Source organism: Heptranchias perlo, chromosome 17 (genome assembly GCF_035084215.1).
Source record: "Heptranchias perlo isolate sHepPer1 chromosome 17, sHepPer1.hap1, whole genome shotgun sequence".
Lineage (NCBI taxonomy): Eukaryota > Metazoa > Chordata > Chondrichthyes > Hexanchiformes > Hexanchidae > Heptranchias > Heptranchias perlo.
The window spans coordinates 3,865,632-4,009,810 of record NC_090341.1 but is presented as its reverse complement, the minus strand read 5'-3'; the positions used below and the strand labels follow the sequence as shown (position 1 = coordinate 4,009,810).

The following is a 144,179-nucleotide window of genomic DNA, read 5'->3' as shown; positions in this document are numbered from 1 at the left end:
TAAACCGAACCACAGCAAAACGCAGAGACAGACGGAGCAAGGTCATCACCAAAGCAATCCCATAGCTTCATCGATCTGTCTCCAGGGAACTCGGCCTCCCCCTCGTCTACCAACCATTTTCCTTCCCTTAAGGGGTGACGTAGGGTAGATAGAGAGAAACTATTTCCTCTGGTGGGGTGGGGGGGGGGGGAATCCAGAACAAGGGGGCATAACCTTAAAATTAGAGCCAGGCCGTTCAGGGGTGATGTCAGGAAGCATTTCTTCACACAAAGGGGAGTGGGAATCTGGAACTCTCTCCCCCAAAAAGCTGTTGAGGCCGGGGGTCAATTGAAAATTTCAAGACTGAGATCGATCGATTTTTGTTGGGTAACAGAACCAAGGCGGGTGGATGGATTTAAGATACAGATCAGTCATGATCTAATTGAATGGGCTTGAGGGGCTGAATGGCCTCCTCCTGTTCTCCTAATAACTTGTAATTCCTGACAGGCAATGGCTTGAATCCTGCTCTATTGCTCAGGCTTCTCTTCCAACCCTGGCCTCACACCCCTGGACAATACATAGGATGAAGCTGCCAACTGAAAGGTGACCCCTCCCTCTCTGAGTCACATATAGGCCCAGACCGGGTAAGGACGGCAGGTTTCCTTCCCTAAAGGGAACCAGTTGGATTTTTACAACAATCTGACAGCTTCATGGTCACTTTTACTGAGACCAGCTTTTTATTTTCAGGTTTTAAACTGAATTCAAATTCTCAAACAGCCATGGTTAGATGTGAACTCATATGCTCTGGATTACTAACCCAGTAACATAACCACTACACTACTGTACCACACCCCTCACACGCTCCCTTCTCCCTGACTCCTTACTGTGTTGAAATTAAAACTCGTTGCACAGTCTCTGGGGGTGGGGGGCGCAGGCGTGAAGCAACATAATGTTGGGTCAGATAAACAGATATTTCGATTCACCCATTATCTCCGATAGTCTCCATTTGAGTCACAAATATGGCAGTGCATTTCTCTTTAAAGTCCACACGCTCCCCATTAAAGGCAGGAAAATTCCCTACGGGCAGCACAACCTCCAATGTACACTGACTCGCCGCCCCCCTCCCTATCTCTGTAACCTCCAGTGTACATGGCCTCGCCCCTCTCCCTATCTCTGTAACCTCCTCCAGCCCCTACAACCCTCCGAGATCTCTGCGCTCCTCCAATTCTGGCCTCTTGCGCAGCCCCGATTTTAATCGCTCCACCATTGGCGGCCGTGCCTTCAGCTGCCTGGGCCCTAAACTCTGGAATTCCCTCCCCAAACCTCTCCGCCTCTCTCTCCTCCTTTAAAACGCTCCTAAAAACCTACCTGTTTGACCAAGCTTTTGGTCACCTGTCCCTAATATCTCCTTATGTGGCTCAGTGTCAATTTTTGTCTGATTTACGCTCCTGTGAAGTGCCTCGGGACATTTTACTACATTCTATAGGCAATTGGGACTAGCTTAGTGGTATAAACTGGGCGACATGGACATGTTGGGCCGAAGGGCCTGTTTCCATGTTGTAAACTTCTATGATTCTATGATTAAAGGCACTGTATAAATGTGAGTTGTTGTTGTTGTTGTTGTCCTGATCTAACTCATTCTAACCCAGGACCTCAAAACTATGGGACTACTTACCTCCCCTTCCCCTACAATCCCTACAAGGCTTTTAAACACAAACTTGGCCTTATCACCTTGGTGCTCTCTGATTTGGTTCAGTGGGTCCCACTCCTACCTGAGTCCGAAGGTTGAGAGTTTAATCCAACTCCAGAGACTTGGGTGCCTTTCATGACTTCAGGACGTCCCAAAGCATTTTGCAGCCAATGAAATGTAGTCACTGATGAAATTTAGGGAAACATGGCAGCCAATTTGCACTCAGCAAAAGCTCCCACAAAATAGCAATGAGATAAATTACCAGATCGCCTGTTTTTTAATAATATTGGTTGAGGGATAAATATTGGCCAGGACACCGGGGAGAACTCCTCACTGCTCTTCTTCGAAATAGTGGCCATGAGATATTTTACGTTCACCCGAGAGGGCAGACGGAGCCTCGGTTTAATGTCTCATCCGAAAGACGGCACCTCCGACAGTGCAGCACTCCCCCACTACTGGCACGGGAAGCCTCAGCCTGGATTATAGAGTCATAGAGAGTCATAGAGTTATACAGCACGGATAGAGGCCCTTCGGCCCATCGTGTCCGCGCCGGCCATCAGCCCTGTCTACTCTAATCCCATATTCCAGCATTTGGTCCGTAGCCTTGTATGCTATGGCATTTCAAGTGCTCATCCAAATGCTTCTTGAATGTTGTGAGGGTTCCTGCCTCCACAACCCTTTCAGGCAGTGAGTTCCAGACTCCAACCACCCTCTGGGTGAAAAAGTTCTTTCTCAAATCCCCTCTAAACCTCCCGCCTTTTACCTTGAATCTATGTCCCCTTGTTATAGAACCCTCAACGAAGGGAAAAAGCTCCTTAGTATCCATCCTATCTGTGCCCCTCATAATTTTGTACACCTCAATCATGTCCCCCCTCAGCCTCCTCTGCTCCAAGGAAAACAAACCCAATCTTCCCAGTCTCTCTTCATAGCTGAAGCGCTCCAGCCCTGGTAACATCCTGGTGAATCTCCTCTGCACCCTCTCCAAAGCGATCACATCCTTCCTGTAGTGTGGCGACCAGAACTGCACACAGTACTCCAGCTGTGGCCTAACCAGTGTTTTATACAGCTCCATCATAACCTCCTTGCTCTTATATTCTATGCCTCGGCTAATAAAGGCAAGTATCCCATATGCCTTCTTTACCACCTTATCTACCTGTTCCGCCGCCTTCAGGGATCTGTGAACTTGCACACCAAGATCCCTCTGACCCTCTGTCTTGTCTAGGGTCCTCCCATTCATTGTGTATTCCCTTGCCTTGTTAGTCCCTCCAAAGTGCATCACCTCGCACTTTTCCGGGTTAAATTCCATTTGCCACTGTTCCGCCCATCTGACCAACCCATCTATATCGTCCTGCAGACTGAGGCTATCCTCCTCGCTATTTACCACCCTACCAATCTTTGTATCATCAGCGAACTTACTGATCATACCTTTTACATTCATATCCAAGTCGTTAATGTAGACCACAAACAGCAAGGGACCCAGCACCGATCCCTGTGGTACCCCACTGGCCACAGGCTTCCAGTCACAAAAACAACCTTCGACCATCACCCTCTGCCTTCTGCCACTAAGCCAGTTTTGTATCCAAAGTGCCAAGGCACCCTGGATTCCATGGGCTCGTACCTTCTTGACCAGTCTCCTGTGGGGGACTTTATCGAAGGCCTTACTGAAATCCATGTATACCACATCCACTGCGTTACCCTCATCCACACGCCTAGTCACCCCCTCAAAAAATTCAATCAAATTAGTCAGACATGATCTTCCCTTGACAAAGCCATGTTGACTATCCCTGATTAATCCTTGCTTCTCCGAGTGGAGACTAATTTTGTCCTTCAGAATTTTTTCCAATAATTTTCCTACCACTGATGTTAGGCTCACTGGCCTGTAGTTCCCCGGTTTTTCCCTACTCCCCTTCTTGAATAATGGTATTACATTAGCGGTTCTCCAATCCTCTGGCACATCCCCTGTGGCCAGAGAGGTTCTGAATATATGTGTCAGAGCCCCCGCAATCTCCTCCTTTGCCTCACACAGTAGCCTGGGATACATTTCGTCCGGGCCTGGGGATTTATCCATTTTTAGGCCTGCTAAAACCGCCAATACCTCCTCCCGCTCGATGTTAATATATGCTCAAATCTCTGGGGAACCAAAGCCAACCATCACTGCTGGTACTTCAGAATGGCAAAGCCAAACTTAACTGGCACACAATAGCAATTTGTTCAACTGGGTGAATTTTTTTTTTCTTTCTGAGATGTCTGCCACCTTAAAGATAACCCTGGAATATCGAGACGTCTGGCGGGAAAAGAGTTTATTATGGTTACAAAGGAGGAGGAATCAACAGGAGAGAAATTCAATATCGATATGTTCGTTTTAAGTCAGGGCCTTTTTCTTTTACACAGGCCTCATTTCAATATTGAAACCCTCAGCACAAGCTCCAACTATTTTTATCTCAATTGACAGCGGCCTAAACAATGGGTCCTTAAAAGGACCGCTGGGAGCCATTAAACTAACCGCCAGGTAAAGATTTCTCATACTTACCTCAATGTGGAGCCAGGGGGAGCAGAAGGTCTCTCCCTGCCTCCACACTAACACAGCGGGCCGCGAATATTACAATTGGGCTCGAGCCCCAATCTCTGTTGCACCCCGAGATCTCCAGTTCGGCCACGCGCTGTCAGTTACGCATCCGGGAAATGGACCGTATCGAGTTTCTATCCCAATTTCTTCAGGTTTGTCCTCGTGGTGAAGGTGCTCCAACGGTGCTGATTCTTGGTCACGGATTTGATACAACTGAGTGGTTTGCTAGGCCCACTTCAGAGGTCAGTTAAGAGTCAACCACGTTGGTGTGAGGACTGGAGTCACATATAGGCCCAGACCGGGTAAAGACGGCAGGTTCCCTTCCCTAAAGGACATTAATGAACCAGTTGGGTTTTTACGACAATCTGACAGCTTCACGGTCACTTTTACTGATACCAGATTTTTATAAAACTGAGTTCAAATTCCCAAACTACCCTGGTAGAATTTAAACTCACGTTCTCTGAATTACTGCCCAGTAACATAGCCACTGCACTACTATCGAACCCTATAAGAGCTAGCAGGAGCAGAAACCCTGGTTGATTTTCTTTTCCTCTCGAGTATGGGATCGCAGAGGTCGATCCCAACACCCTGTCACCTCCCCGATCGAACATGGACCTTCCTGAGGTAACAGTCGGATCAATGCCTCTCCCACAGGCGCAATTATAGAGCGTACAAGGAACCCGGGAAAGAGACAGCGGGATGGGTCAGAGTTTATAAAGAGATGTGGTTCATTTGTTTGTGAAATGCGACATCTAGTGGCTGCACAGTTGTTAACAGCAGACTCGCAAATGGCCAAGTCCTACCAGACAAGAGGCAACTTCACCAAACAACAACAATTTGCATTTATATAGCGCCTTTAACGTAGTAAAACGTCCCTAGTTGCTTCATAGGAACGATTATCAAACGGAATTTGACACCAAGCCAAAGAAGGAGACATTAGAACAGCTAAGGTAGGTTTTAAGGAGCATCTTAATAAAAGGAGAGAGAGGTGGAGAGAGGCGGAGAGGTTTAGGGAGGGAATTCCAGAGCTTAGGGACTAGGCAGCTGAAGGCACGGCCGCCAATAGTCGGGCGAAGGAAATCGGGGGATGCACAAGAGGCCAGAATTGGAGGAGCGCAGAGATTCCGGAGGGTTTTAGGACTGGAGGAGGTTACAGAGATAGGGAAGGGCGAGGCCATGGAGGGATTTGAAAAGAAGGATGAGAATTTTAAATTGAAGGCGTTGTCAGATGGGGAGCCAATGAAGGTCAGCGAGCACAGGGGTGATGGGTGAATGGGACGTGGTGTGAGTTAGAATACGGGGCAGCAGAACAGAGCTTCGCTTGAATTTCTATTTTCTTTTAGCCTACTTTCCCTCTCCTGAAGACACTGACTCTTGCTGGGGCGCAGTTACCCTGGACACTGGAAACCTTCCTATCTTGAAGTTTTACTACATTAAAGGCACTATACAAATGCAACTTGTTGCTGTAGACAGTGAGCGTTGGTGGGCTGTTCAACTCTATAAAGGCATCACAGCCAAGCCCGATCTTGCCCTCGCCCGATACCCACCCGTACGTACACTTTCTAGCCGGGGATTGCCAGGTGATCTTCAGGAGCTGGTTTCCCCTCTTCCCCCTTACCTTGGGGCATGGAGGCCAGTGGTACCATCATTGGCACCACTAAAAGGCTGCTGCTGACCCACATCGCTGACCTGCCCTATTCGCAGCCCCCCTTCGAGAGCTCAGCTCGCCTGAAGACTGAGGGGAGAAAACATGTGCAGCTTTCGCATTGCCAGAGACAACCAATTGCATTGACATTTTGCCTCCGGAGGCAGGGGAGGTGGGGGGGGTGGGGGCGAACCTCAGTGATCGGTACCACTGTGGGCATCGACACCACTTCGCTGCCCGCCGTGGCTCAGTGGGGTAGCACATCTCGCCTCTGAGTTAGAAGGTCATGGGGTTCAAGTTCCACTCTGGAGACTTGAGCGCAAAATCCAGGCTGACGCTCCCTGTACAATGCAGTACTGAGGGAGTGCTGCACTGTCAGAGGTGCCATCTTTCGGATGAGATGTTAAACCGAGGTCCCGTCTGCCCTTCCAGGTGGACATAAAAGATCCCAAGACACTATTCAGAGAAGAGCAGGGGAGTTCGCCCTGGTGTCCTGGCTAATATTTATCCCTCAACCAACATCACTAAAACAGATTATCTGGTCATTTAACCCATTGCTGTTTGTGGGATCTTGCTGTGCACAAATCGACTCCTACATTACAACAGTGACTACATTTCAAAAGGTACTTTATTGGCTTTAAAACGCTTTGGGATGTCCTGAGGTTGTGAAAGGCAAGTTAGTTTGTTTGTAAACTGTACTTAAGTGTGACGTGAGAAGTTAACACAATAACAAGCTTGGACTGAGCCTGGGCTCCAGGCGAATGTTCTCTTCACGCCCGACTGCTGATCTTACTATCCTAATTATTATTTACAGAAAACATCTTCCGCTTAGAGTCTCCTTGGACAGATTCAACGGTTAACTTAACCCCCGGCTTTGAACAGGTCCCTCGCATCGCTCTCTCCATAGGTCAGAGATGTTTGGTGTTGACTCTCGATGACAGATGTGTTTTTTTTTCTCCTTCCTTAAAACAGTTATATATAAAATCAGCAATTTGTCATTTGGTGAACGGACTAAATTGAAACGGTCAGTAACCACAAAGCCAGGCATGTGAAGAGTCGGGGGAAAAAAAAACACAAAAAAAAAAATTCTTGAACACGAATGAGAACGTATTTGCACCTGACATCTTTGTGGTTCTCTCCCGTGAAATGTATTGGCCCATTAATCCCAGTGACCCAGATATCAGTCAGATTTCCTCAAACTTATGCACAGTAGCTCCTCGATGGCTTCAGGCTGTTATCCAGTGACTAGCTGGCTGTGCCAGGCCAGGAAGATCCCTGGTTTGATTTCCCCGGTCTGTGCCGTGTTAGGAACATTAGGAGGCCATTCAGCCCCTTCAGCCTCCTCCACCATTCCATTAGATCACAACTGACCTCCACCTCATCTCCATTTACCCCGCCTTTGCTCCATTTCTCCTGATACCCTTAACCAACAAATATCTATCGATCTCGGTCGTGAAAGCTCCAATTCTCCCCCAGCATCCACAACTTTTTGGGGGAGAGAGTTCACATTTCCACTCCCCTTTGTGTGAAAAAGTGCTCCCTGATTTCACTCCTGAACGGCCTAGCTCGAATTTTAAGGTTATGCACCCCCCTTGTTCTGGATTCCCCCACCAGAGAAAGTAGTTTCTCTTTATCTATCCTATCAACTCCTTTTAAACACCTTGAACAGATCTTCTAAACTCAAGGGAATACGAGCCAAGTTTATGCAACATGCCCTTGTAATTTAACCCTTTAAGGCCCAGTGCTGGCTAATCTCATGCAGGATGGCAGTAGGTGGGGGGGGCGCTACAATTGGCCTGATTGCCTCTGGGTTAGAGACCAACGCGTCCTCATTATCAAAGACGATACACAGCATGTATAGAGCTAGTTGGGGAAAAGAGGTAAAGAGTGGGGGGGGTGGGGTTAACATCAGAGCGAGTCAGTTCTGACCAGGTAATCTGACAGCAGAAAGATTGAGGGACTTGTGAAACCGGAGTCAAAGCCAGTTGAATACGTTTGTGGTTGATGTCACTAATCTATTGGAAAGTTATGGGTTTGTATGGCTGAAGATCGCCAGAACTGAAAGACTTTGAATGTAGCTTTACATTGAATTACATAGATTGCACAACACAGAAACAGGCCATTCGGCCCAACTGGTCTATGCCGGTGTTTCTGCTCCACATGAGCCTCCTCCCACCTTACTTTATCTCGCCCTATCAGCATATCCTTCTATTCCTTTCTCCCTCATGTGTTTATCTAGCTTCCCCTTTAATGCGTCCATGCTATTCGCCTCAACTACTCCTTGTGGGAGCGAGTTCCACATTCTCACCACTCTCTGGGTAAAGAAGTTTCTCCTGAATTCCCTATTGGATTTATTGTTTGAGCAAGAATGTAGGACAGCATGGAGTGAGAAAAGGTCACTTGGTCTATCAAGCCTGCTCCCTCACAAGATCATGATGCATAATGCAGCTTGAGATGAACAAGCCCCTTTTGGCCCATTTTACCTCGTCCTTCCAGATATCAACCCTACCATCGCCCCATTACAACAACCAGCAGTTTGTAAAATGACACCTCAATTACTCTTCCCGTTCCAACTGTTGGAGGTTTTTCAAAGACGTCCATTTATCCGTGACAGTTTGGTTTCTCCCTTCATTCAACCTGTGGTTGTGTCCTGGAGTTTGCACTGTTTTGCACCAAGTCAGGAAAGAAAGAAAGAAAAAAGAAAGAAAAAAGGAAAAAAAGAAAGAACTATAGCGCCTTTCACGATCTCAGGATGTCCCAAAGCGCTTTACAGCCAATGAAGTACTTCTTGAAATGCAATCATTGAAAGTTATTGCAATCATTCAGAAGAGGTCTGCACCCTAATCACAGCATCCAACTGTTTCTTAAATGATTCCGGGGTTTTGGTTTCACTATCCCACCCAGAAATCCATTCCTCCGAGTAAACAAGTTAAATTTATCCTTTGGCCATTTGAACATATGCTCGTTTATCCTACTGCCCTGGTTTAACTTGAAGTAATGTTCTAAATTCCAGAGACCAAGTAAAATCTGCTCTCTGGTGGAGCCAATGGGGTAGATTTTCAACTTTCCGCCAGGTGTAAATCGGGTGTGGCAGATTGGCCGCCCATCATAGACACCGCCCGGTTTTCATCTCCATTGATATCAAACCTCAACGCCAACTTTTATGCCCAGGCGTCAAGTTGAAAATCTCCCTCCATCTTTCAGGTGAGATATTAAACCAAGGCCCTGTCTGCCCTCTCACGTGGACCATAAAAGGTCCCATGGCCATTATTCAAAGAAGAGCAGGGGAGTTCTCCCCGGTGTCCTGGGGCCAATATTTATCCCTCAATCAACATCACTAAAAAACAGGTGATCTGGTCATTCTCACATTGCTGTTTGTGGGATCTTGCTGTGTGCAAATTCGCTGCCACGTTTCCTACATTACCACAGTGACTACACTTCAAAAGTAATTTATTGGCTGTAAATCCCTTTGGGACCTCCTGAGGTCGGAAAAGGCACTATAGAAATACAAGTCCTTTCTTTCTTTCTTTCTCCTGCGGTAGGAGGAAGGTGAGTCGAGGGCTCTTCGGCCAAGTACAAGTAGATGTTCCACGTGAAACGAGTTTGTGCCATCTCAGTGGACAGTGACCCGCAGCGCAAATAACGCCCATGGTCTGCTTGATGCTGACGTTAGTTGCCAAAGATGGAAAGTGTTCTATTTGCCAGCGGTAATATCTGTCTCATTGATGAGGAAAAAAAGACAACGCTGGCAGGAAAAAAAACTCCATCAAATCTGCCAGGATCCACTATCACATAGAGTGGTTCCATGTTTCATTTCTTAGAATCATAGAAAGGTTACAGCACAGAAGGAGGCCATTCAGCCCGTCGAGCCTGTGCCGGCTCTCTATAAGAGCAATCCAGCTAGTCCCACTCCCTGACCTATCCCCGTAGCCCTGCAAATTTTTTTCCTTTCAAGTACTTATCCAGTTCCCTTTTGAAAGCCATGATTGAATCTGCCTCCACCACCCCCTCGGGCAGTGCATTCCAGATCCTAACCACTCGCTGTGTAAAAAGGTTTTTCCTCATGTGGCCTTTGGTTCTTTTGCCAATCACCTTAAATCTATGTCCTCTGGTTCTTGACCCTTCCGCCAATAGGAACAGTTTCTCTCTGTCTACTGTCTAGACCCTTCATGATTTTAAATACCTCTATCAAATCTCCTCTCAACCTTCTCTGCTCCAAGGAGAACAACCCCAGCATCTCCAGTCTCTCCACGTAACTGAAGTCCCTCATCCCTGGAATCATTCTAGTAAATCTCTTCTGCACCCTCTCTAAGGTCTTCACATCCTTCCTAAAGTGCGGTGTCCAAAATTGGACACAATACTGCATTTGTGGCTGAACCAGTGTTTTATAAAGGCTCATCATAACTTCCTTGCTTTTGTACTCTATGCCTCTATTTATAAATTTTATTTTAAATTCACAAGCTTTCGGAGGCTTCCCCCTTCGTCAGGTGACGAAGATTTCACATCGTTCACCTGACGAAGGGGGAAGCCTCCGAAAGCTTGTGAATTTAAAATAAAATTGCTGGACTATAACTTGGTGTTGTAAAATTGTTTACAATTCTATTTATAAAGCCCAGGATTCAGTATGCCTTTTTAACCACTTTCTCAACCTGCCCTACTACCTTCAATGATTTGTGCACATATACCCCCAGGTCTCTCTATTCCTGCACCCCCTTTAGAATTGCACCCATTAGTTTATAATTCCTCTCCTCGTTCTTCCAACCAAAATGTAACACTTCTCTGTGTTAAATTTCATCTGCCCATCCCACCAGCCTGTCTATATCCTCTTGAAGTCTATCACTATCCTCCTCACTGTTTACTACACTTCCAAGTTTTGTGTCATCTGCAAATTTTGAAATTGTGCCCTGTACACCCAAGTCCAAGTCATTAATATATATCAAGAAAAGCAGTGGTCCCAGCACCGACCCCTGAGGAACACCTCCCTCCAATCTGAAAAACAACCGTTCACCACTACTCTATGTTTTCTGTCACTTAGCCAATTTCATATCCATGCTGGCACTGCCCCTTTCATTCCATGGGATTCAACTTTGATGACAAGCCTATCATGCGGCACTTTATCAAACGCCCCCTGGAAGTCCATAATTTTCCTTTTCTTCTTCTGACCATTCGATTTTGAGCTGAACATCACATTCCACCTACATCCAGTCCATCACCATGACCTTCATAACCTCACCCAATTACATCCCTACCTCACCCCCACTACTGCCGGAGCCCCCACTCGCACATTCTTCAGCTCTCCGCTTGATACTTCTCCTAGTGCTCTCCTCTCCAGCCTCCCGAGTTCCGCTTAACTCCAACTCGTCTACTACCTGGGCACTTGAATCCTACCGCACACCACTTCCCAACAATTCCATCACCCTTCTCCTCACCAACCTCCTTTGGCTGCCCATTCTCTCAGCGCATCAGCTTCAGTCCTCATCCTCGTTGTTAAATCCACCCATGGTCTTTGCTCCATCCAACATCTGCAATCTTCTCCAACCCTACATCCTAGAACGGACCTTCTTCCACCTCTGGTCTAATCCCCACCAACCCCCGTGCCCCCCCCCCTCCCCCCGCTGGCCCTCCTCTCAGCCTTCAGTGACAAAACCTTCAGGCATCACAGGTCTTGTGATCTCTCCCAAATCTTCTTCACCAGCTAACCTCTCTCCTCAACTTCAACAGACTCTACAAGACCTATCTCTTCAACCGTGTTATTGGTCACCCCTCCTATCTTCCCTCCCTTTTCCAGCTGTCCCTGGATCCCGGTATACCAAGTTGGGGAATCTTGCAAAGTGCCTTTGGTTGTTTGGTTATGTACAAGGTGCTATAAAAGTTGTTGTAGTTGCTGATATTGACCAATGCTGGGCAAAGGTTTACTGCCCTGCAGGTGCTGCACTATTTTATTGCATTTTGATGTAGGTTTGACTGTCAAATGTCCCGATGGAACCCACACCAATCTACAAAGTGCTTTTCTCTATAATGCCAGTCTAGAACTGCTGCAGAAAAGACCTTGGTACCTCAAAACTTTGTCCCATTGTTGCAAATGGAAAGCTGAGCCACGCTGGCACACGGGCACTGCAGATTGGAGTGAAATGGCATGACTCTACAAAATGGGGGAACGGGGGTCTCCCACAGCAGTGGTCCAAGCACAGTTACCAATCTCACACAGAGGGTCATTAGAACGTGGCATGCTTTCGCGCCAATGGCTATCATGGTAGAGACTAAAACATCAGTTAGAGGGGAATTGGATAAGTGTTGAAAAGGAAGATATAAAAAGATATGGGGAAAGGGCAGGGAAATGGGATTAGAGTAGACAGTCCAGTTGGAGTGGTCTCCATCTGTGCTGTAATCTCTGTGAATCTAGGCGAATGAGGCTAAGGTATTGGGAGAAGACATGGGCCAGCGCTAGTGACTGCGTTTCTGACTCTGTCTCTCTAAGACCTCTGTGGTGCTTGAGCATGAATGAGGACACTTATTCCGCAGCGTGCTGCCCAGTCATCTCCTCCTCCCCCTCCCAGCTGCTTCTGCACGAGCAACTGAAGGAGAGCATTCCACACAAAGCTTCCTGTGAGAATCAAGACGGAGCCTGTGTTACCAGTCCTCGGTTTCCGGTTAACAGCTCTGCCGCTGCCAGTCTTGGGTTTATCAGTGGGGTGCCAGGTGCTGGCTCAGGATACTGTGGTAAAACTGGAGAACAGGAGCCATCAGTTGGGGTTTTCTTGAGTGTCAACTTTAAGACAGATTGGAGTTCCCGCACTCGATCGTGACAGTTAAGATTGCATGAGCTGGGCTGTTTATATCGTTCCCAATGTCCTCAGTCAACGTGTAGACATATTTCAAGGATTCTGTTCGCTATATATTCTACAGTATGAGAATTTCGAGATTATGGGACCATTTGAATCACCCAACTATGAGTGGAAGTCAAAGATGTGGGTCAATGTAACTGTAGACTTCCCCAAAGCATCTTTGGTGCTCATTCGGGCAAAGGTTGTTGTAAATTGAAACTTATTTAATTTCTTCTTCACTGATGTCGCCGGGTACACTGTGGGTCGGCTTCCATGCTGGAATCTTCCCATTTTATCCTTGTTTTTTTTTTCTCCTTGTAACCCAAAGGCAAGAGTTGGTTGCTCTCTCACCTCTAGGTCAGATGGTGTCAGGTATCTCGCCAAGCCATCAGATGGCAAGACAAGATCCCTGACAGCAAAGTGCTTAAAAATGTTGACATGACAAGCATGGATGCTCTGATCAAGAAGCCATGACCATGATAGTCGGGTCAGGTGGTGCGAATGTCTGATGAACGACTCCCAAAGAAGATCTTTTGTGGCATATTGACAATTGGGCAGCGATTTTGTTGTGGACAGCGAAAGAGATATGAAGACCGCTTAAAAGTGACTCTGAAACATAGTGCATAATAGACGAGCTTAAGTGGCAAAAACTTGCTCAAGGTGAGAAAGCCTGGTGAGAAACCATCCATGGAGCATCTCCTACTATGAGGCTCATCACATTGCCCGATGCTGAGGGTAAAACGCCAGCTGAGCACGTCTTGCCTGAAGAATGGAGATTCCCCAACTTGGTATACCGGGATCCACTGTTCAATCTGCAGTCGCTCATTCCCAGCAGAAAATAGGTCTCCTCGGTCTTCGAAGAACTCACTGCAAGAAATGAGATGATATCCCGGCCATCTTCTTCGATATCGAAGGACGAACGGCAACGAGGTCAGAACGTTGAACATTAGAGCCTCATATCAGGAGCGTGAGTTGCATCCATCATGACCAACATTCCAGTGTCTAGTGCTGGTGGAGTGTAGTGTTGTCAGAGGGGCCGTCTCTCAGAGTTAGACTGAGGTCCCTTTTGCCTGTTCAGGTGGTTCAGGTACACTAAAGGTCTCATTTGAAGAAAAGCAAGAAGTTCTCCCCGGTGTCTTGGCCAGAATTGCTCCCTCAACCAACATCACCCTAAACAGATTAACAGGTCATTCACCTTGTTGCTGTTTGTGGGATCTTGCTGTGCACAAGATGGCTGCCATGTTTTCCCATGTAACAACAGTCATGAGGTTTCAAAAAGTAATTCATTGCCTCTGAGATGCTTTGACATGTTTGTAAGAGACATGATAAGATGCTAGAAAGGTGATAGGTTCTATACAAAAGGAATCATAGAATTATAGAATCATAGAATCATACAACGCAGAATGAAACCATTCAGCCCATCGAGCCTGTGCTGGCTCTCCGAAAGAGCTATCCAATTAGTCCCATTCCCCCGCTCTTTCCCCGTAGCCTTGCAAATTTTTCCTTTTCAAGTATTTATCCAATTCCCTTTTGAAAGTTATTATTGAATCTGCTTCCACCGCCCTTTCAGGCAGCGCATTCCAGATCATAACAACTCGCTGAATTCTCTTCTCTTCTTATGGTTTGCTTCAGCTTCAATCTCATGGCAAGTCCCTACTGCACGACTGAGATATTTAATCCTGCTCTCTATAATCTTCGGCCTCTCAGAGCATCGCTGTTGATTTAGGTGTCGGCTACTACCGTGGACCTGGTCTCCATGCAAATGGACTCAAGTTGAATTTCTGATTTTTGAACAACTATCAGAGTGGCGAGATCCTCCTCCCTTTTATTTGTCTTCGGGCCCCTCTCACTCTCCCAGAGAGAACATAAGAGCTATCTTGTGCCTAACGACTGATCTCTCTCTCTCGCGTACCCAGCCTCCAAATCCTTTTTCTCTTCATCCATTTCTTGTTTCTCTCTGCGTTATTGCAACTATGATGACCCGTGCTCATCTTCCTCTCTTGTTCTTCCTAAGCTCTTAGTGTCCCACCCCACAAGCGCTTTCTTCTCCCTGCACCCTCACTATGTCGAAACCAAGGCTCATCACACGACCCCCAATATTCCTTCCCAGGATCTCAAAATTGTGGAATTCCTTCCCTCTCTCAGCCCTCCCTCCCTCTTACAATCTACAGGACTTCAACACCCAAGTTTACCGAGCTACCACCTCTTGATTTATTTCCCCTTCTACTCTCCTTGACCTCAATGGTGCCCTGTATTTTGGGCATTGGTTTCTTAAATAGTGTTTGATCAGGATCCTATCTGTGTTTAAGAGTGTAGGCACAGTGCATATGTGATACAACGGAGGTCCTGATTGTATCAGTGAGTTGCACGCTAGGCTACGACAAACTCAGTTCGTTTTAGTCCATTTTAAATACAGTGTTTGCTACTTTTCTTCACACCAGCCATCCATCCAAAGACTATTGGGGGAGGAAGGCAAGTGATGTTTCTTTAGGATTGATTTGGCTTCAAGAAGAACTTGCATTTATATAGCACCTTTCACAACCTCCCAAAGCGCTTTATAACCAATGAAATACTTTTGAAGTGTCGTCACTGTTGTAATGTAAAGAAACGGGGCAGCTAATTTGCACACAGCAAGATCCCACAAACAGCAATTAGGTAATGACCAGATAATCTTGTTTTTTTAGTGATGTTGGTTGAGGGATAAATATTGGCCAGAACACCACTCTTCTTCGAAATAGTACCATGGGATCTTTTACGTCCATCTGATAGGACAGACGGAGCCTCAGTTTAACGTCTCATCCAAAAGACGGCACCTCCGACAGTGCAGCACTCCCTCAGTACTGCATTGGGAGTGTTAGCCTGGATTTTGTGCTCAAGTCTCTGAAGCGGGACTTGAACCCACAACTATACTGACTCAGAGGTGAGAGTGACTCCCACTGAGTCACAGCTGATCTGACAATGGAAGATTGGAACCAAGTCAACCCTTCCATGGCGGACTTACAAATCTGACACCTGATCCAGGCAGGTCCAAAGTCAGTACCTCTCCGACAACTTGGAGTTCCCTAAACTGTGCCAAAGCTCTCTAGATCGGAGTGGGGAGAGCGTTCACTCTGTATCAGGTAAACAGGAACTCTACACGTGCGACTATCTCAGTAGTTTGGTTTGGAAATGGTGACGATTTTCCGCATGTGACCAATAAAAAATTAACCAAGCGTCCAATTTAATGTAGGATATGCATGTAGCTGTACAAATGCTCACCCAACAAGTTGGAGGTGCATAGATCATTGAAGTGTCATGAACAGGTGCAGAAAATAATCAATAAGGCTAATGGAATGCTGGCCTTTATATCTAGAGCACTGGAGTACAAGGGGGCAGAAGTTATGCTGCAGCTATACAAAACCCTGGCTAGACCGCACCTGGAGTACTGTGAGTAGTTCTGGGCACCGCACCTTCGGAAGGACATATTGGCCTTGGAGGGAGTGCAGCGTAGGTTTACTAGAATGATACCAGGACTTCAAGGGTTAAGTTACGAGGCGAGATTACACAAATTGGGGTTGTATTCTCTGGAGTTTCGAAGGTTAAGGGGTGATCTGATCGAAGTTTATAAGATATTAAGGGGTACGGATAGGGTGGACAGAGAGAAACTATTTCCGCTGGTTGGGGATTCTAGGAGTAGGGGGCACAGTCTAAAAATTAGAGCCAGACCTTTCAGGAGCAAGATTAGAAAACATTTCTACACACAAAGGGTTGTAGAAGTTTGGAACTCTCTTCCGCAAACGGCAATTGATACTAGCTCAATTGCTAAATTTTAAATCTGAGATAGATAGCTTTTTGGCAACCAAAGTTATTAAGGGATATGGGCCAAAGGCGGGTATATGGAGTTAGATCACAGATCAGCCGTGATCTTATCAAATGGCAGAGCAGGCACGAGGGGCTGAATGGCCTACTCCTGTTCCTATGTTCCTATGACACTACTTCCTACAACTGTTATTTCCATCATGTCATGGTTTGGTTGCAGCAATATTTTACTGCAGACATTGTACAATATCCAATTTTCTTGTTTTCTACACAACTTGCACATGACCAAGTGAGAGACAACAACAACAACTTGCATTTATATAGCGCCTTTAACATAGTAAAACGTCCCAAGGCGTTTCACAGGAACGTAATCAGACAAAAATTGACACCGAGCCACACAAGGAGATATTAATACAGGTGATCAAAAACTTAGTCAAAGAGGTAGGTTTTGAGGAGCGTCTTAAAGGAGGGGAGAGAGGTAGAGAGGTAGAGAGAATGCGCAAGAGGCAAGAATTAGAAGAGCGCAGAGACCTTGGAGGGTTGTAGGGCTGGAGGAGGTTACAGAGATAGGGAGGGGCGAGTCTATGTGGATTTGAAAACAAGGATGAGAATTTTAAAATGGATGCATTCCCGGACTGGGAACCAATGTAGGTCAGCGAGCACAGGCCAATCAGCTTGAAGAGTCGCCAGAGACATTCCGGCCCATTCTGAACCTGCTCACCATCGCACACTCCCGGTCATCTCTTGTCCTGCTCGCCCTCCTGGGCCATCGCACACTCCCGGTCATCTCTTGTCCTGCTCGCCCTCCTGGGCCATCGCACACTCCCGGTCATTTCTTGTCCTGCTCGCCCTCCTGGGCCATCGCACACTCCCGGTCATCTCTTGTCCTGCTCGCCCTCCTGGGCCCTCGCGCACTCCCGGTCATCTGTAGTTTCCTTGTACCATTTCTGCCAACTCAATAACGTTGGGCAGTTTTCAGCTCAAAGTAGAGCGTTTTCTTCAGGAGCCGACTGTCCATCGCGCCCGTGGCGCAGTCAAGCCAACAATGCTATGATTTGTTGAACATTAACAGGTTCTCAGCTGTGGCTTAATGGGTAGCACTCTTGTCTCTAAGTCAGAAGGTCAAGGGCTCAAGTCCCATGGGACTTGAGTGCTATAATCTAGGCTGACGCTCCCAGTGCCAGTAGTGAGGGAGTGCTGCACTGTTGGAGGTGCCATCTTTTGATGAGATGTTAAACTGAGGCCCTTTCTGCCCTCTCAGGTGGATGTAAAAGATCCCATGACACCATTTGAAGAAGAGCAGAGGAAGTTCTCCTCAGTGTCCTGGGCCAATATTTATTCCTCAACCAACATCACTAAAAAAACAGATTATCTGATCATTATCACATTGCTGTTTGTGGGATCTTGCTGTGTACAAATTAGTTGCTGTGTTTCCTACATCACAACAGTGATTACACTTCAAAAGTATATAATTGGCTGTAAAGTGCTTTGGGACGTCCTGAGCTCATTGTGTAAATGCAAGTCTTTCTTTTACTTTTCAAAGAACAGCCGCAATAAAAAAAACCTTGCAAGCCAAAAAAGATTAAGTGCAATTGTGCGTGAGACCACTTGGTTGCACTATGAGACAGTTCAGCACAGGACAGTCCTGGGTTTTCTGTCCTCATGGGCCCTGTGGGTTTGTATCAGGGAGCCTCAAGGCTACAGATGAAGGGGGGATGGGTAACTTTCTGGCTTCATGCTACTGGTATTGAGCCTCATGCCAGAACTCACAGCAGGCTGAAAATCGGCCTTATAATCATAGAATCATACAGTACAGAAGGAGGCCATTCGGCCCATCATGCCTTTGCCGGCTCTTTGAAAGAGCTATCCCATTAGTCCCTCTCCCCCTTGCCCTTTCCCCATAGCCCTGCAATTTTTCTTTTTTAAGTATTTATCCAATTCCCTTTTGAAAGTTACTATTGAATATGCTTCCACCGCCCTTTCAGGCAGTGCATTCCAGATCATCACAACTCACTGCATAAAAAAATTTCTCCTCATCTCCCCTCTGGTTCATTTTGGCAATTATTTTAAATCCGTGTCCTCTGGTTACTGATCCTCCCACCAGTAGAAAGAGTTTCTGCTTATCTACCCTATCAAAACCCTTCATATTTTGATCACCTCTATTAAATCTCCCCTTATCCTTCTCTGCTCGAAGGAGAACAACCCCAGCTTCTCCAGTCTCTCCACATAACTGAAGTCCCTCATCCCTGGTACCATTCTAGAAAATCTCTCCTGTACCTTTTCCAAGGCCTTGCCATCTTGAGGTTCAGATTTAGGACGTAACTACCAATAAGGCAACATTACCCAGGTCTATGCCGGTGTTTATGCTCCACACGAGCCTCCTCCCTCTCTACTTCATCTAACCCAATCAGCATATCCTTCTATTCCTTTCTCCCTCATGTGTTTATCCAGCTTCCCCTTAAATGTATCTATGCTATTCACCTCAACTACTCCTTGTGATAGTGAGTTCCACATTCTCACCACTCTCTGGATAAAGAAGTTTCTCCTGAATTCCCTATTGGATTTATTAATGACTATCTTATATTTATGGCACCTAGTTCTGGTCTCCCCCACAAGTGGAATCATCTTCTCTACGAGTACCCTATCGAACCTTTCACAATCTTAAAGACCTCTATCAGGTCACCCCTCAGCCTTCTCTTTTCTAGAGAAAAAAGCCCCAGGCTGTTCAGTCTTCCCTGGTAGTTCATAGAATCATCATTGAATGATACAGCACAGAAGGAGGCCATTCGGACCATCTTTGAAAGAGCTAACCAATTAGTCCCTTTCCTCTGCTCTTTCTTCATAGCCCTGCAAATTTTTCCCCTTCAAGTATTTATCCAATTTGCTTTTGAAAGTTACTGTTGAATCTGCTTCGAACAATGCATTCCAGATTATAACAACTCGCTGCATTAGAAAAAATTCCTCATGTTGCCTCTCGTTCTAGGTATAATCTCTCAGTTCTGGTATCATTCTTGTAAATCTTTTTTGAACTTACTCCAGTGCCTCCATATCCTTTTTGTAATATGGAGACCAGAACTGTGCACAGTCCTCCAAGTGTGGTCTAACTAAGTTTTGATACAAGTTTAACATATAACTTCCCTGCTTTTGAATTCTCTTCCTCTAGAAATGTTTGCATTTTTATGGCTTTGTTAACCTGCATTGCTACTTTTAATCATTTATGAATCTGTACACTTAGAACCCTTTGTGCCTCTACCCGATTTAGACTCTTATTTTCCAAGGAGTATGTGGCCTCCTTAGTCCTAGTACAGAAATCGCTAAAAGCTAGTGGACAGGTGCAAAAAAAAAACTTAAAAGGCTAATGGAATGTTGGCCTTTATCTCAAGGGGGTTGGAAAATAAAGGCGAGTTTATGCTACAGTTGTATAAAGCTCTGGTTAGACCCCATCTGGAGATACTGCGTCCAGTTCTGGGCACGGTACCTCAGGAAGGATATATTGGCCTTGGAGGGGGTGCAGCGCAGATTCACCAGAATGATACCAGGGCTAAAAGGGTTAAATTTTGAGGACAGGTTGCATAGACTAGGCTTGTATTCCCTTGAGTGTAGAAGATTAAGGGGTGATCTAATTGAGGTGTTTAAAATGATTAAAGGAATTGATAGAGTAGATAGAGAGAAACTATTTCCTCTGGTGGGGGGAGTCCAGAACAAGGGGACAGAACCTTAAAATTAGAGCCAGGCCATTCAGGGGTGATGTCAGGAGGCACTTCTTCACACAAAGGGGAGTGGAAATCTGGAACTCTCTCCCACAAAAAGCTGTTGAGGCTAGGGGTCAATTGGAGATTTCAAGACTGAGATTGATCGATTTTTGTTAGGGAACCAAGGCGGCTAAATGGAGTTAAGATACAGATCAGCCATCATCTAAGAACTGGCAGAACGAGCTCGAGGGGCTGAACGACCTACTCCTGTTCTTCTATTCCTATGTTCCCACGTTCCTAATGGTCCTATGTTCCAATGTCGTTATGTTCCTGTGTTCCTATGGTGCTATGTTCCTATGTTCCAATGTTCAGTATGTTCCCATGTTCCTAGTGTTCCTATGTTCATATGTCCCTAGAGTTCCTATGCTACAATGGTCCTATGATCCTATGATCCAATGTTCCTATGATCCTATGTTCCTGTGTTTCCTATGTTCCTATGATCCTGTGTTCCTATGACCCTGTGTTCCTATGACCCTGTGTTCCTATGTTCCTATGATCCTGTGTTCCTATGACCCTGTGTTCCTATGACCCTGTGTTCCTATGATCCTATGACCCTGTGTTCCTATGACCCTGTGTTCCTATGATCCTGTGTTCCTATGTTCCTATGACCCTATGTTCCTATGATCCTGTGTTCCTATGTTCCTATGACCCTGTGTTCCTATGTTCCTATGATCCTGTGTTCCTATGACCCTATGTTCCTATGATCCTGTGTTCCTATGTTCCTATGACCCTGTGTTCCTATGACCCTGTGTTCCTATGATCCTATGACCCTGTGTTCCTATGATCCTATGACCCTGTGTTCCTATGACCCTATGTTCCTATGATCCTGTGTTCCTATATTCCTATGATCCTGTGTTCCTATGACCCTGTGTTCCTATGACCCTGTGTTCCTATGATCCTATGACCCTGTGTTCCTATGACCCTATGTTCCTATGATCCTGTGTTCCTATGTTCCTATGACCCTGTGTTCCTATGACCCTGTGTTCCTATGATCCTATGACCCTGTGTTCCTATGACCCTATGTTCCTATGACCCTGTGTTCCTATGATCCTATGACCCTGTGTTCCTATGACCCTATGTTCCTATGACCCTGTGTTCCTATGTTCCTATGACCCTGTGTTCCTATGACCCTGTGTTCCTATGACCCTGTGTTCCTATGTTCCTATGACCCTGTGTTCCTATGATCCTGTGTTCCTATGACCCTGTGTTCCTATGATCCTATGACCCTGTGTTCCTATGTTCCTATGACCCTGTGTTCCTATGTTCCTATGACCCTGTGTTCCTATGACCCTGTGTTCCTATGTTCCTATGACCCTGTGTTCCTATGATCCTATGACCCTGTGTTCCTATGTTCCTATGACCCTGTGTTCCTATGACCCTGTGTTCCTATGTTCCTATGACCCTGTGTTCCTATGACCCTGTGTTCCTATGTTCTTATGACCCTGTGTTCCTATGATCCTGTGTTCCTATGACCCTATGTTCCTATGATCCTGTGTTCCTATGTTCCTATGACCCTGTGTTCCTATGACCCTGTGTTCCTATGATCCTATGACCCTGTGTTCCTATGATCCTATGACCCTGTGTTCCTATGACCCTATGTTCCTATGATCCTGTGTTCCTATATTCCTATGATCCTGTGTTCCTATGACCCTGTGTTCCTATGACCCTGTGTTCCTATGATCCTATGACCCTGTGTTCCTATGACCCTATGTTCCTATGATCCTGTGTTCCTATGTTCCTATGACCCTGTGTTCCTATGACCCTGTGTTCCTATGATCCTATGACCCTGTGTTCCTATGACCCTATGTTCCTATGACCCTGTGTTCCTATGATCCTATGACCCTGTGTTCCTATGACCCTATGTTCCTATGACCCTGTGTTCCTATGTTCCTATGACCCTGTGTTCCTATGACCCTGTGTTCCTATGACCCTGTGTTCCTATGTTCCTATGACCCTGTGTTCCTATGATCCTGTGTTCCTATGACCCTGTGTTCCTATGATCCTATGACCCTGTGTTCCTATGTTCCTATGACCCTGTGTTCCTATGTTCCTATGACCCTGTGTTCCTATGACCCTGTGTTCCTATGTTCCTATGACCCTGTGTTCCTATGATCCTATGACCCTGTGTTCCTATGTTCCTATGACCCTGTGTTCCTATGACCCTGTGTTCCTATGTTCCTATGACCCTGTGTTCCTATGACCCTGTGTTCCTATGTTCTTATGACCCTGTGTTCCTATGATCCTGTGTTCCTATGACCCTGTGTTCCTATGATCCTATGACCCTGTGTTCCTATGACCCTGTGTTCCTATGTTCCTATGTTCCTATGACCCTGTGTTCCTATGTTCCTATGACCCTGTGTTCCTATGATCCTGTGTTCCTATGACCCTGTGTTCCTATGATCCTATGACCCTGTGTTCCTATGGCCCTGTGTTCCTATGACCCTGTGTTCCTATGACCCTGTGTTCCTATGACCCTGTGTTCCTATGACCCTGTGTTCCTATGTTCCTATGACCCTGTGTTCCTATGATCCTGTGTTCCTGTGTTCCTATGACCCTATGTTCCTATGTTCCTATGACCCTGTGTTCCTATGACCCTGTGTTCCTATGACCCTGTGTTCCTATGTTCCTATGACCCTGTGTTCCTATGACCCTGTGTTCCTATGACCCTGTGTTCCTATGTTCCTATGACCCTGTGTTCCTATGATCCTATGACCCTGTGTTCCTATGACCCTGTGTTCCTATGACCCTGTGTTCCTATGTTTCTATGACCCTGTGTTCCTATGACCCTATGTTCCTATGACCCTGTGTTCCTATGACCCTGTGTTCCTATGACCCTATGTTCCTATGACCCTGTGTTCCTATGGTCCTATGACCCTGTGTTCCTATGACCCTGTGTTCCTATGACCCTATGTTCCTATGACCCTGTGTTCCTATGACCCTGTGTTCCTATGACCCTATGTTCCTATGAACCTGTGTTCCTATGATCCTATGACCCTGTGTTCCTATGACCCTGTGTTCCTATGACCCTATGTTCCTATGACCCTATGTTCCTATGACCCTGTGTTCCTATGACCCTATGTTCCTATGACCCTATGTTCCTATGACCCTGTGTTCCTATGACCCTGTGTTCCTATGACCCTGTGTTCCTATGACCCTATGTTCCTATGACCCTATGTTCCTATGACCCTGTGTTCCTATGACCCTGTGTTCCTATGACCCTATGTTCCTATGACCCTGTGTTCCTATGACCCTGTGTTCCTATGACCCTATGTTCCTATGACCCTGTGTTCCTATGACCCTATGTTCCTATGACCCTGTGTTCCTATGACCCTGTGTTCCTATGACCCTATGTTCCTATGACCCTGTGTTCCTATGACCCTATGTTCCTATGACCCTGTGTTCCTATGATCTATGATCCTATGCTCCTGTGTTCTATATTTCCTTGGCGGTTGCTTCTTTAGGGCGTTGACCAATGGCTGGGGCCGGACAGCTCACTGTGTACGTGGCAGGAGTACGAGGTGGGTTTGGGCAGCCTGTGTGGCGTGCGTAGGACGGGCATCGCATCCTCCACAGCCTGACCTGACCTGACCCGGGCGGGCCGGCACATGCTGCGAATCGAGCTGGAGGACTGGCAGGGCGTCGGGTTCCATGCCCGCCCGGGTCTACGCGTGTTTCGGAGTGGCCGGGGGAGTGGGCCCAGCATCCGCTGAGCGCCAGGGAATTACCACGGGAACGCGCCGAGCTTACAGCCGGGACTACAACCATGACCACCGGCTCCTTCACCACCGCCGGCCGCACTTCACCAGGAAACTGCAGCAGCTACTACGCAGCAGGCCGGTGATTCGACACCTGGCTGGCTGCCAATATAAAACAGGAGGTGCTACCAGGGAGCGATGCAGCGGCCTAACCGATGGGGTCTACTGGGGCACCTGGTACATCCTCACCGACAGAAAGACAAGGCAGAGAGACTCGTTTAAACATGACAGGGAGAAAACCAGATGGCTTAATTTTTAACTAGATGTTAGGAACTGGTCTACAGGTTCGGTCGTGTAGCGGTTTATGTTACTGGACTAATAATCCAGAGACCTGGACTAGTAATCCCAGAGAACGTGAGTTCAAATCTCACCATTGGCGGTTTGAGAATTTGAATTCAGTTTAAAACAAATAAAAAGCTGGTATCAGTAAAAGTGACCACAAGGCTGTAGGATTGTCGTTAAAAACCCAACTGGTTCATTAATGTCTCTTTAGGGAAGGAAACCTGCCGTCCTTACCCAGTCTGGGCCTATATGTGACTCCAATCCCCACACCAACGTGGTTGACTCTTAACTGCCCTCTGAAGTGGGCCGAGCAGACCCCTCAGTTGCATCAAACCACTATCAGTGGTTAGAATCATAGAATCATAGAAGTTTACAACATGGAAACAGGCCCTTCGGCCCAACATGTCCATGTCGCCCAGTTTATACCACTAAGCTAGTCCCAATTGCCTGCACTTGGCCCATATCCCTCTATACCCATCTTACCCATGTAACTGTCCAAATGCTTTTTAAAAGACAAAATTGTGACCGCCTCTACTACTGCCTCTGGCAGCTCGTTCCAGACACTCACCACAACTTTGAGTGAAAAAATTGCCCCTCTGGACCCTTTTGTATCTCTCCCCTCTCACCTTAAATCTATGCCCCCTCGTTATAGACTCCCGTACCTTTGGGAAAAGATTTTGACTATCTACCTTATCTATGCCCCTCATTATTTTATAGACTTCAATAAGAAGGCCCACCACCACCTTCTCAGGGCAACCAGGGCAATAAATGCCGTCCTTGCCCGCGACGCCCACATCCCAAGAATAAATGTTTTAAAAGAACTTGGATTTCACGACCGTTGTTGATTCCCTGATGGCAGAATGTGGTGTGTCACTGAGCTACACAAACCTCGAGGGTCCCGGATCCGCCCCCCACTGCGTGTTGGGTCAGTTGGCCTCAGTGTCCCTGGGCTAGGAAGTGGTGGGGGGGGGGGGAGGGGGAGACAGAAATAGGCCCAAGTCAACAAATAGTCAACAACCCCAGTGGGAAAATTCCAGCCAATGGAGACCTAGAAGGGTAAAGATTGACAAGCGCCTGCCTGGGGTCAAAGTTTGATGCTATATTTAGTGCGTCAGTGACAGGGTTACCACAGCACCTCCCGCTGAGTCATCAGACATCCCCAATCGAATAGGCTCATCCACCATGCTGTAAAGGTTAAGGGTCTCTGCTTTGGTAAATTATTCCCCCTCATGCTTCTCCACCTGTCCGCAGCCTTTGACACGGTTGACCACACCATCCTTCTCCAACGCCTCTCCTCCGTCGTCCAGCTGGGTGGGACTGAGCTCGCCTGGTTCCATTCTTATCTATCCAGTCGTGGCCAGAGAATCACCTGCAACGGCTTCTCTTCCCGCTCCCGTACCGTTACCTCTGGAGCCCCCCCAAGGATCTATCCTCGGCCCCCCTCATATTTCTCATCCACATGCTGCCCCTCGGCGACATCATCCGAAAACACAAGGTCAGGCTCCACATGTACTCTGACGACCGTATATCCTATCCATCACTAAGACCGCCTACTTCCACCTCCGTGACATTGCCCCCTGTTTCAGCTCATCTGCTGCTGAAATCCTCATCCATGCATTTCTTACCTCCAGCCTCAACGATTCCAATGCTCTCCTGGCCGGCCTCCCACCTTGCACCTTCCGTGAACTTGAACTCATCCGAAACTCTGCTGCGCACCGAGTCCCGTTCACCCATCACCCCCCTGTGCTCGCTGACCTACATCGGCTCCTGGTCCGGCAACGCATCGATTTAAAAATCCTCATCCTTGTTTTCAAATCCCTCCATGGCCCTCGCCCCCTCCATATCTCCGAAACCTCCTCCAGCCCTACAACCCTCCGAGATCTCTGCGCTTCTCCAATTCTGGCCTCTTGCGCATCCCCGATTTGAATCGCTCCACCATTGGCGGCCGTGCCTTCAGCTGCCCGGGCCCTAAGCTCTGGAATTCCCTCCCTAAACCTCTCCGCCTCTCTCTCCTCCTTTAAGACGCTTCTTAAAATCTACCTCTTTGACTAAGCTTTTGGTCACCTGTCCTAATGTCTCCTTATGTGGCTCAGTGTCAAATTTTGTCTGATAATCGCTCCTGTGAAGCAGTTTGGGACGTTTTACTACGTTAAAGGTGCTGCATAAATGAAAGTTGTTTTTATTGTTCCCCAGAATCTTTTCTCAGGGTGATTGATTCACGCTGGGCAAAATACTCGTGAATAAAAAGAAACTTCAACAGAAAATCTTGAAGAATGTTTAATTTGTGCAAAGGAACAGGGAGAAACACCTTCTTTACTGATGAACAGAAGAGATAACGTAGGCATCAGAGACTGCCTGATAGTTTTTGTCAGGCATCGAACCTTCGAAAGAGCTAAGCTGCCTCCAACGTCCCTCGTGTTGTATAATCACAGATTTGTCCATCTCTTTCCCACTTACCTGACATGTCCTGTAATTAGACTTGGGAGAAGATTACCGGATCCCAGGAGAGGAAGGTGGTGAGCATGGGGAAACTGCACCCTGTTAACCCTTCAACAGACACAACGCATTGAGGCCAACGCCTGTCCTATGTCGAACTGGACGGTCCTGTTTTGGAATGGTCTGTGTGGAAATTTCTGGAATGTAAACCAAACACAAAAGACCTGATTTTTTTTTGTGTTTGAAATAGATGATATTTTTCACTTTGCTTGTGTGTGGAGACATTCATTAATTAAGCCTTGCTCGCACCCTGAAATGGGAGTGTTTGATGGGACAGTGTAGAGGGAGCTTTACTCTGTATCTAACCCGTGCTGTACCTGCCCTGGGAGTATTTGATGGGACAGTGTAGAGGGAACTTTACTCTGTATCTAACCTGGACTGTACCTGCCCTGGGAGTGTTTGGCCTCGGTACCCCTGGAGGAGAAGGTAAAATCAGCCAGGAATCCCGCTTCAGGTCGTTTGACCAGTGACTCCAACTGGAAAGCACGCAGTGTCTTGGAACGAGAGCAGGATCAGGCTGGGACGCGATGCCCCTGCGGTCGAAGAGCTCGCTGTCCTGGCTCAGCGGCAGAGAGTGGCCACGTGGACGAGGTACGAGAGGGCCCCATCCCTTCAAGACTAAGCCTTTGTGGCTGTCAGACCACAGCCCAGCAGCCCTGCTGGGGGGGGCCTATTGCCCCATCGTTCACCACCCCACCCGTGTCCACCAGGCACCCTGATGGAAACCACATCGTTGTGAGGTGGGGGGAGTGAGGGTCTCACCAGCTTCTAGAGGCAGCACGAAACCCCCCAGCCCTGCCCCCAGTTACTGCAGTGGGAGCTACTCTCAATGGTGATGCTGTAAAGAAAAGAGGCAGCAAGCACAGTCCAAGCTCCACTGGAGGCCTCCTCCCCCCCACCCCACCCCGGTGGGGCCTAAAGAAACAGCAGTCGCAAAAATGGTTCTAATCACCGAACATTCCAGCACAGAAAAAAGAAAAGAAAGAACTTGCTGGTACAGGAGATATACCACAAGACTGGTACAGGACCAGGGATACACAAGGCTGGTACAGGACCAGGGATATACCACAAGACTGGTACAGGACCAGGGATACACAAGGCTGGTACAGGACCAGGGATATACTACAAGACTGGTACAGGACCAGGGATACACAAGGCTGGTACAGGACCAGGGATATACCACAAGACTGGTACAGGACCAGGGATACACAAGGCTGGTACAGGACCAGGGATATACCACAAGGCTGTTACAGGACCAGGGATACACAAGGCTGGTACAGGACCAGGGATATACCACAAGACTGGTACAGGACCAGGGATACACAAGGCTGGTACAGGACCAGGGATACATCACAGGGCTGGTACAGGACCAAGGATATACCACAAGGCTGGTACAGGTCCAGGGATACTTCACAGGACTGGTACAGGACCAGGGATATACCACAAGACTGGTACAGGACCAGGGATATACAAGGCTGGTACAGGTCTTAGGATATACCACAAGGCTAGTACAGGACCAAAGATACACAAAGCTGCTCAAATAGAATGAATTAGGCCAAATGGTCAATGCAAATGAAGGTCCAGTCTGGTAAAGTATACCCAGGGACAGCAGGGGGAATGAGAAGAAGCTTGCATCGATCACATGAGAACAAAAGGCAACAAAAAACAGGGATGTACATGATGCAGGAAGCCATGGCGGATGGGAGGGAGTTACTACCGTCTGTGACACTGAAACCAGCGACTCTACCCTAGGATGAAGTCCCACCTGGGACACACACTCTCAGTCCCAGGGAAAGGTCTGCGTGACAGAGGTTTATTGCAGGACTGGACATCACCACGTGGAGTTGTAGGGCGGGTACTTTGTTTTGTGAACACATTCAACATATGATGGATGCTTTCTGTCAGCTGTCGAGGACTTCATGGGTCAATGCCACACTGATTTGGTCGTAATGACCAACTGACATGGTTGTAAACAAGCCGTCCGAGAATGCTTGGACAATTGTAAACCAACACTGACAAGACCTGAACTGCTTCAGGAGCTGTGGCATTGGGTTGCCAACCCTCCAGGATTGCCCTGGAGTCTCCAAGAATTAAAGGCAAATCTCCAGGGCACTGTTGGGAGCAAAAACCCGGGGCAAGAAAAATCATAGGGACAATAAAAAAAAAATTATGTTTTAAATTTTCTTTGAACACTTTTGTTTAATAGTTATACTGGGAAAAAAGGCGGTTTGACTGACAGTCAAGAATCATCCAGTCAGGTAATGAAGAGTCTATTCACTTTCCGATTGGCCATGGGATGGCGGTACACAGCGAGGATGGACGTGTGGAGAGATTGATGGCGGGAGTGTAGGGATGGGGCGGTTGGAGACAGGAGGTCATGTGGAGAGATTGACGGCGGGAGTGTAGGACTGGGGCGGTTGGAGACAGGAGGTCATGTGGAGAGATTGACGGCGGGAGTGTAGGGATGGGGCGGTTGGAGACAGGAGGTCATGTGGAGAGATTGACGGCGGGAGTGTAGGACTGGGGCGGTTGGAGACAGGAGGTCATGTGGAGAGATTGACGGCGGGAGTGTAGGGATGGGGCGGTTGGAGACAGGAGGTCATGTGGAGAGATTGACGGCGGGAGTGTAGGACTGGGGCGGTTGGAGACAGGAGGTCGTGTGATGAAGCCTCCAAGGATACGTCCAACCAGAGTTGGCAACCCTAAGGCCCAATCATAACAGAAAGAAAAAAGCTAGAACTTGTATTTATATAGCGCCTTTCGTGACCTCAGGACGTCCCAAAGCGCTTTACAGCCAATGAAGTACTTTTTTTAAAACAGTGTAGTCACTGTTGTAATGTAGGAAGTCTGGGAAATAGATTTATAACTTTTGGATTTTCTATATCAAACACTCCCCGTTAAGGACATATTGTTTCCTACAATTTTCCACTCTTCCCTTCTTCACACCAGCTGAATTGTCCTTATTTTTCGTCTCCAATAAATTTCCCTGTGAAATACAGGAATTTCAGCATATATGGGAGTACAATAAAACTTTTATCCAGTAAGCTGGTGTCTAAATATTATACCCGGCTGAAAAAAATTAGCCGATTTTCTGTTATAAGGGTTATAAACCTGACATTTGTCGTGTATTACTACAATCGTTTTATGAGCTCTTTAAAACAAATGATTGTGACAGGCAGTGCTTTAGCCGATGCCCGTTGCTATGGGCGGGGGGTGGGGGGGGTCCTTGGCTGCAGGGAGCCGCCATTTTTTTTTCCCTCAATGGGGGAGGAGACATTAAGAAGAAGCCGAGCCCGGTCCAAGTTAAAAGTATCCGTCTCCATCCGTCACTCTATGTGAGATGAGGGGTCTCCTTTCCCATTTTTTCTTCTTCGGTGGGGTCTTGGCTTTCTTGCGGCCGGTGTATGGCGACTCCCTGGTGAACGAGGATGTCAAACGCTCGATAGATTTAGGGAGTCACTTGGCGAAAATCACAGCCGATGTGACGCTCTGGAACAGCGGGCCTTCCCCGGCCTCGTCCTTCATCCTGGCGGTGGAGCCTGGGCTGGAGAATCATTTGGCCTATCTAGGAGTTACCGTAAGCCATTGCATTTTAAAACGTGTTAATTTTAATAACTATTGTAAATTCATGATTTTTGTGCAATCCATTTGTGCTGCAAAATTTGCAAATTTTAAATGCAATTTATAAATATTCGTCATAAAATATTTGTAAAATGAATGCTAAATGTTCTTGGGAATAACCAATTGCATTTGCCCAGACGGTGCAGTTTTATTTATTTGTGTGTGTGTGTTATATTTATTTGAATGAATGACAGCGAAAAGTGCTTCCGTGTTGGTGCAACTGCAGGAGTTTGACACGTATGCACAAAAACTGGAGTGTTTCTCTGCACGGGTTCAGGGTCATTTACCGACACTGCAGAGTAATGTGTATTTTAACATATTACTTTTTTTTAAAAAAAACTTTACAGTTGTGAAATCACTTATTAAATTGCAGTTGTAGCTTGAGAGAACTTGCCATTTTTAAAGAACCAAGCACTGGGATTCATTTCTAGAGGGGTAGAATTGAAAAGCAATGAGGTTATGTTCCTTGGTTAGACCACACTTTGAGCACGGTCAGCAGTTCTGGTCTCCATATTATAAAAAGGATAATAGAGACACTGGTGATGATACAATAAAGATTTACTAGGATGATACTAGAACTGAGGGGTTATACCTATCAGGATAGATTGAGTAGGCTGGGGCTCTTTTCTCTAGAAAAGAGAAGGATGAGGGGTGACCTGATAGATTCCTTTAAGATTATGAAAAGGTTTGATAAAGTAGATGTGGAGAAGATATTTCCACTTTTTGTGGGGGAGACCAGAACCAGGGGCCATAAATATAAGATAGTCACTAACAAATCCAATAGGGAATTCAGGAGAAATGTCTTTACCCAGAGAAGTGTGAGGTCATGCATTTGGGGAGGGCAAACAAAGCATGGGAATACACAATAAATGGGAGGATTCTGAGAGGTGTAGAGGAAGTGAGGGACCTTGGAGTGCATGTCCACAGATCCCTGAAGGTAACTGGACAGGTAGATAAGGTGGTTAATAAGGCAAACGGGATACTTTCCTTTTAATAGTTGAGGCATAGAATATAAGAGCAGGGAGGTTATGCTAGAACTGCATAAAACATTGGTTTGGCTACAGCTTGAGTACTGTGTACAGTTCTGGTCACCACATTACAGGAAAGATGTGATTGCACTAGAGAGGGTACAGAGGAGATTTACAAAGATGTTGCCAAGGCTGGAGAATTTTAGCTATGAGAAAAGATTGGATAGGCTGGGGTTGTTTTCTTTGGAACAAAGGAGGCTGAGATGAGATTTAATTGATGTGTATATAAAATTATGACTGGACTAGAGAGTGGATAGGGAGGACCTATTTCCCTTAACAGAGGGGTCAGTGACCAGGGGGCATAGATTTAAAGTAATTGGTAGAAGGATTAGAGGGGAGCTGAGAAGAAAATTTTTCACCCAGAGGGTGGTGGGAGTCTGGAACTCACTGCCTGAAAGGGTGGTAGAGGCAGAAACCCTCAACTCACTTTAAAAAGTACATGGATGGGCACTTGTGCTGTAACCTACAGGGCTACAGACCAAGTGCTGGAAAGTGGGATTAAGCTGGATAGCTCTTTGGCCAGCACGGACACGATGGGCTAAATGGCAGCCTCCTGTGCTGTAACTTTCTATGATTCTATGACTGCCTGCCCCCCTCTTTATTGTCTGATCTTATGTTTATTCTCTCTAGTTCCAGATTTGCCAACCAGTTGAAATTGTTTCTCCCCCCACCGATTTACTTGATCAGCCCATGTGGTTTTCAGCATTTCTTTGTGACGTTGTCGACTCCTGGCTCCACCTGAGTTTGCCAAGTGCTTTTCTTTTCGTAGAATGATACAGCACAGAAGGAGGCTCTTTGGCCCATCGTGCCTTTTGTGGAGAGTGGCTCCATTTTAAAAATGTAATCTTGTTTCATCATTTGGACTTTTTTATAATTAGCCAAGTGGCCTCCATGAAATGCTTTGAAGTTAGCCATGTCAGGAGATGCTATTATTCTTAGTTTTTGGGAAATACATCCTCTGGCTATATGTGATTGCAGTTATACCCTATGTGCATGATCTGGCCCCTGTACTGTTACCTCTGAAGTTCCCCAGGGATCTATACTTGGCCCCCTCCTACATGCTGCCCTTTGGTGACACCATCTGAAATCATGAGGTGCAGTTCTACATGTGCCCTGACTATCTCTCCTTTTTAAGACGCTCCTTAAACCCACCTCTTTGACCAAGCTTTTAGCCATTCCTCCTAATATTTCCTTTAGTTCAGTGTCCATTTTTGTGTGGTTACGCTTCCGTGAAGCTGCCTTGGGATTTTTTTCAGTATTAAAGAGTGCAGTATAGGTGTAAGATGTTGTTGTTGAATGGCCTGATTTCAGGGGTACTGAATTGTTGATACAGGTCTCCTTGGCTGAGATTACTGACTCGGTACAGACGGAGACCAATCCCGGAGATTTCAAGGTGCCGGCCGCGGCTCAGTGGGTAGCACTCTTGTCTGAGTCAGAAGGTCGTGGGTTCAAGTTCCACTCGAGACTTGCGCACATAATCTCAGCTGACACACCCCGGGGCAGTACTAAGGGAGTGCTGCACTGTCTGAGGTGCCATCTTTTGGATGAGACTTTAAACCAAGGCCCTGTCTGCCCCCTCAGGTGGACGTAAAAGATCCCACAGACACTATTCGAAGAAGAGCAGGGGAGTGCTCCTGGTGACCTGGCCAATATGTAACTCTCATCCAACATCACTAAAAGAGATTATCTGAGCATTTAACTTATTGCTGTTTGTGGGATCTTGCTGTGCACAAACTGGTTGCTGAGTTTGCCTACGTTACAACAGCAATGTAATCATTTTTTTTTCCTTCCTTCCCTCCCTCTCTCTCTGGCTCAACTACGCACTGCCGTAACAGACTGGGCAGTCAGCAAAACCAGTTTACAGATTTAAATAAATGCAAACAGTACGTGTCAGTCTGTCGTATCTCGTGACTGGCTCACTCACTCTCTTTGTTTTAGTAATGCCCGTCCCCTGGCAGGGGTCACTTTTAGTGATGTTCTGGTAGCATTTGACTAATGACGAATGTCACCCGATGGACCCCAAGCAAAACTTCAACCACTTGATAGGCATTGCTTTAATCTGCAAGGCCTCTAATACCGTCCAAACGCAACGTAACACTGTTAACATCTGCCTCCCAACAAATCTGGGGGGGGGGGGGGGGGGGGGGAAAGTCATGGTGAGTGTGCAGCGAGTCACTATACCTTTTTCTTACAGTTGGTGAATGGCCTCGACTGTGTTTCATCGAAGTAGCCATGCTTCTTTAAAGGAGCGAGCTTAAAGAGCAGCTCCATATATTTACTATATCCAACATCATTAGTTAGAATCATATAGCACAGAAGGAGGCCGTTTAGCCCATCGTGCCTGTGCCGGCTCTTTGAAAATTTTGCAGACAACACTAAGTTGAGGAGTGAATTAATACAAAGGAAGAATGTGACAAATTGCAAGAGGACATTAATAAACTTTCAGGATGGGCATGTAATTGGCAAATGACTTTCAATATAGATAAGTATGAGGTGGTGCATTTTGGTAGGAAGAATAAGGAGGTCACACACTGCTTGGATAATCTAAATGTGATAGGGGAACAAAGGGACCTGGGGGTACAGATACGAATCACTAAAAGTTGTGTCATAGGTTAATAAGGCCATAAAAAGGCAAATCAAGCACTGGGGTTCATTTCTAGGGGGATAGAACTGAAAAGCAAAGAAGTTATGTTAAACTTGTACAGAACCTTGGTTAGACCACACTTGGAGGACTGTGCACAGTTCTGGTCTCTATTATAGAAATGATGTAGAGGCACCAAAGGTGTAAAAAAGATTAACACTGATGATACCAGAACTGAGAGGATTGCCTAATTGGGAAAGGGGCCGGGGCTCTTTTCTCTAGAAAAAAGAAGGCTGAGAGGTGACCTGAGAGATGTCTTTAAGATTTTGATAAAGTAGATATAGAGAAAATGTTTCCACTTGTGGGGGAGTCCAAAACCAGAGGCCATAAATATAAATTAATTGCTAATAAATCCAATGGGGAATTCAGGAGAAACTTCTTTACCCAGAGAGTGGAGACAATGTGGAACTCGCTCCCACAGGAAGTAGTTGAGGCGAATAGTATAGATACATTTAAGGGGAAGTCAGATAAACACATGAGGGAGAAAGGAATAGAAGGATATGCTGATAGGGTGAGTTGAAATAGGGAGGGAGGCGGCTCGTGTGGGGCATAAATGTCGGCATAGACCAGTTGGATCAAATGACCTGTTTCTGTGCTGTAGTTTCGATATAACTCGAAACTACAGTCAGCCCACTCCCTGCTTTTTCCCCCCTGTAGCCCTGCAATTTTTTTCCCTTCAAGTATTTATCCAATTCCCTTTTTGAAAGTTACTATTGAATTTGCTTCCACTACCATTTCAGGCAGTGCGTTCCAGATCTTAGCAATCCATTTTCCCGGATAAATAGATGGAATTGCAAAATGTGATAGCCGAAGTGTTACTAGGAATCCAGAGAATCCTGTGCAGTAAAAACTGAATTTGACTCATTCCATCATTAAATCAGTGATCAGAGGCCCTTGTATACGGATAGCTGTCTTAGGATATTATAGGGTGGGGGGGCGGTGATTAGTTAAGTGATGTAATGTGAAGGTTTGTGCTCATCATGGTGAGGGAGTGCTGAGGAATGGAAAAATTAACATTTGGGAACCCAGGATCAGTAACAAACACTCCCCGGTCAGGTAAAGTGCTCTCTACGCTATCGCATCGAACACTCCCAGGGCAAGATACACAAAGCTTCCTCTACACTGTCCCATTAAATGATCCCAGGTCAGGTACCATTGTGCTTTCTCCATTTTCCACACCAGCCTTCTAGCGGCCTTTCTGTATGAGATTGTTAGTTTAGAATTATGAGCAATTTTGTGCTGTTGGCCCCATGTTTATCGGCGATTGGGCCGAGACTGTCCACACTCCTCCTTTTGGACCATCATAGGCAGCAGACACCCTACGGTTTCTGTCAGTGGAGAACCAGTTCCTCGTCTGCTGCAGCACCCAGTCCCTGTGGTTATTTATGACCAAGATGCCACAGGACTGACCCCTCTCACAACCTCTTTCTCTTCCTCAATCTGTGCTGAGTTAGCTGATCTAAACCGGGAAGCAGTTGGTGCACAATGATGGGGCAAGAGTGCTATCACCCAGAGTTAGAAAATCATGGGTTCGAGTCCCACTCCAGAGACTTGAGCACATAATCCAGGCTGACGCTCCCCGTCCAGTACTGAGGGAGCGCTGCACTGTCGGAGGTGCCTTCTTTCATGTGAGATGTTAAAATGAGGCCCTGTCCACGTTGGCTGTAAAGCACTTTGGGATGTCCTGAGGCCGTGAAAGTTGCTACATAAATTCAAGTTTGTTGGTTCTTTTCTATGATTGGCGTTCCAGCCCTGGACTGAGCAGAGAAGAAAACAGTTGTCACTATCTAGTGACTCCTGGTGGAAAGTGGTGTGTGTGGATAGGTTTGGCTCTGATGTCTCTTTCGAACAGCATTGCTGACACTTGCTATCTGGCCTCATACACTCAGAATGTCCACTTGGTTGAGAAAGCAAACGGTAGCTGGTGCCAGTGAGACAACACCCCAGCTAGGGATCAGTGCCTGCAGGGCGATGGGGAGGGAATAAGCAGCGCAGTGGAGCGGAGAGTAGGAGCTGAGCATTAGGGGGTGGTGTTAAGCCTATGTCCATAATGCCACACCTTGCAGCTCAGTTGTGTTTTTGTCCCTGCTGGTCTCGCCATTCCTTATTTTTGAGCTCTGGGGGTTACTGGTAGATGTGTTGCTTAATTGTAAGAGCCCCGCTTTACTTTATGAATAATTAGATTTTTTTTTGATCCAGTTAAAAACTGATGATGAAGAAGAAGCCTCGTTGGTTCTGGAAGAGACACCAGTCAGAGGGCAGAGGTAAGTGACTTATCCCCATCCTGCTTGCCTGTCTCCATTTCCTTATCTTCAAGGTCATTCATAGGACTCCAGGCTTTCAGTACTACTGAGATTAATAATAGGTTTCTCTTTATCTTGATCGAAGTCGAAAGCTCAGTGGTCTCATTTAGTTTCCTTGGATTTGAACTGCAAATGGTGTGTCTCGCTTCCCAAAAACCTGCACTCTCGCTTCCTGTTCTGGACTCCTGGTGTTATCCACCTGCCTTTTGCACAACCGCACATGCAGCGAGTGAATGGCGATGACACGACTTTTACAACCATTTCTCTGATTGCCACATCATCTGTATTTGAAAGGCCCAAAAAAATCCCCGTGATTTGTTTTTTCCAAAATAAAAACCGTAACCACCATGTTCCAGTCGTTTAGTAAAGATGTCTTGACTAAGATTGTGGGGCTAAATCAGGAATTACAGAATGTTTGCTAAAAGGCTGTGGACACTGGGGGTCAATTGGAATTTTTAACACTGATTTTTATTAGGTATGAGTATCGAGAGATATGGAGCAAAGATACAGATCAACCATGATCTAATTGAATAACAGAACAGGCTCGAGAGGCTGAATGGCCTCCTCCTGTTCCTATGTTGTTTTACCCCCCCCCCCCCCCAACCACCGTCTCCCACTCATTTCCTAACCTACAGGATTGCGACTGGTTGTAGCACTCGTACTGCTGCCCCCCCAGCTGAGATCAGTCACTTCAGCACAGTATATGGCGGACAGGGTGGGGGGGTGCCTTTATCAAGTGAACCATCGGGGAGCGTGCATTTTGTATCTTGCTCATTTCTGTGAAGCAGTTGCTGTTTATTATTTCAAAGCGGTGAATAAGGTGAGGGAAGCTGCAACATTTATCTTGATTCAACTCAGTCTTGTCGTAGCACGTCGGTGGATGTAACAGTGGGTGGCTGCATTTTTCATACTGTCCACTGTGCGGATAAACACCCAGCCACATGATGAAATTCTGTCCTGAACTTGGCTGTGTCTGGTGAGAGTATTTTGAGCTGTATTATGTTTTGAGTGTAGTACTGGTGGGTGAAGTTCTGTAACTAGGGTTAGGAGCACTAGGATCAGTGTAACCACTTGTGCATCCATCCTTCCTTTCGCCCCATCATTGGTGGCTGTGCCTTCAGTCATCATGGCCCTATGCCCTCCTACAACTCCAGCTGCCTTTATATTTGTTTAATAGCGCTACCTCCCCAGCGTAAGGATTGTGTGCAAAGTAAACTTGCTCCTGACTCCCCAAAGCCTCTCCACCACCTACAAGGCACGAGTCAGGAGTGTGATGGAATACTCTCCAGCTGCAACAACACTCCAGCAGTTCAACACCATCCAGGACAAAGCAGTCTGTTTGATCGGCACCCCATCCACTGGCTTAAACATCCACTCCCACTACCGGCACACAGTGGCTGCAGTGTGTTCTATCTACAAGATGCACGGCAGAAAGTCGCCAAGGCTTCTTCGATAGCACCTCCCAAACCTGGGACCTTCACCTAGAAGGACAAGGGCAGGTGCTTGAGAACACCACCTCCAAGTTCCCTTCCAAGTCACACACCATCCTGACTTGGACATATTTTGCTGTTACTTCATAATCGCTGGATCATAATCCTGGAATTCCCTACCTAACAGCACTGTAGGAGAACCTTCACCACACGGACTGCAGCGGTTCAAGAAGACGGCTCACCACCACCTTCTCGAGGGGCAACTAGGGATGGGCAATAAATGCCGGCCTTGCCAGCGATGCTCAAATCCCAAGAATGAATTTTTAAAAATTTGAGATGGGTGGCTTGAAACGTGGATCTCCCCAGGCACCAGTCTTAGTGAGTGACAGGTTTACTTTGTTGCTGCCTGTGGTTTACCCGTCAGGAAATGGTGGCATTGAATGGCACTAATCTAAGTATTAAAGCAGGTGCCCGTGGCTACAGGTGCAGGGATTGGTCTCTGCAGTTTCAGTGATAAACTCTTGGCTGTTCACAGACTCAGGAAAATCTGTCTCCATCACCATTGGACAAGGGAAGTATAGGTTGGTTGTTTAGGAACGCAGCTAAAAGCAAGAGAATCAGCAGGTGCAGTAGGGTAATGGTTATGTAACTGGACTAGTACCCAAAGCTCGAGAGTTCATATCCCACCAGGGCAAGTTGTGAAATTTAATTTAATAAATTTGGTAATTGGTGCGGCTAGCACCTGAAGAAAAATGGCCACGAAAACTGCTGGATTGTTGTAAAAACCCAACTGGTTCACTAACTTCAGGGAAGGGAGCCTACCTGGTATGTCATTGATTGTCAATGCCCTCTGAAGTGGCCTTGCAAGCCATTTGTAAAAACAAGTGCAACTAGAAGGCCCAATATGGCAGCTGGATTGGGTGATAAATGTGGCATTGCCCAAGTCACCAATATCCTGAGAACAAGTAATTTCCCATCATCTGGACTTGATGCGAAAGCAATTTGAGGGTGTGGCATTAAACCAGTATAAAGGCAGCTGGTTCCCCCTATAGTTTATTGGGACTAATTCACCAATTAAACCTCATGGATATATGAGCAGTGTTATTGGGAGCGAGGCTCTTGCATCACTTTCTGTTTTGTTTCCAGTGGCAAATTCTTCAAAGTGAAGTTCGGAATGCAACTGGCCGCTGGCACCAAAGTAAAGCTGATGGTTGAATCCACGTTCACGCACGTCTTGCGCCCTTTCCCAACGCACATCGCCCAGGCTGAGAAGCAGTTTGTCGTGTTTGAGGGCAGCCATTACTTCTACTCGCCATACCCCACCAAGACCCAGACCATTCGGGTCAAACTTGCTTCGAAGAACATCGAGAGCTACACCAAGCTCGGTAACCCCAGCAAATCGGAGGACTCCATTGATTACGGGCCGTTCAAGGACGTCGCTGCCTACAGTCAGGTGACAACAGCAATGGGTGTTTTTTGTGCTCTTTCCTCACCAAGCCCCCACTCCATGGCTTCTCCTGGCCCTCCTAATTTCCTGACTAAAATTTGAAACATAAAACACAGTGTGTTCACGCTGTGGGTCACTTGGGGCAAAGGAGACAAGAAATATTAATCTTCGTGCTGGGACCTGCCATGTCTCCTGGGTGTAGCTAATTGTGTGACTTTTTCCAGGACCCCCAGTATTCCTAGACCTGGCGGTAGGGGTTTGTTGCTGCTATTTGTATGAGTGGCTTGCAATGATTTGCCCACCTGTTGGCAAAACCTGTGCCTTTGCCTGAAGAGCCCAGTAAAATTGGGAGTTTTGGATGTAAACCCACATCCATCAGTGATCCACTACCGATTCGTGTCAATGGGCCACCTGATCCTAAAATTGAAGATGTTTTCAATATAGCAAGAAAAAGGAAATATTTGTAGGGCTATGGGGAAAGAGCAAGGGAGTGGGACTAATTGGGCAGCTCTTTCAGAGCACAGGCACGATGGGCCGAATGGCCTGTGCTGTAAGATTCTATGAATTTTAATGCGTGAAAATGTGGGGAGTTTTGTTTGCATTTTAATGGCTGGTAGTGTCTCTTGCATCAGGGATCCAGCACATTCGCCAAAGGGGCAGCAGTCTTCTGTGTGCTTAGCTTATTACTGCAGGTATGTCCAAACAATGACCTGTGGCTCATGTGGACTGGGAATTTGGCCCATGAAGCTCAGGCAACACTTTCCTCTTCCATTATTTTTATTTCTGGTTCCTGGGTTGAATTTTGGCCTTGAGGTTTGGAAAGGGCTGTTCTTGGCACCGTCTCCCTCCTTAGTGGATAGATTTGTCAGTATCAGCAACTTGCGATATCTGGAAATTAATGGGAGCGTGGATTTAATCTTTATATTTGGCCTGAGGCTCCCTGGTGGGTGCCTTTAGTGGCCCATGATGATCAGCTGGGACACTCCTGAATGTAATTCATAAACCCAATGCATCCTAATCACAGGTTACTACTTATTTTGGGGGGTGGAGGCAAAAATTAATAATTTGTAAGTGGGGCTGTGGTTAACGGTGACTGATTCCATGGTCACTATATGCGATTCTGTGGGTTTTTTTAAACTGCTGTTTGTGCATTCTCAATATCCAGCTGTTTACCCGTGAAAACTGCAAATCATTGCCATTGGCTGTAAAACAAGAACTTCGATTGCTTTTCTCTCTCATTCCCCATGCACCACTTCCGTTCCGAAAACCAGATGGAAGAATCTGCCCCTGAGGCCCTTACCCGCTCTGATCCAAGCCCAACTGCTATGAGAATGAAGGAACTTGAACTTGTATTGAGCTTTATCGCGTCTCAAACATCTTTATAACCATTTCGCAGCCAATTAATTACTTTAAAAGTGCAGTGACAATTGTTCTGTAGGTAAATTTGTGAACAGTGAGTAAGTGGTCTGGGATGATTTGTCAATTAATTTATTCTCTCTCTGACTCTCGCACTCTGGAAAGAGCCTGAAGTGATTCTCCCTTTGTGAGAGAGTGCGCTTGCCAACAGTGCCAGACTCCATTTGGCAACTTGGCAGAGACCCATGTTGTGTGACTATTGCCCACTCTGCTGGTGCCTCTACCTGCTGTGCTGCTGGTGCCAGTGGTTTGGATTTTAGATGATTCTTACGGGAAGGACGGGTGACCATGAAATGAGCAGTCAAACCTGCTCCCTCCAGACTCTGCATTCTGAGCTGTACACAGCCCAAGGTAGCTGAGAAAATGTAGATCAAGACTATTAGAAAAATAATAGAGAAACCTAGATAGCGATTGATAAGCGGAATTCCAGGTGTTTTATGGCGATTTATTTTTTTCCCGCTTATGATGTGCTCTGTGATCGGCCTTTGACGTTTCAGGACACGCTGAGGCTGCACTATGAGAACAATAGCCCTTTCCTGGCCATCGTCAGCATGACCCGTCTCATCGAGGTGTCGCACTGGGGAAACATTGCAGTAGAGGAGACCATCGACCTGAAGCACTGTGGCGCAGTCCTGAAGGGGCCGTTCTCGCGCTACGACTATCAGCGACAGCCTGACAGTGGGATCTCCTCTGTTAAATCTTTCAAGGTACTTTTCCATGTCCAGGTATTATTCCACTTGATAGTACCGCCCCACCATACTGGGGTTGTGTAAAACACCACAGAACAAGGTGGTCGAGTTTTATTGATGTATTGGATAGACTAGAGGGACTGAGGTTCAACTCTTAACTTCACAGTGTCAGCTGTGGCTCAGTGGGTCGTGCTCTCGCCTGAGTCACGAGGTCGTGGGCTCAAGTCCCACTCCAGAGACTTGAGCACGTAATCCAGGCTGACACTCCAGTTCAGTACTGAGGGAGTGCTGCACAGTCTTTCGGATGAGACGTTAAACCGAGGCCCCGTCTGCCCCCTCGGGTGGACGTAAAAGATCCCGCGGCCGCTATTTTGAAGGAAGACTGGAGTTCTCCCTGGTGTCCTGGGCCAATGTTTATCCCTCAACCAACATCACTAAAACAGATTATCTGGTCATTATCAAATTGCTGTTTGTGGGATCTTGTTGTGCACAAAATTGGCGGCTGCGTTTCCTACATTACAACCGTGACTACACTTCAAAAATACTTCATTGGCTGTAAAGCACTTGGGAATGTCCTGAGGTCGTGAAAAGTGTGATTTAAATCCAAGTGTTTTTTTTTCTTCCTGGTGCTTTTTTTAAAAAAAAAGTGTGCTTATTACTGAATTGTACGGACCACGGGGTCTCTGGTTGAGCACAGACCAGGAACCAATCTGCAGTCTCAGCCAGGGTTGCAACGTTTTCGGTGGGGGGGGATGGTGTCTGCGATTGATGTCGGGAGTAAGGGAGGGGAATATCGGCCAGATCTCCGGCTCCCGATCACTATCCAGCAACTTGAGCTGAAAAGTACACGTACTGGGGTTGGCTGTGACTTTTCCCCACACGGTCATATAGGTTGACTATTTTTGCCTGTACGCACGTTCAGGAATTGGAATAGAATCTAGCGGCCCCTTATTTTCAGAGATCGCCATAAATCTGATCTTCCTGACCCCATAAGACACCAGTTTTTCAAGCTCGGGTCTGATTTGCCTGTCTGGGGCTAAGCAAACTGCAAACAGTGTCTGGAATTCTGCATTCTGTTTTCTTATTCTGTATTGGTTGATTTTTCAAGCACGTTTTTTCTGCTGCATTCTAATTAATTGTTTTGTTTTAGAACGATGGCACCGTTTCCCTTCGGGCAGCTGATGCTGTTGGGGAGGGAGGGGTTCCTGGAGTGTGTCATTATTTTGCAGGGGGGTGTCCTTTCCTCCCCTCTCCTCCCTCTCTTTCCCCCCCCCCCCCCCCCCGCCTCCCCAATAAAACAGAAAAACATGGAAGTCACTAACCATACCAAATAAACTAGCTGATCCACAAGCAATGCCACGGGAGGTGGTCTGGAGCACAGTTGTGACGTTTAGCTGCTAACCTGCCCCATCCCTTTTAAGGAAATGGGGCAAATCCAAGGTAATTGTAGCTACTTAGAAACTGCGGAGATCGGTTTGTGAGCCACTCGTAAATTTCAGGCTTCAGGTCAGTGACTGGCAAAAGATGGTTAAGTGGAGGTAGAGTTCAGCTCCCCGGTGAGTGACGCCGAATTTAATCCCTTTCCTGTCTGTTGCAGACCATCCTGCCTGCCGCGGCCCAGGACGTTTACTATCGGGATGACATTGGCAACATCTCCACCAGCCACCTGGTTGTTCTGGATGATTCCGTGGAGATGGAGGTCCGTCCTCGCTTCCCGCTCTTTGGCGGCTGGAAGACTCACTATGTCGTTGGATACAACCTGCCCAGCTACGAGTATCTTTACAACCTCGGTCAGTACCCATCGGGGCTCCTGATCTTACAAGGGGGAGGAAGGTCTAAAGTGAGCGCAGTTTGTTCAGAGTGTTCTGAATCTGAGATAGCTGTTTGGCAACCAAAGGTATTAAGGGAAATGGGCCAAAGGCAGGTATATGGAGCTAGATCACAGATCAGCCATGATCTTATCAAATGGCGGAGCAGGCACGAGCGGCTGAATGGCCTACTCCTGTTCCTATGTTCCTGCAGCACCCCATGGCAAATATTTCTCCATCCCCCACCCATCCAGTCGCCACTCTTTCTGCAAACTCCTCCCACGGGTGATCTGCCTGACTGACGTTTGTTTGGATAGTGGCTGCAATTCTGGGCCGATCCAACCCTGGGGAAATGTGCCCCGCCAGCACTACCCAGAACACACAATTCTTGTTCTTTTCCTCTTCCCTGGCCACATGTTTTATTTCTGTGTTAGTCATCACCTTCAGGAGATGAGAATTGGTGGGAGGGATTTTCTGGCAATACCTCACAAGTAACCAACTTTTTTTTTTTTATTCGTTCATGGGATGTGGGCGTCGCTGGCGAGGCCAGCATTTATTGCCCATTCCGTGTGCGAGACTAGGCCGAGAGTCGGCGAGGTATTCGACCGTGTGGGGGGAGCCTCACGTCCAGGCCCAACATCCGTGCAGGAGGACTTTCTACTGGATAGAGACGGGGGCTGGGAACTGTCGCTCTTTTTTTCGCCCTCCATGGGTTCAGATTTCCTGAGGCCATTTGTAACGTTCCAACTGCTGCCCTGGATCAGAGCGGACTGGGTACCTCACTGGTCTCTGTAGCTCAATGCCAGGCTTTGCTCCTGCCCGCTGACCCACCGGGGGGTGCTGCACTTTATCGCTGACACTGAACATATAGAGTTGTGTTACCCTGCTCCTGTGATTGGTCCGTTCCGCACGTCTCACGGTCTCTTTCTCTCCTGTCAGGTGACCAGTACGCGCTGAAGATGAGGTTTGTTGATCACGTGTTTGATGATCAGGTGATCGATTTCCTCACCGTGAAGCTCATTCTACCAGAGGGAGCAAAGTAAGTGATGATTACACAGACTCTCTGGGACCGGGGGGAGGGTCAATCGTAGCCTTTGGTGTATTTTCTTATTTTTGCTCCTCTCCCGTAGGTGCTGCTCCTTGCTGGGTACAGTCTGTGAGCACTGGTCGGTGCCTCACAAAGTGCCCCATTATTTACGTGTGAGCTCTTGGTGAGTGTTAGCACACTATTTGGCCCCTGAGCCAAGCTCAGTCCTGTGCCTCAAGTGTGTGCACACGCACATGTGGACAGTGATCAGGAGCGGGAATCCTGGTTCACTTTCTCCTCTCTCCCACCCACCCCCAAAGCTCCAGAGCACTGCGGACCAATTATAGTGCCCCTGACTTGAGATTCACAAACTCCGCGTGGATCCAGAGACCTTTCTGGTCGGTTCTGTACGACCGTCTGTAGCGGACTTTGTTTGTTTGAATGGAGAGAAACTGGTCTTGGTGGTTTAGTAGAAAATTAATGATGGAGGCAGGAGCAGATGACACAAAGAAAACTGCACTGCGACCAATTTTAAACCAGGTGGTGTGTGGCAGTCACTGAGGCCATTATATCAGTCTGTCTGAGGCTGGGTAAACCGTGCACTGACAGGCTAGTGCTTTGACTGTTCTGTAGTCTGTTTATAATCTGTATATTTGGTGATTTACTGGCCTATTTCCTTTGCAGATAATCGTTCTCTGCAATGACAGCAAAATTTTCCTTTGGGTATAGAATCTTGCAGCTCAGAAGGAGGCCATTCGGCATATTGGACAGCTCTTTGAAAGAGCTGTCCAATATGTCCCACTTTTTTTCCCCCACAGCCCTGCAAATTTCCCCTTTTCAAGTATTTATCCAATTTTCTTTTGACAGTTACAATTGAATCTGCTTTCAGGCAGCACATTCCAGATCACAACAGCTCGCTGCATTAAAAAAAATTCTCCTCATCTCCCCTCTGGACTTTTTGCCATTTGTCTTAAATCTGTGTCCTCTGATTACTGACCCTGACAGTGGAAACAGTTTGTCTTTCTTTTATTCTTATCAAAACACCTCATGATTTTGAACGCCTCTATTAAATCTCCCCTTAACCTTCTCTGCTCTAAGCAGAACAATCCCAGCTTCTCCAGTCTCTCCACATAACTGAAGTTCCTCATCCCTGGTACCGTTCTAGTAAATCTCCTCCGCACCCTCTCCAAGGCCTTGACAGGGCAGCTGCGACTGTATTTTGGAAATTAGGACGTGGCGATCCCAGGAGTTACTGTGCTTGCAGGGGTTTAACTGCACTTCACTTAAACAACAATTCGACGTGCCGAGCTCTTCGATATCTTTCCATGTGATGACTCGCAATGTACATCGTGGATGTTGTAAATTCCGGAGTTTACTCCATCGGACCTGGGAACGTGTCCCACATCCAAAACGGTGCAAATTAATCGGGGGAAATGAGCAATCTGTCCGGCCTCATGGTGGCTGGTGAGAGATGGAAAATTTGCATATTAGGCAGTGCACTACTGGGGTTTGGCCGAGGCAGATTATTGAGCCAGAGTAGAGGGAGCTTTACTCTGTATCTAACCCGTGCTGTACCTGCCCTGGGAGTGTTTGATGGGACAGTGTAGAGGGAGCTTTACTCTGTATCTAACCCGTGCTGTACCTGCCCTGGGAGTGTTTGATGGGACAGTGTAGAGGGAGCTTTACTCTGTATCTAACCCGTGCTGTACCTGCCCTGGGAGTGTTTGATGGGACAGTGTAGAGGGAGCTTTACTCTGTATCTAACCCGTGCTGTACCTGCCCTGGGAGTGTTTGATGGGACAGTGTAGAGGGAGCTTTACTCTGTATCTAACCCGTGCTGTACCTGCCCTGGGAGTGTTTGATGGGACAGTGTAGAGGGAGCTTTACTCTGTATCTAACCCGTGCTGTACCTGCCCTGGGAGTGTTTGATGTCACTGGGTCCCTGAAGTGGGTAGAATACCATTCTCCAGCACTAAAATCCCTCACATTTTTTTATGAATATAAAAATGTAACCGCTGAGTCAGTCCATTCTGACCTTCCTCTCCGCAGGAATATACATGTGGACACTCCGTATGAGATAGACCGGCAGCCTGACGAGCTGCACTACACCTACCTGGACACGTTTGGGCGCCCAGTCATTGTTGCTCACAAGTCTAACCTGGTGGAGCAGCATATTCAGGATATTGTTGTAAGTTGGCAGGTTGTGGGGCTCGCGGTGTGTACAGTGGTGGTGGGATTTATATTATTGTGTATTTTCAGTAGTGCTGCTCATGCTGTGGGTTTCTTTGGCCAAGTGTCTTTTATGGCTTACCTGCCGCTCGAGGGCCCCCCCCACCACCACCACCACCACCACCCCTGGTAGTTGTGTTTCCCATCGTCAAGGGCGGCTGAGGCTGCCGAGCAGGGTTGACCTGCGCTGGAGTTTAACTCTGAGTCGGGGGCCCAGCGCCCACACTCCGTGCTCTGACCTGGCCGCTGAGAAGGAGGTGGTACCCCCTCTTTTTTTTTTCTCCTCTTCCTTTCTCTTTCCCCCCCCCCCCCCCACACACTGGCAAAAACAGCAGCACAGCTAAGATTGGCAATCCATGCCCATGCCCGCGCCCACCGCTCCCTGTCTGGGTCGGACAGTGCATCACAACCCAGCTTAAAAGTGTCAGCACACACAGTTTCCAGCAACAGTCGCTGGGCCGTGATCAGCAAGGGCACTGGGTCCGATTACAGTGCTCCAGCTGTCTCTCGACACAGACCAGGGCTCGAACCTGGGAAACGCTGGTCTGTGCGACTCGGTGCCCTGCTGGGTGATTCATTTATCCATTGAATCATAGTTATCTGCAATAATATGGACGCTCACGGTTGTATCTCTGTACCTCTCTCTCTTCAGATCCACTACACTTTCAACAAGGTCCTGATGCTGCAAGAGCCCCTACTTGTGGTTGGGGCTTTCTACATTCTATTCTTCACCGTCATCATTTACGTCCGTTTGGATTTCTCCATCACCAAGGTGAGCTGGTTAAATTTAACAAAGTGACTTGAACGTGATAAATCCTGTCTGTGTCACGGTGCTGCCCCTTAATTTGTCCCTCCAAAAACTTGGGCTCATCCAAAACTCTGCTGCCCGTATCCTAACTCGCACCAAGCCCCGTTCACCCATCACTCCTGTGCTCGCTGACCTACATTGGCTCCTGGTCCAGCAACTCTTTTTTTAAAAATTCTCATCCTTGTTTTCAAATCCCTCCACGGCCTCACCCCTCCCTATCTCTGTCGCCTCCTCCAGCCCTACAACCCTCCGAGATCTCTGCGCTCCTCCAATTCAGGCCTCTTGATCATCCCTGATTTTAATCACTCCACCATTGGCGGCCGTGCCTTCAGCTGCCTGGACCCTAAGCTCTGGAATTCCCTCCCTAAACCTCTCCGCCTCCCTCTCCTCCTTTAAGACGCTCCTTAAAACCTACCTCTTTGATCGAGCTTTTGGTCACCTGTCCTAATATCTCTTTATGTGACTCAGTGTCAAATTTTGTCTGATTTACCCTCCTGTGAAGTGCCTTGGGATGTTTTACTGTTAAAGGCGCTGTATAAATGCAAATTATTCATTTCTTCATCTGTAACTTCACACCTGCCATCAAACTTATTGTATCCGAATCTGCTTACATTTCCTCTCGACGGATATTTTTCTTCCAAAACCACCACCCCCCCCCCCCCCCACCAAAATCCCAGGGACCGTGGGGACAGTGTAAACCGTACAGATGTTGTTTTGATGGGTACACTTCTTCAGCAGAGCACATCTGCAGCACTTGTACATTTTTCACCAAGTGCTTGTTTATTTCTCGCCTGTTTCTTTCCCTCCCCCACCCCCCACCCAGGACCCGGCGGCAGAAGCCAGGATGAAGGTGGCTTCCATCACAGAGCAGGTCCTGACTCTGGTGAATAAAAGGCTGGGATTGTACCGCCATTTCGAAGAAGCTGTGAACAAGTACAAGCAGTCGAGGGACGTTGGCACACTGAACAGCGGGCGCAAGACTCTGGAGACCGAGCACAGAGGTCTGTCCGGCGACATTGGCTCCTTACAGTCAAAGCTAAAGACCGAAGGATCGGACCTGGCAGAGAAGGTAAGGGCTCCTCGTCTTTGTGCTCAGTGAGGGAGGGTACAGCACGGGGTTAGATACAGAGTAAAGCTCCCTCTACACTGTTCCATCGAACACTCCCAGTGCAGGTACAGCACGGGTTAGATACAGAGTAAAGCTCCCTCTACACTGTCCCATCACACACTCCCAGTGCAGGTACAGCACGGGTTAGATACAGAGTAAAGCTCCCTCTACACTGTCCCATCAAACACTTGCTGTTAATCAGCTAAGTTATTGGGAAGCCAATAATAAATAATTTGCTGCTATTATTTCTGCCCAATCTGCAAACAGTCAAATAAAAGCCCAAAGAATTTCTCTCAATTAAAACCCTATAAAGTTCAGTCTCTCGCTTTCATTTGAAAGATGATGATGAGTCGTTCCGTTGTTTATGGTCTTGTCCTGCACAGTGGAGGGGTCCGTGCAATAACTAACCCCCGGTACTGAGGACGAGGAGCGGGTTTTCATGAAGCACTATCTGGTCCTGCTCTCCTCTGCCACAGCTGCTCACTACTCCAAGATCTTCCTGGAATGCAAAATAACCCCCGGCTTCTCCTCCTCCACTACAAACTGTCTGCTTAAACCCCTCTCCCCTGCCCCCTCCACCTCCACCAACAAATGCGAGGAACTCATGGACTTCTTTGTCACTAAGAGTGAGATCATCTGTTCAGCTGCTTCTCTCCCTCCCCCTAGCCCACCAAGCCAAACTTCCCTCGAGGTTCCCCCACTGTCCTAGCCCTGAACTCACATCTTTCTCTGGGTTCTCTCTCTCATCTCCCCTTATGGCCTCTCTGAGCTCATCTCGTCCATGAGACCCACCCCCTGCTCACTCGACCCCCTTCCCACTTGGGACGTTTTTACTATGTTGAAGGCATTATATAAATGCAAGTTGTCGTTTGCTGGGAGCCCGGAGCTCACCGACCCCCTGAATGGGGTTAACTGTTTGAGGGGCGGGAAGGGTTGGTTTGAGCTGTGGTGCTTCACTGGCTGCCCGTCTGACTCTGATTCCACAGGTGGCCGAGATCCAGAAGCTGGACGGCCAGGTGAAGGACCTGGCGCTGAAAGCGTCTCAGGAGGCCGAGCGGCTGGTGGCCGGCAAAGTGAAGAAGGACACGTACATCGAGAGCGACAAACACCACGCAGCCAAGCGGCAGGAGCTGGTGTCCAAGATCGATACCATCCTGGACACCTTGTAATATCGGCAGAAACCTGTCTGCGTTTGGTTTAATGTCTCCTCCTCCTCCTGTGAATGAAAGATCAGATGGTATTAAAACCAATCGCTTGTTTTTTTTAAATAAATGCGGGTTGAGTATAATTGGGTTGAGGGCCAGTGACTCCTTCAGGCTTTGAGGCTGTTACAAAGTGGGAGAGTTTGGTTTTAATTTTAGAAATTCTGGAGCTTTCTGTGGTTTGACGGTGATCGATTAACGGCCCAGATGTGGGACACTGGACCGTGGTGTGTTCGGTACTGTCTGCCGAACAAGATTCACTACTCGCAGCTGCTGTATTTTTTTTATTTGTACAACCATCGCAGTCGCCCAACTTACGTAATTGATTTTTTTTTGTGTATTTTTTTTATTTTTGTTAATGCAGATTTAAAAAGCTGTGTATTTATACTCTGAATCGTTATGAAACCTCCAGCGATGATCGGTTCCAGAACTGTGGATAGCAGTTACACAGGGGGTGCTCTCCCGCCCCCCCCCTCCCCCGACTAAAAGCCAGCTGTAATTTCAACGCTCTTGGGTTGCTTAAAATTGGATCGAGAGAAGATTAAAAGTACGACTGAACCCGTATCTCTGATACTTGTGGCTGTTAGTGTTGTAATTTTTATATAAATCTTTATCTCTCTTGACTGCTGCTGTGTGGACAACTCCTAAACATCCACCACACAGTCTCTGCATTTATTAATGAGCTCTAGGCTATCTTTGCACCTTCCCCTCAACCCCCCCACTCCCAAAATGGCTCATTGCTTAACGTGGTAATCTCCCCACATATGGCTCGGGGTAATGTGTCACTCAATGACTTATTAAGCAGAAAGGCTACGGATTTAAGCCATAGTCTGTGCTGAGTTCGACTGTTCTCAACAGGGCAGCAGTTTGTGGTACGGGGGGCGTTACCACACTTGGCCTTCGTAGAGCTGGGTTACGGTGATGGGGGGGATATCGGCCAGGGTTCCTGTCCCTGATTGCTATCGAGTGACTCTTGCTGGGAACTGAGTGAGTGTGACCATCGGGTGAGGTTACGAGCGGGCTCTGAATGGCCTGTCTCTGATCCACACGTGATGGATGGTCAGTTGAGCGATGGCTGCCTGTGGAATTAAACAGAGTGAATATTGACACCACTGTCAGCCAGTGAGTTGGAAGCGGGGCGGGACTTGTGGTTTTAATTACTGAACTCGACAGCAACATCTCCCGATTACAGCAGGATTATTTCTCCAGCAAAATGCAAAGAGTGGAGGATATTTACAGAATACAAATTGTGTGTGAAATTACGGTCACAGTAATGATCAACGGGGGCATTACCCAATCATCTACATTCTGGGCGGGACTTGTGGTGTCACTACTTGAAGCCCTTTGTCTCCGTGTGAAGGGAAAACCCCCTTGCAAAGAACTAGGTGGCTAAGGGATTAGAATTGGTTTTAGTTCCAAACAGTCCCGTGTTTCCTGCAATTCCCACTCTGTGCTGAATTACCCGATCGCTTGGTGGGCGGGCGGGGGAGATACTGCAATTGGTGTCAGCAGCCCTGGGCAAAGAAAAGAAAAAAAATCAGCCAGCGTTCCGGCTCCTGATCCCAGGCTTGAGACTGGCGTCACTCCATGTGTCCACCGAGGATCGCTTTGAGTTCAGCTGTGGTGCCTACAGTTGAAGAGCAGCTGGATAACATACTAAACACCAACGCCTGAGGGAGGAGCCAACAGAGTTGGAAAATAAACAGACCAAAGCGACATTCAGTTTTACTAAGTTGTCAATTCTTGTGAAGGACAAATAAAGGATAAAGCTCTCATTGCGGCTGTTAATTAATCGCAATTAATTTCTGTGATTCATATGTTAATTTTTCTAACGCGCAGAGAGGAGGCAGTGGGGCAAGGAAGAAATGGGATACGGGGAGGGGACAGGGCGAGGTGGGGGGAATGGGATATGGGGAGGGGACGGGCGAGGGGGGGAATGGGATACGGGGAGGGGACAGGGTGAGGCGGATGGGATGCAGAGCAAGGGGGGAATGGGATACGGGGGGTGGTGGTGGGATAAGGGAAGGAAATGCCTGAGAGGGGAAATGGGAAAACCTGAGCCATTTGGAAGTAGAGTTTGGGGTCCAACAGAAACCCCATCCGTTCAGCTGCAGCAAACATTCCAGTCAGGCACTCCTAAGGCATGAAACAACTGCAACATAACTTTCTGTTGCTTCTTTCATTTTCAGCTATTAGATTTTTGAGTACATCTGACTGTCTCTGAATTATGCTGTTGCTTCTAACATATTCTAATTTATCCAGTATATAATTAACCTTGATGGGACAGACAAATCACCCTCAGCTCTCAATAAAGACCGGGACGACATATTGGTGAAAACAGGCCAAAACAGACACCAATATAACCGACATAGCAGCCAGAAACAATTAAAGCAAAATACTGCAGATGCTGGAAATCTGAAATAAAAACAGAAAATGCTAGAACCATGCAGCAGGTCAAGCAGCCTCTGTGGAGAGAAAAACGAGTTAACGTTTCAGGTCGCTGACCTTTATGGTAAAAGTAAAGCTGGCATGTAACTACTCAGCAAAGCCGGCAACAACATTAATTAAATGTGATTAAAATCAAGAGTAACAGATTAAAATTTTTAATTGCAATTTTTTTTTTGTAAATTGCTTTACAGCCCAAACTCTCATTTCTCATCTCTCTCCATGTGAACAATGCCTTATAACATCTTACCCTAGTCCATATTTATGCCCTGAATATCAATTCTGGGTGCATTTACCCTTCGAACCACCAGTGGGAGTCCTTGGATCATTTTCATTCATCCTGTAGCCAATTCAGTGTTGAATTAGGAGTGATTTTGTGTTGTGGATCCATAACGTTTAAGGACTAGGTTGAGGCTCTTGAAGCTCCCTCCACGTAGGGCTCTTGGAGCGGAATAGAAGAGCCTCGTCCCATCGGTCATGGCTGGGATTTGAACCAAGGCCCAGGGAATCAAACCAGCCGTTCTAACGTGGCTGAGTTTAGTAGAACTGGAATTTTGGACAAAATTTTGCTCGGAAGACTGATGTCATGATTTGATTATGTGCTAATATGTGTGCAGTCTTAAGATGAAACTGAGATGGTGGGGGGAAGGATGGAATAACTGGTCCAGGATGTGCAGAAATAATTCAGACCCACTTTTAGAGTCGTTCTTTATTTTGCATAATTCTTTGATTGTATAACTCATAATTAGCAAAACCTACAGCATTTCGGGAAGTAGAGTTGGTTGAAGGGAAGGGGTTTCTCCGCAGCCCGGGCTGAGGAGCTGGGAGATGCGAAACTGGCAGGTGGGTGCAGATCACAGTGTACATGACAAGTGTACAGAGGCAGAATGTGGACATGGGAATTTATAATGGTCAAAGTGTGTGCAGCCCTGGGTTTGAGTTATTTCCCCTCTACATTTATTCTAATCACATTGCTGTTTGTGGGATCTTGCTGTGCGAAAATTGGCTGCTGCGTTTCCTACATTAGAATAGTGACTCGGCTTCCAAAAAAAAAAGTAATTCATTGGCTGTAAAGAGCTTTGGGATCGTCCCTTCTCACACACTGGTGCGGACAAGGGTTTAAAACATGTTTCTCACCCACCCAGTTAATTAAAACAGGGAGTCCCGAAGGAAAGACATTTTCCCGCGCGGGCCGCGTGTATCAAAATTAAACCACGTAACAATTGACGTCACTTCGCTACATCAGGTTCCAACCCGAGGTGTCCAACTCATCCGCCTGATTGCACATCACCAGCATTCCTTAACATTAAGGCGATATGAAATGGTAAAACTTTCGGCCCAAATACCGCGTTAAAAAAAATAACAAATTGAACATAAAATATCGAGAGTTTTTCAGACAAAATTATGAAGGGGTCCTTCCTGTGGCATGAACCGTCGAGCCCTTTTATAGGTGGCTAATGAATTGGCCTGTTTCAGCAGGCGATTTTTTTTTTCACTCACGTGTGTGTTTTTAAATAAACCGCTTTCGGTTTATTTACGTTTTATTTATTTTTATTAAAACGCGGACTTTTCTCCTTTTTTTCCGCACCCTTTTTATCCGGGGTCCTTCCCCTCTACTGTGTTATGGACATCCGGGGATTTACCCTGAGGCTTTGGGTGTCTGCGGACATTGCCTGTAGCAGAATTATTCGTCAATCTATTAATTTACGTTATGATCATTTTTTTTTACTGTCACCAAATGCAATTGAAACCGTTAGCTTTTTGCAAAACGTGGAATAACAATTAATTTTTAAAAAACATAAAACGAGTGAGGAATCTCCCCGTGGGCCTCGATGCCGCCCGCTGTTATTGACATCCGGGGTATTAAGCCTTGACGGCCCCGCCTTTTTTTATTTTAGCTGCCGGAAACGATCGCCTGATCGTGCCCAAGAATGGGGGGGGGAAAAAAAATCGGGACGGTATCCAATCTCCGTTTTAATATTTAAAAAAAACACAAATGAAAGAAAACTGGATTTTATTTTTTTGTTTACTTTTAAGATTTTTTTTTGCTGTTAAAAATGAAATGACTTTGAGGTGACGGTGTTCGGGAAGGGGTTGGGGCAGCCCGGAGAAGGGGTCCTGACGTGGTTGGGGGGGGGGGGGGTCCTTCGCACTGCGCTGTGTTTACAACATCCGGGCTCTGTTCTTCTTCACTCGCAGCTTTTTCTGGGAAAGCGGCGCCAAGATGGCGGCTCCCATACTCAAATGGAAGCGCGTAACCAACTCCAGCGGGCCGGTACCCCGGCCTCGCCACGGCCACCGCGCCGTCTCCATTAAAGAGCTGATGGTCGTTTTCGGTGGGGGCAACGAAGGGATCGTGGACGAGTTGCACGTTTATAATTCAGGTTTTATATATGTATATAATTTTTTTTTTTATTTTGACTGGGGAGGGTAAAAGGTGTGTGCGCGCGCGCGCGCGCCGTGTGGTTGGGGAGGGAAGAAGATGATTTTTTTTAAAAAAAAAACAAAATGGAGAAGCAAACACACGGCTGTTTCTCGCCGCCGCCGCCTCCTCCCCTCCGGTTCCGGCCGCCGCGCTCAAAATGGCGGCCGGCGGCCGGCGGACAATCCCGAGCGCGGTGTTGGCGCCAAATATCGCCCCTCGTTTAAACCCACTACATTTTTTTTTTAAATAATTTTTTTTTTAAAAATAAAAAATCTAAAAATAAGAAACTCTCATCCAGTTTTTTTTTTAAAAAAAACAAACAAATCCTGAGGTAAAGTGTGAGTTAATTCGCCTCATTTTGATTTTTATAGGTGGGAGGGAGGAGTTTAATCCAGCGTATGTTATACGAGAGAGAGAAATTTCTTTTTAACAAGAGCTGCAGAGTTTATTTTTTTAAAAATATGTAAAAATGCAATTTTGCTAGAATTACTTTTACAATTTTTATTTTTTGTGAGGGGACCGAACCCCTTTCAAAGGTCCGATCCTTCCCACTGCAGAGGGAACTCAACATGGCGGCGCCCGGCGGCTCCATTTCTTGCGGCGTTTTTGTGGACATTTTCCAATAAAAGTTGTCTCGTTACCTCAATTATTTTATTATTTGAGGCTGAGACGCCGGGTCTGTTTGCAACCCATTGTTTGGAGTCGAGCAGTCAGGGTTTTATGTTCAGTTTTCTCGTATTTTTCTCTTTCTCTTTTTTTTAAAGTGTACAAACAGGGCGCCATTTCTCTGTGGTTGTCAAGGGACGGAGCCTCAAAGGCTTCATCATGTGTAGAGGGGGGGGGGGGGGGGTTAAATATATTTACATCCTCTGCAATAAAGGAAGCAGGACTGGACACCTGCAAAATTTGCATCTTGAGATCCAATTCTGCAAAATGTCCATATTTTCCAGAATCAATATTTTAAAATTAGCGGTTTTTTAAAAAAAAATGTTGCGTTTTTTTTCCTGTCTCGTGAGATTTTTTTTGCTGCATTTTCAGGAAAAAAATGACTTTTTTATATTTATCTTCCAATATTTTCTTACTGAAATAATTTTTTTTCGGCTGATCAATTGTCCAGCATGTACTGGAATATTTGGTTCATTGATGTTGCTAAGATTGTTGCATTCAGTGTGAGATCTCCCACATAGGGAATACAGTCTTTATTCAAAGTTGCTTAATTCAAATGATCTAATTAATTTTATAGTGTTAAATTTCTCCTTTTTTCAATGTTGCTTAATTCAATTTATTGGATATTCCTGATTTTTTTTTGGTGCAACAAAATGGATTTGAGAAGCTTTTTCATTCTTTGTAAAACTGCCTCATGATGGCTATTAAATAGTGTGATATGTGGAGAGATTCGCACCCTCAATATTGCATATGAACACATTGTTTTCCCAATTTTTAAAAAACTCATTCATATAGTGTATTCATTGCATCCCAAGGTGCAAATATTAAAAAGCTACATTTCTTCTAATATTGCTGAGAATCAAGAGGCGTTTGTATTTAATTCTCCCCAGTTGCAATTTCCTCCCCAGCTCTCTTGACGCTTGCTGGGTTAAAGTTCCTGGGCGTTAGCAGCCTTCCAGCAGCTCACCCCAAGTGGCCGTTCTTCACGTGGGTTTTTGACAGCGGAAAGCATCACATCCGAACCCAATCTTTTCCTAGGCTCATATCCGTAATGATGTGGAGATGCCGGTGATGGACTGGGGTTAACAATTGTAAACAATTTTACGTAATGGCAGCACAAGTGATCAGGAATCATCGAGTTTTCCATAAGCCCTAGTCCATAAGCATCAAGACCAATTGTAGCGCCCCTTCTCCCTGAAGCTCATGTACCCTCCCTGCTCAGTGTCTTTCTTTCTCCTATTGTGAGAAGTGCTTTAGAAATGTACGCCCTCATAATTTAGTGATCAGTAGCGAGAGCCCTTGCTGAATATTTTTTATTTCAACCTTAACTCAGATTATGATTGGTGCAGAATCTAGATGCACAAAATGTGCGGAGCTAAAAGATTTCCTAATTTCAGGCATTTTCTGGGGGCCGTGCAGATACCTCATCAGTCTGTACTCTTAGTTGCGAATTTGTCGCATTAAAAATTTAATATATCACAGAGGAATGCTGCAATACTCAGTGGTAGTATAGCTTGGAGCAGATAACTGGGAGTGTAACTTGCTTCAGTGGAACAGTGAACAGACAGCAGCAGCGATACACTCCCACTGAGTTGTGCTCATGCATGTGTTTTTTTTGCATTTGTTTTCAAACGGGTCCACAGTGTCAGATTTCTGTCTGCCCGGGGCTAGCCTTACCACATCTCAAAGCTCAGTGTCTCATTCAGTATTCTACATTTTTTTTCTATATTTAACAGAACCTTGGTGCCTTGACTTTATTTCTGAAGGGATAGAATTGAAAAGCAGGGAAGTTGCGTTAAACCTGGAGTATTGTGCACAGTTCTGATCTCCACGATATAAAAAGGATATAGAGAAGGTGCAAAGAAGATTTACTAGGACGATACCAGAACTGAGAGGTTATACCTGTCAGGAAAGATTGAATAGGCTGGGGCTCTTTTTTTTCTCAGAAGACTGAGGGGTGAACTGATGAAGGCCTTTAAAATTATGATAGGGTAGAGAAGATGTTTCTGCTTGCAGGGGAGACCAGAACTATAAATATGATAGACCCTAATAAATCCAATAGGGAAATCAGCATAAACACCGGCATAGACCATTTGGGCTAAATGGCCTGTTTCTGTGCTGTACATCCTGTGTAATTCTACGTAACTTTAGCGCATCACTTCTGTTGCTGTACGCTAATGATTTTTTTAAAAATGTTTTCTCCAACAATGGCACGGTTTTTCTTTGGTTAACTGACGTTGACTTTTGGAATTTAGTCCAGGGGATTTCTGGAAGTGTGCTGAGGCAGGTTTCTTTCCCTGAAGGTTGTCAGTGAACTTTTTGGGTTTTTAATAACAGTCCAGCCAGTTTTGTGGTCATTTGTCTGGTGCTAGGCCACAAATTGTCTGATTTTATCGAATTCACGTTCACAACTTGCCGTGATGGGATTTGAACTCACGATATCCTGGGGGATGGGGATTGGGGGCGCGGAGTCAGTTGGTGTATGTAGTAGGTGGGGACAGGATCAGGCTTGGCTGTTATCCCTTGCACTAACAGTCTGCTTAGACTCTGGGGTGGATTGTGCTGCTGAGTAAGAGTTGGTGCTTTCAGTTGGGAAATCACAAAGCTGATCAGAATGAGAAAGCTCAACCATAAAAACTAATCTTTCTGCCAACCCCTGTTGCAGCATCCAATTGTTTCTTAAATAATTCTGGAGTTTTTGTCTAATTACCCTGTCTGGAAGAATTTCACAACATCGGTTCCAATTTAATCCTTTGCTAGTTTGAACTAGTGCCCCCTTGTCATGATAATGAGAAAAGAAATATGATCAAGCAACAATAAGTCAGTGTTTCAACAGTGCAGTAAAACAGTTACTGTACTACCTGACCTATAGGCTGCTTTTACAGCAAGATGTCTGAATTGGGGGAGGTGGCCTGATTGCAAATTTTTTTTCTCTCCCGGGGAGGGTTGAAGTTTGGAGTGAGGCCTATATGCACAAGAAGCTTGTATGTAATTCAATATGTGCAACGTTTCCTGCTTTAATCTCGGTCAGGCTTACACCAGACTTCAAATTGTCCTTGAGACTAACAAGGCTGCATTTATTGCCCATCTAAAGTTGCCCTGTGAAGGAAAGGTTTACGTGTGCGTGAAGTTTCATTCCAAAACCCCAAAGCATTGGAAATGCCTCAACGATGCAAACCTTCCACACTATAGCAAAAAGTGGAAACCACAGTTATAAGAATCCACAGATAATCCATAATATGCACCATAGTGTGTAGATGCTTGTGCAACGCTCATAGTGTGTCACCTCGGGATGCTTTCACTATCAGGAACTCACCAGCAGCCACCGGTGCTAGTGTGCAAATTTCTGTAGGTAGGAATGAATCCCCTTCACGTGCAGCCATTGGGTTTATTTAACCGACTGGTACCAGAGGACAGGAGACCCGATAGAGGTCTTTAAAATTATGAAGGGGATTCAATAGGGTAGACGTAGAGATATTTCCACTTGTGGGGGAGTCCAAAACTAGAGGCCTTAAATATAAGACAGACACTAATAAATCCAGTAGGGAATTCAGGAGAAGCTTCTTTACCCATAGAATGGTGAGAATGTGGAACTCGCTACCACAAGGAGTAGTTGAGGCGAATAGCATAGATACATTTAAGGGGAAGCTAGATAAACACATGAGGGAGAAAGGAATAGAAGGATATGCTGATAGGGTGAGATGAAGTAGGGTGGGCGGAAGCTCGTGTGGAGCAGAAACTCTGGCATAGACGCATTGGGCCGAATGGCCTGTTTCTGTGCTGTTAATTCTATGTTTTAAAAAAATCCGAAACGTTCCCTGTGCGATGCTCTTGGTTGAAATCACTTCCCCCTGCTGCCACCACCAATAGTGCGTGCTGGTCTTCCACAGTTCAAAATGTTCTCTCCACACGCAAGATGGTCCATAATTGTTACAAATAGGTGATTTCTGTAGTTCAAATGTTCACATTGAGTATTTCATCTAACCACCATTATGCTGTACTCAACTCTTGAAGACCTCAATACTAAGCTTAAAAAAGAAATACAGCACCTTTCACGACCTCAGGGTGTCCCAAAGCACTTCACACTTCAAAAAGTACTTAATTGGCTGTAGTCACTGGCTGCCATGTTTTCTATATTACAACAATGTGTGCACAGCAAGATCCCACAAACAGCAACGAGGTAATGATCTGATAACCTGTTTTTAGGTGGATGAATAAGTCAAACTGTTTTTAATCCACAGTATTCTGGGAGTGTTAATGGATTTTTGGGTTCAAATTACATGATTGGTGGGGAGAGAGAATTCTGTGAGGAAAAATTTTGTGACTGGGAAATACTTGTTAGAAAGATATGAAAATGAACTGTTGGTGTGAAAGCTGGAATCTCTCCAGACTGTAAAGCATTTGAAAGAAAAGAACCCTCATGTAATAACTGTGACCTATATATCATTTTTTAAAATATGCAAACCAGCTATTCTCCCATGATAGCTTGAAGTAATAATTCTAGCAGTGAGGCCAATTTTCTTGTGCTGAAATTATTTGGTTTAAAGCTCAGCGCTTCGCCGTTGGGGGTTATATCCCTTAATCCTGTTGCATGGAAATGGAATCATGTTGCCTTCTAATTACTGGAATGGTTTTTGCATCACTAATTCATTTTGAAGAGAACGTTTTGAAATGGGCACCCTAAACTTGACATCTCACGGCAAAGGAGTAATTAGTTCTTGTGCTGCCTGCAGCTGTTTTGAGACCAAAGCACAAAGGGATATAGTGCAGTGTTAAACTCTGTGCCTTGTTAAATTTAATTTTGAACACGTGATATGATCAGAGGATACATTGCCTGTGGGTTCCATTTGTTACGCCAACTATAACTTGTTCTCCACTTTTATCACTCGTGAGTTTTCAAGCAGTGGGATATGGATCTTATCTTGGGGTATCGTCTGTTGGTACCGGAAGTGTCTGATCTCATCCTAGAAAGTTCCTTTTGTATTTCATGAAATTAGAGTCGCAATTGAGAACAGAAGGGGTGGGGGGGCGGGGTAGTGTGTGTGCAGAAACATTTATCCACGCTGCTTCACCTCTAAATTAGATTTTTCCAACAACCTCTTTGGCAGTCTCCAAATCTCCATAAATCCCAATATGTCTGGAATTCTACTGCCCATAGTTGACCTATACTAAGCCCACTCGAGAGTCACCCCCCATCCTGCTTGTCTACAAATGCATACAATTTAAAATCCCTGTCCTCTTCTATCTTTGCAATCTCTTCCAGCCTTGTGTCCTGTGCTTTCTGGTCCACTGATTCTGGCATACTGTGTAACCTTAACTCTTCAACCTTAAGTGGGAGATCCTTCAGCAGCCTCAGCCCAACACTCTGGAACTCCCTCCTCCCCTCCACCGATAAACATTTTCTTTAAACTCTTCAACTAAGCCTTCAGACATCTCTTAAACCCCGCCCTCCCCTGTAGCCCTTAGGTCGATCCTCCTTTTCTCTAGCGCCTTAAGATGTTTCTCTGCGTTAAAGGCACAATATAAATGCGGATTATTGTATTTCATGTTGGCATTGCTGGATTCATTCTTGGTTTGTGTAAAATTAATATTTTTTTATTCGTTCAAGGGATGTGGGTGTCGCTGGCTAGGCCAGGATTTATTGCCCACCGCTAATTGCCCATGGGAAGGTGGTAATAAGCCACCTTCTTGAACCGCTGCAGTCCGTGTGGTGAAGGTTCTCCCACAGCGCTGTTAGGAAGGGAGTTCCAGGATTTTGACCCAGCGACGATGAAGGAACGGCGATATGTTTCCAAGTCGGGATGGTGCGTGACTTGGAGGGGACCATGCAGGTGGCGTTGTACCCATGTGCCTGCTGCCCTTGTCCTTCTAAATGTTACAGGTCACTGGTTTTGAAGGTGCTGTCGAAGAAGCCTTGGTGGGTTGCTGCAGTGCATCCTGTGGATGGTGCACACTGCAGCCACAGTGCGCCGGCGGTGAAGGGAGTGAATGTTTAAGGTGGTGTATGGGGTGGCAATCAAGCGGGCTGCTTTGTCCTGGATTGTGTCGAGCTTTTTGAATGTTGTTGGAGCTGCACTCATCCAGGCAAGTGGAGAGTATTCCATCACACTCCTGATTTGTGCCTTGTAGATGGTGGAAAGGCTTTGGGGAGTCAGGAGGTGAGTTACTCGCTGCAGAATACCCAGCCTCTGACCTGCTCTTGTAGCCACAGTATTTATGTGGTTGGTCCAGTTAAGTTTCTGGTCAATGGTGACCCCCAGGATGTTGATTGAGGGGGATTCGGCGATGGTAATGCTGTTGAATGTCATGGGGAGATGGTTAGATTCTCTCTTGTTGGAGATGATCATTGCCTGGCACTTGTCTGGCGTGAATGTTACTTTCCACTTATCAGCCCAAACCCGGATGTTGTCCAGGTCTTGCTGCATGCGGGCATGGACTCCTTCATTATCAGAGGGGTTGCGAATGGAACTGAACACTGTGCAATCATCAGCGAACATCCCCGTTTCGGACCTTATGATGGAGAGAAGGTCATTGATGAAGCAGCTGAAGATGGTTGGGCCTAGGACACTGCCCTGAGGAACCCCTGCAGCAATGCCCTGGGGCTGAGATGATTGGCCTTCAACAACCACAGCCATCTTCTTTTGTGCTATGTATGACTCCAGCCACTGGAGAGTTTTCCCCTTGATTCCCATTGACTTCAATTTTACTAGGGCTCCTTGGTGCCACACTCGGTCAAATGCTGCCTTGATGTCAATGGCAGTCACTCTCACCTCACCTCTGGAATTCAGCTCTTTTGTCCATGTTTGGATCAAGGCTGTAATGAGGTCTGGAGCCGAGTGGTCCTGGCGGAACCCAAACTGAGCATTGGAGAGTAAGTGCCGCTTGATAGCACTGTCGACGACACCACCCATCACTTTGCTGATGATTGAGAGTAGACTGATGGGGCGGTAATTGGCCGGATTGGATTTGTCCTGCTTTTTGTGGACAGGACATACCTGGGCAATTTTCCACATTGTCGGGTGGATGCCAGTGTTGTAGCTGTACTGGAACAGCTTGGCTAGAGGCGCAGCTAGTTCTGGAGCACAAGTCTTCAGCACTACAGCCGGGATGTTGTCAGGGCCCATAGCCTTTGTTGTATCCAGTGCACTCAGCTGTTTCATGATATCATGTGGAGTGAATCGAATTGGCTGAAAACTGGCTTCTGTGATGGTGGGGATATCGGGAGGAGGCCGAGATGGATCATCCACTCGGCACTTCTGGCTGAGGATGGTTGCAAACGCTTCAGCCTTATCTTTTGCACTCATGTGCTGGACTCTGCCATCATTGAGGATGGGGATGTTTACAGAGCCGCCTCCTTCCGTTGGTTATTTAATTGTCCACCACCATTCACGACTGAATGTGGCAGGACTGCAGAGCTTTGATCTGATCTGTTGGTTGTGGAATCGCTTAGCTCCGTCTACAGCATGTTGCTTCTGCTGTTTAGCATGCATGTAGTCCTGTGTTGTAGCTTAACCAGGTTGGCACCTCATTTTTAGGTGCGTTTGGTGCTGCTCCTGGCATGCTCTTCTACACTCCTCATTGAACCAGGGTTGATCCCCTGGCTTGTTGGTAATGGTAGAGTGAGGAATATGCCGGGCCATGAGATTGTGCTGGAGTACAATTCTGCTGCTACTGATGGCCCACAGCGCCTCATGGATGCCCAGTTTTGAGCTGCTAGATCTGTTCTGAATCTATCCCAACCAACAGAGCACCCTTCGTCGTCCAGTACTTCCCCGGAGCGGAGAAACTACGCCATGTTCTCCGCAGCCTTCAACATGTCATCGATGACGACTAACACCTCGCTAAGGCCATCCCCACGCCTCCACTACTCACCTTCAAACAGCCACCCAAACTCAAACAGACCATTGTTCGCAGCAAATTACCCAGCTTTCAGGAGAACAGCGTCCACGACACCACACAACCCTGCCATGGCAACCTCTGGAAGACATGCCAGATCATCGACACAGATACCACCATCGCACGAGAGGACACCACCCACCAGGTACATGATTCATACTCCTGTGACTCGGCCAACGTTGTCTACCTCATACGTTGCAGGAAAGGATGCCCCGAAGCATTGTACATTGGCGAGACCATGCAGACACTGCAACAACAGATGAACGGACACCGCACAACAATCGCTAGACAGGAGGGTTCCCTCCCAGTCAGGGAACACTTCAGCAGTCAAGGACATTCAGCCACCGATCTTTGGGTAAGCGTTCTCCAAGGCGGCCTTCGAGACACACGACAACGCAAAATCGTCGAGCAGAAGTTGATAGCCAAGTTCCGCACCCATGAGGACGGCCTCAACCGGGATCTTAGGTTGATGTCACGCTACACGTAACTCCACCAGCGAAAAAAGAGTTATCTGTTTTTAATACAACTGGTCATTCTCTCTCTTTCTGTTCCTTTCGGATGTTTCTCCCTCTCCCTCTGTCTGTCTGTCTTTTGTTCTGGCCGTTTGTATATTCGGTCCTGTATGTAATGTCTCTCTGTCTGAACACTTTGATTGCCTTGACAACGGGCAGTTGGAAAGATTATCTGTAATCACCAGGCATTGTTCTCTGACTATATATGCAGTAACCTTCATGGAATCCCACACTTCACCTGAGGAAGGAGGAAGCCTCCAAGCTTGTGATTTTCAAATAAAACTGTTGGACTATAACCTGGTGTTGTAAGATTCCTTACATTTGTCCACCCCAGTCGATCACCGGCATCTCTACATCATATCCCATTTAGCACGGTGATACTGCCACACAACACGTTGGATGGTGTCCTCAGCGTGAAGACGTGACTTTGTCTCCACAAGGGCTGTGCGGTGGTCACTCCTACCAATACTGTCATGGACAGATGCATCTGCGACAGGTAGATTGGTAAGGACAAGGTCAAGTAGGTTTTTCCCTCGTGGTACGGTAGCATAGTGGTTATGTTACTGGACAGTAATCCGGCGTCATAAGTTCAAGTCCTGCCAAGGCAGCTGGGGAATTTAAATTCAATAAATTAAATAAAATCTGGAATTTAAAAAAAAACTAGTATCAGTAATGGTGGCCATGAAACTACCAGATTGTCATAAAAACCCACCTGGTTCCCTAATGTCCTTTAGGGAAGGAAACCTGCCGTCCTTACCCGGTCTGGCCTATATGTGATTCCAGACCCACAGCAATGTGGTCAATTCTTAATCGCCCTCTCAAATGGCCTAGCAAGCCACTCAGTTGTACAATCTCACTACAAAAAGTCATAAGAATAAAACTGGACGGACCACCCAACATCGGATCACTAGGCACTGGACACGACAAAGGCAAACCAAGCCCAGTTGACCCTGCAAAGTCCTACTCACTAACATCTGGGGACTTGTGCCAAAATTGGGAGAGCTGTCCCACAGTCTAGTCAAGCAACAGCCTGACATAGCCATACTCACAGAATCATTCCCTTCAGCCAATGTCCCAGACTCTTCCATTACCATCCCTGGGTATGTCCTGTCTCACCGGCAGGACAGACCCACCAGAGGTGGCGGTACAGTCAGGAGGGAGTAGCCCTGGGAGTCCTCAACATTGACTCCGGACCCAGTGAAGTCTCATGGCAACAGGTCAAACATGGGCAAGGAAACCTCCTGCTGATTACCACCTACCGTCCTCCCTCAACTGATGAATCAGTCCTCCTCCATGTTGAGCACCACTTGGAGGAAGGACTGAGGGTAGCAAGGGCACAGAATGTACTCTGGGTGGGGGACTTCAATGTCCATCACCAAGAGTGGCTTGGTAGCCTTGCGGGTGGCAGATACAGAATTGAAATGAGTCTCAGCCTCCTCCTGTCTTTGTAGCCATGTTATTGCACTCCAAAAACTCCAAAAATTAATTCATTGTGTGAACCACTTTGAGATGTTTTAATGCTGTGATAAATTACTATATAAATGTATGTAAGGAATCTTACAACACCAGGTTATAGTCCAACTGTTTTATTTGAAAATCACAAGCTTTCGGAGGCTTTCTCCTTCGTCAGGTGAAGTGACGAAGGCGAAAGCCTCCGAAAGCTTGTGATTTTCAAATAAAACAGTTGGACTATAACCTGGTGTTGTAAGATTCCTTACATTTGTCAACCCCAGTCCATCACCGGCATCTCCACATCATATATAAATGTAAGTCATTGGCCTTATTTAGCATATTGGTAACAGTACACCATAGAGAAATTTCACTCCATTTCTTTTTGCCCTCAGCGACCAACCAGTGGTTTATCCCAGCAGTGAGGGGAGACATTCCTGCAGGCTGTGCGGCATACGGCTTCGTTTGCGATGGGACTCGACTGTTGGTGTTCGGTGGCATGGTGGAGTATGGGAAGTACAGCAATGAGTTGTATGAGCTTCAGGTAAGAGGGATGGGGGAGGATGTGCTGTAAATCATGTCAGCGAGCATCCCAGTAATTGAAAATGTTTGCGTCTGCTTTGTGTTGTCCGGCTGGACACAGGCTGTTGATACTTGTCTGGAGAAAATATAAATGTCTCAGTTAAATATATTTACTAATTATAAGATATGTGGGGTCAGTCCCTAATTTTGGACTAGAGTCCATGATCTAGGCTTTACTGAAGGAGTGCTGCATTATTGGAGGTGTTGTCTGAGGCCCCCCTGCCTGTTCAGGTGCAGCTGGAAGATCCCTTGGCACTATCTGAAGAACAGTAAATTTTCATGTGTTCAAGTCACCATTTTTCCCTCAACTAATGTCACCGAAAGCTGATTAGCTGGTCATTTATCTCATTTGCTGTTTATGGGCTCTTGCTGTACACAAATTGGCTGCCACGTTTGCCTACACTACATTTGTGGCACAAATAGAGAAGGTGTTGTCGACAGTGCTATCAAGCGGCACTTACTCACCAATAACCTGCTCACCGATGTTCAGTTTGGGTTTCGCCAGGGCCACTCGGCTTCAGACCTGATTACAACCTTGGTCCAAACATGGACAAAAGAGCTGAATTCCAGAGGTGAGGTGAGAGTGACTGCCCTTGACACCAAGGCAGCATTTGACCGAGTGCAGCACCAAGGAGCCCTAGTAAAATTGAAGTCAATGGGAATCAAGCACAAAAGAAGGTGGTAGTGGTTGTTGGAGGCCAATTATCTCAGCCCCAGGACATTGCTGCAGGAGTTCCTCAGGCAGTGTCCTAGGCCCAACCATCTTCAACTGCTTTATCAATGACCTTCCCTCCATCATAAGGTCAGAAACGGGGATGCTTGCTGATGGTTGCACAGTGTTCAGTTCCATTCGCAACCCCTCAGATAATGGAGTCCGTGCCTGCATGCAGCAAGACCTGGACAACATCCAGGCTTGGGCTGATAAGTGGCAGTAACATTCGTGCCAGCCAGTGACCATCTCCAACAAGAGAGAGTCTAACCACCTCCCCTTGACATTCAACGGCATTACCATTGTTGAATCCCCCACCATCAATATCCTGGGGGTCACCATTAACCAGAAACTTAACTGGACCAACCACTATAAATATTGTGGCTACAAGAGCAGACCAGAGACTGGGTATTCTGCAGCGAGTAACTCACCTCCTGACTCCCCAAAGCCTTTCCACCATCTAGAAGGCGCAAGTCAGGAGTGTGATAGAATACTCTCCACTTGCCTGGATGAGTGCAGCTCCAACAATACTCAAAAAGCTCAACACCACCAAGGACAAAGCAGCCCGCTTGATTGGCACCCCATCCACCACCCTAAACATTCACTCCCTTCACCACTGGCGCACCGTGGCTGCAGTGTGAACTATCTACAGGATGCACTGCAGCAACTCACCAAGACTTCTTTGATAGCAGCTCCCAAGCCCTCAACCTCTACCACCTAGAAGGACAAGGGCAGCAGGCACATTTGAACAATAGCATCTGCACGTTCCCTTCCAAATCACACGCCATCCTGACTTGGAAATATATCATCGTTCCTTCATCGTCGCTGGGTCAAAATCCTGGAACTCCTTTCCTAACAGCACTGTTGGAGAAACTTCGCCACACGGACTGCAGCAGTTCAAGAAGGCGGCTCACCACCACCACCTTCTCGAGGGCAATTAGGGATGGGTAATAAATGCTGGCCTTGCCAGTGACACCCACATCCCATGAATTAATTTTTATTTTAAAAATGGGTTTGATCTAATAGCCATTAGAGACATGGTTGCAAGGTGACCAAGGTTGGGAACTAAATATTCCGGGGTACTTGACATTTCATAAAGACTGACAGAATGGAAAAGGAGGGCAGGTAGCCCCAATAATAAAGGATGACATAAGGACAGTGGTGAGAAAGGGTCTTGGCTCGGAGGATCAGGAAGTAGAATCGATATGGGTGAAAATAAGAAATAACAAGGGGCAGAAAACACTAGTGAGAGTAGATTATAGGCCCCCTAATAGTGGCTATACCGTTGGACAGAGTATTAATCAAGAAATAATAGGAGCTTGTAACAAAGGTAATGCAATAATCGTGGGGGACTTTAATCTTCATATCTGAACAAATTAAATTGGCAACGGCAGTCTGGAGGATGAGTTCATGGAATGCATTCGAGACAGTTTCCTGGAACATTACGTCATGGAATCAACCAGGGAACAGGCTACTTTAGATCTTGTATTGTGTAATGAGACAGGGTTAATTAGTAATCTCATAAAAAGGATCCTTTGGGGCAGAGTGATCAGAATATGATAGAATTTCATATTGAGTTCGAGAGTGACGTACTTAAGTCCAAAACTAGAGTCTTAAACTTAAAGCCAGTTACATAGGTATGAGGGCGAGTTGGCTAAGGTAGATTAGGAAATTAGATTAAAAGGTATGACAGTACATCAGCAATGGCAAATCTTTTTTAAATATTCCAATATTCTCAGAATATATATTCCATTGAGAAATAAAAACTCCACCGGAAAAGTGATTCATCCATGGCTAACTAAAGAAGTTAAGGATAGCATTAGATTAAAAGAAGAGGCCTATAAAGTTGCCAAGAGTAGTAAGCCTGAGGATTGGGAGAATTTTAGGAACCAGCAAAGGATGACCCAAAAATTGATAGAGGGAGAAAATTGAGAGTAAACTAGCAAGAAATATAAGAACAGATTGTAAGAGCTTCTACAAGTATGCAAAAAGGGAGAGAGTAGCGAAAGTAAATGTTGGTCCCTTAGAGGCTGAGACAGGAGAAATTATAATGGGGAATAAGGAAATGGCAGAGACGTTAAACAAATATTTTGTACCTGTCTTCACAGTGGAAGACACAAAAAACATACCAGAAATAGTAGGGGGCCAAGGGGTGAATGAGGAACTTAAAAGTAATTATCAGTAGAGAAAAAGTACTGGAGAAACTAATGGGACTAAAAGCTGATAAATACCCTGGACCTGATGGCCTACATCCTAGGGTTCTAAAAGAGGTGGCAGCAGAGATAGTGGATGCATTGGTTATGATCTTCCAAAATTCCCTAGATTCTAGAATGGTCCCAGCGGATTGGAAGATCGCAAATGTTACCCTGCTATTCAAGAAAGGAAGGAAGGAGAGAGAAAACAGGGAACTACCGGCCATTTAGCCTGACATCAGCCATTGGGAAAATGCTGGAATCCATTATTGAGGAAGTGGTAACAGGGCACTTAGAAAATCATAATATGATTCTGCAGAGTTAACACTATTTTATGAAAGGGAAATCGTGTTTGACAAATTTATTGGTTTTTTGAGGATGTAACTAGCAAGGTAGATAAAGGGGAACCAGTGGATGTAGAATATTTGGATTTTCAAAAGATATTCGATAAGGTGCTGCATAAAAGGTAGTTACACAGATATGGGGTTGGGGGTGATATATTAGCACGGATAGAAGATTGGTTAACGGATAGAAAATAGAGTACGGATAAACGGGTCATTCTCTGGTTGGCAGGCTGTAACTAGTGGGGTGCTGCAAGGATCAGTGCTTGGGCCTCAGCTGTTTACAATCTATATTAATGACTTAGATGAAGGGACCAAGTGTAATGTATCCAAATTTGCTGACGATACAAAGCTAGGTGGGAAAGTAAGCTGTGAGGAGGACACAGTCTGTAAAGGGGTATAGACAGGTTAAATGAGTGGATAAGAAGGTGGCAGATGGAGTGAAATGTGAGGTTATTCACTTTGGTAGGAAGAATAAAAAAACAATTTTTTTAAATGGTGTGAAACTATTAAATGTTAGTGTTCAGAGAGATTAGGGTGTCCTCATACAAGAAACACAAAGTTAGTATGCTGGTACAGCAAGCAGTTAGGATGGCAAATGGCATCTTGGCCTTTATTGCAAGGTGGGGGGGGGGGTGTTGGAGTACAAGAGTAAGGCAGTCTTACTACAACTGTACAGGGCTTTGGTGAGACCTCACCTGGAGTACTGTGTACAGTTTTGGTCTCCTTCTCTAAGGAAGGACATACTTGCCTTAGAGGCGGTGTAATGAAGGTTCACTAGATTGATTCCAGGGATAAGAGTGTTGTCCTATAAGGAGAGATTGAATAGGATGGGCCTATACTCCCTGTAGTTTAGAAGAATGAGAAGTGATCTCATTGACACATACAAGATACTGAGGAGGCTTGATAGGGTAGATGCTGAGAGGCTGTTTCCCCTGGCTGGAGAGTAGAACTACGGGGCGTGGTCTCAGGATAAGGGGCCGGCCATTTGGAATCATAGAATCATAGAAGTTTACAACATGGAAACAGGCCCTTCGGCCCAACATGTCCATGTCGCCCAGTTTATACCACTAAGCTAGTCCCAATTGCCTGCACTTGGCCCATATCCCTCTATACCCATCTTACCCATGTAACTGTCCAAATGCTTTTTAAAAGACAAAATTGTACCCGCCTCTACTACTGTCTCTGGCAGCTCGTTCCAGACACTCACCACCCTTTGAGTGAAAAAATTGCCCCTCTGGACCCTTTTGTATCTCTCCCCTCTCACCTTAAATCTATGCCCCCTCGTTATAGACTCCCCTACCTTTGGGAAAAGATTTTGACTATCTGCCTTATCTATGCCCCTCATTATTTTATAGACTTCTATAAGATCACCCCTTAACCTCCTACTCTCCAGGGAAAAAAGCCTCAGTCTATCCAACCTCTCCCTATAAGTCAAACCATCAAGTCCCGGTAGCATCCTAGTAAATCTTTTCTGCACTCTTTCTAGTTTAATAATATCCTTTCTATAATAGGGTGACCAGAACTGTACACAGTATTCCAAGTGTGGCCTTACTAATGTCTTGTACAACTTCAACAAGACATCCCAACTCCTGTATTCAATGTTCTGACCAATGAAACCAAGCATGCTGAATGCCTTCTTCACCACCCTATCCACCTGTGACTCCACTTTCAAGGAGCTTCGAACCTGTACTCCTAGATCTCTTTGTTCTATAACTCTCCCCAACGCCCTACCATTAACGGAGTAGGTCCTGGCCCGATTCGATCTACCAAAATGCATCACCTCACATTTATCTAAATTAAACTCCATCTGCCATTCATCGGCCCACTGGCCCAATTTATCAAGATCCCGTTGCAATCCTAGATAACCTTCTTCACTGTCCACAATGCCACCAATCTTGGTGTCATCTGCATTTAAGACTGAGATGAGAAGGAATTTCTTCACTCAGAGGGTTGTGAATCTTTGACATTTTCTACCCCAGAGGGCTGTGGATGCTGAGTCATTGAATCTATTCAAGGCTGAGATCGATAGATTTTTGGACTCGAGGAATCAAGGGATATAGGGATCGGGCGGGACAATGGAGTTGAGGTCGAAGATCAGCCATGATCTTACTGAATGGTGGAGCAGGCTCAAGGGGCCGTAGGGCCTATTCCTGCACCTATTATGTTCTTACACTTCAAATGTACTTTCCTTGGATGTAAAGTGCTTTGGGGCATCCAGTGGACTTGATGTAAAATAGCTTCCATTTATAGATCAACACACTTCTAAGATTTTAATGTTTTTAAAATAAAAAGCTTTCTGCAATGACAGGTTTTCCTTTTGGGTAGCCAACAGAAGTTAGGGTGTGAATATGCACAGATGTCCCTGGTAGAAAAGTAACTGCATGTGCTTCCACCAGGGGTCACTGGGCAGGAAGCGAGATTGGAATATTGGCAGATCTCGCTATTTGTTTTTTGTCTCCCATCCCTCCCCAGCTCAGGAGATGTTGAGGCCAAATGCTTCCTCTCCCCTGCTGCTGTCCACCTAACATCAGTTATGGGGCTAAAGATTGGGCCTGGACCCCAAATATCTGGGTGGCACATAGTATGAGATTTATAGCTACTAAGTCATTGGGCAGGTCAACGAATGGTGGCAGATTTTTCATATCTGTATGGTGAGTTCATAATTTCAGTGAAATATTCTTCAAAGTTCAAAGATGCTACAATTCATTTTTCTTTTCCTTTACTTTCTAACAGCTGTTTCATTTGCTTTTTTCATCCTAAGGTTCTGGTAAGCCGCAAGAGTTTGGCACTCTTTATCCAAATTCTCCAGTTCCAGGAAATGTTTTCCAAAATAAAATCTTGAGTACATGGAGTTTTGAGAAATGAGTGTTCATGCTGTTCTGGTCAAAACAAATTCTCTTCAGGCCAGACTTGTTAAATCTCATCTTCTGTTTACTAAAGCAGCAATTTAAGGGAAAAAAATTCTGGTGTATCTCCAATGATTTTCCAGTGACACGTTTATTTAACCATGATTATGTTTCACCATAACTCTGAGCCAACTGACCAGGGAACTTTATTTCTGACTGTGTGCATTGTCCCAAAGCTATCGTGAGCCACATTAGTTTCATATAGACATTCCATTTGCAGTACAGATGGTGGGGTAATGCCCCTCTTCAAAGCATTCTCACGTTATGGGTGGAGAGAGAGAAACGGGTGGGTAGGGATGGGGGGTTGCGGGGTGGAATCAAACTTTGAATTGTACCATGCAGTGCAGTTACCCAGTAAACTTGGAGTTTTTTTCCCTGAAGAAATCTGTGATTAAAGTACAAGCATTAAGAACCAGATTGTTCGCTTTTAGGAAATAGCCTATGACGTTTTTTTTAAAGTATTTTTGAGTTACCGATTTGATATATTTCACTTTCTATACAGCTCATTGTGAAATTCAAAGGGCTGTTAATTATCCAAGTTTGTGCTGGTGAAAAGTGTGTTTTGGATAAGCAACTGTTCATTCATGAATGGGACTCCTGTCCGGGATTTAGCCTGCAGTACTAATTTTGAAATCCCTACGTAGTTTTGGAGCCGTTGAGACTGTGTGATTGACACTGAACTGTTGGGTGATATTCAGGGAAGGAATCGCCAATAATTTATGCCGATGTGCTCTTGTTTTCCAGGCAAGCAGATGGGAATGGAAGAAATTGAAGGCCAGAGCCCCTAAAAATGGTCCCCCACCATGTGCACGCCTCGGCCATTGTTTTTCAGTAATTGATAATAAATGTTATTTATTTGGGGGATTAGCCAACGACAGTGAAGACCCAAAAAACAATATTCCACGGTAAGAAACCAAAGTGTTTATTTTCCCTTAAAGCCTCTCTTCCCTTTCCAAACTTGACACCAATCCAGAATTCCACATGTGATCTAATTTGATAGTGGATGGATAAATTCTAGGAGTGATACGTATTTGATCAGGTTGGGAATAGGAAATGGAAGGTTCTTTCTAGTGAGGTTAGGATTAAGAGGGCACAGCTGCATCTTGGATTTGGGAGGGAAACCAGTTTATCTTTGTTTCTGCTGGCTGTGAGACCTGTGCCAAGGGAGTTGAGACCTGCCCTACGAGAGCTGATGGCTGAAGAACAACAACACGATGTTGGAGAGATGTGATAAATGCACTGCATAAAATTCTTTTTCTTAAACTTGCACTTCACATACAGGGATCGGATGAATTCACAGAATTTTTTAAAATTCATTCATGGGATGTGGGCGTCGCTGGCAAGGTTGGCATTTATTGCCCATCCCTAATTGCCCTTGAGAAGATGGCGGTGAACCACCTTCTTGAACCGCTTCAGTCCATGTGATGAAAGTTCTCCCACAGGGCTGTTAGGTAGGGAGTTCCAGGATTTTGACGCAACGGCAATATATTTCCAAGTCGGGATGGTGTGTGACTTGGAGGGGAACGTGCAGGTGGTGTTGTTCCCATGTGCCTGCTGCCCTTGTCCTCCTAAGTGTTACAGGTCGCAGGTTTGGGAGGTGCTGTCGAAGAAGCCTTGGCGAGTAGCTGCAGTGCATCCTGTGGATGGTACACACTGCAGCAATGGTGTGCCAGTGGTGAAGAGAGTGAATGTTTAGGGTGGTGGATGGGGTGCCAATCAAGCGGGCTGCTTTGTCCTGAATGGTGTCGAGCTTCTTGAGTATTGTTGGAGCTGCACTCATCCAGGCAAGTGGAGAGTATTCCATCACACTCCTGACTTGTGCCTTCTAGATGGTGGAAAGGCTTTGGGGAGTCAAGAGGTGAGTCACTTGCCGCAGAATGCCCAGCCTCTGACCTGCTCTTGTAGCCACAGTATTTATATGGCTGGTCCAGTTAAGTTTCTGCTGAATGGTGACCCCCCCCAGGATGTTGATGGGGGATTTGGCAATGGTAATGCTGTTGAATGTCATGGGGAGGTGGTTAGACACTCTCTTGTTGGAGATGGTCATTGCCTGGCACTTATCTGGCACGAATGTTACTTGCCGCTTATCAGCCCAAGCCTGGATGTTGTCCAGGTCTTGCTCCATGCGGGCACAGACTGCTTCATTATTTGAGGGTTTGCAAATGGAACTGAACACTGCAATCATCAGCGAACATCCCCATTTCTGACCTTATGATGGAGGGAAGGTCATTGATGAAGCAGCTGAAGATGGTTGGGCCGAGGACACTGCCCTGAGGAACTCCTGCAGCAATGTCCTGGTGTTGAGATGATTGGCCTCCAACAACCACCAGTATTTTCCTTTGTGCTAGGTATGACTCCAGCCACTGGAGAGTTTTCCCTCTGATTCCCATTGACTTCAATTTTACTAGGGCTCCTTGATGTCAAGGGCAGTCACTCTCACCTTACCTCTGGAATTCAGCTCTTTTGTCCGTGTTTGGACCAAGGCTGTAATGAGGTCTGGAGCCGAGTGGTCCTGGCGGAACCCAAACTGAGCATCGGTGAGCAGGTTATTGATGAGTAAGTGCCACTTGATAGCACTGTCGACGACACCTTCCATCACTTTGCTGATTGAGGGTAGACTGATGGGGCGGTAATTGGCCGGATTGGATTTGTCCTGCTTTTTGTGAACAGGACATACCTGGGCAATTTTCCACATTATCGGGTAGATGCCAGTGTTGTAGCTGTACTGGAACAGTTTGGCTCGAGGCGCGGCTAGTTCTGGAGCACAAGTCTTCAGCACTACAGCCGGGATGTTGTCAGGGCCCATAGCCTTTGCTGTATCCAGTGCACTCAGCCGTTTCTTGATATCACATGAAGTGGCTGAAGACTGGCTTCTGTGATGGTGGGGATATCGGGAGGAGGCCGAGATGGATCATCCACTTAGCACTTCTGGCTGAAGATGGTTGCAAACACTTCAGCTTTTTCTTTTGCACTCACGTGCTGGACTTTGCAATCATTGAGGATGGGGATGTTTTTCGAGCTGCCTCCTCCCGTTGTTTAATTGTCCGCCACCATTAACAACTGGATGTGGCAGGACTGCAGAGCTTTGATCTGATCCATTTGTTATGGAATCGCTTAGCTCTGTCTATAGCATGTTGTTTCTGCTGTTTAGCATACATGTAGTCCTGTGTTGTAGCTTCAACAAGTTGGCACCTCATTTTTAGGTATGCCTGGTGCTGCTCCTAGCATTCTCTTCTATACTCCTCATTGAACCAGGGTTGAGCCCCTGGCTTGTTGGTAATGGTAGAGTGAGGAATATGCTGTGCCATGAGGTTACAGACTGTGCTGGAATACAATTCTGCTGCTGAAGATGGCCTACAGTGCCTCATGGGTGCTCAGTTTTGAGCTGCTAGATCTGTTCTGAATCTATCCCATTTAGCACGGTGGTTGTGCCACACAACGCATTGGATGGTGTCCTCAGTGTGAAGAGGGGACTTCGTCTCCACAAGGACTGTTGGGTTGTCACTCCTACCAATACTGTCATGGACAGATGCATCTGCGACAGGTAGATTGGTGAGGACGGGGTCAAGTAGGTTTTTCCCTTGTGTTGATTCGCTCACGACCTGCCGCAGGTCCAGTCTGGCAGCTATGTCCTTCAGGACTCGGCCAGCTCGGTCATTACACAGAATGGTTTGTTTCTGTGCAGTACATTCAGCCCAACTGGTCTATGCCGGTGTTTATGCTGCATATGAGCATCCTCCCACCCTTCTTCATCTCACCCTATCAACATATTCTTCTATTCCTTTCGCCGTTGTATTTATCTAACTTCCCCTTAAATGTATCTACACTATTCGCCGCAACTACTCCTTGTGGTAACGAGTTCCACATTCTCGCCACTCTTTGGGTAAAGAAGTTTCTCCTGGATTCCCTATTGGATTTATTAGTGACTATCTTATATTTATAGTTCTGGTCTCCCCCACAAGTGGAAACATCTTCTCTACGTCTACCCTATCACACCGTTTCATAATCTTAGAGACCTCTATCAGGTCACCCCTCGGTCGTCTTTTCTAGAAAAAAGAGCCCCAGCCTGTTCAATCTTTCCTGATAGCTATAACCTCTCAGTTCTGGCATCATCCTAGTAAATCTTTCTTGTACCTTCTCCAGTACCTCTATATCCTTTTTGTAATATGACGACCAGAACATGCGCAGTACTCCAAGTTTATCATAACTTGCCTGCTTTTCAATTCTGTCCCTCTAGAAATGAAGACAAGGCACCAAGTGTTAGTTCTATTAACGCACTTTGTACAGAACGCAAATGGAATAAATTTTATAGGTGCTTTTTGTGTCGCCTTAATGCTACCAGGCTTTGCACTGCCTAGCCTCGCTAACACCAGCGGCCTGAAAGACCTGGAGAAAACCTGTTACAAGCTTGTTTTTCCGGCAGCCAGGCTTAACAAGTGCCTGCAATATTACATTTGGCCGTGCAAGACCCGCATGTTGGGATTCTTCAGATGTGGCGCAGTACGAAAGTGCCTCAAATTTGTGAGAACGCAATCATAGAATGGTTACAGCAGAGGGAGGCCATTTGGCCCATCGAGCCGGTGCCCGCTCTTTATAAGAGCAATCCAGTTAGTCCCATTCTCCTGCTCTTTCCCCATAGCCCTCCATATTTTTTCCATTCAAGTATTTATTCTATTCCTTTTTGAAAGCCACGATTGAATCTGCTTCCACCACCCTTTCAGGCAGAGCACTCCAGATCATAACTACTCACTTTTTAAAAAAGTTTTTCCTCATGTCGCCTTTGATTCTTTTGTCAATCACCTTAAATTTGAGTCCTCTGGTTCTCGACCTTTCCGCCAATGGGAACAGTTTCTCTTTATTTACTTTATCTAAACCCTTCATGGTTTTGAACACTTCTATCAAATCTCCTCTCAACCTTCTCTGCTTTAAGGAGAACAACCCCAGCTTTTCCAGTCTACCACGTAACTGAGGTCCCACATCCCTGGAAGGCCTTCACATCCTTCCTAAAGTGCGGTGACCAAAATTGGACACAATACTCCAGTTGTGGCTGAACCAGTGTTTTATAAAGGTTCATCATAACCTCCTTGCTTTTGTGCACTCTGCCTCTATTTGTGAAGCCCAGGATCCCGTATGCTTTTTTTAACTGCTTTCTCAACCTGTCCTTCCACCCAAAACGATTTGTGCACATATACCCCCAGGTCTCTCTGTTCCTGCATCCCCTTGAGAATTGTACCATCTAGTTTATATTGCCTCTCCTCATTCTTCCTACCAAAATGTATCACTTCGAACTTCTGTGTTAAATTTCATCAGCCATGTGTCTGCCCATTCCACCAGTCTGTCTATATCCTCTTGAAGTCTATCACTATCCTCCTTACTGTTTGCTACACTTCCAAGTTTTGTGTCATCTGCAAATTTTGAAATTATGCCCTGTACACCCAAGTGCAAGTATAGTGAGAATTAGCAGATGTTCAGCATTTTCATTTTTTTTCTGCTACTTTGAGGTGTCCTTTCAAGTTATTTTCCTCCTTTACCAACAAAATGACCTCCTTCCAATTCATGTAATAATCCTTTTAAAAAGAATAGGGCAGGTACAGAGGAAATATTTCCCCTGGTGAGGAAATCCAAAACAAGGGCACGTAATCTTAACATTAGAGCCAGGCCATTTAGGAGTGAAACCAGAAAGCACTTTTTCACAGCAAGGGAAGTAGAAATCTGGAACACTCTCTCCCTCCTTCCCCCCTGCCCCCCCCCCCCCCCCCCACTTCCAAAAGATGTGGATGCTGACGGTCAATTGAAATTTTCAAGAATAAGATTGATTGATTTTTATTCGGTAAGGTATCAAAGGATATGGAACCAAGGTGGGTAAACGGAATTGAGGTGCAGATCAGCCATGAAATAATCGAGAGGCTGAATAGCCTACTGCTCTTCGTATTTTTTTTCATTTGTTTGTGGTGGGGGGGTGCTAGCAAGGCCGGTTATTGCCCATCACAAGTTGCCCGAAGGACGTGGTTTAATGATCCTTCCCCTTGAGTAACAATTTTACAGCTGAGTGGCTTGCTAGTGAACTTCAAGACTGGAGTCCCCTGTAAGCCAGATAGGGTGGGAGTGGCAGGTTCCCTTCCCTGAAGGCCATTGGTGAACAGTTGGGTTTTTATGACAAAATAGCAGCTCTCGTGGTTGTTTTCTCACCCCGGTACCAGATCAGAAATGACTAGATTTATTGAATGCAATTTCACAGCTTGCCATGGTAGGATTTGAACTCATGGGATCTGGGTTATTAGTCCAGTGCCATAACCATTACACTACCTGTTGAATAAACTTACTTGCCGAATTGAACTGCAAATTCTATATATTCTGGTTTTCATGCAAAAAACATTTTCCTTTTTAGGTATTTAAATGACTTGTATATATTGGAGCTGAAGCCAGGGTCTGGAGTTGTAGGATGGGACATACCGGTCACCTATGGAACCCCTCCACCACCTAGAGAGTCCCACACTGCTGTCGTGTATCGCAATAAGGACAACAAAAAACCAAAGCTCGTCATCTATGGTGGAATGAGTGGCTGCCGACTCGGAGACCTGTGGATGCTGGATATTGGTAAATGCGTGGCCCTTTATGTTTAATTCTGTACAGGCAACAAGTACGTTTTAGGGTCTTTTACATTTGCTGAAGGGTCCTGGAGATTCTTTACCCAACTGGAGATTGATGACATCAAGTGCTGCTTTCCGGGTTATTTTATCTGGTGCAGCATCTTCTAGGGAAGACCTGTTGAAATCAGAGACCCGTAATTCCCATTGCTACAATTGATGGAAGCTTTTAACTTTGAGATACGTAATGGTGGCTTGTGAGACTCTCATTGGAATAAAGAAGGATGGATTGTTTATATTTAGAAGACCATCTGGTGGTGGGAGCAGCGTGTGTGTTGCCATCAGCTGCAATCTTCTCATGTGAAAGCACCTTTAGAGACACAGGAGGTCAAAATGTGTTGATTAGATGTTCTACGGGAGATGCAGAAATATGTGGAAGGCAAGAGCTGGTATTCAGAAGCATGATCTGTTCCTCAGTCCATTTATATCCCTTTTTGATTTTTTTTTTGTTCCCTTTTACCATCCCTTGCCACTGTTCTATGAAAGACTCGTGCTGGGGTACTTGTGATCTTCACTGAGTTATTGGACTGCATTTGGGGGGGGGCAGCAAGATATTTTAGCCAAGCCTGGTCTACCATTTACACAGATGAACTTCCAGCAAAGCTCACTGGCTGACAACAACAACAGCTTGCATTTATAGAGTGTCTTTAATATAGTAAAATGCCCCAAGGCACTTCACAGGAACGTTAGCAAACAAATTGAGACCGAGCCACATAAGGAGATATTCGGACAGGTGACCAAAAGTTTGGTCAGAGAGGTTTTAAGGCATGTCTTAAAGGAGGAGGGAGAGGCGGAGAGGTTTAGGGAGGGAATTCCAGAGGTTAAGGCTTGAGCAGCTGAAGGCATGGCTGCCAATGGTACAGCGATTAAAATCGGGGATATAAATTACCATGGAATCTGCTTCCACCACCCTTTCAGGCAATGCGTTCCAGATCATCATAACTTGCTGCATTTTTTTAAAAAATTCTCCTCATCTCGCCTCTGGCTCTTTTGCCAATTATCTTAAATCTGTGTCCTCTGGTTATTGACCCACCTGCCGATGGAAGTAGCATTTTAGACTGGCATTTATTTATCAAATCCTTTCACACGTTCAGTTTCACAAGATCTCTTACATGTATTTTGTTTGTATAACACAGAGAATTTAACGTGGAACAAGCCAGAAGTTGCTGGAGTACCGCCACTGCCTCGAAGCCTGCACTCCGCCACAATGATTGGGAGCAAGTGAGGGTCTATTCTAACCCTTAAGAGGGAATTGCATTGAACTGTTTAACATTTGTGCTGATTGTGCTTGCATCCAGTGACATGCTTAATTTTATTGTCCTTTTTTTGCAGAATGTATGTTTTTGGTGGCTGGGTCCCCCTTGTGCTGGAAGATGTCAAAGCTCCAACGCATGAGAAAGAGTGGAAGTGCACAAATACTCTGGCGTGTCTGGATCTGGGTATGATGTGTTGCTTCTTAACTTTCCCTCTCTCATTGCTTCTTAAGCATTGTCCCTGTGCTGTTTTATTAATGGGAAATCTTCCAAGTGGAAGAGAATAAATGCCAAAATTGGTGTTGAATCTTCGTTCAATCACAATCGAAAATTCAGAATTAACGGATACTTGGGCATGATTTCATTGCGCTCTTGCGAGTTGGGAGTGAAGGGGAATCAAATTATATCACACAAACCATTCAACTTTGCTTTTGTCTATCATCTGAATCATGAAATGAGATTACTGCCTTTTATAAGCAATCTGTACATCTAATTTTTCATTGGTCTTTGAGAGTGGCTTTGGCGACCCTTGCCAGAGTAAGTAGCTTGGAGTTAGAACCGGCTGGTTTCTGAAGTTTGGAGAAGTAATTGTGAGGGGTATGAAACTTCTTCTTTAAGCTATATTTCTCTTTTTATTCCCCTGGCTGACTCTCCATTCCCTTCCTTTTTGTAAGCACCTGGTCAGTGTAGCACTTTTGAACACATCTGACCACTCCTTGGTAAGTCACTGCACCAACATGCTTTGATGGCCCATTAATCTCTCTCTTTCCCTTGTCAAACTAGAAACAATGACTTGGACGCAGATCTCTACAGAATCGTTTGAGGACAGCATCCCTCGTGCCAGAGCTGGTCACTGCTCGGTCTCCATAAGCACACGCCTCTATGTGTGGAGTGGCCGAGATGGCTACAGAAAAGCTTGGAACAATCAAGTCTGTTGTAAGGACTTGTGGTATCTCGAAACAGGTAAGTGCAGTTTAGGCAACAAATTGCAGTTGTACATTTATACAGCACCACGTTAGAAAAACTTCAGGCTTGAAAAGAGGTGAGTGAGAAGGTATCTTACAAGAGGTCCCAGGTTTTCTCAATTGAAAGCAAAAGAGTACATAAGTGTTCTGGCCAATATTTATCCCTCCACCAACACCACTAAAACAGATTGACTGGCCATTATCACATTACTGTTTGTGGCATCTTGCTGTCTTCAATTTGGCTGCAGCTTTTCCTACATTACAACAATGACTACACTTTATAAGTACTTCATTGCCTGAGAAGCACTTAGGGACGTTCTGAGGTTGTGAAAGGCGCTATAGAAATGCAAGTTCTTTCCTTTACCAAAGCAGTGAGGTAGCGCTAAAACTAAACAAATCATTGGTTTAGCCACAGTTAGAATATTGTGTCCAGTTCTGGGCACCGTACTTTAACAAGGATGTCGGTGCCATATAGTAGGATTTTCTACGGGTGATACTAGGAATGAGAGGCTTTTGGTTATGATGAGAAAATGGATTCTTCTCCACAGAACAGTGAAGGTTAAGAAGAGATCTGATAGAACTGTTCAAAATTGTATGGAATTTTGATAAGGTAAATAGGAAAAAGTTATTTCCACTGGTCAGGGAAAACATTTGAGATCACCAAAAGAACAAAGGGAGAGGTTAGGAGAGATTTTATTAAGCAGACGGTTGTTAGGAAATGGAATGTCCTACCAGAAAGAGTGGTTCAAATGAATCCATAATAGATTTTTAAATGGTAATGGGTAAATGCTTTGAAAATAATTCAAATGAATAAGAAAGGGCAAGGGCATGGGACTAAGTGGATAGTGCTTTGAGAGCTGGTACAGGCATTGGATGGACGATTGGCCTCCTATACTGTTAAGATTCTACGGGATTATACTAAGCAGGTAGCAAGTATGGTAGCATAATGGTTATGTTACTGGACTAGTGATCCAGAGGCCTGGACTAATATTCCGGAGTCATGAGTTCAAATCCCGCCACGGCAGCTGGGGAATTTAAATTCAATTAATTGAATAAAATAAAAACTAGTATCAGTAATGGTGGCCATGAAACTACCGGATTGCCGTAAAAACCCATCTGATTTACTAATGTCCTTTAGGGAAGGAAACCTGCTGTCCTTACCCAGTCTGGGCCTATATGTGATTCCAGGCCCACAGCAAGCCACTCAGTTGTTCAAGAAGGCTGTTCACCACCACCTTCTCAAGGGCAATTAGGGATGGGCAATAAATGCGGGCCTTGCCAGCGACACCCATATCCCATGAACGAATTTTTTTAAAAAAGGAAAATCACAATTGTGGAACAAGGGGAATAGGAGCAATCTGGTAAATGGCGATTTAAAGCCCAATGTCAGGGAACACATGCTTACACGGAGTAATACCTGGATTCGGTTTCCAGGCAAGATAGTGAAGGTAAAAACTCTACAGTCATTGAAGATAGGTGATGTGATGGGGAGAAGAGTGAGCTAGATGGGCCAAATGGCCCCCATGTCTCTATCCCATCGCCCCAACCCCCCAACTCCTTTCATCTTTACTTACTTTTATGAAAACTGAAATTCCAATTGCTTTTTCTTAATAGAAAAGCCTAATGCTCCTGGCAAAGTCCAGCTGGTTCGAGCAAGCACCAACTCTCTCGAGGTCAGTTGGGGATCGATACCTACCGCCGATGGCTACTTGCTTCAGCTTCAGAAATACGACGTCCCTACAGCCACTGCCGCCATGACACCTTTGTCGAACTCCGCCATTTCGGGCATCCGACCGCCCGGCAGCCCCGCTCCCGCAGCATCAGCGCCGCTGTCTCCTTCGCCAGCGCAGCCAGGAATCCGCTTTGTTACACAGCCTGCCGCTGCTCTGGGCACTCAGACAGCATCCCTAACCCCTGGCACAACATCACCGGCCGTAGTCAGGCTTCCTGCTGCCGTAGCATCTCCACGCGGACCTGGTAAGACACTTCCTCTGACTTTTTTTGATAAACAAAGCCTCCGTTAGTAACCTTTCTATGATGCATATATAACGGGCCAGAATTTGCTGGGAAAATAACGCCAAGTTTAATGCTCACGCTGTTATTAGTGTGTAAATAATCCAGCAATTTGTGGCGAGGAAGAGATACGCCGTGATTTGCGAATCGCCACAAAATGCTGGACAATTTGTGCTGCTCCGCCATTAGCCTCGAGAAAACAGCAGCTCGCCCTCAACCTCCCCGTGAATTTCAAGAAGTTGCTGCACTTGTGCTGTTAAAACGAATTAAATTCGCTGTAGAAAGTTAGGGCTGGTATATGACAACCTAAGGACCCTTTTAATGTCGAGATTTATGTTCCTGCGAAGGCACTCAACCTCTCCAGCCCAGAAAGGGAACAGTTGAAACTATGGAGTCTCATTCCTGTAGGTATTGTATTGTTCTTTGAGGCTTTTAACATTTTTTAAATGTTTTTTCTCACTTTTCCTTTGTCTTTCTCTCAATCCAATCTTTCTTTCCCTCTCTCTTTTTCTCTTTCTGTCCCTGATTTGTCTCCTATTCACCCTATTTCCTTCTCCGTCATTCCTGTTTCTTTCTCTGTCCTTAAATCTCATTGGTGACGGAGATAGACTGTTGGTCCTGCTAGTAACTGAGGTCACCTTGCTGTTATCAGCTTGCACTTCCAGCAATTTGCGGCACAAAAATTTTTCGAGCTGAATGGTGAGGGAAAATAGTCTAACAAACGAGGCAAGCAAGTGAGATGCCCCACTCCAGCAAATTCTGGGCCAATGTATTCTCTGTATTTTAAGCTGCTGAGTTTCCGTGTGTACGTGCATGGTTTTAGCCTTCAATGGCTTGGGGTAAATGCATCATCTGATGAGAGATCAAGCCATACAGACCAGAAGTTTGATCATTGATACGTGTGTAGTTTAGCTGACCTCAGCCAGGAGAAACACTGGGGCACCACATTTGGCTTCAGGGACATAAAAGGTTCCATGGCAACATTTAAAGTAGAGGAGTTTTCCCAGGTGCCCCTCAACCAACAGCAACAAAAACGGATTAACTGGTCGTTTATGTCGCTTGTTGTTTGTGGGACCTTGCTGCTAGCAAATTAGCTGCTACATTTGCTTTCAGATCAACAATGACTACACTTCAAAAGTAATTCCTTGGATGTAAAATGCTTTGGGATGTCCTGAGGATGTGAAAAGTATTATATAAATAGGAGTCCTTCCTTCTTTCCTTTACCTCTAACTCAGGACACCAAGACCAGTTCGTATCCATAGCTTTATGCAGAATAATGGGAAATTGATTTAAACTGTACGTGCAGCTCGCAAGGCTCCATGGTATGCCCTTAAGAGGCTCACAAGGACAGAAGGCTTCGGCACCCCTGCTTGAGGTTCACTTTGGGCTGATATTTAATTGACACTCCTCATTACAGGCACCACGATGATCAGGACCACAACAGGACAGCCGGTGGTGGCATCAGCAGCTTCAGCCGCATCCCTCATTACCGTGCAACGGCAAGCTGCACCCCCGGGCAAAACGCCCATTACCATGGCGACCCTTCCACCAGGTGTTCGCATGGTGATGCCAGCACAGACCACAGCAGGGGCTGTAAGTTATGTATTTTGTTGTGTTGTGGTTTCTGTAGAGCACAATGTGTGGTGAAATCATTCACAGGTGCAGTATTATATACAGTGGCTTATGATTGACAAAAAATTACACTGGGTTTTGAGACAAAGTCCTCATGCTGGGTAACTGCTGATGCAACTTAACAGAATATTTAGGAAACTCATTGCAGCTGCCACTATCAAACAAATGCCTCATCTCACCAGGTTTGTTTAAACAGTCTGCATTGTGGGCTGTTGTAATTCGTATTTTGGACAGTAAGTGTGTTAGTGGTTATGGTGTGCTGCACCAGAAAAAAAAAACTCTTGTGGCTGCTTTGAGGGCTCAGTTGGTAGGTACAACTTTCGGATGGGACGTTAAACCGAGGCCCCTTCTACCCACAGGTGGACGTAAAAGATCCCACGGCACTATTTCTAAGAAGAGCAGGGGAGTTCTCCCCGATGTCCTGGTTAATATTTATCCCTCAACCAGCATCACTGAAACAGATTATCTGGCCACTATCACGTTGCTGTTTGTGGGACCTTGCTGTGCGCAAATTAGCTGCCGTGTTTCCTACATTACAACCATGACTACACTTCAAAAGTACTTAATTGGCTGTAAAGCACTTTGGGGTGTCCTGAGGTTGTGAAAGGCGCTATATAAATGCAAGTCTTTCTTGCATTGCCCGTTGTGACCTAGACACTCGGACTAAGAAAGTCCCAGGTTTCATCCATTGTCTGCAGAATTGGCAGATTCTCAGCGGACGACTCAGTGCCTTGAGATAGAATCATAGAATGGTTACAGCACAGAAAGAGGCCATTTAGCCTGTCGCGCCTGTACCAGCTCTCTGCAAAAGCAATCCAGTTAGTCCCATTCCCCTGCCCTTTCTCCGTAACCCTGCAAATTCAGTTTTGAAAGCCATGATTGAATCTGCTTCCACACCCCCTCGGGCAGTGCATTCCAAATCATAACCACTCGCTGTGTGTTTTTTTAAAGAAAGTTTTTCCTCATGTCATCTATGGTTCTTTTGCAAATCACCTTAAATCTGTGTCCTCTGGTTCTTGACCCTTCCGCCAATGTCGAGACCCCTCATGATTTTGAACACCTCTATCAAATCTCCTCTCAACCTTCTCTGCTCTAACGAGAGCAACCCCAGCTTCTCCAGTCTATCCACGTAACTAAAGCCCCTCATCCCTGGAATCATTCTAGTAAATCTTTTCTGCAACATCTCTAAAGCCTTCGCATCCTTCCTAAATTGTGGTGCCCAGAATTGGACACGATACTCCAGTTGTGGCCAAACCAGTGTTTTCTAAAGGTCCATCATAACATAAGAACATAAGAAATAGGAGCAGGAGTAGGCCAATCGGCCCCTCGAGCCTGCTCCGCCATTCAATAAGATCACGGCTGATCTGGTCCTAACCTCAAATCTAAAATCATGTCCAATTTCCTGCCCGCTCCCCATAACCCCTAATTCCCTTTACTTCTAGGAAACTGTCTATTTCTGTTTTAAATTTATTTAATGATGTAGCTTCCTGGGGCAGCAAATTCCACAGACCTACCACCCTCTGAGTGAAGAAGTTTCTCCTCATCTCAGTTTTGAAAGAGCAGCCCCTTATTCTAAGATTATGCCCCCTCGTTCTAGTTTCACCCATCCTTGGGAACATCCTTACCGCATCCACCCGATCAAGCCCCTTCACAATCTTATATGTTTCAATAAGATCGCCCCTCATTCTTCTGAACTCCAATGAGTAGAGTCCCAATCTACTCAACCTCTCCTCATATGTCCGCCCCCTCATCCCCGGGATTAACCGAGTGAACCTTCTTTGTACTGCCTCGAGAGCAGGTATGTCTTTTCTTAAGTATGGACACCAAAACTGTATGCAGTATTCCAGGTGCGGTCTCACTAATACCTTATATAACTGCAGCAATACTTCCCTGTTTTTATATTCTATCCCCCTAGCAATAAAAGCCAACATTCCGTTGGCCTTCTTGATCACCTGCTGCACCTGCATACTAACATTTTGATTTTCTTGCACTAGGACCCCCAGATCCCTTTGTACTGCAGTACTTTCCAGTTTCTCGCCATTGAGATAATAACTTGCTCTCCGATTTTTCCTGCCAAAGTGCATAACCTCACATTTTCCAACATTGTATTGCATCCGCCAAATCTCCGCCCACTCACCCAGCCTGTCTATATCCCCTTGTAGGTTTTTTATGTCCTCCTCACTCTCTACTTTCCCTCCCATCTTTGTATCATCTGCAAACTTTGATATGTTACACTCTGTCCCCTCCTCCAAATCGTTAATATAGATTGTAAAGAGTTGGGGACCCAGCACCGACCCCTGCGGAACACCACTGGCTACTGGTTGCCAGTCCGAGAATGTACCATTTATCCCAACTCTCTGCTTCCTGTTAGATAACCAATCCTCCACCCATGCCAGAATATTACCCCCAATCCAGTGATTCTTTATCTTGAGCAATAATCTTTTATGTGGCACCTTGTCGAATGCCTTCTGGAAGTCTAAATACACTACATCCACTGGTTCCCCTTTATCCACTCTGTACGTTATATCCTCAAAGAACTCCAGCAAATTTGTCAGACATGACTCCCCCTTCGTAAAGCCATGCTGACTTTGTCCTATTAAATTATGTTTATCCAAATGTTCCGCTACTGTCTCCTTAATAATAGACTCCAAAATTTTACCCACCACAGATGTTAGGCTAACTGGTCTATAATTTCCAGCCTTCTGCCGACTACCCTTTTTAAATAACGGTGTTACATAACCACCTTGCTTTTGTGTACTCTGCCTCTATTTATAAAGCCCACGGTCCCGTATTTAAATTTAAATTTCATCTGCTGTATGTTCACCCTGCTTATGTCCTCTTGAAGTCTATCATTATCCTCCTCACTGTTCACTACACTTCCAAGTTTTGTCATCTTCAAATTTTGAAATTGTGCCCTGTACACCCAAGTCATTAATATATATCAAAAAAAAGCAGTGGTCCTAGTACCGACCGTGGGGAACACCAGTGTATACCTTCCTCCAGTCTGAAAAACAACAGAGTTAGGGAGAGGGGAAGAAAATGAAACAGCTCCAGTTACTCTCCCTCGACTGTTACTGGAGAGTTTGAGAGAATGTCAGGCCAGGACGGTATTTGGCTTGGGTGTGATGGCCTCTGGAGGTAAGTATCCAGCCGACGCTCGCTGTCTAAGTGCACTTGAATGAGCATCTGGGACAGGTATCGAAGAATAACCCTGTGCCAGTGGAACACTGCCCCACTTTTTGCAGGGGTGGAGGATGAAAGAAACTGCTTGCAACTACCCTTGTTCCATCTGTATTTCAGTTTGACTTCCTGGAAATAGTTTTAACATTTTCTGCTAGTTAACAGATCATTGGCGGTCGAAGTAGCATTTAGGGTAGATTAAATGTTGTTAGATTTTGCTAGTATTGGATTTGGAGCCTTGACTTGGTGATTGTCGGGAGGCTGTTACACTGTCGTGGGGCATCACGACCAACCCTTGATTCGATTAATGCTCAGACACACAGGCAAGAAGAAAGCTCCAATGCTGAGAGCAGCTGCAAACAGGTTCCTAGTGGGTATGGATTAACAGCACAAAAGTGGTGTGGGAGGTCAAAATGTCTCATCGCTATAGAAGACCTTCATCTGATGGGTTTAAAGCACATTTCAGAATCAGAGCAGAGTGAACTTTACACTGCACCTCACTGTGCTATCACGTGAGCGGACTCCTCAACGAGTCCGAACGACCTTTGAAATGGGCTGAGAGTCCTTGCCGAATGCTGATCTGATGTCTCTCCTTGAGCACGAGAATAATTGAAAAGGTTGTGGGAAGGGGAGTAAGATTGGGACTCTCCACACTCATTAATCTTTTAAATCTGAGATCGATAAGATTTTTGCGAGCCAAGAGTTTTTTTTTAATTCATTCGTGGGATGTGGGTATCACTGGCAAGGCCAACATTTATTGTTCATTCCTTAATTGCCCTAGAGAAGGTGGTGGTGAGCCGCCGCCTTGAACTGCTGCAGTCCATGTGGTGAATGGTCTCCCACAGTGCTGTTAGGTAGGGAGTTCCAGGATTTTGACCCAGCGACAATTGAGGGATATGGAGCCAAGGCAGGTAGATGGAATTAGGATACAGATCACCATGATTTAATTGAATGGTGGGCTCGAGGGGCTGAATGGCCGATTCCTGTTCCTATTACTGTGTTTCCCACCCAATGTGCTCACCGAGTAGCTGAGTCCTTTAGGCCAGGAAGGTTCCAGGGTCGATCTGTGCTGTGTTGGCTGGTGGCAGCAAGGAACGTGACAACTGGCTGCAATGTTGTGGGGGGGAGGGTGTGGATTTGACCGTTTCCTATTTCTGGTTTGTTGTTCAGTAACAACAAACTTTTTTTCCCCTCCCCGGACAAGAACAGCATTGGACTCCACTATAGTGCCGTCTTTCCCAATGCATTTCTTTCTGTACTTCCCCTCATGCCCCCACTCCTTTCCAGAGTCTATAGCACACTGAGTGTTCATGGAACCATGCTTTAAAAAGAAGTCATTGATTTTCGGAGGAAAGCAAGAAAATTGGCAACAAAATAAGAATGTTGCACAGGCTGGGAGGAAAAAGATTGGAAGAGCTATAGTGGTAGGGGATTCTATTGTAAGGGGAACAGACAGGCGTTTCTGTGGCCGTAAACGTGACTCCAGGATGGTTTGTTGCCTCCCTGGTGCCAGGGTCATGGATGTCACTGAGCGGCGACAGGGCATTCTCAAGGGGGAGGGTGAGCAGGCAGAGGTCGTGGTCCACATTGGGACCAACGACATAGGTAGGAAGGGAGATGAGGTCCTGCATCAAGAATTTAGGGAGCTAGGTAGCAGATTAAAGAGCAGGACCTCAAAGGTTGTAATCTCTGGATTACTCCCAGTGCCACGGGCTAGTGAGTATAGAAATAGGAGGATAGAACAGATGAATGCGTGGCTAAAGAGTTGGTGCAGGAGGGAGAGTTTCAGTTTCCTGGATCACTGGGCCTGCTTCTGGGGAAGGTGGGACTTGTACAAGTCGGACGGGTTGCACCTGAACCAGAGCGGGACAAATATCCTTGCGGGGAGGTTTGCTAGCACTGTTGGGGGGGGGGGTTAAACTAACTTGGCAGGGGGATGGGATACAGAGTGGAGCTACAATAGGGGGTGATGTGCAGCCAAATATAGAGAAAAAAACAAGTCAGCTTGGAAGACAGGGCAAATATGTGAGGGCAAGGCTGGATAGCATCTATTTTAATGCAAGGAGTCTTGCGAATAAGGTGGATGAACTGAAGGTGTTGATAAACACATGGGAGTATGATATTGTTGCTGTCACAGAGACATGGTTGAGGGAGGGGCAAGACTGGCAGCTCAATATTGCGGGGTACAGAATCTTCAGGCGAGACAGAGGGGGAGGTATAAGAGGAGGGGGGGTCGCAATATTAATTAAAGAATCAATTACTGCCATAAGGAGGGATGATATATTAGCAGGTTCCTCTAATGAGGCCATATGGGTGGAGCTTAAAAACAAAAAGGGGGCAAGCACTTTGATGGGAGTGTACTATAGGCCCCCAAACAGTCAGGGGGAGATAGAGGAACAGATATGCAGGCAAATCTCAGAAAATTGTGCAAATAATAGGGTAATAATAGTGGGGGATTTCAACTTCCCCAATATTAACTGGGATACTCAGAGTGTAAAAGGCTTAGAGGGTACAAAATTCTTAACGTGCATCCAGGAGAGCTTTTTGAGCCAGCATGTAGAAAGTCCGACAAGAGAGGGGGCGGTACTGGACCTAATTCTAGGGAATGTGGCCGGCCAAGTGGAGGAAGTGCTAGTAGGTGAGCACTTTGGTGACAGTGACCATAATTCAGTGAGATTTAAGGTGGTCATGGAAAAGGACAGGGAGGGGCCGGAAATAAAGGTTCTAAATTGGGGGAAGGCCGATTTTAATAGGATAAGGCAGGATCTGGCCAAAATGGACTGGGATCAGCAGCTTGTAGGAAAATCCACATCGGAGCAATGGGAGTCTTTCAGAAGGGAGATTGAGACCATACAATGGCAACATGTTCCCGTAAAGGTCAAGGGTGGTTCTAAGAACTCCAGGGAACCTTGGATGTCAGGGGATATACGAGAATGGATTAGGAAAAAAAGAGGGCTTTTGGCAGATACAAAAGGCTAAAGACGGAGGAAGCCCTAGAGGAGTACAAAAAGTGCAGGGGGATACTTAAAAAAGAAATTAGGAGATCAAGGAGGGGCCATGAAATAACACTGGCGAGCAAAATAAAGGAAAATCCTAAGATGTTTTATAAGTATATTAAGGGTAAGAGGATGACTCGGGAAAAAATAGGGCCCATTAGGGACAAAAATGGCAACCTGTGTGTGGAGCCGGCAGATGTAGGAGGGGTTCTAAATGAATTTTTTGCATCTGTTTTCACTACGGAGAAGGACGATGTAGACATAGAAATACGGCAGGGGGACTGTGATATACTCGAACATATTAACATCGAGCGGGAGGAGGTATTGGCGATTTTAGCAGGCCTAAAAATGGATAAATCCCCAGGCCCGGACGAAATGTATCCCAGGCTACTGTGTGAGGCAAAGGAGGAGATTGCGGGGGCTCTAACACATATATTCAGAACCTCTCTGGCCCCAGGGGATGTGCCAGAGGACTGGAGAACCGCTAATGTAGTACCATTATTTAAGAAGGGGAGTAGGGAAAAACCGGGGAACTACAGGCCAGTGAGCCTAACATCAGTGGTAGGAAAATTATTGGAAAAAATTCTGAAGGACAAAATTAGTCTCCACTTGGAGAAGCCAGGATTAATCAGGGATAGTCAACATGGCTTTGTCAAGGGAAGATCATGTCTGACTAATTTGATTGAATTTTTTGAGGGGGTGACTAGGCGTGTGGATGAGGGTAACGCAGTGGATGTGGTTTACATGGATTTCAGTAAGGCCTTCGATAAAGTCCCCCACAGGAGACTGGTCAAGAAGGTACGAGCCCATGGAATCCAGGGTGCCTTGGCACTTTGGATACAAAACTGGCTTAGTGGCAGAAGGCAGAGGGTGATGGTCGAAGGTTGTTTTTGTGACTGGAAGCCTGTGGCCAGTGGGGTACCACAGGGATCGGTGCTGGGTCCCTTGCTGTTTGTGGTCTACATTAACGACTTGGATATGAATGTAAAAGGTATGATCAGTAAGTTCGCTGATGATACAAAAATTGGTAGGGTGGTAAATAGCGAGGAGGATAGCCTCAGTCTGCAGGACGATATAGATGGGTTGGTCAGATGGGCGGAACAGTGGCAAATGGAATTTAACCCGGAAAAGTGCGAGGTGATGCACTTTGGAGGGACTAACAAGGCAAGGGAATACACAATGAATGGGAAGACCCTAGGCAAGACAGAGGGTCAGAGGGATCTTGGTGTGCAAGTTCACAGATCCCTGAAGGCGGCGGAACAGGTAGATAAGGTGGTAAAGAAGGCATATGGGATACTTGCCTTTATTAGCCGAGGCATAGAATATAAGAGCAAGGAGGTTATGATGGAGCTGTATAAAACACTGGTTAGGCCACAGCTGGAGTACTGTGTGCAGTTCTGGTCGCCACACTACAGGAAGGATGTGATCGCTTTGGAGAGGGTGCAGAGGAGATTCACCAGGATGTTACCAGGGCTGGAGCGCTTCAGCTATGAAGAGAGACTGGGAAGATTGGGTTTGTTTTCCTTGGAGCAGAGGAGGCTGAGGGGGGACATGATTGAGGTGTACAAAATTATGAGGGGCACAGATAGGATGGATACTAAGGAGCTTTTTCCCTTCGTTGAGGGTTCTATAACAAGGGGACATTGATTCAAGGTAAAAGGCGGGAGGTTTAGAGGGGATTTGAGAAAGAACTTTTTCACCCAGAGGGTGGTTGGAGTCTGGAACTCACTGCCTGAAAGGGTTGTGGAGGCAGGAACCCTCACAACATTCAAGAAGCATTTGGATGAGCACTTGAAATGCCATAGCATACAAGGCTACGGACCAAATGCTGGAATATGGGATTAGAGTAGACAGGGCTTGATGGCCGGCGCGGACACGATGGGCCGAAGGGCCTCTATCCGTGCTGTATAACTCTGACTCTGACTCTAATGTGCACCTACGTAGAAGATAGGGGACAGTCTTAATTCTCTAATTGGCAACAGCATATTCCAATCTGCCATATCTATGCTCAATATTAAAAATTATTTACTCGGATCGCTTTTTTTTAAATGCCCCTTGTAAAAGCTATTTTGGTGGGGGAGGAAGAGGGGAGAGATATACATGTTCTTTGCCACATGAGGGCATTTATACCCCATCTGAAAATTGTAGCCGGTTTCTAAGAAATGTGATTTATTTTCAGCAGCCCCAGTCGGTACTGATTTTTTTTTGAGACCCATTCAAGCTCTGTCTTGGCACTGAACAGGGTGCTGGTGCTTGCTCCCTGGGCTGCTGCTTGTTGACAGATTTGCTACACACAGGAAGAGCAAGCTTACGTCAGGAACCGGGAGCTGTTCCTTTTAAGTGAGGGTGGCAACGACATTGCAGTTGGGATGATTTAAGAAACAGCTAGATTCTGTAATGGAAAGGTGGTAAGATTGGTATTCTGGAGGGGTGAGGTAATTGAAAACCCAACAAAGCAAGCTTCAAGTCAATTCAGCAGCTCAAAACCGATTTCTGGTGCCAATTAGGAGATTTTGTGGTTTTATTTTATATTTTTTTTTTAAAAAAAGAGTTCTAAAAATCCTCTCCACTACATGCTTGAAAATGCCAACTTGTGCTAGAGCCAAGCACCCTCCAGTACTCTGTCCAAGTTGCAATTCTTCGCATATGAGCCTGGGCAAGTGATTGTCAGAAGGCTATTGGACTGTGGTGGGGCATCCCAGCCGAGCCCTCTCCTCTTCTGGCTCAATATACATGTCAGAAGGGATCACTAATTAGAGCGTTGAGGTCAGTTGTAGCACCCCTAATCACATGCTCCAGGGGAGGTCAGTGCAGAATAGGGCACGAACCTAGGACATGCTTGGTCTGTAAGCTCAGTTCCACACTGCACAACGGCCAAGCAACCTACTCAAAGACCTCTCTCGGTGCAACTCTGAAGCAAATTCATGTGCCATGGAATATACCATTGGTGCAATGCTGCTTTTGACTTCTGCTTTTCCTGTGGATTGCTTAGTCTCCACTTCTTAGACAGGGGAAAAAATGGGAAGTCAGAGCATGCATCTGTGACCTCTACCATTGAGCAGTGGAGGGCTTTCCAGTAAAGTTTGTTTGTTTGCAAGCTTGATCTGGAGGGTGTTGACTCCCCCTGCCCATTTACGAATGTGTTATGCGGGAAGGGGAGGTTTGGTGTTGAATTTCATTCTTGCCTGTATTGGTGATTTTTCTTTACCTTTCTGTTTGCCAGCCACTTACCTCCAGCCCGCAGATGAGTGGGATGGCAGCTTTGGCTGCAGCAGCTGCTGCCACTCAGAAGATTCCATCCAGCATAGCAGTTACCTCAATCGGACTTCATCCTGGCACAACCATGGTGAAAACGATGGCAGTCGCCCCTGGAGCCAGTACCCTGCCAACCACTGTGAAGGTAGCCACTCCGTCAGTAATGGTATGTCATTTGTATAAAAACCATTGCGCATCATTCATTCTTACTGTGTTTCGTATGTTCACACTCTTCCCTTGGAGAAGTCGCAGGCTGATTAACAGTCTGACAGGGTAGTGGTGGTGGTGTTTTCGTATCTTCACGCTCATCCCTTGGAGAATAGTGTGAAGTAGTGGAAGAATTCGCCAGCTGATTAACAGTCTGACAGGCCACGATGTGAATACTCCTTTCCATGGCCGTAAGCATCTTTAGACGAGCCAATAGCGGGGTTAGTCCTATATGACGAGAGGAGTTTATGGGCTCCCACAACCCATACAATGAGAGGGAGTCACCCACTAGAATTCAGTACTGGAGCTCCAGTCTCCACTTGCCAGGACTGTCCAGAGCTTGAACCCTGCACCTTTCTGACTGAGGCAGGAATACCACCACGAAGCCAAAGGCTCGTCCCACCAATGTAAAATGCTTGAGCTAGCAGTAATCCAAACCCCTTTCTTCCTCCCCCCCGCCCCCCCCGCCCCCGTCTTTCATTGTCATGCCCTTGAGGATTAGCCACGTTATTTTAGCCTGTTATACTTCTACCCCCTTCCCACCGCCACAACCTTCCACATCCCCAAATTTAATATTGCAGCTGTAGCATACGTCACAATTCAGAAAGTGGAGTGGATGCTATGAATTTGAGCATCCACAAATCTTTGCACAAACCAGGTACCAAACTTAGAATCTACAGGTCTGTGTTTCATACTGTGATATTGGGTGGTATTTTATTCACCTGACCTTTTTGGAGGGAGCTTCATTTGAAAGAGGGGTGGGGGGGGGCGTAATCCAAGACCCTTTGAACATGAAGTCTTTGGAATTAAACTGTAGATGGAAGGCCTTCCTTCCTGGAAGGCCTTTCACCTGCTTATCCTGATGTGAATTTGCATCTGCTTTCCAGGTCAACACACCAGCAACCTCAATGTTGAAGACTGCTGCAGCCCAGTTGGTGACTCCCACAAATGCTGCCACTTCCACCGCCCCTGCGCGACCGATAATCACTGTGCACAAATCTGGGACAGTCACTGTGGCCCAGCAGGCACAGGTGGTGACCACTGTGGTGGGAGGCGTCACAAAAACCATTACACTGGTTAAGAGTCCCATCTCCATGGCAGGAGGAAGCACACTGGTAAGGATATCAACGTTTGATTACGTGTGCCTGTTCTTTTAGCAGCTCTGCAACTGTGGCAAGCTTGTGTTTACTGTCAACATTAATGTCAAGAGAATGACTGTAAATTATTACCTTGTAATTTTTTTAATTTTAAATTGTGACATCTTTACGCTGGCTGTTTAACTTTTAAAAAGCCTCATAAAATAAACATGCACTTTAAGTCAGACTAGTGCTTGTATCGACGTTGTTGCTGAATGTTGGGACTCTTTTGATACTGTCTTATCGTACCTCCTGGCTTGAAGTAGTATCTGTCATTTGGACGCCTTGTATCTTCTGAACTGCAGTGCTTTCTTTGCTTCCCGTCTATTGTCCATTCTCTCCCTCGCCTGAAAGTGTTAATTCCATGCTGGGCTACAGTCAATCTGCGGTACCTCGCCCGAGCAACCATCACAAATGAGTGAACTTTGAGTGTCAGCAGGCTGTTTAGTGGTAGGGAGAAGTGGGTAGACTGTGTGCCTCACAGCTCAGTTCAACCCGATCCTGTCCACACTCGCACCAGGTAGCAATCTAGATCAGGGACTGTGGGCTTTTTTTTTGCCCTTCCCTCCCAGGGTCGCTCAAGTGAATTGTTGCAGGAAACTCTTTCCCAAGCATTTTTTCAACCAGCTGCCTTGAGTAGGCCAGTCACTTTTCCTCTGGGTGCGAACTGCATGTGGGAACTGGGATGAAGTGAAAAGGGGGGGAGAATCTCCAAAAATAAATTGGGAATCTGTGTTGTTACAGGATAAGTCCTAAAAAGGAGAAATTTCGTATTTAAACTGTTAACCATTTTTGTGCCATCTCTTCAAAAGTATTCTTTTTTTAAGCTTCCCAATTATTCTCAAATATTGGAGCAGCAATGCTCTGTTCTGTGGAAGGCCTAGTGGGTAAAAGGCACCCCCCCCCCCCCCCCCCCCCACAAGTGCAGGTTCAACCTGCAGTCTGCTCAGTTACCGATCTCAGATAGGGTATCAGTTGCTTTCCGTGCCTCTGGGTTAGGGACGGGGTGAGCGAGCGTAGGAAATCAGCTCTGAATCCCATCCTGATCGTTGTCCAGTGACTCCTGCAGGGGAGCGCATGTCTGTGAATGACAGATGAGGAGGAAGATTGGGCTGGTCCCTTCTGCTCCCGTAGGGTAGCCTGCCGGCACCCGTTCTGTAGCCTCAGGCGGAGGTTCCGAGGGCACTGGCTGCTCTCTGATACTTTGGTGACCGTCCTTGTAGCTCTACCTGGCAGCATCGGGAGAGGAGCAGAGAAAACTGAACAGGAGAGAAAAACAGAAAAAAATAGCATGAGAAACTTGTCATTACACGTCAAAAAAATTGTTGAAGTGTTACTGAAGTTTTCAAAGAATTGATGTTCTATATTATAATTACTGGTTTTGAAAAACTTCATTAGCTTTATTTGAGTGTCTGGTGCTACGTGGGAAATCGGGTCAAATTACTTTACAAGTAAAATCGATTCAACTCTATGCAATATATCAATGCCAATGTTGTAAAAGGGGGAATGGCGTTGAAGTTTAATCCTTCACTGCTCCCCTTGTGACCCAGTTGGTAACTGCACTGCTCCGTGCGGAACCCAAGCAATATACCAGGAAGGTCCCAAGTTTGATTCCCAGATTCGACTGTGTTAACTGGTCTCGGTCAGGGAGATAGTAGGAGTGGTAATGTTGACCGCAAGATCCATGGACTAGGGAGGAGCCAGGGTTCCCGCTCCTACTTGCTGTCCAGTAACTCGTGCTGGAGGGAGCACAGAGTTGGCTTGGCTGTGATGCCCTCCACACTAAAATAGCCTGTTGGCGCTCACCGTCTTCGCTGACGCATGAACCAAGACCCTTGGCACCGATACCTGTCGCACTTTAACTCCAAGAGTCTGTGCATCCAAGAAAAGTAGGGAGAAAATTGGGGTAGATGGGGCACCCCAAAAAAAAACCAAACCAACCTCGCTCCTTGATCTGGTGGTGTGGTGCATGTGATTTAACCTGCACTACAATAGCCCTAGAATTGAGTTGCAGGTTTTGTGCTTAAAAATGTTTGCCACTTGGGTGATAAGCCGCGAGATTTCATCAAGGCAAAATTACTTGTGTAATTTATGATGGTTTATTGAGGAGGAGGGTGGCAGTACTTCAATTGTAGTCTGCTTCAGTAATTATGAAGGAAAGTCACAAAAGTATGAAAAACCCTGGAGATAAGTAACTGGTATTTGTGTTATAATTTAGTCTCTTTTGGATGGTTGAAGAATGATTCTTCAGAATTGTCCAGTATTTTACCTATGTTGCAATTTTCCCCTCTCATCATCCTATAGATTTCCAACCTGGGCAAAATGCTAACCTTGCAGGCTAAACCGGGGCAACAGGCCACCATCTCTGGCCAGGGCTCTGCTGGGCCACTTACACAGATCTTCCAGGTTGGCAAATTGCACTGCATTGTTTTGTGTTGCAGGTTTACTTTGTGCTTTGTGCTTTTCTTTTAATGCCATCACTGGGGGAAAGAAACGGCATGGGGAGAACCTGTGTGAAACAAGGTCACAGAATGGGTGTAATGTAGTGAAGGTGGACTGAAGCAAATGGGCTTGTATGGCCCATTGAGTCCACACCCAGGTAATTCCAACTCAGCAACTCGCCAGCTTATCAGACATGCAGAGTCTTTGACCAGCAGTATAAAGGATCTTTTCCATCAGCTTGGGTATCTTGGAAGCCATGTGTTTCCCCCACCAACTAGTGAGATGTATGTAATTTTATAGAGCAATTGAATGTGAAAGTGGAGAATTGCCATTGGGCCAACCAGCCCCATCCCACACTGTCTCCTTCAAGGGAGCTCCAATCCAGTTCACTTCAGAAAGAAGCTCATTTTAATTCCAAGAGCTTTAGTTCTAGTTCCAAAACCAGTACGAGCTTAGTTTAAATTTGACATCCTTTCACACAAAAGCTTTGGGTTAATGAGGGGGAAAGAAATAACATGTTACCATTAGTGTGAATGTAGCCAAGGCTTCTTCGACAGCACCTCCCAAACCCGCGACCTCTACCACCTAGAAGGACAAGAGCAGCAGGTACATGGGAACAACACCACCTGCACGTTCCCCTCCAAGTCTCACACCATCTGACTTGGAAATATATCGCTGTTCCTTCATCGTCGCTGGGTCAAAATCATGGAACTCCCTTCCTAACAGCACTGTGGGAGAACCTTCACCACACAGACTGCAGCGGTTCAAGAAGGCGGCTCACCACCACCTTCTCAAGGGCAATTAGGCTTGGGCAATAAATGCCGGCCTCGCCAGCGCTGCCCACATCCCATGAACGAATTTTTTTTTAAAAGCCTAACTACACATCGTTGGGCATCTGTCCGAGTGCTGCTCCCAGCGTCTGTGATTGCAGCCATGATTCACAGGTCAGGAACCCTAGGAGCAAACAGATGCCTTGCCAACGCAACCAATGAAAGCGAGTGCCAGCCCGCACCTCAGCGCGAGGAGTCACTGTGCCCCTCGTGATTTCATTTCATTCTGATGCCTTGCCCTATTGCTATCGCCCCGTTTCATTTTTGGAACAAATAGGGAGTGACCAGCACAGTCATGTGCCCGCAGCTTGTACCAACTCTACAACTCGTTCAAGATGTTGGTCAGTGCCCTCGCAGACCCAGTATGAAAACCTCTGGTACAGGGTGACTTGTGTTCCCTCCCCATGCTGCAGTCAGTACTAACACAGTTTCAGTGATGAAAACTGCATCTCCTTTTGACTGACAGCTTGCTTATTCTAAAAGGATTGTGTGATGCTAGCCTTTAAATATTCTGCTGTAAACCTATCTGGATTATTAAATTATGAATCAAGTGTGAAATAGGTATATAAAGCTTTTCATTTAAACCTTTATGTTGCAAACACTTAATTAACATTGTAAATTATAAGATATCCTGGCTAACTGCAAAAAATTGTTAAAAGTAGTTTTATACTTAACAGTAAAAGTAGCTTTTACTGTTTTTGCAATTCTGTTGCATATATTTGTGGTGGAGATGTTATTTTAAAAAGACATCTTTTTGCATGCATTGTAAGCATTTGAATGGCTTCCATGAGAGATCGGTTTGTCCAAACTGCGAATTACTTTGAGGTGTTGGATTCATTCTCCTGTTGCAGAGCTGACCGTTTGTTTTTTTTTGAACTCGACAGACCAAAGGTCAGCTGCCTCCAGGAGCTACCATTTTGAAGCTCGTTACTTCAGCAGACGGGAAGCCCGCCACCATCATCACCACCTCCCAGGCAGGAAACGTTGGCCTTAAGCAGACGTTTGTCACCCTTGGCAGCATGTCGCCTGCTTCTAAACCAGCAACCACCATTCTCAAAACCATCCCCATGTCTGCAATTCTTTCACAGCCCGGGGCCGCAGGTACGGACTAGGGAAAGACACTGATCTCTTTTAATAAAGATAAGTACGAGGTGGTGTTTTCTGGTAGGAGGAATAAGGAGGCCACCCACTCCTTGGGAAAATAAGAGTGAAAGAGCAAAGGGATCTTAGGGGTACAGATTCACAAATCATTAAAAGTAGCAACGCAGGTTAACAAAGCCATACAAAATGCAAACAAAGCACTGGGGTTCATTTCTGGGGGAATAGAATTCAAAACCAGAGAAGTTATGTTAATTTATATAGAACCTTGGTTAGAGTACTGTGCTCAGTTCTGGACTCCATATTACAAAAAGGATATTGAGATACTGGAGAAGGTGCAAAAAGATTTACAAGGATGTTACCAGAATTGAGAGGATATAACTATCAGGAAAGATTGTTCAGGCTGGGGCTCTTTTCTCCAGAAAAGAGAAGGCTGAGAAGTGACCTGATAGAGGTCTTTGACAATTATGAAGGGGTTTGATAGGGTAGACGTAGAGAAGATGTTTCCACTTGTGGGAAATCCAAAACTAGGGGCCATAAATATAAGAAAGTCCCCAGTAAATCCAGTAAGAAATTCAGGAGACTCTACTCGAGAATGGTGAGAATGTGGAACTCGCTACTACATGGAGGGGTTGAGGCGAATAGCATCGATGCACTTAAGGGGAAGCTAGATAAGTACATGAGGGAGAAAGGAATAGAGGGGCACATCGATAGTGTGAGATGAAGTAAAGTGGGAGGAAGCTTACGTGGAGCATAAACACCGGCATAAACCTATTGGGCTGAATGGCCTGTTTCTGTGCTGTACATTCTATGTAGCCAGGTGTACTGTACAGATAACGTGCATTTTGTGTTTTGTTTTCAGTCCATTCTGTTTCCTTCAGTTTATATTTTTTTCATCTCAATTGCTGTTTTACATTTCATACTCTGTTAACTGGGAGACTGGAAGGAGCTAAGTAGCGGACCTCTCTGTTATGGTCAGTTCTGTTCCGCAGTTGGTTGGTGAAAGTTGTGAGCGAGTGAACTGTGTGGGGTTTTTTTGCTCCTTGCCCACAGGTGCACTATCTCACTTCTGATGCGGCACCCAGTCCAGCCAGACTGTGTTTCTTTTTCAGTTGCATCCCATAGTGGGGATACCACCTCAGACTTCAGCCCACGATTGTTTCACTGCGAGGCAGACACTACTGGTCTGTACTAACTTGGTGTTTAATCATCAAAGAGGTTTTTTGTATATAAACCTAGGTGAAGGACAATACGGGGCAACCCTGCAATCGTATAGAGTAGGAGAGAAGAGGCAAAAAAGCAGGCTCCGCTGTGCTTCCCTCTGCAGCTGGTTAGCCTGCTGAACAGTACTCCCTCCCAAAGCTCACACCTGAATGATCGGCACTTGGGTGACATATCGGGGTATTACTGGTAACCATGAAACTGTACCCCAGCGGGAGCCAACACTTTCGCGAGAGGGTGGAAGTTGGTTTTGTGCCGTAGTACCCCAGTAAGGAAGGTAACACCTTCAGGGAAGATGGGCGGGAAGGAAATTTTAGAGAAATAGAGTCTTGGTTTGATTGTTGCTTTTAAATGCTGGAGGATAAGCCATTTTAGGGTGTTTCCCAAAGTGTTCCTTTTAAAGTTTCAGGTTAGGCAGTCGATAACAGTGCCTATATTTTTTTTGATGGTTAAAACTCCAACAAACTTGCTTCGCTGCTCTAAAATTAGATATGTTCTCTTACCAATTGAGCCAGACAAATCCAGTAATACAATAGAAATTCATGAACTCAATTGACCATGTTTTCCTTCCCCGCTATTTCAGGTGTCACGGGGAGCGCTGGTATGAAATCCCCAATTACCATCATCACCACAAAAGTAATGACGTCTGGAACTGGAACACCGACAAAATTCATCACCGCTGTGCCCAAACTGCAGACCGGGCAGCAGGGACTTACCCAGGTTAGCACAGGATACATACTGTTGTGAATAACCTTTTGATATTTTTAAAAAATTTCCTTCCTTTCCTCCCGTCACCTAAAACAAAAATCACAAGCCAGTTATTGGGCAGGACATTTTTAAACTTTCTGTGGGCAGGGTTTCATGTTGAGAAACCCAGCTGAAGGAGGAAGGCTTAGTGCAGAACTTCACCTAGGTAGGAGAATATTCTTATTACTGCGCGGCACTTGGAGAAATCCTTGTTAAAGGAATTCAAGAGGAGAGAAGGAAACTTGCCAGGGGGCAAGAAAAGTCCTGTGCAGCATGAAACATTCTTTCAAAGAGCTGGCACAGGCACGATGGACCAAATGGCCGCCTCCTGTGCTGTACCTACTATTGTGCCAGGGTGCCTGCACTGTTGGGACAGTGGAGACGTTGGTGGGAAGGTTTCTTGAATCTATGTATCCATCTTCCAGAAGATCGGAAGTTATATCTGATCTCGATCGTTCCAACAATCGACTGTTGGTGTGCTGTTTTTCTTCACCGCAGAGACTGTGGATTTAGCACATTCGGCAGGAAAATTCTCACTCTCCCCTAGGGTAGACATTAGCAGTAAATGGCTGGCACCAAGGGACCTGCTCCAACCCAAAATGTGCCAATATTCCTGGAGAATGGGATTCACCGTATTTTAACTGTTTCGAACATGAAAACTGGTTTAAATTTGCTTGCTAGCGAGTGTCAGCCGTGGCTCAGTGGTAGCACTCTCATCTGAGTCAGAAGCTCGTGGATTCAAGTCCTATTCCGGAGACGAGCACGTAATCCAGGCTGACATTCTCAGTGCAGTACTGAGGGAGTGCTGCACTGTCAGAGGTGCTGTCTTGCGGATGAGACGTTCAACTGAGGCCCTGTCTGCCCCCTCAGGTGGATGTAAAAGATCCCATGGCACTATCTGAAGAAGAGCAGGGGAGTTCTGCCGGTGTCCTGGGCCAACATTTATCCCTCAACCAACATCACTAAAAGCAGGTTATCTGGCTATATATCTCTTTGCTGTTTGTGGGGTCTTGTGCGCATTTTGGCTGCTGCGTCTCCTACATTACAACAGTAGCTACACGTCACAAAGTACTTAATTGGCTGTGAAGAACTTTGGGATGTCCTGAGGTAGTAAAAGTTGCGATATAAATGCAAGTCTTTCTTTCTTTTTGCTCTTATAAATTTTAGTTACGCAAGAATATCTTTCTTTCCTCGACCTCTTTCTCTTCTCCTTCTTCCCCCCCCCCCGCCCCCCCCCTCTCCCCCCAAACCAGGTATTACTGAAAGGTGCTGCAGGACAGCCTGGCACTATCCTGCGTACCATCTCTGGGACACCAGTGAGCGGAGTCAGGCTGATCACCCCAGTGACCGTGTCTGCCGCCAAACCAGCACACTCAACTTTGGTAATGAAAGGGACCACAGGTACGTGTGCGTGTGCGGACAGTTCTTGTTAAGCTATCTACTGACTGCGCCTACTTGTATTTGCTTTTTAATAACATTTCCCAAAATGCTTCAGAGACAAACACACCAAGCAGTGGTGGGACAGGGTTGGGGGAAGTGACCAAAGGCATGGTCAAAGAGGTAGGTTTTAAGCCTTCTGAAGGATGGGGAGAGTGTGACATGGTGAAGGAGTTCATTGAGTGGGGCCCAGACTGCAAAGGGTCTGTGACAAACAGTGAAACGGCTAGAGTTGGAGAGGAGCGGAGGGTGCAATGGCATTTAGAACTGAAGTCGGTTGCAGAGGTAGGGAGGAATGAGGCTCTGGGGGGAATTATGGATGAGTTCAAGGATTTTGAATTTGATGCAGTGGTGAAAATGGGAGTGATAAGCGAGTGGGATGTAGTGTGTGATAGGATACACACAGTTTTTGACTTGCAGTTTATGCAGGGTGGGACTCAGGAGACCAGTATAGAGCATTAAAGAGGTTAAGCCTGGAATTGACTTAAATCTGGGTGAGGGTTTCAGTGGAGGTGAGTCAGACTATGTTGCAGAGGTGAAAGTAGACTGTGTAGACTGTCTTGGTGACTTGGCTGAGAAGTCATTGCTGAAGATGCGTATACTACATTGGGACAGATAGGAGTGGAACCAAGTGAGGGCAGTACCACAGTGGAATGACAATGGAGGCGTATGGAGTGATTGACTGTTGAATGCCGCAGAGATGTTGAGGAGGACAAGGATGGGTAAGGTACCATGATCATGTTCAAAGGATGGCATTGGTGATTTTGACCATGCTAGTCTTAGTACTTTGAGAAGGGCAGAAAGCAGTATGAAAGGATATGGTGGAAGGTGTGGGGATGGAGCTGGGTAACGCCAACACGTTCAGGACCTGTGAGAGGAAAGGAAGTTTGGACATGGGTTGATCTAGGAAAGGACAAAGTGGTCATGGATAGATTTTTTTTTTTTTTGAGTAGGGGGAACAGATCCTGAGCAAAGGAAGTCATTGACTGTCAGCAAGCATTGGACTGAAGGGAGGTGGTTGTGTGTTGAAGTGTTGGGATGAGAAAGGATTGAGGGCAAGTCTTGTGGGGAGCAGATGAAGGGATCGGAGGGAGTAGTTTGTCAGAGAAGTTTGCGTTGTCCTTGTCCTCCAGAATAATCCTGGTGTAGTGGGAAGATTTGGCCACACTTAAGGTGACCGGGCCAAATCTAATGGTGAATGGCGGGTAAGCAGATGCACAAGTCTGTAGCCTCAGTGTGTGGAAATGTGAATTGTGCCAAGGGGAATGGTTGGTGAAGGATGGAGGACTCAGGGACATGGAAGACAGAAGCAAAGGAGCTGTTGAGCAGATCAAATGATGGCATGTGGAGAGCCAAAGGAGTGGAAGCTGGCGGTAGTCTTTTCCAGCAATGGAAGATAATCATGGAATGTTTGGAGGCAGACAGCTAGATGAGGATGTTGAAGGAGATCTATAAAGTGGGTTGGAGACAAACATCTGAGATGCCTAGGTCTTGTGATGAGGTTGAGGGGCTGGTTGGTGGAGTTGATGTGCAAGGTGAAGTTGAATGATGGCAAGGATGACATGGGAGTGGGGCAAGGGGAATTTAGGTGAAGGATGAAATCAGTGAGAATGAAGTGTTGTTGAGCAGATAAGCTACAGTGCGAGGAGATTTCATTGAGGGAACCACTGAGCAACGATAGCCAAGAAGATTAGGACAGTGGAAGGTAAGGTACTGATGGAGGAAGGGGGCAATTTATGTTGGGACCTGGCTGAGGGCCACATCATTGGCATGGCGTTTTGGTGGAAGATTTGGTGGAACATGTTGCCTTGCTTGGCTATATCAATGATTGGGGGGGTGGGGGGGAAGGAGTCACTGTCTGTGAGCCAAGTTTCAGTAAGGCCCGAGATGTCTGTAGCCTCATCTAGGATGAGGTTGTGGATGATGAGAAACTTGCTTACAAGAGAGTGGACATTTTGAAGGACAATATGGATTGGATGGGTGGTCACTCAATGGACATTTAATTCACCAAGTACTGCACTGTTCCATAGAGGCCAGGATGGTCATCCACCAATCTACTGAGTTACTAATCTCAGCAGGGTGGCACTGCAACTGACTCGGGCACACTTGGGCGAGGGATTTCGGAAATAATAGCAAGAGTTTGTGCTTATGATCACTACACAATCACCCCATGCTGGAAAAGTGCGTGTGTGTGTGTTTCTGCAGGCATCGGATGAGGATGGGATTGGGCACGGTTGTGATGCCTTCCACATAGGAATAACCTTCTAATACTTGTATGCATGCTAACTTCTGAACAACGGCTATTTAGCAGAAGTAGTGGAAAGCTGTTGGTGCCAGTAGACATCGGAGGGAGGGTCCCTCCCGGAGGCTTAATATGGGGACAGTCGCTGCTGCCTGGCCACGTATTTGTCCCTTCTGCTTCAGGTGTCAGGCGAGATGGACAAAGGGTAGGGGATGGAAATGCAAAAACATAAAGAGGGTACTTGCCTAAAAATGGACATTTGAACAGCAGTCTACTAATGTTTCTCGGGACAATCTGGTTCGAATGTATTTTTTGTCTTTGGCATTTGGAATGGATTGTAAACTTGTTTCGCTGTTTCTTCATGACTTTTTATTTGTTAGGTACAAATACATTGGGGACGATAGCGGGTACAGTGGGCACAACACTTACAGGAGTGTCCACTGTTTCACCCACGCTCAGCAAGCCCATCGCCACCCTTGGCACCATCGCCAACCTTACCGGCCAGGTAATCAGCGCATCTCCAAACACCACTCAGAAACTCACCACTGTATCTCGAACCACCTCCACAGCTCCTATCATCACCGTTCAGGTAGGAGCCCAATTGGAGCAAGACTTTATCCCCCACCCCATCCCCAAAGTTATGGAAAGCCCCAAACCTTGAAAATTGTTGGTGTTCATTTAAAATGAATCCTTATTTCATTTCAATGGGGAAGTTGGAAGTTATGTAGCAAGTTTGATAGAAGTGAATTAAGAAAGGAGAAATTTGCAGGGCTATGGGGAAAGAGCGGGGGAGTGGGACTAATTGGATAGCTCTTTCAAAGAGCTGGCACAGACACGATGGGCCAAATGGCCGTCTTCTGTGCTGTCAGAACATCAGGTTCCACACGTACGCTGACGACGCCCAGCTCTACCTCAGCATCACCTCTCTCGACCCCCTCTACTGTCTCGTGTCACATTGCTTGTCTGACATCCAGTACTGGATGAGCAAAAAGTGGGAAGACTGAAACCATTGTCTTCAGTCCCTGCCATCAACTCCGTTCCATAGCCACCAACTCCATCAATCTCCCTGGCCACTGTCTGAGGCTGAAACAGACCGTTTGCAACCGTGGCGTCCTATTTGATCCTGAGATGTGCTTCCGACCGCATATTCCCTCCATCACCAAGACTGCCTACTTTCACCTCCATAACATCGCCTGTCTCTGCACCTGCCTCAGCTCACCTGATGCTGAAACCCTCACCCATGCCTTTGTTACCTCTGGACTCAACTATTCCAATGCTCTCCTGGCAGGCCTCCGTCTTTCACCCGCCATAAACTTGAACTCAACCAAACCTCTGCTACCCGTGTCCTAACTCGCACCAAGTCCCATTTGCCCATCACCCCTGTGCTTGCTGACCTACGTTGGCTGCTGGTCCGGGAACGTCTTGATTTTCAAAATTCTCATCCTTGTTTTCAAATCCCTCCCTATCTCCGTAACCTCCTCCAGCCCTGCAACCCTCTGAGATTTCTGCACTCCTCCAATTCTGGCCTCTTGCGCATCCCCGATTTTAATCGCTCCACCATTGCTGGCTGTACCTTCAGCTGCCTAGGCCCTAAACTCTGGAATCCCCTCCCTAAACCTCTCTACCCCTCTCTCCTTTAAGACGCTCCTTAAAGCCTACCTCTTTGACTACCTGGCCTAATATCTCTTTGTGGCTCGGTGTCAAATTTTGCTTGATGATCACTCCTGTGAAGCGCCTTGGGATATTTTACTATGTTAAAGGCGCTATATAAATGCAAGTTGTATGATTCTATGAAGAACCTGGCAAAGACACTGTGGTATTTGATGAGCATGGACAGACAGATGTAACATAAGGGATGGATGCAGTACACTAGAACGTTTGGAGTATACGGATCATCAACCACCAGAATGGAGAACATAAGTTGCTTTTATATTGATCTTGTTTTAATTTGGATTCTGCAAATCAGGCCCTGGTGTTTTGCACTCGATATCCAGTTGCCTTATTCCGGCAGTATATTCGTAGGCCCTTTTTTTTAAACTGTGCCCATGGCCTAAAAATTGGAGCGCCCTGTTTTTCAGGGGCTAACCAGCTTCCTAAACCTCCAATATGGCGGGCAGGAAGCGCACACTCATTACAAGCACAAAGAGTGCCGCCTGCCATGTTAGTAAAAGCCAAAAAATCATTGTGCAGTGTCCACGCCTGAAACAGGCGTTAGGCCCTTTGCATGTGCAAGTAAGGAGCTGATCGCCTGTTTGAGGCACCCAATGCAAGATTGGTTTGCCCTGAGGCAGCCAGCACTAGCTACATTCGGGAAAATCAGCTCTTAAACGGACCTCCTACTAGGCTGCAACCAACAAGGTACGGTTTTAAAGTATACTTGCCTGAATGTGGAGCCAGGAGGAGCAGGCTCAATCCTCAATGCCGCTTTGCCGGCGAGCTCCCTGTTATTGTCCGCTGCTCGTCGGTTAAATGGAAATGGGGCTCGAGGCCCAATGTCGGGTGCACCTCTAGCTTCACCATTCAGGAACGAGGATTGATCCCTCTGCCCTACCCCACCACGTACCCAGAAATGGGCTCGCCCAAATTTCAAGACCTATGAATCCCCTGCCAGGGCAAGGGAGCCAGGTTTAGACGTGTCAGTGCTAAGAGGGAGTTTATGAATGGTGCTGTGCCAGAATCTGAATTAAAAAGAGACCAATATAGAGGCCAGTAGCTTGAGACATATTACAATATTGTACATCAAAAGCAAAATACAGCGGATGCTGGAAATCTGAAATAAAAACAGAAGATGCTGGAAATACTCAGCAAGTCAGGCAGCCTCTGTGGAGAAAAAGAGTTAATCTTTCAGGATAAAGACCCTTCGTCCAAACTGAAAGAAGTTAAACCTTTAACAGTTTTTAAGCAAGTACAGAGCCAGGGAAAGGGTGGGGGAGGAAAGAACAAAAGGGAAGGTCTGTGATAGGGTGGAGAGCAGGAGTGATTAAATGACAAAAGGGATGATGATGATGTACGGCAAGGAGGGACAAGTAAAGAAACAAAAGTTGGGTCTAGAGGAGCTGTAAATGGCAATATCTAACCATTACCAGTCCCTGCTGTCTGAAAAAATGGGAGCAGTGGTTATGATCTGAAGTTATTGAAATCAATGAGTCCGGAAGGTTGTAAAATGCCTAATCGAAAGATGAAGTGCTATTCCTTGAGCTTTCGTTGCGCTTCATTGAAACAGTGTAGGAGGCTGAGGACAGAGTAGGAGTGGGACGAAGAATTAAAATGGCAAGCGACCAGAAGCTCAGGGTCACGCTTACAGACTGAGCGGAGGTGTTCAGTAAAGCGGTCACAATGCATCTTTATTTTCCGATTTCTCTTCCCCCTTTAAGGCATTGACCTTTTGCACAGTTTAGTCAAAAAAATGCCTGGCCACCCTTTAGTGCCTCAAGTGGCCATTCTTCATGTATGAGCCGAGGTGGTGTGCGTTGGTCGGCTAATTGATTGTATCACAGCCAAATCCAATCCTGTTCTCGCACGGTATCCACACCTGCCTGTTCACCAGCGGCACTGGCTAGAAATAGTGGCCAGGTTTTCCTCCCTAGCTCATGGCTAGCTATAACATACCCTGTCCCCCCCCCCCAAAACCACCAGCTGAAACTAGTTGGCTCTGCCCCGAGTAGACATTTACATTACATACCATAGTTTGCATTGTGTTTACCCACTGATCCATTGGAGAGTTCCCCAAACCTCCCTTTTTTTCTAGCCCTTTGTACTTCATCGCTATGCACCTTCCATTAGTGGTTTAAAATGGGTGAAGTGCAATGACCTGTTGGCATAGTCTCTCCTTTGTGCCATCTCTCACCAGTGTTTGTGTGAATTCCTTTCAGCCTGTGTCTGAACCGAACAGGGTCACGATCGTCGCCTCCCCCAGCGGCATGGTGACTCAGCAAGCGCAGCAGCTCGTAAATTCAGGGTCAGCGTTGGTTGCGGCTTCTCGGGTCCCCACCCTGACTTCAGACACTCAGACCCAGCAGCTAGAGTTGATAGAAGTACCAGTCAGGTGTTCGAATCCTCCCCACGAGACGTCTGAAACCAACACCACTAACACGTCTACAACCACCACGGCAAACATTGCGGCAAACCAGGGTAAGTGCGTAGTGAGAATTGGGACCTTGGAGATAGTTTGTTAATTGTATGATTTAAACGTAAGTGTTAATTGTATTCGGGTGGTGGTTATCAACTGGGGACTCTCTTGAATCCTTTTTATAGGAGAGCTTATCTAGGGTGTAGTGTGTGTGTGTAAGGGGAATCTCTGTGAATAAAGGCTTGGAAGCAACTAAAGACCAGGCTCCAGTATTCTACCCATCACCACATGGCTATCCAGTTTTAACAAGTTTGATTGATTTACTGATTTTCTTTTTTGTTAATCACCCCAGAGTTTTCAGCGTGCAACTAATTTTTGAGACCCAACTTTCTTTTTCTCCCTGCCGATTCTCCCCTTTCTGCACTGGTTTTCCCCCCACCCCCCCGCTCAAAGTTGCTTGGTAAGGTTCCCTGGTGGCAGCAGATCGTTTGTTTCTCACCCAAGTGGCCATTCATCGCACGTCAGCCTTTAATGTTGTGTTGTCAAGCTACACAACTGGAGATAAATTTATCATGGGGGAAGCCTAATAATGAAGTCTGTTGTCTTGTATGTTTTTTTTTCCCTATTGTCTATTGGTACCAATATGCTAAATAAACCTTGTACCAACACTGAAGCTACAGCTTAACATAATTTTCTATTTTGATCAACTCTGCAGTCCAGCCTCCCGCCATGAACGCTCAAGGTATCCCCGAAAGTGTGCACGGTGAAACAGCAACAGCGGGAACGACAAACACCGCAACCACTGCATCTACGGCGCAGAGTGGGGCGGTTACCATGGTAACACAGTCCACACCTGCACCTGGGCCCTCCACACAGGTACGGCCAGGGCATCTACATAGGGGTATGGCATCAGTGCAGGGAGGTGGGCTTAAACCCAGGTGCTCACTCATCAGATGGTATTCGATAATGGGGTGTTTCCAAATAGTTTCCTCTGGCACATAATCTAGGCTGGCACTCCAGTGCAGTACTTGGGGAGTGCTGAATTGTCAGAGGAGCCGTCCTTCAGATGAGGCGTTTAAATCACGTGGATGTAAAGATCCCATGGCATTCGAAGAGTGGGGAGTTTTCCACATATCCTGGTCAACATTCCTCCCTCAACCAGCACCACCAAAAAACTAACTTGTCACTTATCTTGTTTTCTGTCCTTCAACCAATCCTCTATCCATGCTAATATATTACCACCAACCCCATGAGCCCTTACCTTGTGTAATACTGTTTTATGTGGCACCTTATCTAATGCCTTTTGAAAATCCAAATATACTACATCCACTGGTTCTCATTTATCTACCCTGCTAGTTACATCCTCAAAAAACTCTAATAAATTTGTCAAACACTATTTCCCTTTCACAAAATCGTGTTGACTCTGTCTAATCATATTACGATTTTCTAAGTGCCCCTGTTACCACTTCCTTAATAATGGATTCCAGCATTTTCCTGACAACCGATGTCAGGCTAACTGGCCTATAGTTCCCTGTTTTCTTCTCCCTCCCTCTTGAATAGCAGGGTTACATTTGCTACCTTCCAATCCACTGGAACCGTTCCAGAATCTAGGGAATTTTGGAAGATCATAACCAATGCATCCACTACCTCTGCAGTCACCTCTTTTAGAACCCTTGGATGTAGGCCATCAGGTCCAGGGGATTTGTCAGCTTTTAGTCCCATTAATTTGTCCAGTACTTCTTTCTCTAGTGATATGAATTGTTTTAAGTTCCTCACTCTTATTTACACTCTTATTGGTTCCCCAGTATTTTTGGTATGCTTTTTGTGTCTTCTACTGTGAAGATAGATACAAAATATAGTCCATACTGTATCATCTAACTAACGGTAAGGTGGTGTGCCTGGATAGTTGAAAAACCAGCCTAGTGTGGAGGGTAGGAATAAAAACTGCAATAGGCTTGGAGAACAGTGGAAAAACTGCTGGCTGGTCGTGGGACTGCCCTTCTGAGTCTGATGAACAGGATTCAGAGCACACTTGTGGAAGTGGGATCCCACTGAGACTGAAAAATACTGCGGAATCTAATTGGTATCAAACGTTCCTAAATTAGTTCTTCAGGTTGTCGAGGCACATGTGCAAGATGCTTTGGAGAGCCATAGAGTAATTGGAAAGGGGCAGGCTGAATTTAGTACTCGTGAGGAATGTGTAGGGCAGCTTGTGGCTTACACACGCACACAGGTCTCCTGAGTGCCATCACTTAAAAGTATTTCATTCAGTTCGCCAATTCTGATTGCATCCAATTTTTGTTTTATTTGCCCAAGATTGTGGTTTCCTTATTTGCTGAAATTCCAAGAGGGTTTCCTCCCCACTAATGAACCAAGGAGGAAGCTTGTACATGCAATGTGTGTTTCAAAGTTTTGATTTGTTCCAAATTGCTGTTATTTGTGAACTAAGTATCACCGTGAGCTGCTAAACCTGTGGTTGAATTTCCGGCTAATATTACTGAAGAGCTGCAGAACAGACATTTGGGATTTCAGGTTAATTCCTTCTGAATATTTAGACCTCTGGCCGTTCTGTGCAGTTCTTGGAGCTGAAGTCAAGGTTTAATTACTACAATGTATATGAAATCCAGGTAGTTGGTATCTCAATACAGTGATTAAGGACAAATCGTCGAGCTCCTAAATTATTTTTTCTCTCCCTGTAGGCAACCCCATCAACCGAAGCGCAGTCTAATAACAGTGAGCAAGGATCCGTACCTACAGTGCGACAGATTCTGCCGGCCAGCTCTTCAGGTGCAGCAGCCGACTCCACATTAGCTTCTCGAGCAACACCGGAAGCAGTTCGTGCCCCTGGCAGCGTGAACCGAGAAGCAGCAGCTACTGCGGCGCAGGCGTTGCAGCCTCCACCCAGCGTCAGCCTTCAGCAGGATCAGCTCCTCCCTCCTCGGGAGCTGCTGGCCGACAGCCGGCCCGAGACCCTGGCTGAGCTGGGCCTGTCCCCCGAGGAGCTGGCTGTGGCAGCGGCCGCCGAGGGGGCAGCCCGTGCAGCGGCGCTGGAGGAAGAAGCCAGGGCGGTGGCGGCAACGACGGCGGCGGCTCAGGCGGTCCTGGAGACCAAAGAGGCTGCGGCTGCAGGTAGGTGGACAGCATGTGGGTAAGAAGTATGGTTACAAGTGACTGCAAGCTAAGCTAGAGGCACGATAGACTTAACAAATATTACACCAGTGGTGTGGACACTCATTGCCACTGGGGCACAGATTCAGAGTGTTGGGCACGATTGTGATATCCTCCATAGTTCGGTACCTGATCGACATAGGAACAGGAGGAGGCCATTCAGTTAGGTCATGGCTGATCTGTACCTCAACTCCATTTACCCGCCTTTGCTCCATACCCTTACCCAACAAAAATCTATCCCTCTCAGTCTTGAAAGCTCCAATTAAGCTCCAGCCTTTTGAGAGAGAGAATTCCAGATTTCCACTACCCTTTTGTGTGTGGGGAAAAAAATGCTTCCTGATTTCACTCCTGATCGGCCAGGCTCTAATTTAAAGATTGTCTCCTCGTTCATGATTCTGTCACCAGAGAAAATAATTTCTCCATATCTACTCTATATCAAATCACCTCGATCAGATCACCCCTCAACATTCTAAAGTCAAGGGAATACAAGCCTAGTTTATGCAACCTGTCTTCCTAATTTAACCCTCTAAGCCCCAGGTGGTATTCTGGTGAATCAGCGCTCCCCCTGCCTCCCAAGGCCAATACATCCTTCCTGAGGTGCAGTGCCCAGAACTGAACGCAGTACTCCAGACGGGGTCACGTGAAGAGTGCCCACTTAGGCAAGGCTACAGAGGGCACATGGTGCCTGTGGAACTGTACACCAGCAAGGAGAGGGAGAGGAAATTGGCAAACAGCAGAAAGAGTGATAGCTGGTTGTTAATTAGGTTTCCGACAGACACGAAAGATGATATGAGTTGTGTGCTTCAGCGAGCACAAATCCCACTGGACTGCTCTGAGAGTCCTGTTCCCTGCTTCAAGCGAGCAGGATGAGATTAGCTGAACTGCGTTAATGCATTTTTCACTGTGCGGAATGCTAGAGATGGCGTGAGAATACACTTATTAAAATGTGTTGAGCACAAGGAAAATGGAGTCTCTGTTCACTCGGTTCCACATTTGTGACATACACTTGCAGGTGACATCAGCTGTAGAGACACAGGTGGAGAGGAGCCCCGCAGGTGGGCATCGCAGGTATCCTCGATCATTCACTGCAGAAGTCCGTGCGAATAGAGAAGTGCGGCTGTGAGACCCTTCGTCGGTTCTTCATCAGCCCTACAATCCTCCGAGATCTCTGCGCTCCTCCAATTCTTGCCTCTTCCGCATCCCAGATTTTAATCGCTCCACCCATTGCCGACTGTGCCTTTGGCTGTCTAGGACCTAAGCTCTGGAGTTCCCTCTCCCTACCTCTCTTCCTTTTAAGACATAAGAAATAGGAGCATGGCCCCTCGAGCCTGCTCCGCCATTCACTAAAATCGTGGCTGATCTTCAACCTCAACTCCACTTTCCCACCCAATCCCCATATCCCTTGATTCCCGTAGTGTCTCAAAATCTATCAATCTCAGCCTTGAATATACCCAATGACTGAGCAGCCCCAGCCCTCTGGGGTAGAGAATTCCAAAGATTCACAATGCTCCTTAAAATCTACCTCTTTGACCAAGCTTTTGGTCACCTGTCCTAATACCTCCTTATGTGGCTCGGTGTCAAATTCTGTTTGACAACGCTCCTGTGAAGCACCTTGGGACGTTTTACTACGTTAAAGGCGCTGTATAAATGCAAGTTGTTGTTACGAAGGGTGTCCACCCGATGCATTAACCCGTCTACTGTTTTCAGATTTTGATGAAGCCACCGTGTATTCCCAGCATTTTCTGTTTCTTTTCTCTTTAATATGTTGACAGACTTTCCAGCATCCCTAGTTTTTCGTTTTATAATCGATGTGTACATTTCTGAATAGTTGCCCAATTTTAGTGCTCTTCTATCTGCTGATAACTAACTCTTAATAAAGCTGCTGCAGTTTTTAAACCATTTTTCCCCTTCTTAAAATGCAGCAAGGGAAGAGCCCATGGATACCTCGTCGGCAGATTTAGCAACAATGCAGCCAGCGGAGCTCTCGCACCAGGCACTGCAGACACTGGTGTCCCTGCAGTCTATCATACCGTTAGCCGAGCTTGCACAGCAGGATATAGAAAGAGCACGCCAGCAGCAGGCTGCAGAGAGCAGCCAGCCCTCCCGGCCAGCAGAAGCTCTAGCGCCAGCAGATAGTCTCAACGATTCTACCTCGGAGACCAACGGGCCACAGGAACTGGCCAGCGCGGTCTCAAGTGTTCCAATGCCTATTCTGAAGACCACAGGTGAGTACGACGAAAGAACTTTTTTTTTGCTCTTGTTTGCATCCAAAACTCTGCTGCCCGTTTCCTAACTCGCACCAAGTGCTTTTCACCCATCACCCCCCTGTGCTCGCTGACCTGCATTGGCTCCCGATCCTATTTTAAAATTCTCATCCTTGTTGTCAAATCCCTCCGTGGCCTCGCCCCTCTCTATCTCTGTAACCTCCTCCAGCCCTCAAACCCTCCGAGATCTCTGCGCTCCTCCAATTCTGGCCTCTTACGCATCCCCGATTTTCATCACTCCATTGGCGACGGTCCCTTCAGCTGCCCAGGCCCTAAGCTCTGGAATTCTCTACCTCTCTCTCTTCAAAACCTAACCTCTTTGACCAAGCTTTTGGTCACCTGTCCTAATGTCCTTATGTGGCTCGGTGCCAAATGTTTTCTGATTTACATTCCTGTGAAGCGCCCTGGGACTTTTAACTATGTTAAAAGGCACGATTATAAATGCAGGTTGTTTTCAGAATGTGAGTAATGGTACAGCCACGCGAGAAGGGCCTGGTGGTTTTTGTAGTAGTTGTTTCACCCAAGTGGCTTGCTGGAGCTTTGAGCTGACCACGTTATGTGGGCCTGGACCAGGTAGAGATGGCAGCTTCCCAGAACCAAGCTGGTGAACTAGTTGGGTTTTTACGACAATCCAGCGGCTTTCGTGGTCACTTTTTTCCCCCCCTGGTGCCAGTTTCACAACTTGCCATGGTGCAATGTGAACTCATGACCTCTGGGTTGTAAGTCCAGTACTGTAATCACTACACTAATGTATTCTAACAGCAATGGGTAGGAAAATCCCATTCACATTGGCTACCTAAGCATTCCAAAATACCGTATTAACTTGTTCTAAGTGCCACTATTTATTTTTTTTAAATGCAAGAAACAAAGTTGGGAGTGTAGGCTACATGCACATTACTGACTATCTTTAACCTGGGGAAGGTTCATATTCGGAGTGCAGTGTAAATGCAGGGATGACCCATATGTGCATCAGTACAATGAATAATTAAAAACCTTGTATGTTGTACCATAGTTGCGCGATCTCGAGCTACACGGAAAGAAAAGTGTTTGTATACCACATTGTTGAAATGTCTCAAAGCAGTTCCTAGCTTTTGGAGTGCGGTGTTGCCTAGGCAAACACAGCTATTCTGTGCCAGTAATATCCCGCAGACAGAAAAGGGGATTATAGTTGCTGGAGAGGTACACTGAGTATTGATGTCCTGTTCCCATTATAGCATCCAACTGGGTTTTGACTTGGACTTTTTTAAGGTATATGCAAAATATTTATTTTGTGTTCCAAAGGCCCCCCCCCCCCCCCCCATTAGCAAGCCATCTATAAACCAGAGTGTGACTTTGTACATACACAAACACATTGTGACAGGACTCCAATTTGTTATGATCCCTAATGTTTTTGTGTCTCCTATCCATCCTGACGAGTTGTTCCAAACGCTTGCTCCATACTGACACCCTCTTGGCTATTGCAGTGACTTTTTTTTGAAGGTAACTTAATTCTTCCTGCCCTACACTCCACCTTATCGCTCTTCTCTCTTCTCTCTCTTCTGCTCATTGGCTCACGCGTCTCCCAATTACCAGTTCTTGGCTTACCTCCTCATCCCTTGTCTTCAACTTGCTGATGTCTCAATTTTTTGACACAAATGTCAATTAGCAAACTCAATGTATGATGGATATGGGCTCGTACCGAGAGCCAAACATTTCCTTGAAATAGGAACTGAATTTCCATGAGGTTATAGGACAAGAATATTAAAAGGCCACTGTAGGTGACCTCCGAATGCTGGGGCTTTCGAAATACAAATTGTGTGTGAGGGAAATATTATAGTAAAATTGACTGGTACTTTCCTTTATTGTAAAACAGGTTTGACACCATACACTTCTCTATTGACGCCATCAACCAACCCAGTCTCCAGTCCAATGAAACTACAGGCAGCTACTGCTTTAGCCCAAGTGGCCAATGGAATTGGCCTGCCTGCATCGGTAAGTACTCCTGTAAGGTCAGGTAATTTGATATTGCTGGCTTGTACAACCAGCCAGACACTTCAAAATATGCAAAATGAAAGTTAAAAGACTTCTTAAAAAGACTTGTGTGTGTATATATAATAGTGCTTTATTACAGTGTCAAAACATCTCAAAACTTCACGGAATGAATTATATTAGGAATGCTGAATAAGGGACTGGATTTTCTTCTTTGGAACATGAATTCAGATCCAGCACAAACTGACTACAATTCTGGGCACTGCACCTTAGAAAGGATATATTGGCCTTGGAAGGAGTGCAGTGCAGATTCATCAGAATGTTAACAGGGCTCCAAGGGTTAGATTATGAGAAGAGATTACATAAACTAGGCTTGTATTCCCTGGAATATAGGAGGTAATGGGGTAATTTGATTGAGATTTTTAGGATTGTGAAAGGAATTGATAGGGTAGATAGAGAAACTTTTTCTGCTGGTAAACCAGGGCTCTGTCTGTCCGTGAGGGAGTCTAGGATAAGGGGCATAACCTTAAAATCAGAGCCAGGCTTTTCAGAAGAGAAGCTAGGAAGCACTTCTTCATGCAAAGGGTGAGAAGTTTGGAAAACTCTCCCACAAAAAGTAGTAGATGCTAGCTCAATAATTTTAAATCTGAGATCTATTTTTGCCAGCCAAGGGTATGAAGGGATATGGAGCCAAGGCGGGTGGATGGAATTAAAATACAGATCAGCCATGATCTCATTGAATGGTGGAACAGGCTCAAGGGGCTGAATGGCCTCCTGTTCCTATTTGATGAAAGACTTCACTTTCTGCTGGTTGTAAGAGTCCTTCAGTCTTGACCCCGTTCGTCTTGGGTCTACAATACAAAGCCGACACAAATTCTAAGTCTTGCTGATATCCCACTGGAATGGAACATGTTGGTGTTTGGGGTGCTTCTTGAAGATGTGGCTGAGGTGTATAGTTGAGCTGGAGCAGAAGAAACTTTCCTCAGTATTGAACTGTGCTGGTCCTGACTTGGGACTACTTGATGCTGACACTGGGTTCCCGAAATGGGAAAGTGTTACATTCCCCAACACTAACCCCTTTCGCCATGATGAGCACAAACTCCTGAGGGAAAAGTTACCATGTCATAAAGTCCAATATCTAAAGCTAGTATTGTGCAAAAAAAAATCAGTTTGAAAAGATTTCTTTAAAGTTTAATTTTAGGGTTGGGCTGCTTGCACGCATGTGATTTAAATAACACCCTTACTGTTATATAGCAACTTATCACATTGCCCCAAACAACTCAAAGTGCTGAATTACTTTGAAATAGTGAGTGTTATGTAGGCAGATCTGGCAGCCATTTTGTGCACAGCAAGATCCCACAAACCTCTATGTCGAGCAGTTGGTCCGTTTTTTAGTAGTATTGATTTCAAGGAGGTATATCGGCCAGGACGTGTCCCGAAGAGGTTCACATAAAGAATTGCTTTTGGATTGCAGCGGTCACTGTATAGGGAACCATGGCGGCTGCTTTGGGTAGGGAGACCTTTTACCTGTCCTGCAGGTAAACCAGGACTCTGTCCGTCCGCCTGTTCCAGCGAATCAGGTTGGCGCTAAAGGTCCCATGGCCCTACTCGAATAAGCAGTTCTCCTGACTGACATTCAACCCCTCTCAACCAACACCGTGCAAAATAATGAACTGGCTATTTATCTTGATGTGGAGATGCCGGTGATGGACTGGGGTTGACAATTGTAAACAATTTTACAACACCAAGTTATAGTCCAGCAATTTTATTTTAAATTCACAAGCTTTCGGAGATTTTCTCCTTCCTCAGGCAAACATTTGCCTGAGGAAGGAGAAAATCTCCGAAAGCTTGTGAATTTAAAATAAAATTGCTGGACTATAACTTGGTGTTGTAAAATTGTTTACAATTATATTTATCTTGAGGCAGTTATGTAATGTTGCTGGAGTAGAATGACTAACATGTTTGCCTATATAAACAAGAACATAATTTCACATTGAAGATTCTGTGATATGAATGGTATATGGGCATGTTATTACAATAGATAGTTAATTTATTTCACCACTAGAGTAGTTCCACAATATGGTGAGGCCCCAATTGTTTGAAATTCGTCCCAATTTTACATTGTGGATCAGAATTCATAGAACTGGCGATACAAGTATATTGGCTGAAAATCATGATTACGATCCTAAAGTTCTGGCCTAGAATCAATCTTGATGCCCGGAGACAATCCGCACAGGCCAGAATACAATCTAGTGTTTTTGTCTCCTAAGAGTGAGCTGAGAGCTCAGCCAGCAACTGGTACAGAACAGCGTCCCAGGGCAGCCACCACCACAGTCACCTTATTGGAGAGTCAAGGAAAGTTATTGGGGTTGTTATTACCTGGTAGTTCTGAAGTTGGCCGTAATGGATCAAGAGACAGGCAAAGGAACCTGGCTAGTTGATAGGATGGAGTGGGCAGGGAATATCCAGGCTGGTATAGTCCACCTGTGGAGAGACCAGCAAGTATGAGTGCACTGTTCAGCGAACTCCAGAGCAGAGAAGGTATATAGAGATAGAGTGAAGCCTTCCACCTTTGCTTTGCGTAGTGTGTGCCTCGTCCCTCTTTTAAAGCAGAAATTGCTGGAACTGCACAGCAGATCTGTCAGCATCCTTAAAATAGATGTACATTCCCTTGTCAGAATTCATTTGCGGTATTTTCTATTAGATCACTGCTGGTTTACACCATTTTATTCTGTAATTCTTCTGTGGAAATCTAAACCTTGAGTACTTTCTGGGTGACCAATAATTTTTCATACGATTCCTCAGAAACAGGATGCATCTCATACCCAGCCGAAGCTGACAGCCAGGAAGGAAGCCAATCAGTGGTTTGACGTTGGTGTATTTAAAACTACAAGCACAGTGGTGGTTTCCTATTTCCTGCCTGCAGAGGGCTCCCAAGGAGACGAGGTAAGATATGTGTGTACGTTTTATTGTTGAAACTAGGCCCTCAGTGGCCACACCCTTTTGCTTTACGTATGCTTTTAATTACAGCCAATCCTCAGTAGCATACTTTTCAGCATTTCCAGCAAGTGTCTGTTTTCCCCCAACGCCTCCTTGTTCTTCTCCTAAAGGCACTGACTCTTGCAAGGGTACATTTCAATGGGCACCAGCTGGCCGGCTGCCCTTCATTACTTATTCTCTTCCCCACCAAGTGGCTGTTCTTCATACGTGAGCCCAAATATTGTGCCTGGACAGTCTGTATGATTGTGTGTGTCTGGGGGTTGGGGGCGGAGGTTTACAGCGCTGGGGATTACTGTGTCCCTACTGCTAAGATCCACGAGGGATCAAACCCAGAACCCTCCTGGTCTGTCCAACTCAGCACTGCACCACTCCACACAGTGCATGTCCACACTCAGCCATCTGGGGCAATGGAGTAAGAGAATCTGTATTGTGTATTAAATGGAAATGAATAGTTTTATTCATATTTGGATGAGGTGCCTGATTACATTACCTTATTTAATTTGTCCAACCTTTTTAGAAAAATGCACTGTCTTCTCCCATGACCTTATCAATGCCAACCCTCAGTTATCTTTTTTGAAACCCCTTCCTTTATCACGAACCAACCTCCTTTTTAACAAAATAATGTGACTACTCAGAATTACATATCATTTACAGCACAGAAACAGGCATTTCAGCCTTACTGATCTATGCCGGTGTTATAAGAACATAAGAAATAGGAGCAGGAGTAGGCCAATCGGCCCCTCGAGCCTGCTCCGCCATTCAATAAGATCATGGCTGATCTGATCCTAACCTCAAATCTAAATTCATGTCCAATTTCCTGCCCGCTCCCCGTAACCCCTAATTCCCTTTACTTCTAGGAAACTGTCTATTTCCGTTTTAAATGTATTTAATGATGTAGCTTCCACAGATTCCTGGGGCAGCAAATTCCACAGACCTACCACCCTCTGAGTGAAGAAGTTACTCCTCATCTCAGTTTTGAAAGAGCAGCCCCTTATTCTAAGATTATGCCCCCTCGTTCTAGTTTCACCCATCCTTGAACATCCTTACCGCATCCACCCGATCAAGCCCCTTCACAATCTTATATGTTTCAATAAGATCGCCTCTCATTCTTCTGAACTCCAATGAGTAGAGTCCCAATCCACTCAACCTCTCCTCATATGTCCACCCCCTCATCCCCGGGATTAACCGAGTGAACCTTCTTTGTACTGCCTCGAGAGCAAGTATGTCTTTTCTTAAGTATGGACACCAAAACTGTATGCAGTATTCCAGGTGCGGTCTCACCAATACCTTATATAACTGCAGCAATACCTCCCTGTTTTTATATTCTATCCCCCTAGCAATAAAAGCCAACATTCCGTTGGCCTTCTTAATCACCTGCTGCACCTGCGTACTAACCTTTTGATTTTCTTGCACTCGGACCCCCAGATCCCTTTGTACTGCAGTACTTTCCAGTTTCTCGCCACACCAGACTCCTCCCACCCTACTATATCTAAGCCTATTTGCATATCCTTCTATTCCTTTCTCCCTCGTATTTATCTAGCTTCCCCTTAAACGTATCTACACTATTCGCTTCAGCTACTCCATGTGGTAGCGAGTTCCACAGTCTAACCACTCTCTGGGTAAAGAAGTTTCGCCTGAATTTGCTATTGGATTTATTAGTGACTATCTTATATTTATGACCTCTGGTTTTAGACTCCCCCACAAGTGGAAACAACACCTCCACATCTACCCTTTCATAATTTTGATGACCTCTATCAGGTCACCCCTCAACCTTCTCTTTTTTTCTAAGGAAAAGAGCCCCAGCCTGCTCAGACGTTCCTGATAGTTATAACCTCTCAGTTCTGGTATCATCTGAAATGACAGTCATGTTGTCTTTGCACCTTGTACTCCATTGCTGCTGTTACTTAGATTGTGATGGGAGGAGTAGGTATGTTCATTCTCATAGTCCTTCCGGTGTTGAGGCACTGGTTCAGAAGTGCAATCTTTGCCATGCATTATTAATTGGATGGTGAATTCTTCTGCATCGTGGCACTTTGAAGGAGAGCTTTTATTTATTTAGACTACACCACATTAAGAGCATGTGTCCACTTGACTTGGTTGCTAGCACTCTCGCATCTGATGTCAGAATATTTTGGGTTTGATCCCCACTTGAGCACATATTCTAGGCTGACGCTTCAGTGTAGTACTGAGAGCGCGCGGCACTGTCAAAAGTGCCGTTCTTCGGATAAGCATTGAACTTGAACCGTGGACTGGTCTCCCTGCTCTAGTGGAATTTTTTTTAAAATCCCATGACACTTTCTGAAGAAAATCGGAGAGTTCTTCCAGTGTCCTGGCCAACATTCCACCCTCGGCACAGACCAAAGATCAAATTAGCTGAGCGTTGAACCTTCGATTGTAAGGGAAAGTGAAACTAGTTTAAAGTTTCATTCTATGACATTTCTTTCCCACAGGATGGCAGTGGGGACAACGTACCGGACCACAGCAACCTGAAGACTGTGAAGCTGCAGTCAGGTACTGCCTATAAATTCCGAGTGGCCGGTATAAACGCTTGCGGGCGGGGTCCGTACAGCGAAATCTCAGCCTTTAAGACGTGCATGCCAGGATTCCCAGGTGCACCATCTGCCATCAAGATCAGCAAGGCAAGTAATCATTTTAAATCAACTTACCGAATTGAATCTTGACCTCCAGCTGGAATGGCCGTTGAATAATTTAAAATGGTTTCCTGTTTTGGTGGCCTGGCACTTGGTTTCTCTCCGGGGTACGGCTTCAGTTTTTTTGGGGGGATGGGGGGGTGGTTTTTGGCAATGCTAAAGGTTCTCCCAGAGGAGAAGCTTCACTGTAGGGCATGGGGGGCTTTCAGACTTGGTTTTGCAGATCTCCAGATGTCCGTGAGCAGAGCTGACTGGAAAATTCGTGGGTTTTTTTACTTTTTATGTGTTTGTTGACTTACTGTCATTTTATTTCTGTTGCTGTTGGCTAACGCCATGAGTGCTATTTCTGGGCTAGTATCCAAACTGTAACTCTTCCACATGGGTTTGTAATGGCCCACGGAGCTTCATGAGATAAGAAGGACTAACCAGCTGGGAGCTGAGTGCTGGTTGGAATATCCCTCCGAAGTTTAAAAACTGGGATGCAGGAAAACAAAAGGCATTTCCCACAGCTAAACCAAGTTCATCAAATCCATGTAATGGTTTCCTGGACTGCAGCCCATTTGCATGTCGCCAAATGTTTACCTCAATTTAGTTGATTTTGGGACAAAGCAAGCTGCCTGTGTTGTATTTTAACTTGCTTTGCAATCAGTGTATTTGCATAGGGATATTAGTTTTTTGAAATGACATTTTATTTGCCAGACAATAATGTGTATCCTCTCCAATTGTTTTTAAAAAAAAAAGTCATGATAGGTACAGCACATTCGGCCCATCGTTCCCATGCCGCCTCTTTGACAGAGCAGAGGAAACAGAGTGTAGTGGTGAACAGTTGTTTTTTCAGACTGGAAGGTGCGCAGTGGTGGTCCCCAGAGGTCGGTACTAGGACCACTGCTTTTCTTGATATATATTAATGACTTGGGTGTACAGGGCACAATTTCAAAATTTGCAGATGACACAAAAGTTGGAAGTGTAGTGAACAGTGAGGAGGATAGTAATAGGCTGGTGGAATGGGCGGACACGTGGCAGATGAAATTTAACGCTGAGAAGTGTGAAGTGATGCATTGTGGTAGGAATAACGAGGAGAGGCAATATGAACTAAATGGTACCATTCTAAAGGGGGTGCAGAAACAGAGAGATCTGGGGGTATATGTCAACAAATTGTTGAAGGTGGCAGGGCAGGTTGAGAAAGCGGTTAAAAAAGCATACGGGGTCCTGGGCTTTATAAATAGAGGCATAGAGTACAAAAGCAAGGAAGTTATTGTGAACCTTTTATAAAACACTGGTTCAGCTGCAACTGGAGTATTGTGTCCAATTCTGGGCACCGCACTTTAGGAAGGACATGAAGGCCTTAGAAAGGGTACAGAAAAGATTTACTAGAATGGTTCCAGGGATGAAGGACTTCAGTTATGTGGATAGACTGGAGAAGCTGGGGTTGCTCTCCTTGGAGCAGAGAAGGTTGAGAGGAGATTTGATACAGGTGTCCAAAATCATGAAGGGTCTAGACAGAGTAGATAGAGAGAAACTGTTCCCATTGGTGGAAGGATCAAGAACCAGAGGACATAGATTTAAGGTAATTGGCAAGAGAACCAAAGGCAACATGAGGAAAAACTTTTTTACACAGCAAGTGGTTAGGATCTGGAATGCACTGCCCAAGGGGGTGGTGGAGGCAGATTCAGTTGTGGCATTCAAAAGGGAATTGGATAAGTACTTGAAGGGAAAAAAATTGCAGGGCTGCAGGGAAAGGAGGGGGGAGTGGGACTAGCTGGATTGGTCTTGCAGAGAGCCGGCATGGGTTTGAAGGGCCAAGTGGCGGCCTCCTGTGCTGTTTTTTTTAAAAATCCAATTAGTCATTTCCCTGCTCTTTCCCCATAGCCCTGTAAATTGTTTCCCTTCGACAGCACCTCCCAAACCTGTGACCTCTACCACCTAGAAGGACAAGGGCAGCAGGCAAATGGGAACAACACCACCTGCACATTCCCCTCCAAGTCTCCCACCATCCTGATTTGGAAATATATCGCCGTTCCTTCACTGTCGCTGGGTCAAAATCCTGGAACTCCCTTCCTAACAGCACAGTGGGAGAACCTTCACCACACGGACTGCAGCATTTCAACAAGACGGCTCACCACCACCTTCTCATGGGCAAAAACGAATGGGCAATAAGTGCTGGCCTCGCCAGCAACGCCCACATCCCATGAATTAATAAATTTTTTAAAATTTTATCCAATTTCCTATTGAAAGTGACTATTGAATCTGCTTCCACCACCCTTTCAGGCAGTGCATTCCAGATCATTACAGCATGCTGTGTTTAAAAAAAAAAATGTTTCCTCATGTCACCTCTGGCTCTTTTGCCGATCACCTTAAATCTGTGTCCTCTGGTTACCGACCCTTCTGCCACTGGAAACAGTTTCTCCTTATTTACTCTATCAAAATCCTTCATGATTTTGAACGCCTCTATCAAAACTCCTCTTAACCTTCTCTGTTCTAAGGAGAACCATCCCAGCTTCTCCAGTCTCTCCACATAACTGAAGTCCCTCATCCCTGGCACCATTCTAGTAAATCTCTTCTGCACGCTATCTAAATTGAAAGCGACCAGCCACATCTCTGAAATCTATTATTTATGACATTTATGTATTCTTCAAACTTCCAAATGTCAAATAGAGACCTCACTTAGTGGAAATTTGCAAGCACCTTCTAATCTGCAAACAGCACTCACATTTTATGGCCTGACACCAAAGGTGGAGCTCGAACACAGCTCTACCTTAGCAGTAGGTTACAACATTACATCGGAAAGCATTCCTGTCATAGTAAATGTGTCATCCAACTTAGCATGTGCAATGCCATGGGAGATCTGCTAGTAGATAATGAAAACATCTACACTTTGAAATGCGACCGAGCGCCTGTATGGTTTACTTCCGCCTTTTACCCTTCCATTGCCTATTTTCTCCCCACCTTTCCCGAAAGTGCTGCCACCTTGCTATGATACAAGTCCCTCGGTGCATATCACCCACCTGTAGCCATTTTTCATGTGTGAGCCTAGCCCGCGAGTTATTTAACTGGGAAGCCTCACAACTGAACCCAATCTTGTCCTCGCCTGACATCATCGTTTGCACTTCTAGGAAAGGATGTTGGATCAGGAATGGGAGCCCTGACTGAGATTTGCTCTACTCCTCCCCCTCCCAAACCCAGAGCCCTTGAGGCAAGTTTTGGTGTCCAGCTACCGTCTGGCTGAGATCCACTAATACGGTGTTTCTTCTTTTCACTTGACCACTCGACCCAACCCCGGGCCCGTTGTTGCTGAGTGTTTACTAAACCAAGAGAGATCCAATGAACATAGTGCGAACTGTACACTCTGCTTTACATCAGAAGTGTTATCATTTCCTTGCCGCCTTGTCATCCATACAAATTTTTCAGATTATATGATGTTTAGTGAACAATTTGAAGCCAGCAGAAGTTGATATTTAAAACATTGAATCCACTAAAAATGAAAGAACTTGCATTTATATATCGCCTTTCACAACCTCATGACATTCCAAAGCGCTTTGTAGCCAATTAATTACTTTTGAAGTGTAGCCGTTGTTTTGTTGGCAAATGCAGCAACCAATTTACGCACCGCAGGGTCCTGCAAGCAATGAGGGGAATGACCTGTTAATCTATGTGGCGTTGGTTGAGCGGTAAATGAACGCCTCTGCTATTTGAATAGTGCCATGGGATCTCTTGTATGCACCTGAACAGGCAGTCAGGGCCTTGGTTTAATGTCCCAATCGAGAGAGAGCACCTCCACCCCGCAACCGCCTCAGACAGTGTAGCACTCCCTCAGTACTGCACCGAAGTGCTTGCCTAGATATGTGCTTAAATCTCTGGAGTGGGGCTTGAGCCCGCAATCTTCTGAATCGACGTAGTGCCACCACTGCGCCAAGGCTCAGTGCACAGAGCTCCATTTGGTCACTGCTCGTACCGTGAGTTAAAGAGCTCTAGCGTTCTGAGTAATGTATTGGCAACAAGAAGTTGAGCAACTTATTAATTATTGTTCAAAGCATCAGTTAGCAGTATAGTAGACATGGTGAATCGCGTGTACTGATCAGTTGGTTAAAGTGATCGATTGGGCTCTGGGCCAAACTGACCCCTAATAACCAGATTCTGCTGTAGTGCTTTGTGTTGTGTTGAGGGTTTAGAAAGCGTGTTTCAAACTTTAATTTAACAGGATTGATAAATTCAGGTACATTTTATCTTGTAGGTCGCTGAAGGGGCTCAGCTCTCTTGGGAGCCTCCTGCCGTCACCTCCGGGAACATCATCGAGTACTCCGTGTATCTGGCACTTCCAGGGTCGCAGGCAACAGATCCCAAACCCGCGGGGACTTCCCATCTGCTCTTTGTCCGTGTTTACTGTGGGCCAGTTCCCAGCTGTCTCGTGTCTTCAACCAACCTAGCAAATGCACATATCGATACAACCACAAAGCCTGCAATAATCTTTAGGATAGCGGCCAAGAACGAGAAAGGCTACGGGCCAGCCACCCAGGTCAGGTGGCTTCAAGGTGAGCTGGAATGTTTCATATTCTTGTACATGAGAGGAAGGGAGGATCCATTGGCTTGTGTAAGCAGGAATGGTACAATTTTGAAGAGGGTGCAAGAACATAGAGACCTGGGGTGTGCGTACACAAAATCTTTGACGGTGGCAGGACAAGTTGAGACGGCTGCTGTTTTCACTGGCAGGAGGGTCAGTGGCCAGAGGGCATAGATTTAAGGTAATTGGCAAAAGAACCAGCGGCGAGATATTAAATTTTTCTATGCAGCGAATTATGATCTGGACTGCACTGCCTTCAATAGTGACTTTCAAAAGGGAATTGGATATATACTTGGAAAGGAAAAATTTGCAGGGCTTTGGGGAAAGAATTGAATAGCTCTTTCAAAGAGCAGGTACGATGGGCCGAATAGCCTCCTGTCCTATATCGTTCTGATTCTATGAATGACCCAGAGGCTACAGCATCAGAATATGTTGGATATTCTTATGCAAGACTGAGATTGATAGATTTTTGTTAGGTAAGGGTGTCCAGGGATATGGAGACTGGGTGGATAAGTGGAGTTAAAATACAGGTCCCCAACAATCTAATAGAACGGTGGAAAAGGTTCAGGGCTGAATGGCTCCCTCCTACGGGCGGGGCCTCAGTTTAACGTCTCATTCATAGGACGGCACCTCAGATAGTGCAGCACTCCCTCGGTATCGACACTGGAGTGTCCACCTAGATTATGTGCTCAAGTGGGACTTGAACCCACAACCTTCTGACTCAGAGGCGAGAATGCTACCACTGAGCCATGGCTGACACTTAAAATTGGGTTGTGGGAGAAGGGTATTTTAAAAAGTGTGATGTATAAAGTTTCTGTTTTGTTTTCTAGATGCCAGCAAAGATGGGGCAAGGCCTGCAGCCAAGCGTCCTGTTGCATCCCCCGACGAGTGAGTATTTTGTGTTGTGGGACTGCTTCCATTCAGGCTCATTTTTCCCTGGCAGTTCCCAGATAGAGGATAAAGAACTACACTTTCCTATCATAGGAGCAGTCAGAACAAAGGGACACAATCTTAGAATTCAAGCTAAGCCAGTTAAAATGAATCCTGGAAAAACTACTTCACATGAAGAGCTGTAAGAATGTGAAATATATTTCCCCAGAAGACTATAGTCTCAAGTCATATTGAGGCATTGGGAGATGGAAGTAATGGACATAGAGAAAAGACATGATGCTGGAGGGGGCACTCTTCTGAGATCAGGGCTAAGGCAAATTGATAAGACAGCTTAGAGGGAGCTTTACTTTGTATCAAATCTGTGCTAGATCTGCCCTGAACGTTTTTGATGAGGCAGCTTTACTCCCAGGGCAGGGCAGGTATGGCACGAGTATAGAGTGTAGAGTAAAGCTTCCTCTACACTGCGCCATCAAAAACTTTCAGGGCAGGTTCAGCACGGGTTAGATACAGTATAGAGGGAGCTTTACTCTGTATCTAACCCGTGCTATACCTGCCCTGGGAGTGTTTAATGGGACAGTGTAGAGGAATGAAAAAGATAGAGCTGCCATGGCTAACAAAATAGCTTGATGGACTGAACAGCCTGTTCCTGGGCTGGAATCAAATGCAATCAGTGGCACCCAAGGATAACATATTAACCAGTCACACCACCCACTTCCCCTCTTGCTGAATAAAAGTTCCCTCTGGTCTGTCACCCAAATTGCCTTTCTACAGGCCTTATTCTTGATGCTAAGTGTCTACAGGCTATTTAGTTGTGGAGAGAATCACAGCCAAGCCTTGATGCTATCCAGAAGGGGGTTCTGGATAGCCAACAGGAGCAGGAGGCCGTAGCTGAATTTATTTTGCCCTCTTCCTCTCCTGTTCTGACGCCAGTTATAGTCACCCTACTGTTGCCACGCCCGAGATCAGCTAACCCAGCACATACCAGTGGCATTAGTGACCTGTTCCGTCAGATCTATTCTGTCTTGCGAACAGGTTACCAGCAAGAATGGTTGAAACCAGAGTATATATGCTGATATAGGAGACAGCAGGATTCTGCAATGAGAAGATCTGTTGGGTTGCTGTTCTGGAAGGATGAGGTCAAATGGGCCAAATCTTGAGGGGTTTAATTTCTGACCCATTGGGTAGCACCTCTGCTGCTGTTTAAGGGGGGCATAAATGTCATGATCTTTTCACAAGATTTAACACTTGTTTTCTCTCTTTGGCTCTCACCATGAACAGCAAGCTATTAAGCCTGAACAAGAAGCCCAAGGCAGATGGGTCCTAATTCCCACATGCAATGTGAACTGTCGCCTTTTTTATTTGAAATGAGTAAGAACTGGACTTGGTTTACAATCCACCTTGGTACATCAGCATACCTACCGGACAACAGTCAGCTTCGTGCGTTGTAAGCTGTTTGAGCTCACAAAAACAAAAAGCTGTTTGCTCAAATTCTTTTGCATCCGTTGTTTAGGAAACAAACATACAAAGGAGGATTTTGCTTCAGAAAAATAGTCCTTTTGTTACTGTTCATTTAAGAGGACAGAATCTCATTTTGAAAGTACCTACAGTGAACTGATGGTATTATTTGAAGGAAAGGCACCCTGTTGTATTGAAGTGCATTTACCTGCCAAATGATCCAATTCGCCAAACAATTTATACTGGTATTTCTCATCAGAGTAGGAACTTTTTTCTTTGCTCCTTCCTCTCTAGTTCTTCCTCCTCCTCCTCCAAGAGCCACATTTTCAAAGTAGTGATGAACAGACTCTTTCTGCACATCACATGACTGTTGTGACATGACTCCTGTCTCTCAACTCATTTTGCTTTGACAACATGCACATCTCGAGGCCAGAAAACACGCACCGTGTTATCGACCATGTGGCAGTCTCTAATAAGGGAAGCATCACTTGGAACTCCAAATGTCCTCCTTCCCGTGGACAGTTGCAAACTATTGAAAGGTTGCTAGCTTTTGTCCTTCTCTGAGGAACTGGGTTCCTTTTTTTTTCTCCCCTCTCCCCTCCCCACATCATTGGGGAAAATTGTGCCCTTGAATCCTGAGCTGAAAAGTTCCTTTGTCTAATCTGAGCACTACTTTCCCCCCCTCTAACGTCTTACAGTTAAGCAGGAGACAACTGAAGCAACACTCGTGCCCTTTTCCCCCTTGTAGTTTTGGTCCACAAGCATCGTGCCATTTTGTCACGGATTTACACAAGAAAAGTGCAGCGTTTGCTGCTAGTCAGGAATAGTGCACAACTGTGTAAATGTTTTAGAATGAGTTCAGGTTTTATATTAGATGGGGGGAGGTAGGGGGTTTAATTTGTTGACTAGAAATAGTGAATTCTGACATGGTGTGTATCAGTGGCAGGAACTGAACGTTTTGTAGAGGGGGGAAAAAAGCAAAACGCAGCTTTTTAATGCAGGTTTCTAATCTTCTGTATAGTTTGAGTGTCTGAGGCAGCTGTTTAGCTGCATGTTGAGCGAGCGGGAGGCAAAGTACCTGGTTATTCCACTGGGTAATACTAGTCTGTGAAAAGGCTCATGGGACCTGTTTGCTCGGACAGTAGAAATGTATCCTTTAAAGCTGGGGTTGGGGGGGGGGGTGGGGGAGAGAGACACTGATTTCTCACAAAAGGCTTTCTCGCTGTCTGTCCGGAGTGGGGGGGGGTGGGGTGACGGGGTGTGCAGTCCTTGTGTTAGGAGGAGACAAGTTCTTATTCTAAATGGAATAATTTCACCATCTCAAATTGTCTCTCAAAAACATGGTGTGTGTGAGTGTGGAACCATCTCTGATGCTATTCTCAGTCCTTGCCCAATCCCTCTCTTCCTGTTCAGGATATCGAGTGTTCCAGTTACTCTCCACCCCTCCCGCAGCTGTAACTGGATCATGATACGCAAGGCAGAAGATTGAGTTGAATGCTAGAGAGTGGGATAGGAGGGTGCCCAGATTTTGGAAGGGTATTGGGGTGGGGGTGGGGGGGGGGGGTGGGGGGGAAGAGGAGAAAGAGAAGAAACATTACTCCTTTACACAGCCCTGTGGGCATGCAACAAAAAAAAATGGGTTGGAACGGTATCTGTGTGAACAGCGAAAGGAGCGTGCAGCTGAATCAGCTCGCATCAACTGGGCGTGGTCGGGCGTGCCCCAGCTCTGATCGGTGCCCGGCCTTGTGTTCTACATGTAGGGGTTTGTCGTGAGCACAGAGCCCTGTGATCACCGTCCCTGTTTTTTGGAAACTTCTTAAGGAGTCAGTGGGTAACAACCAGGAAAGCTCCCACAGAGTGGTTGGATGAGTAGTCACGCAGCCTGTAGTAGTACCGAGTCAAGCAGGCAGGTCCCAGGTTCAACTGCTGAGGTGAGTGCAACCAACTGGGCATCAGTCGGGGGTGGGTCGCAGGGTCCCCGAGCTATGGAGGGGTGGGGAAAGTCGGCCAGCCTTGCTGATCGCTGCCCAGTGACTCCTGCGGGTGTCGGGTAGGGACCAGATTGGGTTCTGCTACGATGCCCTTAGTGATGGGCCAAAGCGCTCACATGCAGAATAGCCACTGGGGGCAGCAAATGTCTATGAAACCACGTTGGGGGTGCCAAGAGAGAATTTGGGGGCGCTTTTTAAGCTAATTTTCTGCCTCGCCTTTCAACAGCCGAACACGCGGAATCTTGCACTCACTTCCTGCTAATAGCAGAGCACTAACTGTCACTTTTATTTCCCGAAAATAATTTTGTTGACGTGTTGGAAGCTGTGCAGTTGTTCTTTCCTGACCAATGTCTTGCAGTGTTGTCCCTGGGATTTCTTTGACGTGTTGGTACCAATATATTACATGAAAATGCGCTATGCATTGATATACCAATGCACTTGTGTGATGCTCTTTATTCATTCCCTCAAACTGTTCCCAACCTCTGATGGACCTGTACCGACTTTTACTGTACCCCAGTGTTATACAGTTACAGAACTGTACCATCAGTACTGTACCCCAGTGTTATACAGTTATAGAACTGTACCCCAGTGTTATACAGTGCCAGACCTGTACCCACCAGTACTGTATCCCAGTGTTAGTGCCAGACCTGTACCCACCAGTACTTTTTTTTATTCGTTCATGGGATATGGGCGTCGCTGGCTGTACCCCAGTGTTAGTGCCAGACCTGCACCCACCAGTACTGTACCCCAGTGTTATATGGATCCAACCCGTTCTCTCCAGACACACCAAGTTTGGAAGAACAATATCTATGATTGAGCTGGTTGATTTTTTAGTTTTGAGTGGGCAGAGTATGAAAATTTCACCTACCTATTACTTTACCGAAATCCTGGGCACTGCACTGTGCATCTCAATTTATTCGTAGGCTACGTTTAACTTCTGATTCAAACTATATATTTGCCATGTGGATTTTTCAAAACTACTACTGTTCCCTGTGAAAATGTAATGACGACCTCCTTTCTGCTCTGAAAGAAAACACTTTGCTTTGGACAAAACCTATCAAAAATAATTGCTGCAGCCAAACCCAACATGTCAAACATCTGGGCTGCTGCAGGAATAAGGGCTGAGACCCAGTTTTTATATTTGTGTGGGGGTTTTTTTCTTCAATGATCAGAAATTCTATTCCAACAGCCAGGATGAGTCCGGACAGTGGGGTGACATTGCAATCCTATTGTCAGTCGCACATAAACCACACTCGTTTTATCCAGTGAGATATTTCAAACAGCCTCTCCGACACAGACAGCATAACAATCACCCTGGTTTTGTTTTGTCAGTGTGTGGAAAACTTAATGATTTTTTAAAAAATATAATAATTGGTAGCCTACTTTTCTTTTTTAATAAAATATATAGTTTTTCAAGAAGAACTGGGAGGAGGAAAAATACTGATCCTCCTGCTGTTTTTAATCCCCTTTTTCTCAAGATTTACATATGTAGGAGGTGTCTATCTGGATTTCATAACTTCAGAAATTGTACATACACTTAAGTTTTTTTTTCCCTTCTTCCTGGATCAGTTCTACTTAACTGTCACGGGAATTCAAAGGGCATGCTCCCCAGGTCAAACGCCAGAAGCCTTTTGCATAAGCTTTCAGAAAATAGCCCATGGTTTGTCGCTCCTTTTGACAGGCAAGCCAGTGAAGTTGGAGGGTTTTTTTGGTTATCTGGGGAGAGCTGTTATCTCTGTACAGGGTATGTCTTGTCTTTAAATGATGCAAAAAGGCCTGAGTTTGGCGCCAGTCATTTTGTAATATTGTGTACAGCTTGGATAGGAAATGTGCTAATGTGTTTTTTTTTAAACAAAAGGGTTTTGTATAGTTTTTACATGTTTAAAATGGGCGGGCGTGGGGAGGGAAATACAGGTAGTTTAGAATTTGCTCTCCGGAAGAAGATATTTCCCTCTTTCTCTCACCCTGAATTCTGTATGTAGCTGTGTTTTCCCCCATGCTGTGAAGTTGGTACCATTTATATGTCCTTCTCTGCTGCTTTCACCAGTTGTAATGAATTTATATTTTTTTGGATTTAAAGGAAAAACACAGAAAAAACATTGTCCATTGTAGAAAAGTCAAATTATAAATCATTTTGCTACCTTTTTTGTGCTTTTTTTGAATAAAACCTTTTTTGAATAAATCTGGTTTTTTTTTTTCCTTTTGGTTGTTTCCCTGAAATGTTAATCTTAATTCTCTTCTTGCTTTACTTCTATATGAATTTTCAGTTGTCCAGGCTTCTTCTACCCCCCCCCCCCACAATGATGCCTGAAGTAAACATCCATCCAGCGAAATGTCATACTCTGGGCACGGCCATTCTCTGTAAGCAAGCGGGTCCCAAGTTAATTCCAGCAACAACAACTTGCATTTGTTTAGCACCTTTTTAACATAGTGAAACGCTTCGCAGGAGTATAAATCAGACAAAAATTGACACTAAGCCACGTAAGGAGATATTGGGACAGGTGACCAAAAGCTTGGTCAAAGAGGTGGGTTTTAAGGAGCGTCTTAAAGGAGGAGAGAGAGAGAGAGGCGGAGAGGTTTAGGGAGGGAAGTCCAGAGCTTAGGGCCCAGGCAGCTGAAGGCACGGCCGCCAATGGTGGAGCGATGGAATTTGGTGGGTGGGGGGGGGGGGTGGGATGGAGAATGCATAAGAGGCCAGAATTGAAGGAGCGTAGAGATCTCTGGTTGTTGGGCTAGGGAAGGTTACAATGATAGGGAGAGGCGAGGCAAGTGAGGGATTTGAATACACGGATGAGAATTTTAAATTCAAGGCATTGCCAGAATGGAGCCAGTGTAGGTCAGTAAGCATGGGGTGATGGGTGAACGGGACTTGGTGCGACTGATCCTCTGCATTAAGATGGCTGATTTCAGCCAGCATAGCAGTTGGATGGGTTACAGTTGGCCTTGGCTTAGAGAAAAGTCAACCAGAGTCCTTTTGTATATTACGTTGATGATCTTTTGTTGCAAAGTGTGAGAGAACAGACCTCTGCCTGGGCTTGCGTGATGCCTCCCACAGTAGAATAGTCTACCTACACTGGGTCTGAGCTCATGCGTGATATATGGTCATTCTACTGAGGGGCTGCTGCTCCTTTATCACACTTCAAAAAAGAGAATTGAACAAAAAGAATAAACTGCGTCTCACAAAGATGATATGCAGTGCGACTAGGTTGGCAATCCGATGTTCATCTTCCTTTCTGTACCCCGTGATGTCCTGATAATTGCTCGAAAACAATCATCGTAGGACATCGCCTCTTCCACGTTGTAGCTTTGGGCTGCCTCTTCTCTGATCCATACATTAGTGGTGGTGTGCTATTCAACCATGGTGTTCACTGCAACACAGCCCAATCCTGTTCCCAGCTCACATCCATGATTTGTCTTTCTGACAGCTTATTTTAGTACAAGTGGGAGTTAGTCCAGAAGAGCAGTGAAACACAGGTCCTGCATGGATGGGGAAGAGAGATACTGAACAAAGAGCATTGCTTGCCTCCCCAACGCTGGAATGGTCTGTACGCTTGCTGGCCAACCTCTCGCTTGGAATGGAATCGGCAGTGGTTCCTACTCCTGGCTGCTGTTGGTAAGTGTAGATGCACGTGGGCTGACTGGTACACCCCGTGGTTGTATAGCTTGCCAGTGCTCCTCTCACACAGTGGTCGCTTGGACAAGATACCAGTGGAGCAGCTGACAACCTATGGACCCATGTCCCAGCACTGACCGGTGTATGGGTTGGGGCATTTACAAATGGGGGAACAACTAACAGTTGGGACGAGTTGCAGGGCAAGTAACGTCTTGCTGAAGAAAAGCAAAAGTTAAATGTTCTGTTTGTGTTTTGTTACTGCATTAAACACTCATGTCCTGCCCCCATTTGCCTTTAGCTAAGCATTCCTCAAGGCAGTGTCCTCGACCCAATCATCTTCAGTTGCTTTATCGGTTACCTTCCCTCCATTATAAGCTCAGCAGTGGGGATTTTTGCTGATTACAATGCGGAGCCCAAGCCAGCTTACAGCAGGACCTCGATTACATCCAGGGTGGGGACTGACAAGTGGCAGGTAACGTTCGTGCCACATAAATGCCAGGTAAGGACCATTTCCAACAAGAGGAAGTTGAGCCATCTGCCCCTGAACTTCAACACCATCGTAGTTTCCCACCACCGACACTGGCACTTTAACTGGATCAGCCAGAGCAACACCAAGGGCTACAAGAACAAGCTGCAGTAATTTTTTTTAAAAATAGACTGCCTGTGCCTGTCTCTGTTTTATCTTTTGCAGCAGAGACCTCTGATGCCCATGGGATAAGGGGGGAATAAGATGTCTCCTGCTGGAAAGTGGGTGGATGTTGGTTCAGATTGGACTGTGATGCCGTCAGTAGTCAAATAGCTTACCAACCTTCAGGCTCGGTTGTCATGTTATCTCCTGCTGCAGTTGGCTCACGGATGAAGATGGGACACTTGGGGGGGAAAAGGAGCAATTCCTAGACATAACAAAAACTGACTGTAAAAGCTTCTATAAATATGTCAAGAGAAAAAGATTAGTGAAGACAAATGTAGGTCCCTTACAGTCAGAAATGGGGGAAATTATAATGGGGAACAAAGAAATGGCAGAACAATTAAACACATACTTTGGTTCTGTCTTCACAAAGGAGGACACAAATAACCTCCCGGAAATGTTAGGGAACCAAGGGTCTAGTGAGAGGGAGGAACTGAAGGAAATCAGTATTAATAAAATAATAGTGCTAGGGAAATTAATGGGGCTAAAGGCTGACAAATCCCCAGGGCCTGATAATCTACATCCCAGAGTACTAAAGGAAGCGGCCCTGAAAATAGTGGATGCATTGGTGGTAATTTTCCAAAATTCGATAGACTCTGGAACAGCTCCTCCAGATTGGAGGGTGGCAAATATAACCCCACTATTTAAAAAAGGAGGGAGAGAAAAAAAAGGGAATTACAGACCAGTTAGCCTAACATCAGTAATGGGGAAAATGCTAGGGTCTATTATAAAGGATGTGACAACAGAACACTTGGAAGGCATTGACGGGATTGGGCAAAGTCAGCATAGGTTTATGAAAGGGAAATCATGCTAAACAAATCTACTGGAGTTTTTTGAGGAGGTAACTAGTAGGATAGGGGAGAACCAGTGGATGTGGTGTATTTGGATTTTCAGAAGGCTTTTAATAAGGTCCCACACAAGAGGTTAGTGTGCAAAATTAAAGCACGTGGGATTGGGGGGAATATACTGGCATGGATTGAGAATTGGTTGACAGACAGGAAACAGAGAGTAGGAATAAACGGGTCTTTTTCTGGGTGGCAGGCAGTGACTAGTGGGGTACCGCAGGGATCAGTGCTTGGGCCCCAGCTATTCACAATATATATCAATAATTTGGATGAGGGAACGGAATGTAACATTTCCAAGTTTGCAGACAACACAAAGCTGGGGTGGAATGTGAGCTGTGAGGAGGATGCAAAGAGGCTCCAATGCAATTTAGACAAGTTGGGTGAGTGGGCAAGAACATGGCAGATGCAGTATAATGTGGATAAATGTGAGGTTATCCACTTTGGTTGTGAAAACAGAAAGACAGATTATTATCTGAATGGTGATAGATTGGGAAAAGGGGAGGTGCAACGAGACCTGGGTGACCTTGTACACCAGTCGCTGAAAGCGAGCATTCAGATGCAGCAAGCAGTTAGGAAGGCGAATGGTATGTTGGCCTTCATTGCAAGAGGATTTGAGTACAGGAGCAGGGATGTCTTACTGCAGTTGTACAGGGCCTTGGTGAGACCACGTCTGGAGTATTGTGTGCAGTTTTGGTCTCCTTATCTGAGGAAGGATATCCTTGCCATGGAGGGAGTGTAACGAAGGTTTACCAGACGGATTCCTGGGATGGCAGGAATCCCAGGACTGACGTATGAGGAGAGATTGGGTCGACTAGGCCTATATTCACTAGAGTTTAGAAGAATGAGAGGTGATCTCATCAAAACATATAAAATTCTAACAGGACTAGACAGACTAGATGCAGGGAGGATGTTCCCAATGGCTGGGGAGTCCAGAACCAGGGGTCACAGTCTCAGGATACGGGGTATGCCATTTAGAACAGAGATGAGGAGAAGTTTCTTCACTCAGAGGGTGGTGAACCTGTGGAATTCTCTACCACAGAAGGCAGTGGAGGCCAAGTCATTAGATGTATTCAAGAAAGAGATAGATATATTTCTTAATGCTAAAGGGATCAAGGGATATGGGGAAAAAGTGGGAACAGGGTACTGAGTTAGACTATCAGCCATGATCATTTTGAATGGCGGAGCAGGCCCAAAGGGCCGAATGGCCTACTCTTGCTCCTATTTTCTATGTTTCTACGACAGCCCAGTGACAGCCAAAGACTTCAGGAGCGGAGGGGTAAAGTGTTTCAAAGCTTATTGGGATGAGAATTTCAGTTACATTAAATACTCACTTAGCTCCGCCACACAACCAAGAAATCTCTACTCAGCAACCGTGCCTCCCAAGACTTAACGATTTCCTCACACCTGTTCAAGGGCAAGGCTTGCATTTGTATAACCATTTATCAGCTCCCTCAGCCTCACATGACAATGAATTACTTCAAAAAATACTCACTGTTGCTATGTAAATAAATGGTGCAGTTACTGTGCTCACAGATAGGTCCCACAAACAGCAACAAGATAAACAGCCAGTTTTTTGGGTGTTGGTTCGGACAACTTTTCCGCTTCGAATGTTGTCATGGGATCTTTAATGTCCAACTGAACAGGCAGATGGGGCCGTGGTTTAACGACTCACCCAAAGAATGTCACCTTGGACTTATGAAATGTCAGCCTAGATCATGTGCTCAAGTCCTGGAGTGGGGCTTAATCCCATGACCTTCTGACCCAGAGAGGAGAGAGTACTACCCACTGCGAAGAGTCTTGTTGTTGAATGAAAATGGATTGGTATCAAAAGAAGCTGATTAACCACAGTGCACAACAATGGAAGAGGGAGGCTTAGGTCATCCTCAGTAAACAGAACCAACGCTGTTATTGTATACAATCCTCAAAGTATCTTCACGTGATCTGAGGAGACTTGAGTCAATGGCAGAACTTCGGATAAACACAATACTTTCCTTCTAATCTTCAAATCTGGCGTCATCACCCCTCCCCCCCTCAAAAAACCCACCTTTGACCCCACTGTCCTTGCAAACTACCGCTCCATCTCCAACCTCCTTTTCCTCTCCAAAGTCCTCGAATGTGTTGTCGATTCCCAAATCCGTGTCTATCTTTTCCCTAACTCCATGTTTGAATCCTTCCAATCAGTACTGTGCCATGGGCCGTTTCAGTACTGTGCCCATGGCACAGTACTGAAACGGCCCTTATCAAGGTCACAAATGACATCCTATGTGACTGTGACCATGGTGAACTATCCTTCCTCATCCTTCTCCACCTGTCCGCAGCCTTTGACACGGTTGACCACACCATCCTCCTCCAACGCCTCTCCTCCATCGTCCAGCTGGGTGGGACTGCGCTGGCCTGGTTCTATTCTTATCTATCCAGTCGTGGCCAGAGAATCAACTGCAACGGCTTCACTTCCCGCTCCTGCACCGTTACCTCTGGAGCCCCCAAAGGATCTATCCTTGGCCCCCTCCTATTTCTCAACTACATGCTGCCCCTCGACGACATCATCTGAAAACACGTCAGGTTCCACGCTGGTACCCTGACGAATCCCAGCTCTACCTCACCACTACCTCCCTCAACCCCTCTGCTGTCATTTGTCACACTGCTTGTCCGACATCCAGTACTGGATGAGCAGAAATTTCCTCCAACTAAACATCGAGAAGACTGAAGCCATTGACTTCAAACTCTGTTCCCTCGCCACCGACTCCATCCCTCTCACTGGCCACTGTCTGAGGCTGAAACAGACCGTTCGCAGCCTTGGTGACCCATTTGACCCTGAAGTGAGCTTCCGACCCCATATCCCCTCCATCACCAAGACCCCCTACTTCCACCTCCGTAACATCGCCCATCTCCGCTCCTGCCTCAGCTGATCTGCTGCTGAAACCCTCATCCATGCCTTTGTTACCTCCAGACTCAACTATTGCAATACTCTCCTGGCCGGCCTCCCATTTTTCACCCTCCATAAACTTGAGCTCATCCAAAACTCTGCTGCCCGTATCCTAACTCGCACCGAGTCCCGTTCACCCAACACCCCCTGTGCTCGCTGACTGACGCTCCTTAAAACCTACCTCTTTGACCAAGCTTTTCGTCACCTGTCCTAATATCTGCTCATGTGGCTGGGTGCCAAATCTTGTTTGATGATCGCTCCTGTGAAGCGCCTTGGGACGTCTCACTACGTTAAAGGCGCTGCGGCAGGACCACAGGCAGCTCCTTTTAATAACAAGTGAGTCGCGCCAGGCGTATTTACATAGTGCGCAACCAAGATGGTGGCTTGGGCGACTGGTACCCAGGTGTGTGCTCACACCAGTCTGATGCCAGGCACTGGGAACAACACGGAAACAGTCTGTCTGATTTGTTTCTCACAATTCCAACTATCTCCCCTCCTTTCCTGATGGCATTGATTACTTACCACCACCACCACCACCTGCATTTATATAGCACCTTGAACATAGTAAAACATCCCAAGGCGAGCACAGGAGCGTTATCAAACATAATTTAACACCAGGCCACATATTAGGATGAGATTAATATGAGATATTAGGACAGTTAACAAAAGCTTGGTCAAAGAGGTAGGTTTTAAGGAGCGTCTTAAAGGAGGAGAGAGAGGACGGAGAGGTTTAGGGAGGGAATTCCAGAACTTAGGGCCCAGGCAGCTGAAGGCACGGCCGCCAATGGTGGAGCGATTAAAATCGGGGATGCGCAAGAGGCAAGAATTGGAGGAACGCAGAGATCTCGGAGGGTTGTAGGGGCTGGAGGAGGTTACAGAAATAGGGAGGGGCGAGGGCCATGGAGGGATTTGAACATGAGGATGAGAATTTTAAAATCGAGGAATTGCTGGACCGGGAGCCGATGTAGGTCAGCGAGCACAGGGGGTGATGGGTGAACGGGACATGGTGCGAGTTAGGATACGGGCAGCAAAAGTTTTGGATGAGGTCAAGTTTATGGAAGGTGAAAGGTGGGAGGCCGGCCAGGAGAGCACTGGAATAGTCGAGTCCACAGGCACTGTCTGCCCAGTGTGAACCTAGACAGTGAGTGTCGATAGGCTGTTCGACCGTGCTGGCCTTCACAGCGCAGCCCTATCCTGTCCTCTCCTGACGCCCACACAGCCCTTTTGTTCCATCAGGAGCAGTTTTTTCTCTCCCTGATCCAGGCCAGTTGCAGTGCCCCAATTCAAAATGACCATCTCAGCACAGACCGGGGATGAAATGTGAATCCCTGCATTGAGTAGGGAGGTGAAAGCTTCATCTTCACTTCCATCCCATTAGTTTGGACTAGTTTTAAAGAAACAACTTGCATTCATATAGTGTCGTTCATGACCTCGGGACGTCCCAAAGCACTTTCCAGCCATTTAAATATGTTTGATGTATAATCACTGTTGTAATGTAGGAAACGCAACAGCCAATTTGGGCACAGCAAGATCCCACAAACAGCAATGTGATAAATGATCAGATAATCTGTATTTTAGTGATGTTGGTTGAGGGATAAATATTGGCCCAGGACGCCGGGGAGAACTCCCCTGCTTTTCTTCGAATAGTGGCCGTGGGATCTTTTAAATCCACCTGAGAGGGCAGATGGGTACTCGGTTTAACGTCTCATCCGAATGGTGGTGGACAATTAAGCTACTAACAGGAGGAGGGGGTTCCATGAACACCTGAGTGCAAAGAGGCTAGAGGAGGGGAGAAAACCAGGAAGAATCAAACCAGAAAAATATGAGGAAGTAGCAAACAGAATGATGTAATGCCCTCAGCAGAGAAGGAAGTTGCCTCATTCTCACATGTTGTACCGAACTGAACCATCTGGCGGAACATGGGCTAACACACAGAGCAGCCTGTACATATGCAACACGGAGAACAGCACTCCAATCTAACCTAAACTAGCTCGTAACCACCCCAACCTAACCTAAACCAGCTCGTAACCACCCCAACCTAACCTAAACCAGCTCGTAACCACCCCAACCTAACACAAAGTCAGTTATTTCATTGCTGTTTGTGGGAGTTTGCTGTGTGCAAATTGGTTGCCGTATTTCCTACATTACAACAGTGACCACATTTCCAAAAAAAAAAGTACTTCATTGGCTGTAAAGCACTTTGGGGACATACTGAGGTTGTGAAAGGTGTGATAGAAATGCAAGTTCTTAAGGGATTCTGCAAGGGATTAAACTGCTCAGGGAATTTTTTTGCTCATCAAGCCCAGTGCTGGGGAGTGGCAGAGCTCCCCCTGTCAAACACTCCCAGGGCAGGTACAGCACGGGTTAGATACAGAGTAAAGCTCCCTCTACACTGTCCCATCAAACACTCCCAGGGCAGGTACAGGGTTGGATACAGAGTAAAGCTCCCTCTACACTGTCCCATCAAACACTCCCGGGGCAGGTACAGCACGGGTTAGATACAGAGTAAAGCTCCCTCTACACTGTTAGTGATTGAAGCAGAAACTATGTCAACATTCAAGAATAGGTTAGAAAGGTGGTTGAAGGAACAGAGGATAAAGCAAGATGAGAACAGGGTGGGCACACGAGATTGTGATTACTGCTCATGTGGAAGTTATAAACACCAACACTGAATTTTTATGTAATTCTTTGATCTCATGTTGTAATTTTTACGTAATTCTTTGTAAAGAAACAGCCAGCATGGACTTAGAAAAGGGAAAAATCCTCAACTACTTTGAGCACAGACAATAATATAGGTTGGGATAAACTTCCTCAGAAATGGATTTTTAAAAATGCATATACCGGAACTCTGAAGTAAAAGAAGGAAAGAAGGTGCATTTATATAGCACCTTTCACATCCTCAGGACATCCCAACGCGCTTCACAGCCAATTAACTACTTTTGAAGTGTGGTCTCTGTTGTAATGTAAGGAAACATGGCAGCTAATTTTGTGCACAGCAAGATCCCACAAAGAGAAAATGAACGAATGAGCAGATAATTTGTTTTGATGGCCAACATCTGTAAAGAAAAGATAAGTGTGGAACTGAAAACTGGAAGATAAGCAGAGATGTTAGTGAGGGTGGAAATGGCTGGGTGACCTGCGATTTATTTCCAGCATCTTCTGTTTTCACTTCAAACGATACGGTTAATTTGGATTTTCAGGAAGCTTTTGACGAGGTTCCAGACGAATGGCTTCTAATTAAACTAAAAATCCCTGGAGATCCCAAGTCCAGCAGGGGCTGGGTAGATGTGAGGAAACAGAGTCTGAATTCTCTACATCGGGCAAACGCGAACAGGAATTTGGGTCACAACAGATTTCTACCTGTCGTTGCACCTCGCCCAGGTACTGCTGTCATTTTCAGGCCCCCCCGCCGTGCATTTTTGATCCCTCCCACCCTAAAACCCTCCGAGATCTTGGCACTCATCCAATTCTGGCCTCTTGCGCGTCCCCGATTTTCGTCGCTCCACCATTGGCGGCCGTGCCTTCAGCTGCCTCGGCCCTAAGCTCTAGAATTCCCTCCCCAAACCTCTCCGCCTCTCTTCCTCTCCCTCCTCCTTTAAGATGCCTGTAAAACCTACCTCTGTGACCACCTGTCCCTAATATCTCATGTGGCTCAGTGTCAAATTTTGATTGGTAATTGCTCCTGTGAAGTGCCTTCCCCCACCAGCGAACAGACTCTTTGTTGCCCGATTGGATGATTCTTGACTGTCAGTCAAACAGCCTTCCCCCCCCCCAATCTCCAATATTTTTATAATTAATAAACAAAAGTGATCAAAGAAAATTTAAAAAAACATTTTTTAATGCCCGTATGATTTTTCTCCATTGTTGCTGGAAGCAGTATCCAGGAGATTAATCTTTAAGTCTTGGAGACTCCAGGGCAATCCTGGAGGATTGGTGACCCCTACTTTCCCAGCACGGGAGGTGAGCACCAGTTCAATGAGGCCCTTTCATCCATCAGTGCCTTCTTTGTACACACCATAGGCATCGGCCCACTTCAAATTATTTAACGTGGGCAAGTGTGCGGTCGTCCACTTTGGACCTAAGAAATGGTAGGAGACTGTGGAGGAGCAGAGAGATTTGGGAGGCCAAGTAACACAAATCATTAAAAGCCAAAAAGCAATCAAAAAAAGGCTAATGGAATGTTGGCCTTTATCTCAAAGGGGCCGGAATACAAAGTGGAGAATGTGATGCTTCAGCTGTACAGAGCCTTGATCAGACCCCATCTGGAATAATGTGTTCAGTTCTGGGCACCGCACCTCAGGAAGGATATACTGGCCTTGGAGGGGGTGCAGCGCAGATTCACCAGAATGATACTGGGGCTTAGAGGGTTAAATTATGAGGACAGGTTGCATAAACTTCGTTTGTATTCCCTCGAGTATAGAAGATTGAGGGGTGATCTGATTGAGGTGTTTAAAATGTTAAAAGATTCGATAGGGTAGGCACAGAGAAACTATTTCCTCTGATGAGGGAATCCAGAAGGTGGGGACACAGGGTAGGTTATGGTAGTTATGGTAGTTATAGTAGTTATGTTACTGGACTAGTAATCCAGAGGCCTGGACTAATAATCCAGAGTCATGAGTTCAAATCCCGCCACAGCAGCTGGGGAATTTAAATTCAATTAATTAAATAAAATCTGGAATAAAAAGAACTTGTATCAGTAATAGTGGCCATGAAACTACCAGACTGTTGTAAAAACCCATCTGGTTCACTAATGTCCTTTAGGGAAGGAAACCTGCCGTCCTTACCCAGTCTAGGCAACATGTGACTCCAAACCCACAGCAATGTGGTTGATTCTTAATCACCCTCTGAAATGGCCTAGCAAGCCACTCAGTTGTCAACAAGGTGGCTCACCACCACCTTCTCAAGGGCAATTAGGGATGGGCAATAAATGCTGGCCTTGCCAGCGATGCCCACATCCCATGAATGAATAAAAAAAAATCTTAAAATTAGAGCCAGACCACTTAGGAGGGAGATAAGGAAGTACTTTTTACACACAAAGGATAGTAGAAATCTGGAATTCTCTCCCTCAAAAGGCTGTGGATGCTGGGGGTCAATTGGAGCTTTCAAGACTGAGATCAATAG

The 144,179-nt window shown here is 46.0% G+C and overlaps 2 protein-coding genes and 1 long non-coding RNA gene across 5 annotated transcripts; 2 read left to right on the top strand and 1 right to left on the bottom strand.

Annotated features, from left to right (window-relative positions):
- Positions 1–30,032: 30,032 nt before the first annotated feature.
- On the top strand, positions 30,033–50,117 carry rpn1 (ribophorin I). Of its 2 annotated transcripts, XR_010966028.1 has the most exons (11): positions 30,033–30,364; positions 36,277–36,341; positions 38,957–39,263; positions 41,171–41,380; positions 42,960–43,152; positions 44,110–44,209; positions 46,247–46,385; positions 47,079–47,198; positions 48,058–48,303; positions 49,329–49,579; positions 49,909–50,117. XR_010966028.1 is itself a non-coding variant. In XM_067998382.1 (10 exons), the coding sequence occupies exons 1-10, from the start codon at positions 30,128–30,130 to the stop codon at positions 49,509–49,511; spliced, it is 1,800 nt and encodes a 599-aa protein (XP_067854483.1). In that variant the 5' UTR covers positions 30,033–30,127; the 3' UTR covers positions 49,512–50,117. The 2 variants fall into 2 exon arrangements, 1 of the variants encoding a protein (XP_067854483.1); XM_067998382.1 differs by having other exon boundaries at positions 49,329–50,117.
- A 4,061-nt stretch (positions 50,118–54,178) lies between these two features.
- Positions 54,179–130,159, top strand: LOC137333992 (host cell factor 1-like). The gene is made up of 26 exons (XM_067998381.1): positions 54,179–54,373; positions 65,333–65,481; positions 72,415–72,575; positions 78,059–78,267; positions 79,454–79,538; positions 79,650–79,756; positions 80,354–80,533; positions 82,150–82,512; positions 83,966–84,141; positions 93,580–93,777; positions 94,706–94,933; positions 97,259–97,360; positions 99,111–99,327; positions 101,129–101,265; positions 102,546–102,693; positions 105,352–105,560; positions 108,844–109,102; positions 109,756–109,916; positions 111,740–112,169; positions 114,131–114,433; positions 116,325–116,443; positions 119,246–119,386; positions 121,891–122,079; positions 126,323–126,620; positions 127,480–127,537; positions 128,819–130,159. The coding sequence occupies exons 1-26, from the start codon at positions 54,214–54,216 to the stop codon at positions 128,862–128,864; spliced, it is 4,833 nt and encodes a 1,610-aa protein (XP_067854482.1). The 5' UTR covers positions 54,179–54,213; the 3' UTR covers positions 128,865–130,159.
- LOC137333993 (uncharacterized) lies at positions 95,904–122,190 on the bottom strand. Of its 2 annotated transcripts, none has more exons than XR_010966027.1 (3): positions 122,107–122,190; positions 118,820–118,924; positions 95,904–96,213 (listed from the first exon to the last, which is right to left on the bottom strand). It is a non-coding gene; the product is annotated as an uncharacterized lncRNA (long non-coding RNA). The 2 variants fall into 2 exon arrangements; XR_010966026.1 differs by lacking the exon at positions 122,107–122,190 and adding an exon at positions 119,011–119,285.
- Positions 130,160–144,179: the final 14,020 nt, after the last annotated feature.

Bases quoted from the DNA above. Each gene is read 5' to 3' on its own strand.
- LOC137333992 (XM_067998381.1), top strand. From the start codon at position 54,214: ATGGCGGCTCCCATACTCAAATGGAAGCGCGTAACCAACTCCAGCGGG. The intron at 93,778-94,705 runs GTATGTCATTTG...TCTGCTTTCCAG, and splicing joins TAGCCACTCCGTCAGTAATG to GTCAACACACCAGCAACCTC. The intron at 119,387-121,890 runs GTAAGATATGTG...TCTTTCCCACAG, and splicing joins AGGGCTCCCAAGGAGACGAG to GATGGCAGTGGGGACAACGT.
- rpn1 (XM_067998382.1), top strand. From the start codon at position 30,128: ATGAGGGGTCTCCTTTCCCATTTTTTCTTCTTCGGTGGGGTCTTGGCT. The intron at 43,153-44,109 runs GTCAGTACCCAT...CTCTCCTGTCAG, and splicing joins CGAGTATCTTTACAACCTCG to GTGACCAGTACGCGCTGAAG. The intron at 47,199-48,057 runs GTGAGCTGGTTA...CCCCCCACCCAG, and splicing joins TGGATTTCTCCATCACCAAG to GACCCGGCGGCAGAAGCCAG.